General features: G+C 40.1%; 8 protein-coding genes and 2 non-coding genes across 14 annotated transcripts; 7 read left to right on the top strand and 3 right to left on the bottom strand.

The window, feature by feature from the left end:
- Nucleotides 1-351: 351 nt before the first annotated feature.
- mtfr1l (mitochondrial fission regulator 1-like) lies at nucleotides 352-7,313 on the bottom strand. The gene is made up of 8 exons (XM_026152886.2): nucleotides 7,141-7,313; nucleotides 4,924-5,006; nucleotides 4,725-4,832; nucleotides 4,526-4,635; nucleotides 3,935-4,146; nucleotides 2,426-2,801; nucleotides 2,184-2,343; nucleotides 352-2,051 (listed from the first exon to the last, which is right to left on the bottom strand). Exons 2-7 carry the CDS (start codon nucleotides 4,936-4,938, stop codon nucleotides 2,226-2,228), a joined length of 939 nt encoding a protein of 312 aa, XP_026008671.1. The 5' UTR covers nucleotides 4,939-5,006; nucleotides 7,141-7,313; the 3' UTR covers nucleotides 352-2,051; nucleotides 2,184-2,225.
- Nucleotides 7,314-8,973: 1,660 nt separating this feature from the next.
- Nucleotides 8,974-27,301, top strand: LOC113012592 (nuclear receptor coactivator 7). Of its 3 annotated transcripts, none has more exons than XM_026152883.2 (16): nucleotides 8,974-9,150; nucleotides 10,344-10,566; nucleotides 12,291-12,487; nucleotides 12,755-12,834; nucleotides 15,911-16,054; nucleotides 16,536-16,706; nucleotides 19,128-19,259; nucleotides 19,348-19,532; nucleotides 19,615-19,982; nucleotides 21,428-21,587; nucleotides 23,229-23,412; nucleotides 23,630-23,746; nucleotides 24,686-24,838; nucleotides 25,801-25,896; nucleotides 26,100-26,173; nucleotides 26,318-27,301. In XM_026152883.2, exons 2-16 carry the CDS (start codon nucleotides 10,466-10,468, stop codon nucleotides 26,451-26,453), a joined length of 2,298 nt encoding a protein of 765 aa, XP_026008668.1. In that variant the 5' UTR covers nucleotides 8,974-9,150; nucleotides 10,344-10,465; the 3' UTR covers nucleotides 26,454-27,301. The 3 variants fall into 3 exon arrangements, with proteins under 3 accessions (XP_026008668.1, XP_026008666.1, XP_026008669.1); XM_026152881.2 differs by having other exon boundaries at nucleotides 16,533-16,706; XM_026152884.2 differs by lacking the exons at nucleotides 8,974-9,150; nucleotides 10,344-10,566; nucleotides 12,291-12,487; nucleotides 12,755-12,834 and adding an exon at nucleotides 15,011-15,149 and having other exon boundaries at nucleotides 16,533-16,706.
- Nucleotides 27,302-27,341: 40 nt separating this feature from the next.
- On the bottom strand, nucleotides 27,342-35,631 carry selenon (selenoprotein N). Its single transcript, XM_026152885.2, has 12 exons — nucleotides 35,210-35,631; nucleotides 34,402-34,519; nucleotides 32,719-32,849; nucleotides 32,184-32,396; nucleotides 31,961-32,085; nucleotides 30,513-30,650; nucleotides 30,330-30,411; nucleotides 29,838-30,026; nucleotides 29,655-29,760; nucleotides 29,212-29,324; nucleotides 28,987-29,088; nucleotides 27,342-28,573 (listed from the first exon to the last, which is right to left on the bottom strand). The coding sequence occupies exons 1-12, from the start codon at nucleotides 35,396-35,398 to the stop codon at nucleotides 28,406-28,408; spliced, it is 1,674 nt and encodes a 557-aa protein (XP_026008670.2). The 5' UTR covers nucleotides 35,399-35,631; the 3' UTR covers nucleotides 27,342-28,405.
- A 3,755-nt stretch (nucleotides 35,632-39,386) lies between these two features.
- znf593 (zinc finger protein 593) lies at nucleotides 39,387-42,023 on the bottom strand. Of its 3 annotated transcripts, XM_026152887.2 has the most exons (5): nucleotides 41,881-42,023; nucleotides 41,160-41,259; nucleotides 40,716-40,930; nucleotides 40,219-40,281; nucleotides 39,387-40,123 (listed from the first exon to the last, which is right to left on the bottom strand). In XM_026152887.2, the coding sequence occupies exons 3-5, from the start codon at nucleotides 40,913-40,915 to the stop codon at nucleotides 39,997-39,999; spliced, it is 390 nt and encodes a 129-aa protein (XP_026008672.1). In that variant the 5' UTR covers nucleotides 40,916-40,930; nucleotides 41,160-41,259; nucleotides 41,881-42,023; the 3' UTR covers nucleotides 39,387-39,996. The 3 variants fall into 3 exon arrangements, with proteins under 3 accessions (XP_026008672.1, XP_026008674.1, XP_026008673.1); XM_026152889.2 differs by lacking the exon at nucleotides 41,160-41,259 and having other exon boundaries at nucleotides 41,881-42,021; XM_026152888.2 differs by lacking the exon at nucleotides 41,881-42,023 and having other exon boundaries at nucleotides 41,064-41,168.
- rlf (RLF zinc finger) lies at nucleotides 41,940-65,465 on the top strand. The gene is made up of 8 exons (XM_026152880.2): nucleotides 41,940-42,167; nucleotides 44,036-44,190; nucleotides 48,478-48,559; nucleotides 49,631-49,766; nucleotides 49,877-50,079; nucleotides 57,961-58,097; nucleotides 58,260-58,401; nucleotides 60,323-65,465. The coding sequence occupies exons 1-8, from the start codon at nucleotides 41,940-41,942 to the stop codon at nucleotides 64,937-64,939; spliced, it is 5,700 nt and encodes a 1,899-aa protein (XP_026008665.2). The 3' UTR covers nucleotides 64,940-65,465.
- A 984-nt stretch (nucleotides 65,466-66,449) lies between these two features.
- On the top strand, nucleotides 66,450-71,637 carry zmpste24 (zinc metallopeptidase, STE24 homolog). Its single transcript, XM_026152892.2, has 9 exons — nucleotides 66,450-66,826; nucleotides 67,896-68,042; nucleotides 68,137-68,340; nucleotides 68,664-68,816; nucleotides 68,974-69,115; nucleotides 69,345-69,520; nucleotides 69,789-69,893; nucleotides 70,007-70,150; nucleotides 70,237-71,637. The coding sequence occupies exons 1-9, from the start codon at nucleotides 66,719-66,721 to the stop codon at nucleotides 70,459-70,461; spliced, it is 1,404 nt and encodes a 467-aa protein (XP_026008677.1). The 5' UTR covers nucleotides 66,450-66,718; the 3' UTR covers nucleotides 70,462-71,637.
- A 1,206-nt stretch (nucleotides 71,638-72,843) lies between these two features.
- On the top strand, nucleotides 72,844-74,397 carry atp5if1b (ATP synthase inhibitory factor subunit 1b). Its single transcript, XM_026152427.2, has 3 exons — nucleotides 72,844-73,218; nucleotides 73,876-73,988; nucleotides 74,087-74,397. Exons 1-3 carry the CDS (start codon nucleotides 73,075-73,077, stop codon nucleotides 74,226-74,228), a joined length of 399 nt encoding a protein of 132 aa, XP_026008212.1. The 5' UTR covers nucleotides 72,844-73,074; the 3' UTR covers nucleotides 74,229-74,397.
- Nucleotides 74,398-75,213: 816 nt separating this feature from the next.
- On the top strand, nucleotides 75,214-78,468 carry rpl13a (ribosomal protein L13a). The gene is made up of 7 exons (XM_026152426.2): nucleotides 75,214-75,328; nucleotides 76,038-76,110; nucleotides 77,098-77,163; nucleotides 77,382-77,483; nucleotides 77,689-77,774; nucleotides 77,972-78,031; nucleotides 78,215-78,468. Exons 1-7 carry the CDS (start codon nucleotides 75,308-75,310, stop codon nucleotides 78,422-78,424), a joined length of 618 nt encoding a protein of 205 aa, XP_026008211.1. The 5' UTR covers nucleotides 75,214-75,307; the 3' UTR covers nucleotides 78,425-78,468.
- LOC113012782 (small nucleolar RNA Z195/SNORD33/SNORD32 family) lies at nucleotides 76,941-77,023 on the top strand. Its single transcript, XR_003270747.1, has one exon. It is a non-coding gene; the product is annotated as a small nucleolar RNA Z195/SNORD33/SNORD32 family (small nucleolar RNA).
- Nucleotides 77,206-77,281, top strand: LOC113012783 (small nucleolar RNA Z195/SNORD33/SNORD32 family). The gene has a single exon (XR_003270748.1). It is a non-coding gene; the product is annotated as a small nucleolar RNA Z195/SNORD33/SNORD32 family (small nucleolar RNA).
- Nucleotides 78,469-121,896: the final 43,428 nt, after the last annotated feature.

The following is a 121,896-nucleotide window of genomic DNA, read 5'->3' as shown; positions in this document are numbered from 1 at the left end:
AGTTAATGTGTGCTTAGTTTCATCTAAATGTAGGTTTTGTATACAGAGTTTTTTTTAAGTCCATGATTTTCCTTTGAAGTATAAATTAGCTTCTAAACCAAAGAACAAGAAACTTCAAATCACACTTTGGCACAGTACATGAGGAAATGTATTTTATTTTGTAAGTTACTTTGCACCAGTGCTAAAACTAATAGTAGGCTGCCTCCTTACTGAACTTAGACCTGCCAAACTGTTTCTGAACAAAGAACCATCATGCCTTTGAATAGAGCATCAACTCCTTGGTTTACCTGCACTGCCCTCTTGTGGTAACGTCCATCGCTGCATGGTAATTTAAAAAAAAAAATGACGCTGTTTCAAAACATCAGCACATTCTTTATTTACAAGTCCTTACATGACAAAAAAAATGGTGTTGACAGGCTCAAGACTACATGGAGATACAATGGCGACAAATGCTCAAACTAGAATTTCAAAGCAAATGGAGCAAGTCTGACGACCGGTGACGCAGCTGGTAGTGAATGCGGTGTATGGGTCATCATTTCAAGTCTAGAGACTTAGTAAATCTATTTAAACTTGCATATGGCATTTTCCTCAGTGTTCAAGTCAAGCATGTGACATGATCTACCGAGACTCAGCTTGGAGCCAGTTCCAGCAAGTCAAAGAAAAACTTGAACTCCACTACATGAAGACAGGAATGTGCACATTCTTGTTCAGTTCAAACACAAATATCCTAGCAGTATATTTTCACACAGCAAAACCACACCAAAGAAAATCCCCACTCCTGTCAGCCAGGACATGACAGCAACAACAGAGGAGGAGGGACACGTGTGGAAGTATTTTTCTTGCGACAACTTTCTTCTTCTTTTTTAAATAAAAAAAACCTAACACTTGTGAATGTCACACATACACACAGCTGGTTAACAGGCTAACTGTATGCTTGGGAGTCTTAATATAAAAGCTGAGAACAAAGGGCACATTTAGGACAAACGGAGGGCAGGATGGATGAAACAAACCCATGGCACTTTGAATAAACAAGGGGATAAAATTAGGCATCTGAACAGGTAAGGCGTGGACCGATCTAAATAGACTTTCTGTAAAAACTCTGCACGATGTAAAAGCTCTCTTACACATAAGCTTAGTCTCTGCCTAAAGTAAAATCACCTGTTTAATATTACATTATAAACATTATACAGATGGTTTTCCCTACCAACTAGTCATGCTGCACACAGGCAAAATTGTTAAGAGTCTTAGTTGTACAAGCTTGCATCTGTTGTTGGCTTTACTGGAAATACAACTCAGGATGGGGGCATATTTCCCTCCTTTGTCCTCTTTATTATCAATGTAATCTCTCCCCTTTCAGTTGTAAAATCACTGACTATGGATCTGGATGTTACTCTGAAACTAAAGGGCAGAAGTGTAGTGGATCGAGCAATACAACAGTACATGATGCTGTGCATTTCCACAGACTCAGTACTGAAATGCACACATCAACAGCAAACATCCTAAATGATTTTTATGATAAACCTGCAGTACTTCCCTGCATATGCACTACAGCTGTTTCATCTGTACATACACATTTTCAAGTATGCGAGAGGACTTCTTGACATAGCTAAAACAGGTTTGCATCTCCTTAGTGAAAGAACTGAAAACAAAACTAAGAAAGACGGGCAGTACCCTCTTCAAAGCGAGGGGCATTCCACAATTTGGGTCCAAAAACTAAATGATACTGGTTTAATGTCAGCCTCCCCGGTGTAGTATTATAAAAACAAAAGCAAATCAGATTTACATGACCGAGTGATTGGTCATCATTGGGATCAAGTCTGTTTGAAAATAAAACTAAGAAATTTTAGAGAGAAACACACTGAAAGTGTTGTGTGACGCAGTGCTTAAACTGACTGTTACCAAGAGTTGGCTGTTCCCCTTCACAATGCACCCGCACTGGTTTTAAGTGTCTGGGACAAAGTGTTTTTGTTCTATCTCTGGCAGACAGCTATTGCCTTGGGTCTGAGGAGCGAGGTTGTGGATCCACGGGTACATTATCCACAGGCAAAGGCCTAAAAATCACGAGGAAAAGAGAAAAAAGCAACTAAGAAAAAACAGTTACCTAACACTTGTGGTCAAAGGTTTAATTTCTTTTTTTCTTTTAAAACAGGAACTACAAAAACTGAGTCTCTCCCCAGACTTACATGGAGCAGCAGGATTGGGTATTTCTTATTAACATGATCGCACTACTTTCTTTTCACAGAGGCAGCATCTTCATCCTTCAGGACAAACTTTTTCCTCAGAGCTTCTGAAATCAGCGAGGCCGAGTCCTCCTCCCTGAGGGAAGTGCAGCCTCTGTTGTACCTGCATCACAACACCAAAACCATTAAATTCATGACTACAAACCTGAGAACTCTGAGGCTTTCTGCACATCAACATCTCCTACCTGTCTTTGCTCATCTTCATGCGGTTCATGTCCTTCAGGATGTCCATAACATCAGCAAAACTGGTGGACTTTGATAGCGACACTGTATCCTCCTCTGCCTCCCGGAAGTCCATGCTAGGCCTGTCCAAATCAAAGGTAGCTGATGCTGTCATAGAAACAGGGGGCAGAGGGTCAGGGACCAGCTCTGAAACCACAGAGACGGCATCTTTCTCATCTTCCTCTTCCTCCGGTTCTTCTTCCTCTGTGACGTCGCTGATGACAAAGGAAGCAGCCGCCGTGGGGGCCGGCTGGTAGGACGCCGCCTCGAAAGGCGCCATGGAAAAGCTCATGCTTGTGTCATCAGGCGAGAGCAGATCTGGGGTGAGGGGGTTAGAGCCTGAAAGAAAGCAGAGAAATGGTCTGTGCAGCAGTTGTTTAGTTTGTGCCTCTCAGTAATGTCCCACATAAACAACTGCACCTTTCAAACTGAGCCACGTCTGATTATTTCCTTTGAATCTAATATAAAGTCAAAGTATAAACATAAACAAGCATAAAGCGTTTTAAGCACTGCTTCTACGTCTTATTGTCCTAATTATTCATAGTTCACGTAATCCCCTATGTGTGAGCTCCCTCCAGTGCTCACACATCACAGCTGTGCACAAAATCAATTCATCAGGCAGTTGGAAATTTTAAATCAGTACCTAAGTACTTAAACATCAGTTCCAAAGAGCCACTTCAAGCTGGATCCACAGATCACTTGTTCAAGTGGCCTATTAAATAACAAAGGTAAACATGTCTACAGCTTCTTCGTTTTGGTTTCTATAGCCCATTTCCCCATTAATGACATTAAGGTGGAGGTGTGATCATACTCTAGTGCAGGGGGTGGGCAACTCCAGCCCATGAGGGTCGGTGCCCTGCAGGTTTTAGATGTGTCCTTGAACCAACACAGCTGATTTAAATGGCTAAATGACCTCCTCAATATGTCCCGAAGTTTTCCAGAGGCCTGGTAACGAATTAATGAAGTGATTCAGGTGTGTTGACCCAGGCTGATATCTAAAACCTGCAGGACACTGGACCTTGATGCCTGGAGTTGCCCATCCCTGCTCTAGTGGAATTGTTTGCCTGATAGATGAAGACTTCCATTTTTTTAATCATAAATCAGAATTAAAGTCAGAATCCATTTATTTGAATTATAATACAACACAAAGAACACAATGCAAATGAATAGAGCTCATATTAAATGGGTAACTCTCAGAGATTATCTTTACTCACTGACCTACAAACTGATGCCAAGATATCTTAGTACCAAAGAGCCATGCAAAATCAGGGCTGCTGACTTGGCAACAAAGGAAACACAGTCATGGGAAAAGTAACTCTGTCACAGGCTCAATAAAGCAATCTTAAAGCTCCAATCCACTGCGGACCTCATTTAACCAGACTGCCAGTTTCCACCCACCACAGCGCTATGGTTGATATAGCAACAGCTGACAACACCTTACCAGTGTGGTAGCAAATCTCTGGTTGTGTTACCTGAATCACTTGCCACAATTTTAGCGATCTGCGCTCGAAGTCTGCTGAGCTCATCCTGCAGTGCTGTAGTACGGTTCAGTGCAGTCACGCCAGGCTTCTTCAGCCCCTCCATCCTTTTGCCCTCACGGCGGAAATTGGGCACAGATGAATTCCTGTGAAGCACCAGGAGCGGTGTGGGTCGCCATTCGTGTTTCAGAGGACGTGTGTCACTTCTAAAAACAGAAGAGCAAGTGTTTACTGTCACAAAAAACAGATTTGAGGTGTTGAGTCTGTTTATCTCCCCAGGGTACAAATGTCTCCTTTTAACAACTCCCCAGAAGAGATCTTTGTCAACAGCTCATCAGATAGAGGTGTCTATTGTGAAACACTGGCACTGTAATTAAGCCGACCTTTTTCAAATTTCATGAATAAAAGGACAAAAAAACCCCACCAAGATGAAGCAACACCTGTCTAGTACAGGAAAATAGGACAATATATCAGTTTCCTAAGTTGGAAAATAAGTGTCTGGTTTAATGCTGTTGAGAAGAATTAACCCGGCACTACTCCATAACCTTCATGTTTACCTTTCTATTCGGTTCAGTCTAGACTCACCTCACTCTGGCATATGTCTCCTCTTCATCTGCAACAATCCAGGCTATGTCTGCCAAGGTAGGAACCATAGGCCCGTCCATTGGACGAAGAGAAGGCAGACCTGGTAGCTCCTAATGCACAAAGACATTAATGTATACAGCAGCGATTTTTTATATAAAAAGGACAGAATAATTAGGAGAATACAGTATTTTTCATATACCTGGAAGCATGCCCTTTGAGGAGGTTTAAGTGGAAGAGTGGAACCTATTCTTCTCACAACACTGCGCGTGGATCCATGAGGCTTATTTTGCCAGATGGGTATAACTTCCTGCAAACAATAAAAACACATAAGTTTTTTTTTCTTGCTGGATTTGTTTCTCTGAACAATCCGTGTGTGTAAAACACTCTTTAAAACTTACCGTTTCTGCTTCCATGTTAATTGTGGATCAGTCTCATTCGTCTCATCAGGAAGTTGCACACCAAAGTTTATTGCTGGGAGTGTCTGAAGACAGAGAATTTCAGTAAACAGATGTCATGTGAGAGAGACTGCCAGTTCTCGGGACCGAAAATTGCTTATTATTTAAGAGCAATGATGGGAATAGCGGCGTTACATGTAACGGCATTACTAACGGCGTTACTTTTTTCAGTAACGAGTAATCTAACTAATTACTATTCCTATCGTTACAACGCCGTTACAGTTACTAACAAGAAAATATGATCCGTTACTATTTTTCAACAAACAGATGGTTGAAGCTGTGTTCAGCTTACTGCATCTTATATCAGTTGCACGGAAGTAGCTGTAAGTAATCTGGACGCTACAGCTTTAAGCAGCTGCACGCACTCCCGCAGACGGTAATCACGATCACTGTCTAGCACAACACCTGGAGCTAAGGGTGCAAAACAATCGCATGAGTGCTGCTGTTTGACTGAGGAAGAATAAAGTAGTCGTGGTAAGCCAATCACATGACCACTTAAAGACAAAGCAACAAGGTGATATAAACCAGTTTTTAAATTGTGTTGATAGGCCACGTAAAACCAGAGTCATGATAAACAATATATACGCGGTGTTTTTTCCTCAATAGTTTCGCCACGTTTACTGTCTAAGCCAGGGGTGGGCAACTCCAGGCCTCAAGGGCCGGTGTCCCTGCAGGTTTTAGATGTGTCCTTGAACTGACACAGCTGATTTAAATGGCTAAATTAGCTCCTCAACATGTCCTGAAGTTCTCCAGAGGTGTGGTAACAAACTAATCATGTGATTCAGGTGTGTTGACCCAAGGTGAGATCTAAAACCTGCAGGACACCGGCGAGGCCTGGAATTGCCCACCCCTGGTCTAAGCACAGCGCTAGCAAGCACTCTCTGCTTATGAGCAAAAACCAGGGGAAGTTTTAGGAGTGACAGCGAGAGAGAGAGAGAGAGAGAGAGAGAGAGAGAGAGAGAGAGACAGCAGAAAAAGAGAGAGAGCGAGTTTTGAGATGTGAGAGATGTGTGACATTTAGCGTGTTTGGAGTGTGATACACCTGCTGCTGTCAGACCTGCAGGTATCAGGCTTTGATGTTCTCCCTTATAGTGGACAGAAATTATTTTTTCAGAGTGGCACAAATAATTTGTGTGGCATCTTATTGAATGCAGAACAGCTGATTGTTCTGTAAATAGTTTGAAATGGTTATTTTAAAAAATCAAGGTAGAAGGTAAATGGATGCAAATAAGAAGGGAGGGAAAATCAAAAGTAGTTAAAAATTGCCAATTATACCCTGGACCCCAGAGGGTTAAACGTTTTTTAAAGTAACGCAATAGTTACTTTTCAATAAATTACTTTTAGAATATTGTAACTCAGTTACTAACTCGGTTACTTTTTTTTGAAGAACTAACTAGTAACTATAATTAATTACTTTTTCAAAGTAACTTGCCCAAAACTGTTTAAGAGTAACAGGAAAAATCTGAACACATGGTTACTTCACAAGAACTAGTACTCTCCCATAAATTTGATTTTGCTTGTTTTAGTAAAATATGATATAAAGCAGTTGTGAATATCGATGACTTGTTACTTAGTACTAATGCAGGGCGATTCGTGTTACTTACCAAACTTTCCAAACACATCAGAAATCGCCATAAAAGGCTCAAATACACAGTTAAGTTATCAGCACTCATTTGATTGTGGCTTTTTTGAGAAATTTCTTTTTAAAAAACGAGTCGTAAACAGGTGTTATAAACTGTCACGCCTCGGGAGCTAGTCAGAGCTGGTACAGCTTAATCACACTCCATCGTCTATCTGGTAAACATCAAATAACGGAGTAATAATCGTGAATGCTAAAATTGCTAGGTAGCTAAAACCGGTAATTTTATTAATGAAAACGACGCATGCTACTTTGTCTGACGTTAAACTGGATGAAAGCAGGTGCAAAGCGGTAGAAAGATAACATTTAGTCCTGTGATTTGCGAACAGCTTTGCTGAGTTTGTCATTAGCCGGGTAGCTAACCTAAAAAATGGTCCCAAACACAGGCACCGTCACCTAGCTTTAGCAGCGCCAAAAACGGCCCCCTGCTTGACCCCTCAAATGTAAAATTCATCAACATATCTCAGCATGTTTCGTACAACTTAACAGAATTCAGCACAAGCTTGAAAACTGTAACTTACCGCTGATTATAAATGACTACAATCCCGACGATGAAGTGGAAGCAGCAGCTTCTCCTCTTCGTCTTTCAGATTGTTGTCGTTCAGCAGGCCGGAAACCTGTACCTCTCTGTCCTGCGATCTGATTGGCTGCAGCTTCACGGGCTTCCTTTCCTTGGTTCTAGAGCACCTCCTACAGGTGGAAGTGAACAGTGCTTACAAATAAATCCACGAATATCTTTTACCAAAAACCACGAGCTGTTATTGTTGTCAAACTATGTTCAGTATATTGCTGTGTTGAGCCCAACCCTCAACACCACATGACCTACTTTTAAGAATAGTACAATTATAATTTGAGGGTTTATAAAGTCTTGCAGGTGTTTAATGCTATTTACTACAAAAGTCGGATTATTTGTTGTTGATTATGAATTGCACAATGCAATGATATAAGTGGCCAAAAAGTACTTCTCAGTATAAGGTAGTGCATTTCAATATCCCGTATGGATTTATGTTTAAAACCCAGTGCAATTAATTTAGACATGATTAAAATAACCTGCTGATGTTCAAGCCAAACATCAGAATGGGGAAGAAAAAAATGTGTTTTAAGTGACATGAACATAGGATGGATGTTTGTGCCAAAAGTTTGGACTGCTGATCTGGGCAGTGGGGGTGGGGGTTCCTTCACAACCATATATATATATACAACAGTAACTCAAACAACCACTGGTTACAACCAAAGTATGCAGATGAACATCTCCAAAAGCACCAAACCTTGAAGCAAATGTGCTGAAGCCGTAGAAGACCACAGCTGGCCACTCCCAAGAGCTAAGAACAAAAAAATGAGGGTACATTTGATATTGACTCACCACAACTTGACAATAGAAGACTGGGATACAACATCTGATGACTCTCAGTTTTTGATACAACATTCCGGTTTTAGAATTCAACATAAAGAACATGAAATCATAGATCTATTGTTCCTTGTATCAATAGTTTAGATTGCTGCTAATGGTGATGTAATGGTGTGAGGGATAGCACACTTTGGGTAACTTCATGCCAGCTGAGCAAGCCTCATTTAAACACAACAAAACCCTACTTAAGTAATTGTTGATGACCATGACGGGAGCGTTTCCATTTTCTAATGTCTGCTTTTGGCAGGACAACACATTATGTCACAAAACACAAATAATCTCAGAGTGGTTCCTTGAACATGACATTGAGTTCACTGTACTAACACACAGACAGACTCAGTTCAATACAGTGCATTTGGAATGTGGTTGAACAGGAAATTTGCATCATGGATGTGCAGCTAACAAATCTGTAGCTACTGTAAGATGCTGTCATGTCAATCTGAGGAATGTTTTTAGTACCTTGTTGAATCTGTACCATGAAGGATTTAAGACAGTTCTTGACAAGCAGGTATACCTAATAAAGTGAGTGGTTACCTGCATTATATTTTTCATAAATTGATTACATTAATTTTTGTTTTGTTTGTTCTGTTTTTGCTGTGAAGCTTAACCATGTGCAGGTAAGTAGGAAATATTTTGTCTTTTATTGTTGTTTTGTTGTCGCATACTGTATTTCCCTACTTTATTTCAGGGAAACAGTAATCTTTTATAATATTTGTATTTTTAGAAAAGAGTACTCTTTGATTATAATATTCTTTAAGAAATGCATATGCCTGTATTTATATCTAAATACGTGCGTAGTATTGTATTCTCTGACGTTTATAGTAAGGGTTCTTTGGACAAACTAGTCCTCTGTAGCTGTGTCCCAAAACGTCGGCTGCATCCTGTCTCAGAAGCAATGAGAAAAGATGCGGTGAAAAGACAAGATGTTTCCCTGCTACATACTTCCGCCTTCGCCGTTGCCTGCCGATGGTGGAGGAACAATCTTGACAGGTAGCTGTGAATCGGCGCGACGCCGGGAACAGGGCGGAACTTGTTACTGTTGTCTGCAGTGATATCATAACACTGCAATATGAAGACGCGCTCATATGACCGCCACCCGTCTCCATCCCTGGGCTAGACACAGGTCAGTGAAGACAACACTCGGTTAACCTGCTGCTCCTATAAATCCCCCATCTCCCCCAAATCTGCCGCTAATGTATATAAATATATATATTTTTGCCATAGCTGTTGTCTTGATGATTCTGTGATGTCGTCTCAAATGCTTACTTCCTCCACGCTGATAATGACACCTTATACATTTACATGAAGCATGTTATTATCGTTTTTTTAACCTATGATCGTGTAATGTTCCTAAAGTATGCAGTACAAAGCTAAGCTAGCTAACACTGCTGTTGCCGCTAATTCAGATATAACAAACAACTAATCGCTCAGGGATGTGAGCTTTGGGATGCCACATGAAATGCAGGAATTAGGCTGTAGCTACAATGGTGCATATATTACGACGTGAACATAGTTTTAAGTAGTGCCTAAGTAGCGCCTTCCCCAGCTAAAAAGCCAGCACATACATTATCTGATCCATCTATAAGGACATTCCTGCATAACAATATCCTGTTTTACATAGTTACAGAAATGCAAAACAAAACGGTAAGCTGGTCAGCAATCTTTGATCACTATAGTTCCCATTGACTGTAAGCACGTATTTTGATGGATATTTTTATTGAACTGGAAATCTGTCTTAATTCCCTTGAGTATTCTCACCCTTTATTATCTCATAGTATGCCACTGGGAGAGGATAGAGGGTTAATAAGTCAGATAGTGTGTGTAACCTTACTTTATAGATCTCTCTGAGCAAAAAGACGGTGGTGAAGGAAAACATTAATACAGTTCAGTGTTGCAATTTGTTGTAATATTGTTTTCCTGCAATATCCCACTGTTCCGACTGCGTAAAAAGTAAACCTTTTTTAGATTCAATGCTTATCTTGTTGCGTTCTTTCTATTGTGATAGTTGACCTATAACAGGGCTATAGTAGCATGTGACTGGCCGTTGATGAGGCATCATATAAGTTTGTGCTCTGCTTGTTTGATTTGAAGATTTAAATGGCTCTTTTCTTCCCAGGTCTTATCATTTTGGTCAGGCTGCAACCTATTTAAGAGTGTGCAAAACATTTCTCCTGCTTGGATTAACCCTGTTAATGTGTATCTCACTTCTTTCTAGGGTAAAGTGTAGGCTTTTGATTCACTCATCTCTCTTTCATAATTAGGTGGATGCTTGTAAAATCCCTCCACATTTTCTGACTTTATTGCTGCCTTGTGTAGGTGCCATAACTGGGGCAGGAGGTAGGCATGGGGAATAAAAGGAGGAGGAAGGATGCCAGCTGAGCCACTCGTCCCTCTGCATCTGCCACTGCTGCCAGCAACAGACTAAAGAAAAACAGAAAATGGCTCAGTCTGTGAGGAGGGCTGGGACTTTAGGAGCCATGGACCGTGAGCCCCAGAGAGACAAGGCGAGGACTAGCTACTTCGGCAATGTGAAGACCAGGTCAGGCCTCTAATACTTGGATTACTGGAAAGAAAGCAAAGAAGAAAGCATGTCTGTGATATGTTTGACTGATATTAGCTTGAGTAAGCTACAATTTAGTCCTTGTGTGTGATGCCTGACTACTAAACAGAATCCCAAAATGCAAATTTCCAACAACTCCACGCTCAGTCACATCATGTGGGTGAGAGCCATAGCATCTTGCCAAGAACTCTTTCAGTCTCTTCTCTAGCCATTGCAAAGACAACTCCTACTCCCCTATAAATAACTGGGCTCTGGCTGTGAACGCTGCTGTAGTCTGTTATTCACACTTCAGATACTCTAAACAACACAATCTTTGAATCCCTGCTGTTAAAGGGAAAGTCCACCTTAAAATATAATTTATATTTGAGTGTTAATATTCATTCTCGGCCAATGGTTACATACATTTGTGGTTAGAAGTTTACATCCACCCATTATGGGCATTAATGTCATGGTAATTTTTGACTTTTAACTATATCTAGAACGGTTCTTTTTTCCAGGATGGAATAATTGGACATAACACTTCTTAAATTACTTTAAAATGCCAGAATTGGGTCACAAGGTTGAAGTTATCTTGGATTCTCTAATCCAGACAGGGTCAAAAGTAAACATAAAGATTCAACTATACACATCCACTTTTCAATAAGTGGTGCTGAAAGTTCTAAAGTGTTATTAAACTTGAAGGCCAAGACCTATTGACTTCTCCTTGGTGATCATGATTGACTAAACCTGGTAGTTTCTCTTTGTTAGCAATAAAAAAAAGATCTGTTTGACAGGCTCAGACCAGTGGGAAGTCCAAGGAACTCAGTGAAGATCTAGAAAGCAGAGTTCTAAACAACTGCAGATTTCACGATCATCATTTCAAACAATTGTGCATAAGTAGATGTTATTCAGATATGTCACCACTTTTTCCAAAGTCTGGAAGAAGACTAAATTGTTGCCTAAATTGACTTTGGTTAGGATGTTCAGGAACTGCACAGGAACCAATAAGGATTAAGCCTGCGATGAACTAGAAACTGCTGGAATATCAGTGTCATTGTCCACAGTGGAGGAAAGTTTTATGGTCAGACAAGACAAAGATTAAGCTTTGTGGCCACAATGGCAAGAGGCATGTTTGGAGGAGTAAAGGTGAGGCTTTCAAAACTAAGAACACTGTACCAGTTGTAAGCATGGTGGTGGTAGCATCATGCTCTGGGGGTGTTTTGATGCCAGTGGTACGAGTACACTGTACAAAGTGGATGAAATAATGAAGGAAGAGGACTACTTCCAAATTCTTCACCTTCTCCTCAAATCAACAGTTAGACAGTTAAAACTTGGACACAACTGGGTGTACCGGCAGGTCAGTGATCCCAAACATCAAAACTGGTTTTGGAATAGCTAAAGTAGGCTAACATTAACCTTCCGTAATTTCTTTCCCAATGCTCAGACCGCAGTCCTACTGAAAATTTGTGCAGTATACTTAAAAGCGAATCTGTGCCAGGAAACCAACAAATTTAAGTTAATCCTACTGATTCATCCAAGAAGAGTGGTCAAAGATCCCCCCAGAGTTATGCAAAAACTTTCTTGGCAGCTACTAAAATGTTTGGTCAAGTTACATTTAACCAAATATTAGTTGGATTATTGGCGTGTTAGTACAGAGCCTTGTTAAACATTGCAGAGCTTTAATATAAAGGCATTAAATCTGTTTTTGATTCTCTGTGCCTCAGGTTGGGATCCAAGCTGCCTGCTGGTGTCTCTCAGCCTCCACAGTTTGCAAAACGGCCCTGGGAGACACAACCATCAGGCCGAGTGTTGCAGGAGGCTACAACCAGCAGCCAGCTCCAGCACCAGACAATTGTGTGTCGACCCCTCAACCACATCCCGCACATCAGAAACCCTAAGCTGCGGCAGTACTACCTCGCAGGTACTCCTGCAGTGTTCGATATCCTCAGGCAGGCTGTTTGCATCATGTAGAAGCAAAGCGCTGCTGGAAGAACTGCAGCTTGAATTAGCATTTTATAACAGACATGTAGAGCCTGCTGGCTGGTTCATGTTCATTACTTAAACTAGTATTCAAGCAGACTTGTAGTAACTGTGATATTAAGCTGCTTCCTCATACTTCTGCTGCTGCTCAGAGTGCTTTATCATACCAGAATGGCATAGCAGAAATGTGTGTTTTTTTTCCACACAGGGACTTCATGGGATCTGAACAATACTGTAGTGACAAACGAGCAAGTGGGTGGATCGTCAGGTGACGGCCCAAGCAGCAGGGTGAGTCACATGGTTTTCTTTTAAACTTTATTTGACCTTTTGTGGGTGGTGAGGCACGCAGCTGTGGGAATATGGAAGAGAAAATTTGGAATTTATGGATTTATTGGCTGATTTATGTAACTTTATATCATTGGGTGTCCCAGAGTTAGCAGCTTGAGGGTAGTAATTGGTTTCATAATTTATGGTCTTCAGAGAATTTGATAAAGATTGTCCAAGGTTCAGCGATGAGTTGAGAGTCAGATTCTTTGATTGAGAATCAGAAATCGCTCAGCTGTTGTCAGACACCATGGGCAAAGAGAGTCTGTTTAAGAGCTTCTGCAACAAATACAGGAGGATTGCATTCTCAGACGTTCATTCTAAGGTTTGTCAGCTTGGATTTTAAAATTGAATGACAAAGCATGTAGCAATGAGGTAAAAGATGAGAAGATTTGTTTGTCTGTCCTCCCTCTGCCTTCTCCCACTTTTAATCCTTTCCTTTTTCATTGAAATTAAATTTGCTCTGTATTTATTTTAAATGCTGTTATGCTTTGATATAGTGCAGTTTTCTTTTTTTGGTAATTGAAATCACACTGGGAGAGAGTTGAATTGTATTCTATTTAATGTGTAGACGGCTAAAAGACTAAACATGTATTATCAGGGGTGATAAACCAAGTGAAGGAGCTAATTCAGACCTGCTAGCTCTAACATCTGACCAGTCCTCTGAACACTTATTAACAACTTACATAAACTCACAATGGACACACAAGCTCTCCACATATAGGTGTCACTCTAGGAGTGGCCTTTTCATAGAAGTGTATCTTTAACACAGATTAAAAAGTGCTGTAGTGTACTCGTCACCTGATTTAGTGCAGCATACACCACACCTACCTGTACCTATAATCCCATATCAACACATATTTTACACTCGCACAATAAAACCTTTGACAGTTTGATCGGTGTCTTAGCGTCCATGTGATTAGACATTCCTTTAACAGGGAGCCTTGAAACTTTTATCCAAATCTGGGCTTTTCTAAAAAGCAGGCTTAGTTTATTAAATAGCTGCATTTATGGGTACTTCATTCTACACATCTGATTGGAATAAATATGTAGCAGAGTATCATGCTGAAGCTCATAAATGGGTTTTAGCTGATGTACCCAGACAGGTGTCCGTGTTTGAGGATAAGAAGCTCACTAATGCTAAGTATAAATATGCAGTCCATATTTGTAAAAAAAAAAAAAAGCTGATCTGCTGGAGGAGAAGCTACTATGTAACAATATGACAGGTTTCTGGAAAGAGGTGAGAGTTTGTAGTAACTGCAGGATATCGCTCCAAAATACAGTCGAAGGGATTTCTGGAACAAATAACATTGTTGCATAATGACAGAAGCATTATAGCACCTTATTTAATTGTTTTCCTAGTGAGCTGTAGAAGGTGGATAATACTGGAAGCACTGACTTCATGGTCATTAGGGCACATACTATACCTGACCTACCAGGTAATAAAGCATGAAGGTTATGATCATTTTTGTCAAGCGTCATAAATATGCCAGTGTTAGGCTGACTTCTCTGTTTTCAAAAAGGTTACCCAAATACATCGTGACGGTTGTGGCTTATTCTCATGCCAACCAGCGGCTTCGAGTAAAGTCAGGAGACAGCGTTTCAGCTTTATTAGCGGCGAACAATGGAGTTGGACAAGGAGAGATTTAGTCTCCAGCTCTTTTAAATCTTTATGTTGATGTATGTCAAAGAAGTTGAGGACAGGCGTTTAGCATTGCAGATAATAAGGAAAAAGATCTGGGACATGTTATTACAGATTAAATGGCAGGTGATGATTATGTTTATAGGCAATGCCAGATTACACATGCATGAAATGTGTGTAAAGATACTGCGAAGATCTCTCTAATTACAGCATATTGTTCACCTCTGTAAACGGCACATGGAGAACTACAGGAAAGCACGCTTCAACTTCAGGTAGCTCATAATGACACTCTGAGGTTATTATTGAAGAAACCGAGGTGGCTCGGTGCAAGTGAGATGTTTGTAACGGCTGGAGTCAGTACAATTGAAGCTTTATTTAGAAGTCTCATGTGTAAGTTTATTTAGAGGCTCAACACCTCTGAGAATGAGAATGTGGGCTCAATGGATATGAGGTTTGAAACCACATACGTTATCCGTCTTTGTTGATGAGACACAGATGTAGTTGGCTGTTTGTGGGAGGGCGATTTGGGGTGTATTTTGTTTGTTTTTAATTTTGTTTCTTGTCTTTTTATGAGTTTTTTCGTCTCCACGGGCCAAGTTTCCAGAATAAAGACCGATTGATATACATTGAAATCTGGGTGCGTTCGCTGTTTTCTCCACTGCATCTAATATGCACTGCACTCACAGCACTTATGTGTACACTTAGTTGTCAAACTAAGGTATTGTGTATTAATGAGATGTTTGCTGCAACTCGCCAAATTATTGTGCGTTAGCCGGCACTAATGCGTACATGTCCATGTCCTAAGACGCGGCTAAAAGCCCACGCCCACACGAGAGCACTGTGATTTTCCACGGTTATATAATATGTCAGGCGCCACTAATAAAATTTAGGTCGATGGATCCATCTGTCAGCCGATGACAGTCGTTATGCTTTACTCCCACTGTTTCAAATTGATGATCTTACGTGTTTGTGTCTATGTGTGTGTGTGTGTGTGTGTGTGTGTGTGTGTGTGTGTGTGAGAGAGAGAGAGAGAGAGAGAGAGTCCACAGGTTTATTGGAAATTCAATCCGATTCTCTGATGTTTGAACTTGTTTAAACTGGAAGCGCACAGAGGGCTCCATAACAAATGATGTCCCCATGTGCATTTAAGGAGGCTGTATTTATATTAAACCAACTCTCTGATAAGGAACCGAATGGCTTTTGCTGCACACAAACAATCAAATAAAAAAAATGCAGAACGATTATATATTTTATTTGGTCCCGGTAGTGTACTAGGCAAATCCAAAACAGGCCCATTTATATCTTTCATTATTAAAATATGACCTCTCCTTGTGTTGTGTAATCACATTTCAATTTACTGACGGAGACTTTCTTGTGTTTGTGTTTCTCCCCACTCAGGGTCTCCCTCGGGATGGTGTGTTCAGCGTCTCATCTAAGTTTAACAGTAATGCATCCTCAACGGAGGAGAGCGACATGGGTCACCAGTCCACCCTTACAGGAACTAAACCGTCCTCGTCGTCTGCTACCCTCATCGCCAGAGAGGTAAGTGTCAACTGTAAGCACACGATAGTTGCTGACATTTGACTCACATATTTAGTGCGCCTGTTAAGCGTGTACACACATCAGAATGACACATCTGCTGCAGCTGATTTGAAATGCAAAGCAGTGCCTCCCTCTTGCCTGCCTGTGAAAGTGTTTTGTTTTGTTTTTTTGCTCCACCTTAAACCAATGTATGCATCACTACCCAACCAGAACTTATGTTTATGAGAAAGAACAGGCTCAAAGTCATAATTTCTTTAAGTGTTGTCACATTAATGCTTTAAATTGGTATATTGTGGCTGTAAAACAAAGTGCTCAACCTCGCATCCAGAGCCCTATATGGAGCCTAGATGTCACTACAAACAAAGAAGTAGGAAAATGCGGGGCTGTAGAATGAGGAACTGCTCTGTTCTCTTCCAGTGTTACACGGTGTGCCCACGTGAGTGTCACAGCTATTCTTACAATGGCATTTTCTCTTAAGCAGCTGGTCGTCCCAAAAGGAAAAAACACTTCTCCTGGAGAAGGATCGTCGCATCCAGAACTGGATTCCGATACTAAGGAGAGACCAGAAGCGGAAGTAGATCAAGACCCTTTGAATCCACTCGCTGCTCAGCCTCAGTCCCCGTCACCAGAAGCAGAATACGACAAACTACTGGTAAGCAGAAATACAACTGATAATAATAGCATGTGGTGCAATCCCGAGAGTACTGATTTTGCAGTTTTGTTGTTTTTAAAAAATGTGACTGAAGTGAAAGTAAGTGGTAAAAAAAAGCCCACTTTTATGCTTCTTTATGGTTTATACAGATATACTTTGCTATTTGATATTTTCATAGCTGAGGATCATAGTTACTTTGTATATAAGATTATAATAAAGACTTTGTAGCATCGTTCAGTAACATGTGTCTGGGTCTAGACTTTTGAATCCACTTCAGTTTCCAGTTCTGCCTGTTATCAGGTTACAAAGCCATAATAAAAGAGTGGTTTCATAAACATTTCTATTTAAAACTGATGCATCAGTGTTTGAATCAGGGATAGTATCATGGCACCATAATATGGGACTCTGTATGACATATAATTTGGTTGGTTTGTGAGGCATTTAACTGTCCCCTGCAGTTTAATGAGAGAAAACAGTCATTAAGGTGTGTTTGCTCAAAGGGAACTGTTGGATTTCTTTTTATCATAAAAAGTATTTACGTGACAGTGTAAAGAAAGGGCCGTGAAATGACTAATGTAAGGAATTGGTGCCATATTAAGAAAGCGTAAGAACTTAAATGTGGTAGTCTGAGACATTTTGCCTTTTTCAGAGAGCGTAGTGGAGACAGACGGGAAGAGTGGGAAAAGCATCGGGGAATGATTTGTAGCAAAGGTCCAGTTGGCTGGGAGTCAAACCCAGGAGCCAGCTGCTGAAGGCATTTTAGACCATATGCATCCTTACTTATCTGTAAGGCTCCAGATCACAGTTTTTAATCAGCCTTTTACTCTTACATTGTGCATTTATTGCAATTATTAGGTTCGGTTTCTCCTCATAAACAGCCGATAAGTGCAGCAGAACATGTTGTATTGTGTAAACATTTGGCCAGGGTAGCTGCAGAGGGAAATGCAGTAAATGCTTACAAAAAAATAAGTGGCTTTTTTGAACCATAACAGCTTCTCTTGATGTAATCTGTATTTAACCCTTAGAGGATCCTTAAAAATCCTGACTCTCTCTACTCTAAGGACAGAAAACGCCATCTTCCCCAAAACTGCTGTAAAAATATTATATAGTAATATTGTTTTCCACTTTAAATGACTCAGTCTTTTAAAAATATAGTTGTCCTTTGGATAAAATGTGGCGTTTTTTTTGCATAGCTCAGCCATTTTAAGAAACTGAGACAACAATTCTTAAATTTACAGAAAATAATATCGTAAAGTAATGACAGATATGAGCTATATTCATTCAGAACAGCCAAAATAGCATGAAAATAACGAAATGGAATGGCACAAAATGTCCTCAGGATCATCTCAGGGTTAATCATTGTCTGGTCATAACATCACATTACCCCTTGAACTCCAAGTCGAAACGTTCCCTGCGGAGTTTTATTTTAACAAAACACCCAAATGTTTGGTTTTTTTTCCCCGTGGCACCATACTGGAAAAAAAAACATTCTCTTCCAACAATTCAGGGACAATTCTGTTTAAATCTGTTCATTTTCTAGCATGTTGGAGCTGATAATGCTTAAATAGATCCCCATCAATCAGGTTTTCACCCAGAAGCTGATATTCTGCGTGCCACAGAGAATTACAGAAGTTAATAAGAAGAAGGGTCAACATTTTAAATACTGAGTCTCTCATAAATTAGATTGTAGATTGTAAATATCCTCAGCACCCAAAGTATGTGTTAGATATGTTTGTTCATGGCATTAATTAATTAATGTGATGCCCATCCTTTTTATATTTATATGCATGAAAATATTCACTCATATTTAATATTTTGACATTTCCAAGTGACATTTTGATACCCAGGGTGCATTTTCGTGCTAACCTTTTGAGCTTTTTTTTGAGAGTCAGATTTTTATTGCAGATCTGTTATTAATAAAAGTATTTATAAACTCAGATATTGGTGCTTTTGCTTAAGACCTGACTAAAGCTGAATATGACAAGGTGATCCACAGCCAAGTCAACGTGAAAAACGATGGATTAATAATAAAGAAGCTGAAGAAGATTATGATTGTAATGAAAAAAACAAGAAGCTTTCATTATGGGGCTAATAACGGTTATTAGCCGTGGTGAGAAAAACATGAGGCCAGAAGGCTGTAAAATGAATCAAATGACTGTTACTGTGGAAACGAGCAGCAAAAACATCACAGCTCTGAGAACAGGCTGGAAAAGTGATGTGGGCAGTGAACAAACAGCAACATCTGACAAATGATGCACTGATACAGATATAAAATGCTTTTGATGTTATCTTCAGTTTAAGACCTTAAAAACAGAAACAGGTCAAACATTTACATTGACTAAAGCCAAAAAGCTTGTTGACTAAAAGTCCTTTTACTCTCTATTAAACGCTGTATTTTGTTGTTACCTGCGATCCCGACAGGATGTGGAGGCAGTACCGATGCCTGATGGGCAGCTCTGCTTATTGGCTCTGCCACCAGAGTGCTGTGAGGGGGAGGGACCAGAGCCCATGCCATATCTCAAACTGATCTGCCGCTACATCACTGATCGTAAGGTGAGTCTGAAGAACAGGTTAAGAAGGTTGGGGGTTTTTTTTGGACGTTTGTAAGTTAACGTTAGCATTTTCTGTCTCTCTTTGTCAGGGTTGTGTTTCAGGCATCCTGCTGGTGACTTCTAATAAAATCTTCTTTGATCCGTGTAAGACACATCCTCTGGTGAAGGAGCATGGCTGCGAGGAGTACCTTCTGTCATACTCTGTTGACAATCTGGCATCTGTCTCCTTCTTCTCTGATATCTCACATGTTCACTTCAACACCTCTCAGCAGAGGTCAGCAGGGATGCATAGTTAAGCACGTGGATATCGGATTACATGAAATGCCAGTATAACCACTTTTTTTCACTTTTTTCAGGAGAAAAGGGAAAAAACTTTTCCAGAAGCTGAAAATGGCCAAAAAACAAGGTCAGTTGAATCACAAGGGGGAGTCGTGCCCACCTCTGGTGTCTGCTGCTCCAGCTGATTTATCCAGACTGGCTCTGAGCCCGACCAAGGAGGTTTCTGAAGATGAGGAGGCAGAGAGCAAGGACATGGCTGAAGTTGAACAGGAGCTGGATAGCAGCCCTCTGGAGGTGCTGACTGAAGCATCGGTCGGCAGCCTGGCTGTCCTGAGCAGTGCTGCCACCTTCTGCTGTGGAAGTCAAGAGGTGGCGAGCAAAGTGAACATGGACCAACTGCAATCTGAAGAAATGGAGAAGACCTCTGTAAAAAATCAAACTGCAGGTCTGAATGTGAATTACACTCAACAAAAATATAAACGCAACACCTTTGTTACTGCTCCCATTCCCCATGGGATGGATGTAGAGACCTAAAATTCATTCCAGATACACAATATAACCATCCCTCCCAAACAGTGGTCACAAATCAGTCCAAATGTGTGGTAGTGGGCACATCTGCTATATTGAGATAATCCATCCCACCTCACAGGTGTGCCACATCAGGATGCTGATCTGACATCATGAGTAGTGCACAGGTGTACCTCAGACTGCCCACAACAAAAGGCCACCCTGGAATGTGCAGTTTTGTCTCACAGCAAAATGCCACAGATGCCACAAGCAATGAGGGAGCGTGCAATTGGCATGCTGACAGCAGGAATGTCAACCAGATCTGTCGCCCGTGCATTGAATGTTCATTTCTCAACCATAAGCCGTCTCCACAGGGGTTCAGAGAATATGGCAGCACATCCAACCGGCCTCACAACCGCAGACCTCGTGTAACCACACCAGCCCAGGACCTCCACATCCAGCAGGTTCACCTCCAAGATCGTCTGAGACCAGCCACCCAGACAGCTGCTGCAACAATTGGTTTGCACAACCAAACAATTTCTGCACAAACTGTCAGAAACCGTCTCAGGGACGCTCAACTGCATGCCCGTCGTCCTCATCGGGGTCTTGACCTGACTCCAGCTCGTCGCCGTAACAGACTTGTGTGGGCAAATGCTCACATTCGATGGCGTCTGGCACGTTGGAGAGGTGTGCGCTTCACGGATGAATCATGGTTCACATTGTTCAGGGCAGATGGCAGCTGAGAACGTCCCAGTTCTTGCATGGCCAGCATACTCACCGGACATGTCACCCATTGAGCATGTTCGGGATGTGCTTGACCGGCGTATACGACAGCGTGTACCAGTTCCCACGAATATCCAACAACCTCGCACAGCCATTGAAGTGGAGTGGACCAACATTCCACAGGCCACAATTGACAATCTGATAGACTCCATGCGACGATGTGTTGCACTGCATGAGGCAAATGGTGGTCACACCAGATACTGACTGGTTCTGGGTCCCCAGACCCCCAATAGCGCAAAAAACTGCACATTCCAGGGTGGCCTTTTGTTGTGGGCAGTCTGAGGTACACCTGTGCACTACTCATGATGTCAGATCAGCATCCTGATGTGGCACACCTGTGAGGTGGGATGGATTATCTCAATATAGCAGATGTGCCCACTACCACACATTTGGACTGATTTGTGACCACTGTTTGGGAGGGATGGTTATATTGTGTATCTGGAATGAATTTTAGGTCTCTACGTCCATCCCATGGGGAATGGGAGCAGTAACAAAGGTGTTGCGTTTATATTTTTGTTGAGTGTATGTCTGTCTGGCTGATGTGTTAGATGTGTTATTCCTTTGACGTGAGGCCATCTTTGCTCTTTGTTTCCTTCACAGCACCTAAGAGGTCATCAGCGAGCAGTCCTGGGGGTCTGATGTTTGTGAGGCTGCGGGTTCAGCCATCGGCAGGAAAGAAAAAGGGTGTCGGAGGTCTTCACCTCGGACCAGCCAAAGCATTACCTAAAAGGGATACCTGGCTTGCACTGTCACAGGAAAGGTAACCAAAGCACTTCTAAGAAAAGTATCAAAGATTTAAAGAAAAACTCCATCAGACTTAAAATAATCACTGCATTTCTTGTCATGCAAATCAGGAGAGCTTTTTAAAGACTCCTAACCTTTACAACTGCACTTTATAATGAAAGCTCTTGGTTAAATCTCGAGCCCACGCCGCTGTGCTCTATAATCCAGGTTACTCAGAGGAGCACATTCAGCCAGAGAACTAAAGTATTTAAATATTCCACCCTGTCGTCATTCTGTTACACAAGTCCTCGTCTTTCTGCTTTAGCAAATTCTCCGGCTCCCACAGTCTTGTCCATCAATTTCAGGTATCAACGTCATATTTCCAGATACCGATAAAGCACTGATCAACTTTTATTAACATAATATAAAATCTTCTGAGCTAGAGAGGACATGCCAACTATTTTAACTGGCTATGTTGTCATCCATCTACAGTGCTGTGAACACCCTGTGTGAAAAGTAAAGCCCTCCACTTGTTCATTGCTACTAGACCTGTTGAATAAAGAAATCACTTAAATAGAACCTGTGTGGCAAAGTTGAAGGGGCTAATAGACCTCAAAAGCATCATATTATGGGGCAATCTAAAAATGCCAAGTCATTGAGATTTATTACTCTGCAAAGGGTCTTTTTCAAGGCATTGGGACTCCAGCAAGAATCATTATGGACAGACTGAGAAATCTTGGAACAGTGGTGAACTTTCCCAGGAGGGGCCAGCATACCAAATTTACTCAGAGAGTGCATTTGAGGCTTATTTAGGAGGTCAGAAGAACCCCTAATATTTAAATTTGTTTGATGAAATGAAACATGTAAGTGTGACAAAAGTGCTTTTTTCCAGCACTGTACTCGTGCTAACAAGGGTCACTTCGTTAAATGCTTACTTGGCACGCTTATCTTTTGCCACTCAGCGAACAATGGACACATAAACATTACTTTGTCTTCAGAAAAATAGAGTCAGTCTGTCAGCTTGTGTGTGCATAATAAGGGCCACTGTGGCATCCAATAATAAAACGATGTTGGTCAGACTCGGTGCCAGTACCTGAATCTGTATAATGGTTTTAGTCAACTCTAGATTTCTACTCTATAACATTTCATAAATTCTAGTGTTTTTGTTTCACAGCTACATTTATCCTTCTCATCTATAGTATGAAGTAGTTCCAATTAGCTGTGCGTAAGCCAGCATCAGTAATAGTGATGCAGTAATAATAGAAACAATGTAACAACACTAAATTCGACCCTACTGCTGTTTTTCTTTCTGATTTTCTTACATGCTCTGGCATCACTACTTTCAAGTAAATGATTGTGAATACTTCTCACACGGCTATTCAAATGTAACATCCATGCAGTCCAAACAGTGACTCTTTAACTGAGCGATCCTCACCGAAGCACTGACTCCGTTCTGAGAAAGCTGAATCTCAGGAAAACAATGCAACCAGAAAATCTGCGGCAGTAAAAGGATAATTGAAAGCCACATAAACGAGCTGAACCAGCGTTCCCCACCTCTCCGCCTGCAGCTGAGCAGAAAACCACACCCGGGTGCCACGCTCTCACTGTGTTGGTGCAGCTGTCGTGTTGTTTGTCGATTCAACATTTCTGAGCGAGTGCCTTCTCCTCCCTGCTGTAGCTCCGACGAGCTGTACGCCTACTTAAAACACTGCCGACCAGACTTGTGTATGCTTGAGGGAGGAAAGGAGGACGGGGAGGGAGACCGTGATGATGAGGAATTCGTACTCATTGAAGACGAGGAGGAGGAGGAAGAGGAGGATGAGGACAAGCTGCTTCAGAGACACTCAGGGGACGATTGGGAAGTGAGTGGATTATTATTGTTTGGGTCTCACAGGATAGCAGACGATGAGAGATGAGGTCAGTCGGACTTTTATGCCGATAATGGAGAATAACGTTTGTAAGTTTGTGACCTGCACTGCAGGTTAAAACATTTGTTTCCTGATGAAGAAAAACTTGTTTTTATTAGAATATTCTAGAAGAAAAACAGCTTTTTTCAAATGTACAAGTGTCTTTTTGCAGATGGTGTTGATGGAGGAGAGTAGAGACAAGCCGCTCTTGGTCGTTGATAGAGACCCCGAAGGACTCAGTAATATTGTTGAGAACAGCCAGATTTTGGAGGCTTCACACGTCAGAGAGGTTGGTGAGACCAAACAAGCGTTTATATGTGAGTTTTAATCATCTGATGATGTAAGAGCATCTAGGTTTAGCTTCAGAATTCAAGGGGACACAAGAAGTTAAAGGTTCTTTAAGTAAAGACATAAAGAAATTAAAACCGGGCTTATGATAAACAACAGCTTGTCTTTATGCAACAGAAATTACTGTCCTTTTTGCCTTTTTGAGACTTTTTAAGTAAATATAAGTAAGTATTGATGAAACTAAATATGCATTTGAAAATCATTTTAGCCTCCCAAGTTTTAAAGGGTTTCATCAGATTATAAGATAAATGTAAAGTGGGTTTTTGTTTTCTTACTTTGAAAGAGGAATAGCTAATCTTATTTAAAATGATGTAAGAAAAGAACTGTTTGACCTCATAAGCGACAGTATAATACAGTTAGATTTACTGCTTAGTGTTTTATGGCCAAGTATCTTCAGGAGACTATTTAAAGAAAGCTGAGTTGGCTCACACACTGCTCTTATATAGATGTCCTAGAGTAGTGGCACTCATTCTGTGGTGTTTCTGCTTAATTAAAGGTTGACAAGAAATGTCTTGATGCAAGCTCAATCATGCAGTTAAGGAATTCCCAGAAAGACGTTTCTGTTCATGTGCATAATGACCTGTAGTCAGCAGATGCTGAAGGAGTGACTGGGATGATTCTCACACTGAAAACGCTACAATCACATGAGCAGAATAAAACTTGTGGGGTTGACACGGAAGAGATACCATTACTTTTTCAATGCCTGTTATTGTTGTTATTATTATTACAGGTAGTTCATTATTCAGAAATGAATAAATGCCAGTTTCCTAACATTTTCTAGAAAACACACACAGATGGTATCTCCAGTATTTAATTGCTATGTCACCCTTTCTAATGTTCATTTCATTTATTTTACTTCCCGCCTTTCATCTGTTTCCAGCTGTGTAAGGAGCTTCCTCCCAGGACTGTTGGCTACACGTGGCAGCTGGCTTACAGCACGTCGCGTCACGGCGCCAGCCTCAAGTCTCTTTACAGAAAACTCAGCGGCACGGACTCGCCTGTTATTATTGTCATCAAGGATGCGCTCGATGAGGTAAAAATGTACTGTCAGCTCTAGAGCCAGACCAGTCTAGGATTTCCATGACCGATATTTGGTGATTTTAAAATCTGATAAATCAGTAGACTATCAGCAGATTTCCCTAATGTTTGTTATGTGTAGTATTTATAAGTACTTGTTAAGATAATATGATTGTGCTTGCTTTATTGCCACAAGTCATAGATTACTGCTGAGAGCTTCCCATGAAGCACTGTTTCTTCTTCACTCACCTTTTCACTCACTATGTGTTTATACACCTCTCTGTATTTAATCTTTAGTTATTATTAATCGCTCGCTCTCTTCCACAGTCCTGTCTTCCTTCTTTCACCCCCAACCAGTCATGGCAGATGGCCCTGCCCCTCCCTGAGCCTAGTTCTGCCGAAGGTTTCTTCCTGTTAAAAGGGAGTTTTTCCTTCCTGCTGTCACCAAGTGCTTGCTAATGGGGGATATTTGATTGTCAGGCTTGGCTCTGTATTATTGTACTGTCTTTACCTTACAATATAAAAGGCCTTGAGGTGACTGTTGAATTGAATTACTTTTTCACGCTCTGCCGAACTCTCAGATCAGCTGGTTATTCTGGTTGTCGTGTTTGTGGTGTTCCAAACACACATTTACAGTACGGAGGTTGCAGGATGGCCAACTCTGAAACATTAACGCGTATAATATGGTTGAACGGTGTTTCTCCCTTCTCGTCTTTACTCGTCTTTTAATTTATCATTCATCAGCTGCTATAAATGAATATATATGTATGTATTATTGTACGGTCTTCCGTGTTGTTGTGATTTGGCACTGTTTAAATAAAATTGAATTGAAAATACCAATATATCTGCAAATATTGGCCGATACTAGCGACTTACCAACATATCGATTGGTAAAAATGAACTATTCTATCTCAAATAAACAATATATATCTTTAGTCTTTAGTTTTTTAATTTTCTCTTATGACTTTTTCTAATCAGATATTTGGGGCCTTCCTCTCTCACCCTTTGAGGTCTAGTGAGATGTTTTACGGTACAGGAGAAACGTTTCTCTTCATGTTGCATCCTCGCTTCAAGGTAACCAATCCAGATTTTTTTTTCTTTAGTGTAGAAAATATATTCTAAACCGTTTAAAATGCAAAATAACAGGATGGTATGACTGAAGGAATGGATCTGAGTTGTGATGAATGATGCTTCCTGGGAAAATGAATTGATGGAGGTAAAACAGAGACACTCCGTGTGTTATAAATGTGAGATGATTATCTGATGTCTCTCTGCAGTGTTTCAAGTGGACTGGAGAGAATTCCTTTTTTATTAAGGGAGACTTGGATTGCTTTGCTATTGGTGGAGGCAGGTAATTAAGTAGCTTTCTCGACTTCCACTCTTCCATAATTTATACTTCTGTGGCTTACAAAAAATAATATTGCTCTAATTTTCAAACCAAGCCAAGAAGGGTCGGTTTCCTTTCGCTAACCACCGTCTCCCTCTTTTTCCACAGTGGTCACTTCGGTCTGTGGGTGGATGAGAACCTATACCTGGGCCGTAGCAGTCCCTGCTACACTTTTAATAACTGCTGCCTTTCAGAAACCGATGACTTCCGAGTCATGGAGCTAGAAGTGTGGAAATTCAGCTGAGGAGATTGGACGACGTTTCAGCTTGTTTCACGTCGTCGCTGCTGATCGGCTTTAATTGAGACAGAATTATCACTGAGCGGAAACATGCAGCAGCTCCTTCATTTCATGGTAACATCCATAAACGAAAACAATCAACCTTAAACTTCTGGATTAATCCATGTGATTAAGTGCTGTGGATTTTAACAAAGTGAACTGAAATAAAGCTGATCCGTAACAGCCTACTGTCAGAGTGGGCTCTGAGGGTGGACTGCTTAGTGGCCGACTCATTCCTGTGGGTTTGGCAAACAAACTAAGTTGTGCTACAGTGAACTGTAGAGCTGAACTGGATTCTTTGAATCCTAATTTTTGGATGGACTACGTTACAAATGGAGTGAGTTATAAATCTCAGACTGCACTTTGCTGTTAATATGAATCGGTAACATCACAATATCCCATTATTTATTGTGTAAACGTCTCCCTTCATAGTTAAAGCATGCCCCCACTTCAATGCTTTCTGAACTGCATGTGTACAGCCCAAACTCTCGCAAACACTTCCCTTCCTTAACCACTAATCATCACTTTAATGGCTTTTCGTTCATCGGTGACGCAGACGGCTAAAATGAACGCCGAACACTTGGAGCTCCGCTTTTAGAAAGCCTTCTGAATAGAAGATCATCTGTACTTCTGACTTTAACAGCCTCATTTGTCACTATTCACCACTGTGGTTTCTGAACGTGCAAAAATCAATACTTCAGATTCATGTAATTATGTCATTCGGCTGTATCTTACTCTGATAGACCAATCTACTCTAACTACACTCTACAGTACTGTAGATGCGTTAATAAAAATCAGCACAATGTGAATTTAAACGTGTGTGTGTGTGTGTGTGTGTTATAAAGAAAACAATTCTTTTTGTTTAAAAAAAATGTTTTTGTTATACAAGTGAAAATCAAACGGCACTGCTAGTTACAGAAGAATATTGGGGGAGTTTTCTCTCTAAAGGCTCCAAGCAGCAAGATATTTCACATGGGTGTGTGTGTGTGAGATCATTGGGCTCTTCTGTTCTGAAATTAGGACTTGAAGATGCCAACTGTTCTGTTTATACGATGGGAAGAGAGACAGAGAAATTATTTGCTCCTCACTAAAGAAACAATCCAACTGTTTTTCACCCTGATTTACACAGATATGAGCCATAATAGGAAAGCAGCCTAACAAATTCATCTGCTTACACAGTAAAAGAGAAGTTCTTTGGTGTGGTCATATCGTTCTGTGAATAGATTGTAACATTTGGTTTTAAACACAAGCTATATGGGAAAACGTCTGATTCATTCATTTTACGTTCTCCAGTCCAGTTTCTAAGTTCCTCTTCATGCCTTTGTCCCGAGTCAGAGAAGGGTGTTTCCCTCCAGCAGCCTCAACAAGAACATCAGGCGTTACCCAGCTCGGGGAGAGCTTTCAGGCAAAGCCTTCACTAACTGCAGAAACACAGCTGGAGGAAACAACAACAGCAGCTCCGTCTCTGGGTACACTCAGCAGAGAAGCTCAGTTAGTCAATAAATACTGCACATGCAACACCACCACATAAAAGAAGAAATACTGAACACAATACTGGATGTAACGCACTAAAGAATGGTACTGACACTAAACTGGGACTTGGTAGGCCTCCATCTATATCTTATAGCTAAGTTATTCAGCAGCTACAAGGATAAAGAGCAAGTCTAAATGTGTGACATACTGTATTTGTTCCTGCTCAGCGTGGAAGGCCTTTGGATTTCTACTTGTCACAATACAAATACTATATAAAACTTCTTTTTTTTTTAACCGAGAGAGTCGTCCAAATAAATAGTAGCAAAGAGTACAGAAGGCAAAAATGTTTCCAGCTGCCAACACACACAGAAGAGGAACGCCACCAGATGCTTAGTAGGTTTTCCTAATCTTGGATCATTTGCCCAGTCTGGTTAAGCTCAAACACATTACTGTGCCAGGTACTCCTTGGCTTTCTCCAAGCCCTCTTTCAGAAAGCTGATATAAGTGGATGTGGAGGGATCTTCGAAGCCGCCAGAGAAGCTGAAAGTTGCTTCTTCCTCCTCTGGTTTCATGGCAGTTTGATCTAAGAAGAAGTTGGCATTGATGTGATGAACCTGAAACCACATAAAAGAGGATAAAAGGCTTTAGAGGCTTCTTTCTTCTTCGCATCTATACTTGGTCAGTCAGGGTTAATATGGCATTTTCAAAGTAAGACTTTCTGCAATAGCTGCTAATAAAACTGTAAATAACTTTCTATGTAGTACATTTTTGGCAGAGTCTTCCATATCTCTGCCAGTTTTATTATGCTTGGCTAGTGTGTGGGCACTTACAGGGATATGATGCATCCACTTAAGCTAATGTTACCGTATTTCATTTTTATTATTTCATTGCCATCAGCCTTACAGTTGACTGTGTCGTTTCACTGCTAATGCAACATGGAGAATGCAGATAGCCAACATTTATTATCCTAATATTCCCAATAGTGTGCTTTTGCCTATGATTTAATTCTATGAAAAATAATATTTACAATGGTTCCATTGGGCAGAGCCACCATCATCTCCACAGGAAAACTGTACTTTTCAAGGTGTAAGCGAGCCTTTTCACTCAACGCAGGGTTTTGCTCATCAGCCTGGGAAAACAGGAAGCAGGATATTTATTAAGTGGAAACACAGCTGTACTTAAAGTAAGAAGATAAGCACATTTTTCAGTAATTGCACAACTTTCTGGATTTTTCATCACTGTAGCTGCTTACCTGCAGGTTCTCCAGCTCTTTGACCAGAGACCAGCTGCTTATAAAGCTCTGGTTGAGGAGGGCGAGGACGGGCGAACTTTCCAGGACTGTCTCCCGGAGAGTTCGCCCCGAACCTATAAAAGCGTGGGGAGGAGACAAAGATACGGTGAACATATTAGGAACAAGGTAGAACTCCAAATAGGTGTAATGGTCGTCAAAGTTGGCAGACTGAATGAATTATAATTAACCAGCACAGGTATTAATAATGACATGAGTAACTGTCACAGATCCTTAATTAACATAATTAGTACATCATTAGTAACACCTGTATTTACCTGCCATTTCAGAAAATGGGCTTAAGTGCACTTTACAGTAATATTTAATTGGTAATGGTATGCCTTTAGAAAGCTAGCAGCTTAAATTTAATGACTGTGATGCACTTTTGAAGCATGACATTATCTCACCTCAGCATGACTGGTCATCTAAAGCTCCCCACAGCAGAATAGAGTGCACCAGCTTTTTCTCTGCTTGGGCTCGATCGAAAGCCTCTGAAAAAGGCAGGTAGGACACCTGGGAAGGAGCACAGTGTTACACCGACACTGTGTGCAATAACACAATCACCAACTTATTCGAACATAGAGAATTACCTTCTTAAAGGGATAGAAGGTGACCTCCACGCGGCGAGCAGCTTCCTCCTGACTGATCTCAGAGGTCCAGTGGATTTCCTCAAAGACAAACTGGATGGGCTCATTGCTGCTGTCACGCCGATCAATGATATTACCCTGCTCGTCAGTGATGACGGAGGGAGTGGACGGGCCCGCCGACTGGAGCTCTAACTGCAAACGCAAGTTCTCGTTAGACATAGTACACACGCTTTACATCAGACACTCTTGTGTGTCTTTTCTGAGGATCATCTTTTACATTCTGTGAAATTCCACACGTTCATAAGTATTTAATCCATATGTATTTTAAATTAAAGTCAAAACAGGCAGTTACCGTGACATTAATACTGTTTGATTGACTGGAAATCAAATAGATGTGACTTAACTTAAAGACTAAGTTAGGACAGTCAGCCAAAAACAATACTGATGTAGCTACTCAGTGATGAGAACAGTTAGTGTTGAGATAAACAGCCATACCTGTGGCAGGTAACCAATGTCCACCTCCATATTGCTGCTCTCACTGGCTCCGTAGAGCCACTCCATGTCTACATTCAGAGACCTGTAACACAGCACAGGTGGCACCCAAACTTCATAACGATCCATCGATAGGGGAGTATATGAACACGTGTGACAGTTTGTGTGTGTATGAGAGGGATTTACCTGTTATTGGGGACATAAAGGTGGAAGAGGCGGACGTGAGAGGCGTCTTTAGAAAGGACAATATTGCCAGTGAACTGGCCTGGTGTGAACCAGAAGGGAAAATCTGGAATATCATTGAGCTGGAATTCTGCATGAATCCTGCAGGGGGTGAACAGAAGGAGTAAAAATTGAGAGCACGTAAGTCTCTGTCAGAAATCCCTACAAGAACTAACCAGGGAGTCGGGTCATAACATTTGCACGGTGTTTTGATTTTCGACCTTCACAAAGCTGTCAGAGGCTTTATTTTACTACAGCAGCATCACAAAGACTTCAAACCACAGGTGTCAAACTCAAGAATTAACTGAATCCTACCCACATATCACTTTGGGTTTTCAGGACATTTTGGCCAGCCCATTTCTGGGAATGGTCCCCATAGCAACATGCATCTCACGCACACAGCAAGTTAAACAAAAGGGTGCCCTTCCACTGCACCTGCAAGCTACTAAGCTCAGAGTAACAGAAAAGGCCAGTTGATGCTGGAGGCAGACAATTTTGCGAGAGGCGGGAGACTGATTTTTTATTTACCAAGTGTAAGGAATGGTCTGTACAACCATCTGCAATGAGATAAAGGCTACTGTCAAAGAATTTTAACTACTATAACTACTAACTGTTTTTCTTTTAATTGAAATCTCCCACATGAGTACTGAGTTGTTGCTTTCAGGCCCCTGAAACAGGCTCCGTGAGATTTGTAGAAATACATGCAAGATCACAAGTAGTAAATCTTCATTATTGTGTTTTATCTGATTGAATTTTGTCTTCTAAAAGCTGCCACTAGTTGTCACATTCAGGCTTGTGAAACGGGTTCTTGTGAGTTGATCGTAGGGCAGTCTACATATTTATTTAAAGCACATCAACATACGTGCTTTTCTCATTTTCCAACATGCCTTTGAGCGAGTTTGAAACTTCTGCTTTAAATATTTACAATTAGAGTGCTTTTTCAATTCAATTGTATTTATATAGCACCAAATCACCACAAAAGTCACCTCAAGGCGCTTTATATTGCAAGGTAAAGACCCTACAATAATAAAGAGAAAACCCCAACAATCAGCCCACTCCCTGTGACAAGAACTTGGCGATAGCAGGGGGGGGGGGCAGAACCGGGCTCACTCTGTCTATGGTTTGTGGCTGTCATATGGAACTAAAGCTGGAAACTAAAAAGTCATGAATGAGCATAAAAACAAATAATTCCATCTTTTGCTTCCTTACGAACTAAAAGTGGAATTCATCCACACAGAATTCCTGTAAAACCTTTGACAGAATAATAAAGTGAACACAGTGACTCGTAATAAATTTAAAATTCACTGTGTGCTTTAGACATCAATCAGCACTAATGCATAATACACATATTTTGCAGTTTAATAGTTCAAACGTATTAAAAAACACCGCCATCCTCCTTACTCCCTCCTCACCTGAAGATAATGTCATAATAGAAGTCGTTGCTGGCTCGGATGCAGGCGACTGCACCCTGCGGAGCAAAGCGGGTTTTGATGAAGGGCCGAGGGTGGAACATGCTCAACAAGGAGTGGATGAGTACCTGCACCAAGAGCCAAAGAACCATCAGCCACTATACAGTGCAATAATCGCATGTTACAATCTAACCATAGGCCAAACAGAGATGGATTTTTAGGCTACCTCTCTGCCCCTCGGTGTGGGAGGGTGATAACGGTTATTGGGCAGGTATCCAGTGAAAATGTTGAGCTCGCTGGGGATCACCCACCACGTGTCACCAACTTCTATCTTGTTCTTCGGGGGCAAGAACACCCTAAACTGGCTTGCAGAGAAGGACGAAGAAGGCACTGCTGGGCTCTTCCAAGACCGCAGCCCACTCAGAGAGCTGTGAGAAACCTGAAAGAGATGGAGGAAGGTAATTTTGGAAAGCACAAGCATTACAAATTCTCAGCAGTTTCATTCTGGATTCAATTCAAGGCTGCTTGCACCTTTTGAATGAGCTGCATTCACAAAGAGCTGAGTAAGACAGTCAGACAATGTACAAGCACATTTATCAACAATAACTGCATCAACATGCTATAATTTAGCCCCTTCTGGGATTTTCTGTGCTGTGATTTTGATTAAAGCAGTCCTCTGCAGACGCTGTAGAGCAGCGATGAGAAAGAGAACAATAAACCAGCAGCATAAAGGAAGCACGCAGAGTTTGGTATTGTCTTACTCCAAGGAAACCATCTTTGCTTTTTGTCATGGAGTCAAGCAGGAGAGGCTGCATTTTGGCTTCCAAGGTTAAAGTCTCCCCGTTGGGATCATGGATCGCTTCCTCCTCAAAATCCGCTGGGTTTGTAATCCCTGTAAGTAAACCAGAGTCAGTGTGAGGCTATACATTTGTGGTCACAAGTTTACATACACTCATGTATGAATGTGAGAGTGAATGAATAGTGGTATTGTAAAGCGCTTTGGGTGCCTTGAAAAGCGCTATATAAATCCAATCCATTATTATTATTATTATGTACGTGAATGTCATGATGATTTGGGGCATTTAATTTTTTCTTTGAACTGTTCTTTTTCAAGGATGGAACAAGTAGACAAGTGGTGCCGAAGGTTCTGTAATGTCTTTAACCTTGAAGGCCAAGTCCAATTAACTTCTCCTTAGTGATCATAATTGACTACAGCTGGTAGTTTCTCTTAAAGATGTATGCTGCACAATCATTCCACCCTGAAAAAAAGAACTATTCAAACGAATCAGTAAAATCTGATTACTTTGAAATAGGGCTGCCACGATTAGTCGAATAGTCACGATTACGTTGACTATCAAAACCGTCGACGACTGATTTAATAGTCGACGCGTCGTTTGAAGCTTTGTAAGATCACAAAAGCCGCAGGAATAAGTAGTAGGATTTAAGAGTGTAATAACGGACTGAAACAGAAGATGGCAGCACTGCATGTACAAGGATGCCAGCTGCCGTTAAACCCCGAAGAAGAAGAAGCTGTGTCCCAGAATTCATAGCGCAGCCCAGCTCAGTTTCCAACAGTGGTGGCAGCTAGTTTTAATATTACTCTTATTATTCTTTCTGGGTCACAAAATAAATGTTTAACATATTTTCAGGCGAGAATGTAGCTGTGTAAACCTCAAATATCTGCTTAGTTTATCAGGACACCACATATTTTCAAAAGCGCTCCGACGTTTTCGGAGACGTCTGTTACCCACTAGCTCGATAGCGAGCCGGGGGCAAGGCTCACTGGAGCCCATGAGAGCACCGGACTCCCGGCAAATCGTTTTCAAACCCACTGCTGTCTTTCGCTACTCAGGTTAAACATATATAATTCACTTAGATAACTTACAAATGTTATTGTTTGGCTTTTTTTTAGTATTTTATTTGTTCCTGAGTAAATCGGTTTGGCTGAGATTAAAGTTATAGTTTTTACACAGCTGAATAAATGTCAAGCAGACAGCTGATTATCAGAAGTGTGAGATGCTCGAGAATATACTCCGGTGTCCTGTTATATTTTAGATAGCAAGGAGTTTATTCAACTTCACCGAAACAATCTGCAAATGTCATTAATATTTAATAAACTATCATCTTGTCTTTATTTTTAGTTAGCACATACCTTACACACTTAAAGCTGTAAGCTAATGATAGTTATATAAGAGCAGATGCATGCTGGTGCAATGAACTGTACGTTTTACGTCCAATGGATGCATGATCTAATTAGTCGACTAATCGCAAAAATAATCGGTGACTAGTCTACTATCAAAATAATCGTTTCTGGCAGCCCTACTTTGAAATTCATGCCTCATGAGTATATGTAAGCTTGTGACCACAAGGATAGGTAACAAAGGAGACTGAAGGAAAATGATTGGACAAAAGTGACAAGCACAAAGAAAGGTAACATGATGCACCTGTGAGCTTCTCTGCAATAGGTTTAAACTCCTCCGGACTGAGATAGAAGTCGTGGTCCGTGTCTAAAGAGGAGAAGAGAAAAAGCCCCTCGGCACCCAGTGTCCGAACACTCTCTTCCTATTGGAGGGACACATGCATTAGACTGATCTTCACGGTCAATTCATATGCTTTTTTTTAATGCAGCATAAAAAATATTAGGACATTAAGACCCCATCACATGAAATGCAAATATTTTAAATTATTACAACTACAAAAACATTCGCTCAGATGTGTGACACATTTAAAGTAATGTGCTACATTATCCCAAATGACTGAGCATCCTGCCTGGATAAAGATCATCCCTGAGGAGGCAGATTCCTAGCATGCATTTCAGTCAAACCACCCTTTCTGAAGCAGACGCGTGCCTACCAGCGACCTTACAATGGAGGGAAGAGGGGGAGGGAGGTGCAAGAACAACTTGGAGACCCTCAGTAACCAAACAAGTCTGGATTTGGACAAGGGGGTGAGTTTTAGCAGCTGTGACAAAGACCCACCCCCCTATAATAAAACACTACGGGGGTGGAAAAACTGCAGATGTGGAGCTTTATGGTGACTGCGTGTCCGCTAAATAAATAATCGAAACACATCGGTTACAGAGAAAACTACTGCAAGATAACAGCAGAATGTCCCTGCGCTGATTTTAATGTAATCATGGGTCCTCAAAAGGACGAGAAGGTCACTGCAAAGTTTCTATTAACACAGCTAGACCCACCAAGTCGAGATCACTGTTAAACTGTGATATAACATAATTACAGATTTGGGTCTTACATGACGTTTGAGGAGCTGGGCATCTTGGTAGTACTTTATCCCAAAAGCGAACAGAGGAACAGCACAGACGACCACCCAAGTCCACATCCCCCTGTAGATCCAGGATCTCGAGCCCGGGCTCTGCTTCCCATTCTGCGGCGCAATCTTTTTCTCTTCCTCCGGGATTCTTTTATCTACGTCTGCGGCCATCCTCGACCTCCACCACAGCTATTTAGTCGAAGGCATGTTCGTCTTTCAGTGTAAACTTGCTCTTTTAAAAAGTGCGACGAGTCTAGCGGGACTTTTTCTGTCCCGCAGGAGAGGATCTCGCTTCTTCTCTGGCCGTTACCCCCGCTGGCAACAGCTGTGCAACGTTAGCTAGCAGCACAGATTTCTTATTTCCCACATCCAATCTCGAGCCATATGGATGCAGTTAAGGTGTCAAGCTAGCATGTAATTGGCACGGTAAAGCGGATGTATAGTGTTTTGGCGTTCAAAATAAAAGCGCGAGAGTGTCGTAATGTAGCAATTCTTTGATGATATTATGATCAACTTGTTTTGAATTCAAATATTTTTTTTAGCAAAATGCCAAAGTTGTTGTTGGTTACTGGCAAAAAAGAAAAACTCAATTAAACTAAGCTAAGCGCTACGATTTATTTTGAAAGTAATAACCGGAAGTATAACTTTACAATCTTTCTACTGGGTACACTGGGGCACTAGCTGTATTTAAAGACGTAGGGTTGCATTGTTCACGCAACAATGCAACTGTTTTATAATGAGTTAAATTATAAATGTATCTGCCAAATGGCTCTGTCCAAAATTTAGATTTTACTTACCTTTATTTCATGTAAGTTAATCTAGAAGCAGAGGTTTAACATTTGTTTCTTTTTATCTTCTCTTTAATGGTTAGATTTGTCTGCAATAGAATTAAACACTCCATTAAAACTATCAAACCTTTACTTTGATGCTGTGTCATAAGCTTTTTGCTTAAAGTGAAAATCTCCGCTCTTACTTTTAAACAGAAAAATCAATTCATGTATCACTTAATTAATTGGGTTATCTTAAATGCATTGACGGTTTGTATTTATTTATCTGCTGCTTTGTAATATATACATTGCGGGGATAAGGGTCCTGTTCAAGAGCCAAGCTCAGCAGAGCTGGGGTTTGAACCTATAGCTATAGCTGATCTATGGACACCTCCTCACCTCAAAAGGTGGCATATGAGTTACGAAAATCCATGGGTTTATAAATGTAAATGTATTTATCATTGATGTACAATAGGCCCATTTAAAAGGTTACTCCCCCAAGCAAAAGGCACTAAAGTAGCCTTATCTCACACAGAATCCTCAACATTTTAGTGCAATATCAATTCAGTGCCACAGGATTACAGGCCTGTGGGACGTTGTGAAGACCCTGGAAAGACTTATCGTTGCCCAGCCCCGACCCAGTCAGGCCACATCAGAATCCCCTTGAGTTTGCTTGCCAGCCCCACCTCAGAGCTGAGGGCGCCATCATCTAACTGCTCATTCTTGTCTACGCCCATCTGGGCCAGCCGGTGAGACCTGTGAGGGTCATGTTTTTCAACTTTTCCAGTTCATTCAATACCATCAGGTCAACCCTTCTGAGTGATAAGCTGACACTGATGCAGGTGGATGCATCTCTTGTGTCCTTGATTGTTGATTACCTTACAGGAAGACCACAATATGTGCGTCTTTAACATTGTGTGTCTAACAAGGTGATAAGCAACACAAGAGCACCTCCCCTTCCTCTTCACCATCTATATTACAGACTTCAGCCACTGCACAGAGACCTGCCATCTTCAGAAGTTTTCTGATGATTCTGCAGTGGTTGGATGCATCAATGAGGGTGATGAGATGGAGTACCGGGCTGTGGTTGACTCCTTTGTCACAGCTGAGGTCTTTCAATATCTGTCGTGCAATGCTCAGGAGTTTTACAAGTCTGTTGTGGCCAATGCCCTCCGCTACGCTGTTGCATGCTGGGGCAGCAGGTTGAAGGTTGCAGATGGCAACAGGCTCAGTAAACTGATCCACAAGGCCAGTGTTGTGGAGACGGAGCTGGACTCCCTTAGGGTGGTGTTGGAGAAGCGGATGTTGTCCAAGATAAGGACAATGCTGGACAATACCTTTGCACGCACTCCATGACCTGCTGGCCAGTCACAGGAGCACGTTCAGTGAGAGACTGAGATTACCCAAATGCACCACTGAATGACACAGGAAATCATTCCTGCCTGTACCTGTCTCTTTGTACAACTCCTCCATCTAATGCACAGTACACACTGCTATAGTTACACCCTTTTGCACATCCTCTACAGTAAAATAACAAAGACAAAGTTGTACAGGTTAGAGTAAAATGTTAATTATATATATTTGACCTCTGTAACATTTTTGATATGTATAAATGAGCTAATTCTTATACTTTTAAAAGTTTGTAATATATTGTATTATACAATTAGTGTAATCTGTTACTATTATTGTCTTGGAGCAACTGTAAACCACATAGTTTCCTTAGGGTTTATTAAAGTATTCTTATTCTGATGATAAACTCTGACTTTCGCATCTGGAGCCCAAAGGAGGACTAAAGAGCTACTTGTCTCTCTCTGTGTGTCCATTACTCCTGAATGGCCAAGAACCTTACAGCGGTATATTCCAGTATTCTTTCTCTGGAACTTTATTTTGTGGTTTTTCTGTTGTTTTAAAAAGTACAGATTAAATGTCTTCAGTCTGTGTATCACAGTGTCCCTGAGAAAAATACTGAACCACAAACTGCCCTCAATACACGCACAGGTGTGTGTGACAAGATAAAACCACTGAAGTGCAAATATAAATGTGAACAGGTGAATGTGGGTTTTCATATACAGTCAGGTCAATAAGTATTGGACAGGTCAATATGTTGTTATGGTAGTTTTTCCTCTGTACACCGCCACAATGGATTTTACATCAAGTTAAGCTGTGATTAAAATGCAAACTTCCAGCTTTCATGTGAGGGATTGAACAAAAGTATTGCAGTAAATGCTTAGGAATTATAGCCAACTTTATACAATAATTGGACACCTGATATACCTGATTATTCTATTAAAAATGAATAAAAGACCTGCAGTTTATTCCAATTTTTCAACTTGCATTTGGTAGCTGGTCACTGGATTTCTCGATATGAGGCCCAGAGAAATTATCAGGGAGGCTATGATTAGCTGAAAAGCCAGAACAAACCTATCAGAGTGGGAGCTAAAACTTTAGGGTTGACCAACCTGGTACAGTTCTGCAGGGGGGAAAAATGCAGTGACCAGCTCAGAAACGCAAAATGCCTGAAAAACCACACAAGACAAATACAGCGGAAGATCGCAGTTACTGCCTTGCTTCAGAATCCCCTTCACGACAGCTATTTAAGTCAAGAGCACTGTTGAGGAGGAAGGAATATCATTATGAAAGTCTACAATCAAAAGATGACTTCATGAATACAGGATTTACAATTAAGTGAAACCCACTGGTTACACTCAAGAACAGGAAGACCAGATTAGGCTGCAAAGGAAAAAAAATTGTCGGAAAGATGAAACCAGTGAGATAAAAGTATGGAGAAAGATCTACACTAAACCACATTATTTTTCAAACATGGTAGAGACAATGTTTCGGCATGGGCATGTATGGCTGACAGTGGAAGTGTCTGCTGATAGAAGTAGCAGAATGAATTGTGAAGTGTACAAGGCTATACTATCCGCTCAGATTCAGCCAAATACTGCAAAACTGATCAAAGCTTCACAGATTCACAGTAAACGGATTCTTGCTCAACGCATACTTCAAAAGCAACCCAAGCGTTTCTCAAGACAAACATATGGGATATTTTTCAATCCGTCACCTGATTTCAACCTAACAGATTAGCTTTTCGGTAATTAAATTCAAAACTGAATGAAGAGACTCACAAACAAACAGCTGAAGGTGGCTACAGCACTGGTAACGCTCATGGACTGTAGATTTCACACAGCCATCGAGTGCCAAGAATTTCCACTGAAGCATTAAAAATACTCCTGATATTTAAAATTATGATAGTTTGCTCAGTTACTACGCCACTGAAAATAGGGGACTACGTGTGAAACCCAGTGCCTCCAACTAAAGCACAAGCACTCCAACTGTGTCATTCCCAATCCTTGTGACCTGTAAAATGAGACATGATGATATGATCTCTGTGCAGTGTTGTCTCAAGATTGTTTAATTAAGAACATTTAGAAGTTTAACGAGGTATAAGTTAGCCTGGTCGCAGACATCTGAATCACTATGCACATCTCCAATTCCCTCCATTTGAAGCAGTAACAAAATAAGGTCTACAGTACACAGCAGAATTACATTTTCTATCAATAGTCAAACTTAGTTAACTGTCCAGTATTTTAAATGAACAACTAGAGTGAAAAATAAATATTACTTTGTGTACAGAAATGCATGTTTTCCTCTATTTCTTTGTCTGGTAAGTTCAGGTACAGCTCTAACTGCACTGCTGTACTCCACATGTGTAATGTGACTTAATCAACTCCACAAAATTTATTATTGTAGAAAACATTCCACCATCCTTTGTATTTACATAGGCAGACAATGCATCTGATTGTAAGGAGAAGTCTTCTGAACTTGGTGATGGAAGTTTAACAACCACGTTTCTCACAGCTGGCTGAAAAACAAACATTATCTGTCACAAAAGGCATTTTCAGATTTGCTACTAAAGTATGTGACAACAATAACTGCAAGCATTAACTGCTAATGCCTCTTTTATGAGTTAATCAGTCTGTGGATTAATGTCAGAGGCTTTCATTCCATGTCCTCCTCTAATGGTTGGGTCTTCACTTCAACAACTTTTGGAGGGATGTATGAGCCCATGCCTGCTGCTCTCTCTGCCTCTTCCTGGGTGTAGGGCTCTTCTCTGAGCTGTTTCAGTCTGGATGGGGAAAAAAGGAGGTAAGCCATGAAACTTACATGGATAGGATTACGAGCTGTAAGTCCAAATATGTGACTGTAGAGTGGTCCGCTTACCGTTTTTTATGCACTTTAGTTTTGAAGTGCTCTTTCAAGGATCTCATATCCACAAAATATCTCCTGCAAAACAAGAAGAGCCATCACATTAAAATAAAATCTATATTTCTTAAAAATTTAACAGATGAACAGCTCACAGCATAAGAGAGTATAAGAAGAGGGCATTTCATTTTAAGGAAGCCATGAGGATCTGGAACCCTGGATTAGGACTGAAATTTGCTCGAATCATTCATCATTGGGTACGCCACCCTTTTCCAGTTGAGACCTGTGGCCTCAGACTTGGACAATACAGAATATTTCTCCATTCCAGCTTTTCATATGGGAAGATTTACTTCTTTTCCTACCCCAATGGGAAAAGTTCGGCAGAACTTAAGGTGAAATATTAAATATCTTACTAAAGGAAATACTGATGAAGACTAAGAGTTTAGTAAGCAGCATATATATCAAGCAAAGTCAGTTAACAGATGGACTGTTACAGTAAACAGAGAAATACCTACGCGCAGTGTAAGCAGTAGTGTTGTGCACATCCGGTTACATCGTAGTCAACCTCCTGATGCAGCAGTTTAGCAGCTGTGTCAGGCTTCATGTCTGAGTGGATCTGATCCAGGTCTTTGGTCCTGCGCTTTGTCTTCCAGGTCTTTGCAATGTTCTTCTTCTTGCCATTGTTGTGGTTTCGGGTTTGTTTGGACTTCCCCATGATAACCAGTTGGTACTGTGTGAAACAAAAGGGTTTTAAACACCCAAAATGAACGCAGACACGTCACAGACTTGTGTCAACATTAAAATCTTTCGATTGTTTCACTGATACTTCCCAGTTAATATTCTTAGAATCTATTTACAAATACCGATCAAAAATATGCGTTCAACGTCTAATCAATCGTTACTGCAGCCGATCTACATCTAATAAGCCGTCGCAGATGTTATTTTCAGACTTTGCTTACCTTTCACACGTGTGACCGAGAGAAATGAAATCTATTTCCGGGTCAATGGAGTAGAACGATACTACGCAGTCACCTCCAGAGGGCGCGAAACTCCCGGTCTCTAACAGTGGGGCGATAATAAAAACACCTTAACTATTTTAATTTAAACGCTAACAAAATTATATTTAATCGTAATTCACTTCAGATTAACATTTATTTTCCTAGAATATCGGATTTTTACTAATAGCGCTAGCTGAGCACTTATTTGGCATGCAGTTTTAGCGAAAAATTGCCACCGAAGTTGAATAAAGTTGAATAATATTTGATCAACCAATTATTACGAATTTTTTTTTTTTTTGGGGGGGGGGGGGGGTACAGTGCAGTTGATTTTTTTCTGGTCTGATAAACTGTCAGGTGTGCTATGCTCTATGTCACGCTACCTTTTGGTGCTTTGCGTAACTATCAGTGTCAGTGTACCACCCGAGAAAAACTGTAATAAAGGTTATTATTTTCAGACTGAAAAAAATAGAACAGAAAGAGATGGATGTAAGAAAAAGCACACAGAGCTAAAATCAAGCAGAATAACTGAATTACTGTTCGCATAAATTTAGAGAGCAAAGTTTATATTGGATAGAAAATAAAGTATATCGATATTGCGGTTAAAAAGGAATAGCAACAACGGCCTGAATATAATAGTACAAGCCCACTTTGTATTTCTGCTCTTACCACCCCCTCTACTTACTTTTCAGGTGATCTTGGTGTCAGTTCAGCTGATGTATTTAAATATTCCGACAGCATTGAATGGGGTCGTCAGACTGCACTGCATACGCGCTGTGGTGGAGAGTGAAGATGGCGGAGAATAATGTCGAACCAGAGCACGAATGGAGCGACTGGGCCCTGGACACGGCCGAAGATACCCTAGTTGCAATGGAAAACCTGCTGGCCACACTGAGAGCTTTCGAGGACGTCCTCAGGCAACAAGAAATCTCCGTAGCGTCTTCCACGGAGTACTGCGATAACTTCTGTCAGGTAATGTGTACATGCAGCATCGAAGCTACAATTAGCCTATCGTTAGCTCACCGAGGACTGTTTTTTTCCCTCTCGCATCCCGCAAGCAGAATTACCAGCAACGATTGCTGGCCTGTTAGCTAACTGGCCAAGTTTAGGTTAGGATTACACCCAATTGCAGTACGTTTATTTTTGCGCATATTTGCATATGCTTTTGTGTTTTTTGTCATTATTATTATTATTATTATTTTTACACCCAAACAACTCACGGCCGTTGGACTTATTTGCAGCTCAGTGATTTGTTGCTCAATTTGCAGGTTAGAGTCGCCTTACATTCAAAGATCAAAGGTCTTTTAGCTTTGCTTTATTTGGGAAGTGATTATGGTGGCAACGAAGAAAATGTAATACAGATGTTTGTATGAATTTATTGACACAGTTTGCAGATCATGTATTACTGCATGCCTGTGGGGCGGGGCAGCGTCGAGATATGTTTATCATAATATTTTTGTTGTTGGGGGGCGTTTAGCTACTAAGGAGTGTTGCATTTTGACCACTTTCAAGAAAATACGCTTTTCCTGTGCTCTTGAAATGTGACAGTTTCTAAACCTGCGCATCTGTCAGTTACGACAATGGAGATTTTTAGTCTCCCTTAAAGAAATCTTAGATTGGAGTCCAGTTAAAACACAAATCTAGTCATCATGGTAGGGAAATTACTGTGGCTTCCGCTTTCTAAAGGATCTGATTTAACTAAAAACTAGGTATCACTTTCATTTTTGCTGCTTAAGGGACTCTGCAAGTTTTTCAACCATTAGAGAGCTTCCCTTGAAACCTGTTCAGCAGCCTTTGAGAATGGTATAGCAGGAGTAATTCATTAGCTAGTTCACCCTGACAGGTCTGCTTTTGAATATTTCTCAATGATTTCAACAGCTCTAACTTCCCCCTTATAAGTAAGATGAAAGATTGTATGCGTTCCCATGTTTGGTGTTGGTAACTGTGTAAAATGACACTTGATTTAACACTAAAACTCAATTTCAGTACAGTTTTAACTTCAATCTTCCAGGTTTTCATAAAACAAAGGCAAAAAGATCTGTGTGACTCCCAATTCCAGTCGGAAATCTCAGGGATGTAATTAGTACACTGATGTAGGTCTTTAGGGCCTAGACTTTATTCCTACCTTCCTTTGAGAGGGTACTGTATATTTAGACAGAGGGGAATTAATTTAGTGCCTCTGTGGGCTCGAGAACCACCTAGAAAAGTTCCTTCTATCTGGCAAATGAGACTCCTGGGATGCTGATAGCGCTATGATGATTTAATGTGTATACCCACCAACTACAAGCAGGTGACAGATGGGTGTAGATGTTGACTTCTCTGTTCCTGAAGGACAGCTGATCGCTGAGTATTTGCGCGAAACGAGACCTTCCTCCCTGTTAACAGTAAATGTTGAGTTATATAAAACACCTGTTTCTTGTAGGTAATATTAATTTAATTAATTGAATTTGATTCTGTTTTAAATTGTGTGAAATTATACCAGGTTGAATCATCCCAAGAACTCAAATTTAATGGTCATATACAGTATGAGATCATTATGTATGTGTGATGATCATGTACTGTATGAAGTCTTCCTTCCTTTTTTTGTTTTAAAGCAACAGTTAAGTCCCCTCAGGCCCAATCTGGAGCACAGCAGGCACACACCAGACAGTGTGTCAGCTGGGATCAATCAGGTATAGACAGGCATCTCCCTAAGGTGAAAACCTTTGATCATCCATGGCAAATGCTTCCTCTTCTGGTTGTAGTTTTTGAACATTGCTACTACATATTTCTACTCTACTTTCAAATCTGCTTCATCAACAATTTTTTTCAGTTTCTGATGCCTTTGTGTCTTTTTGCAGGCACTGATGCACTATGCTGGAAGCAGGAATTCCATGGAACATGGGCTGCCTCTTCTGGAGGTCTACTGTCTGTCCATAAACTGCTTTGCTTCAGCTCGATCCCACCTCACGGCAGAGTCTGACAGAGTGGCCCTCGTTTTGAAGCGGCTAGCTTTGTGAGTACTGTAAAATATACTGAATTATGAGAGATAAGCAATTGATTATCTCATGAGAATGTGTACGAGGTGTCATAGGTGTCAAAGTAGTTTGAATGTCTGGTTTATGCATGGGAGCAATTTGAAATCATTTCAATATAACTTGTATAGACAAAGGCTATACGTATTGTGTGCATGTGTAATAGTCATATCACAACAAATGTCATGTCAGGTATATCAAACTCAGTTATTATGCTTTGAAACAAAAGGAATACCAACATGTTTTTTTACTAGTGTAACTTAATGTTTTTGGATACACAGCCTTTTTTTTAATTTTTTTATTTTATTTTAACATTACAAAAATCAACATTCTTGGTAGTGTGTCATACAGGCTCTGAGTGTGCACTGCAAAAGGAAGTGAAAGCACCAAACAGAAAAGAAATGCAGTAGACTAGAGAAGTGACTGAGTCTGATACAAACACCTCCTGCAGGATCAGATTGGGTTATTTTGCATGCGTTCTGTGGGGGTGGGCCACCTGAGACCTGTTCACAGTAACATCCCCCCCTTGTGCCTCATTCCCCACAGCGAGAGGGATGGGGCAGGTGGGCCTGTCCTCTCTCTGTCTACTAGTTTCCAGTGAATAGCTCTTCTGAGAGTTTGTGTCTTCAGCCTTCATCTTCTCTGGTTAGACAGGAAGCCTGTTTACTACAGTTCTATTGCAGGGCTCCATCTTTTACCACTTGCAAACGGCTTTACCTGCAGCACCACCGAGAGAGCAGTTTTACACGAACAATATCCTCACTCCTGATCAGAGAAGCAATAATACCAATTCCTCAATCAGCAGGCAAATCATTTGGTCAAAACATATTTTATATTAATAAAATTCAAGAAAGGATTGTTTTACACAGATTATAAAAACACATTTTCCTTTATTTTTTTATTTTTTATATTGTTTTCTCTACAGCTGCACTCCCCTCAGCTTCTTCAATTATTTACAAAGTCCTTAATAGCCTGCTCACTCAACTTTGTCTAATGTAGCTCAAATTCAAGCATTTTCTGTAAACTCAAGTCATTACACCTATACAGCAGGCTTGTGCTGTCTGAAAATGAGATCAAGCGTTGACAATTAAAGACACCAACGCTGATTGTTTCTTTCCTAAGTGGTAATAACTATTAACCAGTGGGAGTGAGTCTAGTCTCCCTCTTTTCCATCTGCCAATCCTCACAAGTACACTTTGCAATCTGACTAAATGCTTTATTCGTGTTCTCCATATGCCTGCCGCTATTCCGAGGCACTGATGATCCTGGCGCATTTTTCCGTTCAGCCTTCTTAACATGTCTTTTTCTGTTGGGTTCAGTTTTATTATTTGTTTCAGTTTCGCTTCCTTTTTTTTCTTTCTTTGCTTTGCTTAATAAATTCAAAGCAGAACATGGAGTTGGGGAGAATGTACAAATGAATTATTCCAGATACGTCATTGGTCTAAGAACATTAAACAAATGTTTTTGCAGTATGTATATCAATGACTGTGTGCGTGTGTTTTTTTTGTTTTTTTTTTCCCCCCATATTTGAATGGGTAACGAAACACCAATAAAGCACTCGTCCTGTAGAGTGAGCAAAGCTTTTATATGCATACAGGAGTCCAGAAAGAGACATAGTACAATAGGTGGCTTTCCTAATATGAAAGACTTTTAGCTTTCTCACAACAGTCCGAGTACAAACAAGAAACTAAATATTATGGAAATCCTCCAACCGATTTGGTGCAATTGCAGCCTGCCTCTGCCCAGGGCATAAAAGTACATTTATACGTTGAAAATGGGAAAACATTGCTGAAATATAGAGGGTAAATTGCCAACACAGGAAATAAGTGGTTTTGTAAATTGATGTAAATGTCACAGCTATGGTTTAAATCTGAGGTATGCAGTGATACTAAGTGTAAAATGTAAGCAGTGGTAACTGTAATAATAACCTCAGCTAATTTTGTTCTTCATTTTGTGCACAGTTATATGCATGCTGTGCTTCCTGGTACTAACTGATGATGATTATTATTATTATTATTATTTATTTTTTTAAAAGGCTATAGCATTATTGGTTTTGTCATTTAAAAATATTAGTTTAAGTAACTGTCATTTGCAAACCAAAACAAAAAGAAATCAAAGCTCACACTGACTGGGATTGAGTGGCTGTTGTTTGGGATTAGATGTGCTTCAAGACGTCCTTGAAGGGGCATTAAAGGTCTCGTACTACAAATGAGTTATCTAAGATATTTTGTGACTTTCTCAACATGAGCTGAACTAGGTCAGAGATTTGTGCCTTTGTGTTCATTGCTAGGACCAGTCATACGTCTTCAGCCAGGAAAGGTTTAGAGGCATGATGCGATCAAAGGTGTAGGGAGTTGTCTCATTACATGTGCACTGAAAATCCACTGTTATCCTGAATAAACTGTATTAGTCATGTGAACGGTATGTTAAACTTCTTCAGCATGCTGATTTGTTTTTAGGTTTAAAAACACTGTTTGAATGCACATTTTGTTTACCTGTTTTTGCTGCAGTTTGCAACATGTGGCCGCTTGCTTGTACACAAACTACACAACAATTTGCAATGCTAGGTTAGTGATGAAGAAAAGCATACATTTCTGGTTAGGAGGGACGCACATACTTGTAAACATGGAATGCTGTTGTTGTTTTGTTTTTTGGGAGTTTTTTTTTTTCTTTTTTTCTTGAGGTAGCTAAAAGAATCTGTGGGCAGTCACAGACTGCCAGTCTACATGTAGAGGGTGTGCTTTGTCAGATGGAGTGGGCTACTCTTGCTTATGTTGTTGTTGGTCTGTTAGCCAGCCATGGAGAAGAGCCAAGTTATAACATACAAAGACCTTAAGTGAAATCAGCCCACTTATTAACTGACACGTAAAGCGCAGTTATGGTGGTTAAAACCAATATGCTATCTGAACAGAAACTCGTATGTGAATGGACACATTTGTATAACCATTATTTGGTAATTAGACAATTTGTGTGCAAATATCTTTACACAAGCCTACAGAATGGTGCTTGAAGAATTAAAAAAAGCTGTGGACGTACGGTCAAACGAGTTGGCCACTGCTGAAAATGTTTTGATGCAACGAAACAAAATAATTGAAGCACCTTCACTTTTCAATATTTGTGTACTATGCAGTTATTGTCACTGACGTCATAGCGAGAAGATTTTGTATCTGGTCAGCTGCAGTGTTTCAGTGTGTTTGCATGTTCTCCATAGGTCCGTGTGGGTTCTCTCTGGATGCTCCAGCTTCCCACCACAATTGTAGTTGTCTGTGGATGTGGGTATAAATGGTTGCCTCTCTCTTTTTGCCAGCAACCGGCTGTCTGTTGAAGGCGCACCCCACTCTAATGTCAGCGGTAATAGGCTTCAGGGGATCCTTGTCCAACAAGGATCCCCTGAAGCCTAAGTTCAAAGCTTGAACTTGAGATGATTATTCATGCTTTTATTTCCTCTCGTTTAGACTACTCTAACGGCCTTTTTACTTGTTTTAACAAATCAGCCTTAAATTGTCTTCAGACTGTGCAGAATGCTGCAGCACGTCTCTTAACAGGCACCAAGAGAAGATCGCATATCACTCCAGTCTTGGCCTCCCTTCACTGGTTGCCTGTAAATTTTAGGTTTCATTTTAAAATTTTAGTTCTAACCTTTAGGGCCCTACATGGTCAGGCTCCTCAATATTTATCTGACCTGCTGAAACCACATGCATCTTCTCGGGCTTTAAGGTCATTAGATCAGAGACTGCTGGTGGTACCGCGCACTCGTTTTAAAACTCGTGGTGATCGGGCCTTTCAGACTGTGGTACCACGGTTGTGGAATTCTCTCCCACTGTCTCTTCGCTGCACGGACTCCATTGATTCTTTTAAGAAACAGCTGAAGACATTTTTATTTAGAAAAGCATTTGATTAATTTCTTATGCTGTTTTTATAGTTTTATTGTTTTACATTGTTTTATTTACTGTTATATTGTTTTTATATTCCCATTTCCTGTGTTGTAAAGCACTTTGTGATTTTTATCTGTGAAAAGCGCTATATAAATAAATTTTACTTACTTACTTACTTATAAGGATATTAATTGGCATGCACACAGATCCATGTGTACAGGAATATTAGTGAATATTAATATTGAATTATTAGGAACACTGCCTTGTAGGGGGGCGGCCATGGTGGCTTGAAGGTTGGATCATACTCTGCACACTCTTCATACTGTCGTTGGCTGTTCTGTTTTGCACTGTTTTATTATAGTGTCATAAAACATCTCCTTGTTTTTACTACAGGAGCTGTTTTGAACTGTTGCTGTCAGTGCCTGAGAATGAAATCCCATATGAAGCCTGGGTTCAGTTCCACCACTCTGTTCAGGTACAGGACCTTCAAAGCATTGTTTGCTGATGGGTGACTGCATAGAGAAAAGTAAATTTGTGTGTGTCTGTGAAGGGGGGGGGTCAAGTTGAGTCTTTGGGCGTTTTCTGTAAAAGCCCTCCTAAAAGTAAACCCAAAGACGAGCTGTTTCAAATTGGTGTGGACAGCATTGTTTTGTTTTTATTTACCCCGTGGTGAGTCTAAAACATCTGTCTTTATAACCTCTCACTCTTCACAGGTTGTCAAATCTGTACTTCAATATGAAACCAATCTAGGTGTGAATATCTTCAGTATCAGGCTTGAAATAGTTAGTTATTTTCTCAAAGGATTTAAAGATACAAGACTTAAAAAGAATAGTGTTTCAATTTTTCTTACATTCAGCAGTTTTGTTTCCAAAGGATGAAGTGAAGCGCTTCCGTCTCATGGGGTGGGTCGCATGGCTGTGGACTTGATTTCTTGTGGCAAATGTGCACTGAAGAGTTGGCAGAATACGTTGCTAAATTGATTCAATATGTTCAAGCTGAGCAAAACTGTGACATACTGAGAAGATTTATGGGAATGTAATAGCTCTGTAGCTGAAGTCTCATATAGGTTTTTAAGTACTCTTACTTTCTTTGATACTAGATTTTGGGCTGCGAAGTCACTATATTAAGTTTAGTTCACCCACATGCTGAATGACATTGATTGATTGATGACATTTCAAAAAGGAGAAAAAAAGTCTTAATTTCTACAGACAGACTTGTCAGCAAAGAAAAAGTAATTCTAAACCAGGCTGTGCTGAGCTGTCACCTGTTTTCCTTTTTAGATGTGAACAGTGACAAACGTTTCGCTTGGTGTAGAGCAGATAATGAAATATCGCTTGTGCTGAATCACAAACTGTGACAGCCTTTTGAGTTGTTCATTTATCATTTTATCACACATCAACAGAGAGAAAGCAGCACTGCTGCCTCCATAAAGGGAACATAGCCCTTAATAATTATATTTTTTGTATTCATGAAAATGAATGTTTATAAAGATGCTGACCGAACAATGTTATTGTATTTAGCGTTACCATTTTTGTGTTGTGTGCAGATTGCCCATGATACCCTGCTACAGTATGGAAGCACAGACCTTCAAGCATTACTCCAAATCACAGGAGAGGGAGGGGCATGGAGCAACCCTGTCCTTACATCTCTCCTCACCGGGCAGCTGACTAACCCAGAAGAAGGTTAGGATCTAATCAACTAGGTTCTTTTTATTTGAAAACTATAGTTACTTAGAACTACGTTGGCTTTTTCTTTATTTGTGACTTGGATTTTGTTTGAATTCTGTCTTTAGTTAATGCATATATCAGCTTGGAGGGCGAGGGCTTCATGGAGATGCGGGTGAAACATCTGGAAAAGATGGGCGAGATTGCCAAAGCTGTGGTTTTGGCCAAAGCTTGCACTGAATGCAGCACCTTTTCTAATCAAGCCACGTTTCGTCAGACATATGTCTCCCTGCTTTGTCACCTGTTGCCCAACGAAGAGGCCATAATGGAGGTATTCCAGCAGTTTCTTTTTGTGAGCTGGGATTGGTTGCTTTGGTGACTTTTGGGTGTTTCAGTAAATTAATTAATGAGTTTCTACATTTATCATTTTCACCAAACCAACGTGAAGAGTATCAAAAATATAAGAAGCGTTCAGTGTGACACAGAATGTGTGCCAGGTGATCACGACTGATGGCCTCCCAAAGCTTTCAGAGGACAGACAAAAGCATCCATTCTTAGTATTCAGTCACACATACACAAGCAATCTGTAACTGATATTAGCTGATAAAGAAAAATGGGGCATATTTGCAAGTCAAATCTTTTTAGAATGAGTGTAAAAAATTTACCTATTCATAAGGGTTTTCTGCACTGACTCCAAAAATAGAGCTTCAAACCCACATGCAAATTGAGCTTTCAGTTTTCTGGCTTTCAGTTGGAGGACTCAGAAAATCCTCCAGCCGATAGAACATTTGGGTGCTTTGTGGCCTAGTTTCAGTTTGGCATTATATTGTATGCTGTAAAAGTGTTTTAGCCTGCTTCTTTGTACATAAATCTAACCCATGTGCACACAGAAGAACCTTAGCATAATAATTATTCTTTGTCAGTACAGGAATTATCAATAGTAACTAAGCAGTAGGGCTGGGCCATATTATACCGTTCACGGTAATACCGGTATAATGTTAGGCAACGATAGGAAAATGAAATATCGCGATAGAATGGGAGTAAAACGCGCATGCGCAGTGCCTTTGTTTTCATACGCACATGGCCGATTGTTGAGTGAAACAGATGAACCAGAATTGGTTTGTAAAAATGGTGCAACTTCCGTGATGTGGAACTGGTTTGGTGTTTGTCCGTCAGATACACAACAAAGCACATTTTTTTGCAGAACATGCAAGCGGCCGTTGTCATTGTCATATTTGTCGGACTAAGATGCTCTTAAATCTGGGAGTAATCTGGGTCCTAAACTCCGTATGCTTCAGGTCAAACAACACTGCAGCATCACTTAGAGTTAAAAACTGTCTAAATTCTTTCATCTTTAATAAAACGATCAGCATTGCTGCTTTACCAGGTGTAACTATAAAGTTTAACTTCCAGGCATCCATGAAAACAAAAGTTATTACATTTAACGGAGTTAGAAGTTAGCAGGAAGCTAGCGGAAGTTAGCTCGCTAGTTTCGCTAGTTACCTAAGCATGATATTGCATGTTCTGACTGAGAGATTTCTGAAAAAAATCAAACGTACAGCTCTGCTATCACTTCCAACATAAATGAAGTAGAGCTGGGCGATATGAGATTTTTTCATATCACGATATGTTTTTTTCATTTCAGGCGATAACGATATCTATCACGATATAAGCCAAATAACTATATTTGTAAGATTTAAATGTGCCGTTGCTCACAAGTAAAATGTGAAATAATCAGCAGCTTGTTTTTAAATATTTATTTCCCATAATAAGTTCAACAGGGTAGATGTACTTAAGGAACATGAGACTTTTTCAGATAAATAAAGGCAAATATTGCAAACTACACAAAAGGCAGCCGCTAAAGCGTTTAAGTTTCAAAATAGAACAAATGAAACAGACTAAATTGTCAATTCCACTTAGAAACAAAATATTAATTCTAAAAATAAATCTTAGTTTGTTTTACAGAAGAACAGACAAAACTGACTAACTTTTGTCAGTATCAAATAAACTGAGAACTAAAAGGAAATTCTCAATCTCTCCTTGTTGTATAGCTTAGCTTTTCAAACAGTTTTAACAGTTACTTTAGTCTGACAAAAGCCGAATGACAAATTAGCGCTTCCAGTCAGAGACTGAGGCTACGTCCACACGTACACGGGTATTTTTGAAAACTGAGATTTTCCGTTTTCGTTTTAAAAAATAATCCCGTCCACACATAAAGGCAGAAATGAAGGAAAACGCTGCTATGAACATGCCAAAGCAGCAGGTGGCGCTAGATTCCTAACCGTGCAGAAATGTTGGCCAATCAGAAGTCTAGAAGCCTCGGTGGGAAAAAGTAAACAAAGCTGCGGCATAGAAGCAGAACCGAGTCGTATGTGTGGAGGGACTAACTGTGTGTATATGTAAGCATTTAAACACTGCAGAGAGTAGAATTAACAGTATTGTAGAAATTCATTTCACCGAAACAATAACGTGGCGCACAGTGTGACGCATGCACCAGTTTATTGTATTTCCAGACTTGCTTTCGGCACAATTTACAGTGCGCGCTACTCTGTTTTTTGTCAGACTTGAAATAGCCGAAATACCTTCAAACTACGGAACTTCTATGGCTCTTCCGTTCGACAATCTCTCCGGCATTGGAACCATCATCTGTTTTCTCTTCGGTCACGCTCGGTTGATTTTTCTAGTCGGCACACTCATTTCCTCCATTATGCGCTGGCTCCATTACCCGCTGGCTGCTTCCCAAACAAACACACGTGGGGCTTGGCACTTGTGCTGTACGTAACAAGTCACGCGACGTGACGCTGCGGCTGTGATTGGTTCGGCTCTGCGCTACTGAATTTGGATCGGCTGACCTTTTTTTTTTTTTTTTTTTTTTTTTTTTTTTTTAAGAGAACAAGAGCGGCGAGGTCTATCGCGATAGCTTAATTTCTCTATCGAGTAAAAGTTATATCGCGATACATATCGTTATCGTTCTATCGCCCAGCTCTAAAATGAAGACAGGAAACTAAACAGCAGTGACGTTTGTAGGGTTACTGAAGTTGGGCTAGCTGGTATATAATGATGTGCTACGTGATCGCTAGCGATACAGCTATGTTAGCATAACATAAACAGTGAAGCTGGAGGACGAACACTAACACTTTTCCACTTATAAAAGTTAACGTGAAGGTTCTTCATGGTTAGAGACAAATGCAATCGCATGGCAGGATGCTGTAAACGGACCAAACTTCAGTCAGGAGAACAACTGAAATAATCCATCCACAATACGAGGTTAGTCATTAATATACTGCAACAACATGGGAATAGAACAGCTGCCAGAGAATTCAACATTAATGAATCAATGGTACAGAAGTGGAGGAAGCAAGAAGAATGAGTTTAATAAAGTTTGATTTATCTGACTGCTTTGTTTCGCTTAATGTGCCTTATAATCCCGTGCACCTTATGGTCCGAAAAATGCGTACTGCACACTGCAGTTTAATGTTGCAAAGCACCTATTTTTAACTTCAGTGGATATTATATATGGTTATGCTCAGGATATGTCAGCCCATTTCTACTGGAAATGCCTTTTGGTTAAACTTTCAGCAAGGAATTTGCATTTGCACTGTTACATTTTTATAAAGCTTTAATGTACATAAAAACCAGCTTCTTGTTTAAGTGAAAATAAATGGAAGGTTGTCTTTTTGCGCTAGTAATGTTGTGGAGTTGTATTTTGTCTCGCATCAATTATATCGTCGGTTATATCGTTATCGCAAATTTTCAAATATATATCGTGATAAATATTTTTGGCCATATCGCCCTGCTCTACTAAGCAGTGTTTGGATTTGTTTTACATGCTGTCTCCTTTTATTCTTTTGATTACAGTGTCTCGCCAGTGTTTCAGATAAAAGTGCAGACTAGGTATAGGATTTGCATGATCAGAAAAGAAAGAAGTGTAATTTTATTACACACACAGAGTTGTCAGTATGTTGGGCATTTTTTTTTATATATATTCATACAAAAGCCACACAGCTTCGAACTCGGGATAAAAAAATGATACAAAAATAGTTTTGTTTAATCAAATGGCTCACATTTCCACACATAATGTCTAAGTGAGCGAAGAAAGAGGCTATTATACTTTATAAATATAAAGCTGTGAAGAAAACTTGAGTCAGCGGTGCAGTGATATTTAGATCGAGTGTCCTATTGCATTTTCTGTGTGTGTGAGAGAGTGAAATGGAAAAATGGCCTTTTAAATAAATATAACATAATTTCTCTGCCATGAAGAGAGAACATTCATTATTATAATACAGTGAAGGAAAAAAAAGTTGTTGTTTTGTCAGGAGGAAGTTTTTAGTTTGCTCTCTTATACATTTTATAAATCAGACTAGTATGAGCTCCTCCTTGAATCGCTACCTTATCGTGGTGGAGGGGTTTGTGTGTCACAGGGATCCCAGGGGCTATGTTGTCTGGGGGCTTTTGCCCCCTGGTAGGGTCTCCCATGGCAAATTGGCCCTGGGTGAGGGACCAGACAAAGAGCGATTCATAAGACCCTTATGAAAAGGACACCGAGGGAACAGTTTACCCTGCCCGGGATAGGGTCACCGGGGCCTCGCCCTGGAGCCAGGCCCGGGGAGGGTGCCCGAGGGCGAGCGTCTGGTGGCCGGGCCTTAGTCCATGGGGCCCGGCCGGGCACAGCCCGAAGAGGAGACATGGGCCCATCCTCCCGCAGGCCCACCACCCGCAGGAGGCGCCATAGGGGTCGGGTGCATTGTGTGCCGGGTGGCGGCCAGGAGCAGAGGCCCTGGCGGACTGACCCCCGGCTGCCAAGACTGGCAATAGGGACATGGAATGTCACCTCTCTGGTGGGGAAGGAGCCTGAGTTAGTGCGTGAGGTTGAGAGGTACCGGCTAGATATAGTCGGGCTCACCTCTACAGATGGCTTGGGCTCTGGAACCAGTCTCCTGGAGAGGGGCTGGACTCTGTCTCAGTCCGGAGTTGCCCCTGGTGAGAGGCGGCGGGCTGGGGTGGGTATCCTAATATCCCCTCGGCTTGCTGCCGGTACGTTGGGGTTTTCCCGGTGGACGAGAGGGTTTGTTCCCTGCGCCTTAGGGTCGGGGAACGGGTCCTGACTGTCATCTGCGCTTATGCGCCGAGTGGCAGTTCAGAGTACCCAGCCTTCTTAGAGTCCCTGGGGGGGGGGGGGGGGTGCTGGAGGGTGCTCCACCTGGAGACTCTGTTGTCCTGCTGGGAGACTTCAATGCTCACGTGGGTAACGACAGCGAGACCTGGAGGGGTGTGATTGGGAGGAACGGCCTCCCTGATCTGAACCCGAGCGGTGCTCTGTTATTGGACTTCTGTGCTAATCACAGTTTGGCCATAACGAACACCCTGTTCGAACATAAGAGTGTCCATAAGTGCACGTGGCACCAGGACGCTCTAGGCCGTAGGTCGATGATCGATTTTGTAATCGTATCAGCAGATCTGCGACCATATGTTCTGGACACTCGGGTAAAGAGAGGGGCTGAGCTGTCAACTGATCACCACCTGGTGGTGAGTTGGATCAGGTAGCGGGGGAAGACGCTGGACAGACCTGGTGCACCTAAACGCGTAGTGAGGGTGTGCTGGGAACGTCTAGCAAAGGCCCCAGTCCGCGAGATCTTCAACGCACACCTCCGGCAGAGCTTCAACAGCATTCCGAGGGAGACTGGGGACATTGAGTCCGAATGGACCATGTTCAGCGTCTCCATTGCCGAACCTGCTGCATTGAGCTGCGGCCGCAAGGTGGTTGGTGCCTGCCGTGGTGGTAATCCCTGAACCAATTGGTGGACACCAGAGGTGAAGGGAGCCACTAGGCTGAAGAAGGAGTCCTATCGGGCTTGGTTAGCCTGTGGGACTCCGGAGGCAGCCGACAGGTATCGACAGGCCAAGCGGAATGCGGCTCGGGCAGTGGCTGAAGCAAAAACTCGGGTGTGGGAGGAGTTCGGAGAGGCCATGGAAAAAGACTTTCGGACTGCCGCGAAGAGATTCTGGCAAACCGTCAGACGTCTCAGGAGGGGAAAGCGGTGCTCTACCTGCACTGTGTATAGTGCTGGCGGAGCGCTGCTGACGTCGACTGAGAAAATTGTCAGGCGGTGGAAGGAATACTTCGAGGACCTCCTTAATCCCACTGAGACGTCTTCTGAGGAGGAAGCAGAGTCTGGGGATGAGGGGAATGACCCGCCAATTTCCGGGGGCGAGGTCACTGAGGCAGTTAAACAACTCCTTGGTGGCAGAGCCCCTGGTGTTGATGAGGTCCGCCCCGAGTTCCTGAAGGCTCTGGACGTTGTAGGGCTGTCCTGGTTGACATGCCTCTGCAATGTTGCGTGGAGATCAGGGCAGTACCTGTGGACTGGCAGACCGGGGTGGTGGTCCCCATCTTTAAGAAAGGGGACCGGAGGGTGTGTTCCAACTACAGGGGGATCACACTCCTCAGCCTCCCTGGGAAAGTCTATGCCAGGGTGCTGGAAAGGAGAGTTCGTCCGTTAGTCGAACCTCGGATACAGGAGGAACAATGCGGTTTTCGTCCTGGTCGCGGAACACTGGACCAGCTCTTTATCCTCTCCAGGATACTTGAGGGTGCATGGGAGTTTGCCCAACCAGTCTACATGTGTTTTGTGGACTTGGAGAAGGCATTCGACCGTGTCCCTCGGGGTGTCCTGTGGGAGGTGTTGCGGGAATATGGGGTGTCTGGCCCATTGCTACGGGCCATTCGATCCCTATACAACCGTTGCAAGAGCTTGGTTCGCATTGCCGGCAATAAGTCGGACTCGTTCCCGGTGGGTGATGGGCTTCGCCAGGGCTGCCCTTTGTCTCCGGTTCTGTTCATAATTTTTATGGACAGGATTTCTAGGCGCAGCCAAGTGGCGGAGGGCTTTCGCTTTGGTGGCCTCAGAATCTCATCTCTGATTTTTGCAGATGATGTGGTTCTGTTGGCTTCATCGGGTGAGGGCCTCCAGCTCGCACTGGAACGGTTCGCAGCCGAGTGTGAAGCAGCGGGAATGAGGATCAGCACCTCCAAATCTGAGGCCATGGTTCTCAGCCGGAAAAGGGTGGAGTGCCCACTCCGGGTCGGGGATGAGTTCCTTCCCCAAGTGGAGGAGTTCAAGTATCTCGGGGTCTTGTTCGCGAGTGATGGGAGAAGGGAGCCGGAGATCGACAGACGGATTGGGGCTGCAGCTGCAGTAATGCGGACGCTGCACCGGTCCGTCGTGGTGAAGAGGGAGCTGAGTGTAAAAGCGAAGCTCTCAATTTACCGGTCGATCTACGTCCCTACCCTCACCTATGGCCACGAGCTGTGGGTAGTGACCGAAAGAACGAGATCGCGGATACAAGCGGCAGAAATGAGCTTCCTCCGAAGGGTGGCTGGCCTCTCCCTTAGAGATAGGGTGAGAAGTTCGGCCATCCGGGAGGGGCTCAGAGTAGAGCAGCTGCTGCTCCACATCGAAAGGAGCCAGCTGAGGTGGTTCGGGCATCTGACAAGGATGCCCCCTGGGCGCCTCCTGGGTGAGGTGTTCCAGGCATGTCCCACCGGGAGGAGGCCCCGGGGCAGACCCAGGACACGCTGGAGAGATTATATCTCTCGGCTGGCCTGGGAACGCCTTGGTATTCCCCCGGATAAGCTGGAGGAGGTGGCTGGGGAGAGGGAGGTCTGGGCCTCTTTGCTTAGGCTGCTGCCCCCGCGACCCGGCCCCGGACAAAGCGGATGAAGATGGATGGATCGATGGACTAGTATGAGAATATTATCCAGATGTTGCATGTGCTTTATCTTCTTTTTTTTTCTTTCTTTTTTTTTTTTTGCGCTCCTGCCTCTGTGGCTCAGTTACCCCGCTTTTTATGCCTCCAAGGGCATGCTCACCCCATTAGAGTTTAAGACTATTTTCTGTCCTCATGGGGTCATGAAATTCCTCCAGAAACATTTAAACATTTTAAAATGTTGTACTGCAGCTACAACAGCACTACTTCTTCAAAGGTCTGCATCTTAGAAAACAGCAAATTTTGTATTAAATCATACTGGGAGAACATTTTATCACCATATTCTGGTGGTAGTATATGACTGACATAAAACTAAATATACAAAAAGATACACGTTTATCCATGGATGTTGATTTTTCTGGCATTTGTAACTTTTTGTTGAGTGACTGGAGATGTGTTGCCTCTTTCGTTGTTTGCTGAGCAGCCAACATTATGTTTCCTGTAGATATCGAGACTGGACTGCAAGGACGTACTTGAGATCACGTGTAATTTGGAGACAGAGGGGGAGGAGAATACAGCGTTCATCCTGTGCACAACTTTCTTGACACAGCAGCTACAGCAGCAGAGTCTTTACTGCTCCTGGTGAGTGGGCTCTCTTTAAAGACAAGTTTTCTCTTTTAATTTTCTTTTTTTTTAGACTTGATGTAGGAATTTATTTAAAAGAAAGTGATTCTTTGGTAATTTTTGCATTCACAAACAACTATATGTGTAAACTTTTTCTTTTTTTTTTTTTTTAAATTAAAGGGAGTTGATTTTATTGTGGAGTAAGCTTCAGAGGAGGCTTGACCCCTCACCAGTGTCTCTTCTGGAACGATGCCTTCAGCTAGGTGCCATTGCCAAAACAGTCGACCATTTGCTTTACTTGGTCCGTGTGATTCAGACAGAGGTGAGTGTGAAAACCCGTGCTTTACACTTGTGATACTAAAATGGAACAGGTTGTTTGTAGAGCTGGGCGATAGAACGATAACGATATGTATCGCGATATAACTTTTACTCGATAGAGAAATTAAACTATCGCGATAGACTTCGCCGCTCTTGTCCTCTTTAAAAAAAAAAAAAAAAAAAGGTCAGCCAATCCAAATTAAGTAGCGCAGAGCCGAACCAATCACAGCCGCAGCGTCACGTCGCGTGACTTGTTACGTACAGCACAAGTGCCAAGCCGCACGTGTGTTTGTTTGGGAAGCAGCCAGCGGGTAATGGAGGAAATGAGTGTGCCGACTAGAAAAATCAACCGAGCGTGACCAAAGAGAAAACAGATGATGGTTTCAACGCCGGAGAGATTGTCGAACGGAAGAGCCATAGAAGTTCCGTAGTGTGAAGGTATTTCGGCTATTTCAAGTCTGACAAAAAATAGAGTAGCGTGCACTGTAAATTGTGCCGAAAGCAAGTCTGGAAATACAATAAACCGGTGCATGCGTCACACTGCGCCACGTTATTGTTTCGGTGAAATGAATTTCTACAATACTGTTACTGTTAATTCTACTCTCTGCAGTGTTTAAATGCTTACATATACACACAGTTACTGTCCCTCCACACATACGACTCGGTTCTGCTTCTATGCCCCAGCTTTGTTTACTTTTTCCCACCGAGGCTTCTAGACTTCTGATTGGCCAACATTTCTGCACGGTTAGGAATCTAGCGCCACCTGCTGCTTTGGCATGTTCATAGCAGCGGTTTCCTTCATTTCTGCCTTTATATGTGGACGGGATTATTTTTAAAAACGAAAACGGAAAATCTCCGTTTTCAAAAATACCCGTGTACGTGTGGACGTAGCCTCAGTCTCTGACTGGAAGCGCTAATTCGTCATTCGGCTTTTGTCAGACTAAAGTAACTGTTAAAACTGTTTGAAAAGCTAAGCTATACAACAAGGAGAGATTGAGAATTTCCTTTTAGTTCTCAGTTTATTTGATATTGACAAAAGTTAGTCAGTTTTGTCTGTTCTTCTGTAAAACAAACTAAGATTTATTTTTAGAATTAATATTTTGTTTCTAAGTGGAATTGACAATTTAGTAGTCTGTTTCGTTTGTTCTATTTTGAAACTTAAACGCTTTAGCGGCTGCCTTTTGTGTAGTTTGTAATATTTGCCTTTATTTATCTGAAAAAGTCTCATGTTCCTTAAGTACATCTACCCTGTTGAACTTATTATGGGAAATAAATATTTAAATAAAAACAAGCTGCTGATTATTTCACATTTTACTTGTGAGCAACGGCACATTTAAATCTTACAAATATAGTTATTTGGCTTATATCGTGATATATATTGTTATCGCCTGAAATGAAAAAAACATATCGCGATATGAAAAAATCTCATATCGCCCAGCTCTAGTTGTTTGGCATTATGGGGGCAGGCAGACTATATTTGCATTACTTCTTACTTGACTGGAGAGTGAAAACAAAGATGTATGAGACAGATTGGATGCCCTGCTCATTGATGCCCTGGCCCAGATCTGGGAGGACAAATTTTAGCCTAATGGACTAGCGTGCCTGTTATTTTTCACTTTGACTTTCAGGGTGTCTTTGAATTCAGCACTTTGTAGGTTTATCATTTTCAGTTTCATCAAATGATGTGGAATCCTTTTGTTCCTGACACAGTAACCAGTCCTTATCAGTGTAGATCAGTATGGATATGAGCCCCCTGCTGCCTTCATTGAAGTTGATGTATTTTCAAAGTGTTCCTTTAATTTAATTTAATTTTTTAATTTTTTTAGCAGTGTATTTAGAGGCTTATGTAGCCAGTGTAACAGGGTATTTTTTTGTATTTCCCAGCACTCTATAATGGGAATATAACTCTTCATATCACTTTTTAGGCGGAGGAACCAGGGATACCTGCGTCGGTAGAGCTTTGCGTGAAAGCCCTTCAACTTCCAAAGCAGGATGACTCGGAATCGAAGATCTCTGTCTGTAAGACGGTGTCCTGCCTTCTTCCAGACGACCTTGAGGTTCTGCGTGCCTGCCAACTCACAGAGTTCCTGCTTGGCCCTGCTCAGGAAGCCTTCAGCTGTCTTGAGGAGCTCTACTTGCGCCCAGACCAAAAGTATGACCAGGACAGTGAGGTTATTCCCAACTCACTACGCTGTGAGTTGCTACTAGCACTGAAAGCTTACTGGCCTTTTGACCCCGAATTCTGGGACTGGAAAACTCTAAAATATCACTGCATCTCCCTTCTGGGGCTGAGGCCAGAGTCAGAAGGGGAAGAGGAAGAGGCCGTTGAGAAGGATAAACTGCATGAGCTGCAGGGAGTCACTGTTAAAGTAGAATCGGTGCACCAAAATGGGATAAATGGAGGTCTTGACAGTCATGAACAGCTAGATCAAAAACAGTCTATTAACCAAACAGACATCAAAGGTGATTCTGAGGCAAAAAAACAGAACTTCTGCTGTCACATTTGTAAAAGGTCTATCTCGGACACCCAAGTAATTCACCACTCAAAAAGACATGCAGAGGATAACAACCACCCCTGCCCTATTTGCTTGGAAAAGTTCGAGAGTCGGAAGAAACTCGTTCCTCACATTAAAAAACACATTGAGAGTGAAACACATCTTGTCAAAAATCATGCCAAGACTGAGGAAGTACAGAAAACGATAGAAGAAGATGACGACGTTGAACCGGGTGAGATCACCATCGATCCTTCTCTAATGCTGTATTACAAATCCACCCATGATCCAGATGTCTTGCAGCATATTGTGCAGCAAGCCAAAACAGGGACAGAGAAACATGTGGACAGCGACGAGCATGTAACTTTCGATTACATCGACCAACATTTCAAACTGCAGAACAGGGATGAGTATCCCTGTCCAGGAACTGGATGTACACGAACTTTTAAACATTCCAAGTACTTGTATGTTCACTTAAAGTCGGAGCACAAAGGTGATGAAAACGTGAAATATTTTCACCAGATGAGAGACAAGCGGGAAAAGTGCGTCTTCTGTAGACGTCATTTTGTCTCAGCTTACCATCATCGCAAACATATAAGAGTTCACTATGGTGATCAGCCTTACGCGTGTGTGGTTATAGGCTGTGGTGCGCAGTTTAATACTTCCAATGAACTTGTCACACACAAGCAAACCCATGGCTATCAGCTCAACTACCAGTGTCAGCTCAAAGGCTGTTATGTCACATACTCTGACTTGGGACAGATCTATCACCATGAAGCACAGCATTTCAGAGATGCGGCATTTACCTGCTCTAGTACTGACTGTAGAAAGTATTACTTGTCCAAAAAGGAATTTATAAAGCATCTGTCAACACACAACATCACTTTCTCTGAAGAGGACTTTGAGGCTCAAAGGAAGGCAAAGCGGAAACTTTTTAAGACTGTTACTGATGCAGCCATTCGCCTTACTAAGTCAGTTGAATCTGACACTGTAAATGGAGACGTCCTGAATGCTTCGTCAGTGAGTTGCTCCTCCTCCTTGCAGGAATCTGACGTCAAAGAGCCCAAAGCAACAATGACTTTGGTGGCTGTGTGTTTTGATGGAAGTAAATTCACTTGTGGCTTTGAGAAGTGTGGCATGACGTTTTCCAGAGCCAGAGATGTCCAGAGACATCTTAAATGTGCTCACCCAGAACATCTCAAACTGGAGAACAAAGAACACAAACATGACAATGAGCAGGGATCCAAGTCCAAATGGATAAAGTCTGAAAATCAACCGGAGAATGAAGAGAAGGGACAAAACGAGCCAACTCCATTTCAACCTGTGGACACTTGCCAAGAAAAAAAAGCTTCCACTCATCCCAAAAGCAGTGAAACAAACTCTTTAAGCCTTCAAACAAAAAACGATGCTCTCAAAGAGATTCTCATCGGGCTCAGTAGACTGGACCTGAATTCCGACAGTTTGCCAAATGAACCCACTCAGTCCAGCGTGGACTCAAACACGTCTCAAATATCTCTTCATCAGGCAATTATGGCAAAGCCCCCTGTTGTCTTGCTTCAGAAGAGACCACATCTTTCAGAGGAAAAGGTTAAAGTCCTCACTCAACAAGCAACCACTGAGGAAGGTGGTAGTGAATCACTAGCCAGTGCTAAGCCCTATGTTTGTGAGATGAAAAGTTGTGGCTTTAGAACGGCTCAAAGTTACAGCTTACTGCGCCACTATAACACCAGACATGGCCGTACCATTGAACAGGCCAAAAGGTTGACTTCTTTGAAAACCACCTGTTTTAAGCCTTACGTGTGCCACCTTTGTTCCAAGAGCCACAGGGAAAAACACGTGTTGAGGGCCCATTATATTCAGTTCCATAACATGAGTGAGACTTGCGTAGATCAGATTAGTGTAACATCTGTACAGCATGAGGGAAACAAAGTGTCCAAATCTAAAAAAAAACTAACAGCGCCTTTGACAAACCACGGCCTAAAGGTAAAAAAGAAAGAGCTCCCCAAGTTGCAACACCAACAAGAGACCAAAAACTCAACAGCGATAAGTGAAAATGGAAAAGACTTTGATAATCACTCCCCATCTGAAGAGGAAGGGGAAGATGAGGCAAAGGGTAGAGAGGAAGATGAGCAGAGACAGGAAAGTGAAGATAAGACCACACAGCAAGTCAGAACGACAAGACGCTTGGTAGCCAAAAGTAATCTGTGCTATATACTTGATAAGTTCAGTAAACCTTTTCATTGTGTGGCAAAAAATTGCGATGCAGCTTTTTCCACCCAGGGAGGTCTTGTGCGCCACCTCCAGTTAGTACATCATTACAATCGCTCTCAGCTTTTGTTGGAAAAAGATATTGATGTGCACCACAGTCCAGAAGTGAGAAAAGAGCCTGCCAAAAAAAGGCCTCTCCCAAACTCAGATGAACCTCAACCCCAGTTCAAATGTCACTTTGCAAACTGCAATGCTTCCTACCACCTTAAAAGCAGCTTAGTGCGTCACACTCGTGATTACCACTCGCAACCACCTGAGCTATTAAGGTGCAAGTATGACGGCTGCACAAGAGTGTTCAGCCATGACGGTGCGCTTAAAAAGCACACTCTTTATAGTCACTGCGAGTTGTACGACTCGCTGGTGGTACGTCTGCAGAGCACTCACAAGAAGTCTATTACCGGGTGTCAAAAGAAGCTTATAGTCACACCAGAGAGTCCTCAGAAAGAGGAACCTGGTTCACCCACCGCACAGGCTGAGAGTCCAAAGCCTGAAGTGACAGCTACGTCAGAACAACTGGGTGATGAGGGTGCTGCGGAGAAAAAGGTCTCAGGAGAGAAAAAGCGAGCGAAAAGAAATTGTTTCAGCAGTTACGTGTTTAGATCTCACGAAGAAGCACTACAGATGTGCCAGGATCGCTGCTTGCGAGTGGCCTACCCATGCATGGTTCAGGACTGCGATTCTGTCGTCACGTACATGCACAGCTTGAACCGTCACTACCTGAAGGTCCACCACATGCGCCGAGAAGATGTCTTTAAGAATGAAGATAAGCTTGTTTTTACTGCCGAGCAGCTCGAAGAACTCATTCAAAGGAAGTCCGCCAGACCGACTGTTGCAGGCACGTGCGTCCCTAATGGGGTTCTTAAAATGGAGTACCAAGCAGAGTCGGAAAGCGCAGGGGCACAGCCTGCACCCGTGAGTCTTCATTCCATCAAAGGGGACACGCAGGATGAGGACAATCATGATGCACTGAGCTTCCCTGGAGAAGAAGAGCAGGAGCTGCCACCTGTTGAGAGAAATGGTGTCCTCGTTGGTGCAGACGAGGTGCTATATGGTGAGCCGAGCACAGGCGGGCATGCTGAAGACGCTGCTGCAGGAACACCAAGCACTCAGAAACCAGAGGAGAGACTGAGCTTGGATAAAATCAAGCCTCTGCTCCGCCCGGTCACTGTTGATCTCTCACCACCATGTTCACTTCGTTTCACTACTGAAGAGGGCTTCCAAGATGGATCGGGCAACAAAGATGGTAGTAAAACATTAAATGGATCCGTAACGTTGTCCAGTCCTCCCGTTCGCCAGCCCCTGAAAAGGATGAACGAGCTGTCTGAACAGCCTTCAAACGTAAAAGACTCTCAGTCTCGTAGTGCTTCTCCACGGGCTTTTGACATTGCTGGCTATAAGCCTATGGGGTTTGAGTCTTCATTTCTTAAGTTCATACAAGAAACCGCTCCAAAAGACAAAAATACAGGATTAGCAAAACGGCGGGACACTTTCAGACGTAGTTGTTCTGTCAAAGAGAACAACCAGCTAGGAATCTCTCACACCCGCAGCAGACGCACTCATTCCCCACTGCTGAAGCCCCACTCTATGACTGGGGACTTCACGTCAGTCCAAAACTTGAAGTCCATCCTGGACAAAGCCCTGGCTGGGTGTGGGGACCTGGCAATTAAACAGCTTCAGTACCTCAGACCCGTGGTGGTCCTGGGCAGACCCGTGTGCACCACCGCCCTCCCTGACCTCTTCCCAACAGACACCAACAACAGCAAACTGCTTCTTGGAAGTTAGTTTAACCGAGCACCTTTTTAACATGGCTATGGTAAATGACTTTTTAGTTTCACAGCTGTGTATCAGTATTTTTATTTCTCCCAACCATGATGATGCTGTTATGTTTTTGCTATTTTTAAGTTGCCAAACTGAACAGTTGTAGTAATTAGCATAAAATTAAAAAACAAGCTTAAACACTGCACACTAGATCCAGCTGATTGTTTGGGTTTTTTAGACATCTGTAATGAAGCATTCAGATAACACCTATTATGTTAAATCCTGGTCACAAGTGTATATACTGTAGTTCTCTGAGATAAATGTACAGCTTTTCAGATTGTTGGAAATGGTCAGTAGCGAATTGCAAGGCCTTTTCACTTTTGTGAAAATGTGACTGAAAATATTTCCTTACTACAAAGTCCATGAAGGAATACGTTTGGTTATTTTTCACCTCAGTTTATAATAAGTCAGTGTTGGGTTGCAGTGGACAGGTGTTGGCCAACATGTATGTAACACTTTCTAATAAAATAAATGTGGAAATGAATTTACAGTCTTGACTCTCTGGATTGTTTATTAATTTGTTAAATTTCCAAGTAAATTACTAATTTTCTTATTTCTTGGTAAATGTTATTGTCTTCCCTCAGATTAAAACTGTTAACTGAAAAAGTAAGCTTAGCGCTTTACATTATTTTATGGATCAGGCAAAGACGGACATCGTTTATAGTCCCAAACTCCTAAACTCCAAACAGTCCAGCGTTAGCTGTGCAACACTTCTTTGGGCTTAATTTTCAGTGAATTACAGTATTCGCTCATGAGAAGTATTCAGGAGGCCCTGCCGGAAGGTCTGTCAGAATCCAGTTTGCCTGGCACATGTGTGGTTAAAATTTGCAGATGCGACACTGCAAATAAACAGATTCTGTGCACGGGAAGGGTTGGGGGCAGCTGTGTGGTTTTAGTATTTAAAATTTTACATGTCTAAAGTGTTTTTAATTAAAGGTAAATTATTAGTTATTTAAATCCATATTTATATAGATATGAAAAGCCACATTAATATATACTTTATATGTGTGCGTACTTTGTACTGAATAAAATGGGTGTGGTACAGGATCCGACACGTTTCCTGTTGTGTTGAAGTAAAAACCGTTATTTTATCGGTGGTGATTGCATGTAAATAATCAAAATGAACCGAGAAGAGGAATTAAGTAGCAAAAGTCAACATTTCCTGCGCTGCCACGTCTGTTTAGCTATCATGCTCATGGGATAAATGGGGCCGCTACCGCCAGCAATAAACGTGTAGTTCTAGTGCTTTAAAAAAAAAAAGAGTAATACTCTAAAACCATAAATTATGCTTTATTAGGAGTTTAAATAGTGTGAATATACATTTGCATTCGTAGTTGCATTTTACACGAATATTTGTGTAGAATATTTATTAATGGGGGTTGAAATAAAGGTGTTTCTCTCGAAATACAAAAATTTGAACTCTTTAGTGAGTCAGTCAAATTAAGAAAATCCACTGCGGAACCAAGTTATAGAAGACGTTCCTTTGGGTGCCGAATTCGTTGATACGCATAACCAACGGGCTCGGTAGTTGAGATGAATGGAATGATGTTAGTTGTAAAAGCCTAGACTTTTCTTAGGAATGAAAACTGGATGCAAAGATCTAAACTTTAGTCTGTGTCTGTCTATTTGACGGAGGGGCATAGTTCCCATAATTCACGGTTAAAGAGCTGTCTGAGTGTGTGTAGAGCGGAAGCTAATTAGCTGCTAGCCTGCTTAGCTAACTGCTAGAGTAACAGAGCAAAGATGGTTGAAACTATGTTTGACCTGCCGGTGGAAAAGCAGATATTTTACGCTGTCCTAGGGTTTTCATGGACAGTATACCTTTGGGAGGCATATCTTTCTTACAGACAGGTGAGTCAATTGTTTACCAGATTAAATCCCTTTGCTTTATAATAAAAGCAGAGCGTAAATCAACGAACCGCTGACAGTGGTTAAAACGTTTGATTTTAATCTCCCGTGAACTCACTATGAGCTGTGTCTTTCATAAAGTCTGCATTTAATATAGGATATTCTGACAGTTGAATATGTGATGCGACCAAGGGGTCCGTTTAGCAGGGTTAGACTTTTATTGCTATTCAGTATTCTAGGTATTTAGTTTCAAAACACAACAGCGTAAGATTTCTTAATACGAAACCACAAAGCTATGAGTCCATAATCAGCTTGCTGGAAATGTTTACTGGTCTATTTCACGCCCAGACACGTGGATGTGAAATATGAAGCTATTTGAATCCTATTAAAACATTTTTTTATTCACTTCAGTTAAGCCACATTGAAAAGTATCTCACGACAGTGTTGGGATGGGTGTAGTTCCTCTAGGAACAGGAACTGATGTAGCAAATAATACAGAGAACGTCTTTAACCGAGAACATTATCACGTAGTCTTGATATGCTAGTACACACATGGAAAGAGTGCAGAGAGCAAGTTTTATGAGAATATGGACATGGATTCACACGATTATCAAACACAATTGGCCTTCCTGTAAATCATTAGATTCATGGAAGTAGGCAATGTTTACTTGTTCTGTGAAATTTCTTTAGTTCAAATTTAGTGATTAAGAGCTAAAAGACTTCAAAGTAGATTTTGGTATCCCTAGTATAAAAACCCCCCACACAAATTATTGGCCTCACCTACCAGCTCAAAGGTCGAATTGTTGCAATATCGTTTACACGATTGTATAGTATTGACTCAACAAGTTAAAAAGTTGCTCTTTGAAACACATATTTAAAGGAAAACATCAAATTGGATTAGTATTGATTATATTATGTGATACTTGTCAAGTTTTGAGTTTAACACTTGAAAAATGCACATCTGAAATACGTAACTTGGACAGTTACACTGACCGCATTGGATCCCTACATCAGTACCTTGATGATTTTCACTGTTAATGTAACTTTATGCGCACGTCTTCCTACACTGCAGAGGAGGATATATAGAACAACAACCCATGTACCGCAGGAGCTGGGCAAGATCATGGATTCTGAAACATTTGAGAAGTCGCGTCTTTACCAGCTGGATAAAAGCAACTTCAGCTTTTGGTCTGGACTCTATTCTGAGACCGAGGGGACGGTAAGATCATTTAACTAAAAGACACCGTTGTTTTAGCCTAGTAACTCATTCTGTATGCCACACATTTAAAATATTGTGCTCAAAACGGTTTCAGCTGATTCTGCTACTGGGTGGAATACCATTTCTGTGGGCTGTCGCTGGTTCTGTGACTGCTCGCTTTGGATTTGGTCCAGAATACGAGATCACCCAGTCCCTCGTGTTTCTGACGCTTGCTACCCTGTTCAGTGCTATAACTGGACTCCCCTGGAGTTTGTACAACACTTTCGTCATTGAGGAGAAGCACGGCTTTAATCAGCAGGTACACTGGCTGGAATGCACTCACTGTTTGTTGCCGAGACTAACTTGAGTTTGATTGGATTGAAGTTACCACAGTTGATGGGCTCCAGAGCTCATATTGAAGCTGTGTCTTTGTTGTTTAATGTCAAAAACACAAACGATTTAAAATGTAATAAGAACTTTGATGGACTGAAGTTTTTGACTGTGAAATTTTGTCTGTTTAAACCCAAAATGAATTCAAAGACCGGAGAATCTGTGAAGAAGTAAAAAGAAATCAGAACTCTAACACACTGTATTAATCTCCTGTTTACTCTGTTCTCTTTTAATGTCTGCTCTTCCTCTCAGACGTTGGGGTTTTTCCTCAAAGATGCCGTGAAGAAGTTTGCTGTCACTCAGTGCATCCTGCTTCCTGTGACCTCCCTGCTGCTGTACATCATAAAGATCGGCGGAGACTACTTCTTCATTTATGCTTGGCTCTTTACCCTGGTCGTTTCTCTGGTTAGTGGTGCATTCGCCTTGCTCTGTGAAAACGTTGAAAATGCATCACTGTGTAATAAGAAAATGGGTTTCTTGTCAGATAACTAGTGAGAAACTCAAAAGAAGTACATAGTTGATACTACACCTGTAATACATCCTGTCATCTCTGTCTTCTAAGGTACTTGTAACCATCTATGCTGATTACATTGCTCCCCTGTTTGACAAATTCACACCATTGCCAGATGGAGAGTTAAAGACAGATATCGAAGCCATGGCCAAGAGCATAAGCTTCCCCCTCACCAAAATTTACGTAGTTGAAGGTATGTCTTGAATGTGTCTTTTTAGTTATCATTCCCACTGTCACAGAGTGCTTGCTCATTGTGGGTCGTTTGTTGGGGATTTCTCTCTGTTGTTCTAGAGTCTTTTCCTTACATTATCAAGCCCCTTATTATTACATTGCAATCATTAGTATGTTGTTTTTTGTTTGTTTTTTTTACATTGTGGAGCGATGGTTGGTTGGAGATCCATGAATTTTTGTCTTGTTTCCAGGTTCTAAACGTTCTTCACACAGCAATGCATACTTCTACGGGTTCTTCAAGAACAAACGCATTGTGCTGTTTGACACACTGCTGGAGGATTACTCGCCGCTCAACAAGGCTGGAGAGTCACAGCCTGAGCAGCCAGAGAGTGATGAGACATCCAGCGAGTCTAAAGCCAAGCCCAAGGTTGCGAAGAATTTCACTTGATTCATAAAAACACTTTTAAAGACAGAGTATTCTTACTTGTCTTGAAACACACTTTGGTTGATTTTTGCTTGATAACAACTGGTCTGAGAGCTTGAAAGATATATATCTTTTTTGTCATTAAGCTCTGTTTTGCTTTTAAAATCCTTTAATAAAGGATTGGGAAAAGCCCAAAGTATTAAATGTATTAATGTTTAGGCTTGATGTTGTTGGAAATTTTAGGTGACTGATTTTGAATCTTCTGTCACAGAACAAAAAACAAGGATGCAACAACCCAGAGATCCTTGCTGTTTTGGGTCATGAGCTTGGCCATTGGAAGCTTGGTCATACCGTCAAGAATATCGTCATTAGTCAGGTGATTTCTCCCAGATGGATGTCTTTTTGTTTTATCCCAAAGCATATAAAAGCCTGATTAGATCATACTACAGACATTCAGAGATTGAACTGAATCTATTTTTATCTCTTCAGATGAATTCCTTCCTGTGCTTCTCCTTATTTGCTGTTCTGATTGGACGTAAGGAGCTGTTTGTAGCTTTTGGCTTCGATGACAGCCAGCCCACATTAATAGGCTTGATGATTATCTTCCAGTTCATCTTTTCTCCTTACAACGAGGTATGTGTGAGATCATGAAAGTTTGAATAATTAAACCCTGTTGTTTTGAGATGTTTAAATATTTCTCTTCTTCCTCGCTTTTGTAGGTTCTGTCTTTCTGTCTGACGGTCCTGAGTCGCAGGTTTGAGTTCCAGGCAGATGCTTTTGCTCGCGGCATGGGCAAAGCCTCAGAGCTTTACTCGGCTCTCATCAAGCTGAACAAAGACAACCTGGGCTTCCCTGTTGCTGATTGGTTGTTTTCCATGTGGCACTATTCCCACCCTCCTCTCCTTGAGCGCCTCAGAGCACTGGGCAACACCAAGCAAGACTGACGGGGCAGGAAGGGGGAGCGGCGACCGCTGCCTCCTCCGAAGGGCCTCCGCAGACCGCTCCTGGCCCTGTGATGCACCCTGGTCTTTTTCCTTCCCTTCTGCCCCCCATTAGCAAATTTTATCTTATTTTATCCTTTTCTTCACTTGCCATACTTTGTTTTGTTTTTTTTTTCTTTGAAAGTTAGTTTTAAACAAAACCAAAACATATCAGCACAAGGCAACCATAAAAAAAATCTAAGCCTGTACTGTTCTTTTTCTTTTATTCAGAAAAACCATTTACACACTTGCTGTGTGTGATAGATCTGGACAACGTGTAAAGAAAAAAGCAATTGTCAGAGCACATATCAGATTTCTCAGATTGCACTCATAGATTTGTTTTTAGAAATCCTTTTATTTTTGTACAATTTATTCAGTACATCATTCTTTTTCCCTTCTAAGTATGAAGCTCAAATGAAATTGACAAGTTATTTGGCTGTTAAATGTTAAGTTGTTTTTTTTAAATTTATATTAATTTAAGATGATTAGTCATACAGTATATTTACTCATTACAATGCTTTTTACAGATGCACGGCCAGATTGATTTGTACAGCAAGTGCAACATTTATTGTCAAGTTCAAGTGAATATTCATGAGTCTACTAATCAATTCAGTGCTTTTTTTAATTTTTATTTAAAGAGAAACTCTGTAGATTCTTTGTCACAGTGACAAAATACGAGTGCCTCCAATTCTCCTCTTTGTACCCATAATGATCACCTAGTGAACAGAGCGGTGCGAAATGTTTCGTTTGAACATTACATTAGACGTGTTATTTTTGTTTTGTTTTTTACATGCAATGAGGGGCTGCTGTTTTAATTTTCTTAAGCACCTGCTTGTCATGTAGGGTCCAACCATACCTGTACATATGTAACTTTGGTGATTAGAGTAATGATATATGGAGTGAATTGTTGAAAAAAAAATGTTGAATGTGATTTGAATTTTTAAGTTCGTGTAGAGTTTCATAGTTTTTGTTTGGTTTTTCTCTTTGTTTCATGCCAGCGATACCTGGTAAGCAAAGTATTTATAGGGGACTTATGGGAGGGAGATGGCAAGATTTCACCACGTGAGCCAGAGTTTGGTTTGCTCAGAGAGGGGGTGTATGCTTTCTTTGCAGTGTTGAATAAAATCTTCTAAGCATTTATCTTATTTGGGGTGCTTGTTTTACTTAGAAAAAATTTTGCGAAAATCACACAAAAGATAAGATTTACATCCAGTGATGACTTTGGAATATATTTTTAATTTTACATATGTGTGTGTGTGTGTGTGTGTGTGTGTGTGTGTGTGTATACACACACACACACACACACACACACAATGCTCACTGGACACTTAATTAGGCACAGCCTGGTTGGACCCCTTTTATACCTTCAAAACTGCCTTAATTCATATAGATATATTCTCTGTATGAATTGAGGCATTTTACACCATATCTGTAATGCATAGATTTAACAAAATGCTGGAAACATTCCTGAGATTTTGATAATTATATAATGGCATCACACAGTTCCTGGGCATCCATGAAGCAAATCTCTTGTTCCACCACATCCCAAATATGCTTTATTGGATTGAGACCTGGAGACTCGAGGTCATGTGAGTACAGAGATGTTCTGATCTTTGGCTAGAAGGATGCCAAGAAAATATCCCCTGCACCACCAACACCAGAACCATTAATGCAAGGCAAGACAGATCCATGCTTTCATGCTGTTTTAAAAATTCTGACCCTAACATGAATATGACAGCAAAAGGTAAGTCTTATCAGATCAGGGGAAATTTTTTTTCTTTTTTTTTCCAATTTTGGTGAGCTTCTGAGATTTGTAGCTTCAGTTTCCTTAGCTAACAGGAGTGGCACCTCATGTGATTTTCTGCTGCTGTAGCCCATCTGGTTCATGGTTTGGCATGTACATTCATGTATTTGAATTACTGTTGCCTTCCTACAATCTCTGTAAACTCTAGAGATGGTTGTGTGGGAAATTCCCAATGGATCAGCAGATTTTGAAGTACTTATAAAAACCATGCTATGGTCAAAGTTAATTAAATACCCTTTCTTCCCCATCCTGATGCTCAGCTTAAAAATAAATTGATGTTTTATAAACTTATTTCTTTAGATAAAAAATTACTGTGTACTAAAATATCAATTAAAAAAAAACCCAATTCACAAGTTATTTAATGTAAAAAAGTAGAAATAACCATTGTTATTGTTGATTTTGTTTTTTTGTTTAAAAAACATTTTAAACCCCTTTTTGTTCACTAGCTGTGAATGTATATAGTATTTAAATTAATTAAAAAATGAATTAAAAAAAATCACACATCGTGTTGCGTTATTGGTATGTAGCATAACAAAAATTATAAGGTCAGCTGCTACGTAAAGAGAGGCAATGCGGTGTCCATTTTTAAGACCATACCACTGCGGGAATTAAACACTGTGTTTTTTCTGCACTATGTTATTATTCCATGTTATGTATATGAAATATATTTAGCAGATAAATTGAAATAATACATCATCGTATGAATAGATTTTTTAAATGTATCATTTAATTGAACTAACGTATCTTCTGTTGGCACCCCCGCCTTGGACATAATGGCGCCGTCCTGTGGTGTATTTTTGTGGACAAGGACAAGCTCGACACTACTTGTCAGTGGTGTTTTCATAAACATGGCGAGGTTTTTGAGGCCTAATATCAGGACTTTTGTCACCTCACAGCTGAGAATGTCATCCGACCAGGTAATAAACGTCCTGCAACCGCCTCACTTCATTGCAAATACCGTGTAACCGTTATACAGCGGTGTGACATGTTTAGCCTCATCATTTTTGCTAGCTGAAAACCTTAATGACAGGTTCACCTGCTGTAGCACAGTGGTATTAGCTTTCTAATTGAACATTATTACCTAATAATTATAGGTTATATATGCCAAGGGGGTTAATTTTGTATGCACTGCCACCTGTCAGACTATTCAGAAAAAGAATTTGGTTTTGTGAGCTGCTTTGTCCTCTCAGACGTTTAGGTTTTGCTCAAAAAGCGTTTCTGGTCTGTTCGAGATATCTCCATTATCACCTTGGAAACAAAGAAGCCTTTTAACCCACTCAAAAAATATAAAACCTTGACCTTCAACGTGGGCTTGTTTTCACAGTGTCCAGCAGATTCACCTTAATATCACACAGAAAGCCCTGATCACTAAAGTTGAGAAAGAAAGTAACTTTAAGAAATGTTTAATTTTAAGCTGCCATCTGTTAAAGAAATGTCTTTATAGAAAATACTCAGAGCTCTATTTTTTATTTATGCATTTATTATTGGGTTTTGGGGTTTGTTTATTTTTTTGCTTGTTGCTGAGTTAATTCACTAAACTTGTTTTTCTCTTAAATACTTCCCCACCCACTCAGCTGGGTGAGCTGGGTAAAGGTGCCGGGAAAGGTGGTGGTGGTGGAGGCTCTATCAGAGAGGCAGGTGGATCCATGGGGAAGAAGCAGGCTGCAGAGGAGGAGATGTACTTCAAGTATGAAATTCAACTTATAGAGACAGTTTTTTGTCCACTTTTTCCACCTCTTCTACATGAAAATAAGCTTGCGTGATATCTGTCTTTCTTCATATAAGGCGCAAGGAGAAGGAGCAGCTGGCAGCACTAAAGCAGCACCATGAGGACGAAATTGATCACCACAAAAAGGAGATTGAACGTCTCCAGCGCGAGATTGACCGCCACAAGGGAAAGATCAGAAAGCTGAAGCATGATGACTGAGTGAAGCCTTTAAAATAAAACAAAAGTTTTGTTTTTTTTCTCCTCACTGTCCAAGACTCATTTAGTAACCACACTAGTTTCTGCGTGCACTGTGTTATGCCAGTCATGAATGTTTGAGTGATGGTACTTATGTAAATTCTTGAAAGGTATTAAAATTGATTAAAAGAAATGAGTACGGGTTCCATGGCATGCTCTCCAAGAACATTTTCCTGTGTGATGTTGTTCATTGGTGTGCCGTATGTCACAGGTACAATGCCAAAGTGAAAAAGACTAAATATAATCTGTGCTTCATGCAACTGTTTTATTTCAGTGAACAGTTTGTGAACTTGTGAGAAACATTGTTTTCAATGAGCAACAATAGGCAGCAAATCAAGTGATAAAATTGACTAAGCTGCAACCAGCACACCTTTAATGTGAGATATAAAAATGGTAAAAAAAAAAAGATAATTAAAGTTATCTGGCACCACAAATATGTGACCTGGTCAATATGTGTTTCAAACTGCTCCTTAAAGCCATCTTGATCTGAAGTAGGGTAATATAAATTTAATACTATTAAGATCTTTAAAAGTATTTAACACCTTTATGATTTCTTTTTTCTTTGTTTGCTTTTTGCCTACCTAGCCTACCTAGGATATTCAAATTGATATCATAGGTACATCTACTGAGTTTTCAAGCTTGAAAGGACTTTACCACTTATTTTTTTCTCCCTTCCCCTTTAGAAGTGGACACTGGTGCATTTTGGATCATTGTCCTGTTGCCTAAACTAAGTGTGCTTGAGCTTCAGGGCACAAACTGATGATGGAACATTCTCATTCAGCATTTTCTGGTAGAGAGCAGAATTACAACAAGTTGTCCAGGTCCTGGAGCAGCAAAGCAAAACTGCGATTGCTATATAATTAATATATAATTATATAATACATAATAGTATACATAATTTATAATACTGAACTTAATTCGCCCAACAGTGGCGCTATTTTTTCATAGCCTGTGAGCCACGAGAACGAAGGAAGCTGTCGTCACTTCCGCCCACCCCTGCCTTTTACCACGAGCAACCCCGTTTGTCTTTCTTTTCGCACATCATGGCGGACCGGTTCAATAAGGTGGGAAGCTGCTCTGGAGATATTATATCATTTTTCAGCTCTGTAGGCAAAATAAAACCTTGTGTTTTGCAGTTAAGCGACTGGCGATAACTTGGGACAGCTTTGTGTAGTCGTTGTTTTGCTCAGTGTTTTTTCTGAGACCTATTTTTAGGGAATGTCTGAGGCAGCTCGCTATAGCCGAGTGAGCGTGCCTTCATCATGGCAGCTTCCCTGAGTCAACGCTGTTAGCTTGCGAGGCTAGGTTTAACGTGTGTACTGGATATATGGTCGTATGGGAAACGTACCGGCAAACTTAACTAAATTTAATGGGTGGTATTTCGTTGCTTCTGTGTAGGGAACCTTTCATGACATTTCAACTCAAAAAATGCAAGGTTAATCGTCAGCGCGGTTTCGTTTAGATGCTAAGCAAACGTTATGTCTCAACCGGCAAGTCAATAGTGTCCCATGTGCCATTTATCACAGTGACGTGGAGCCAGAAATACAGTTCAGTTCACAGTAAACCCCTTTATTAAACAGTGATGGGGTTAAATGCGTTTTATTACCGTTTAACTTGTATGTTAGTGCAAGGCTGATAATGTGACGATTGTCAAGTAGATAGTAAATGCAAGTTGATTAACATTACTATACAAGATTATAGGGGAATTACTAGGATGTTTTTTCACGGTGAGGATAAAGCATTGATATCCTTTTCCCCCACCTTTTATTTTAGGTTCTGCTGCTTGATGGCAGGGGCCATCTGCTCGGCCGACTTGCTGCCATTGTGGCTAAACAGGTTCTTCTGGGTAAGTTTTCAGAGATTAATAGGAATTTTGGTAATAAACAATATAAATGTTTGATAATAAACAATTTAAGTTAAGTATACACTGTGCGATTTTTGGACTGTCCTAGTCAAGAGGTTCGAATTTAGCTGTTGTATCACACTACATGCATGGACTCCTTGGAGCAATATCCTGACAGTGTCAGAAATTTTGTAGCAGTATCTCATAATGAGACTGCTGCTGTACCTGCTGACCATTCAGTAGGAATGCAGTGCAAACTAACCTGAAATAGCTGAGCCATTGTGGGGTGCTGTTGGAGGTAAACTGTGCAAAATAAGGTGGTTTGGATTGTAACACATAATCTAGTATAGTTTTACACACCTGAACTGTGGACAGTGTCAGTAGTATTGTTTCTGAAAATACTCATGATGTCCACTTGCTCTGGGAATTCTCTAGTTACTGGCTCTTGTTACATAGCATCAGTTAGGAATTATACGGTTATTCGAGCACTAGAAGGATGAGTATTTGATTTCCATTCCAAAAAATTTGATATTTGTGTCCTCATGTGTAGTTCAGGTGGGTAATGTCTTTAAAAAAACACTTGCATTTTGTATGTGAAAAATGACTGTTTGTGCAAAAGTCCTGCAGAGAGCATTGTATGCTCTTTCTACACATGGTCCAGATGCAATCACACAAAACATGCAGACACACAGATGGCTACAAAGACCGACCAATGCTACGATGAAACTTTACCTTTAACTTCCAGACTTGTGTCAGATCCATGTCGCACAGTGTGTTTTGCAGCATGTAAGACTGATGAACAATGTGTTCATAGTTGGCTGCTGTTGTGTCATTCTGTCGATGATGACTGTATTAACTGCCTTGGTTGAGTTTAACGACAATGAGAAAACTCACATGCACTACCATCTGAGACAGGAAACAAACAGTATCTGCACCTGTTTGCTACTCTCTTTAACTGTTGGGATTAACTTTTGGCATTTTGTCTTTTAGGCCACAAAGTGGTGGTGGTGAGATGTGAAGGCATCAACATCTCTGGCAACTTCTACCGTAACAAGCGTAAGTAGGGTTATGTCCTATTTTCAGTCCTTTAAAATGCTTGTTGTCGGTGATGTTTTACTAGTTTGAGTTTCACAGACCATGAGAAAACCTTACATGCACTACCATCTGAGGCATCAGCATTACTTAATAAAGCAATGGTTGCCCCTTGCATGTATCTTGATGTATGTGTAATGTGGCTAATGTATATCTCTTCTGGATCATGTGCCTGTTTGCAGTGAAGTACCTGGCTTTCCTGCGCAAGAGGATGAACACCAACCCCTCTCGTGGTCCGTACCACTTCAGGGCTCCCAGCAAGATCTTCTGGAGGACCGTTAGAGGTGAGGAAGTGACACTACCGGCACATGAAGGGGTGTATTTGCATTCATCTATGATACTTGCTTAGTACAGTAAAGCTGTTTATAGCAAAGCTAATGATCTATTGATGAAGCAGACTTCAGACATCTGACTTTTTTTCAGTTTAGCATATGTTGATGGAAACTGAGGTTGTTTTATTTTTTTAAAGCACAATCTCTCTTTAAACAGGTATGCTGCCTCACAAAACCAAGAGAGGTCAGGCTGCTCTGGAGAGGCTGAAGGTGTTTGATGGTATCCCCCCACCCTATGACAAGGTATGCTGGTAATGTCTTTCCTTAATCTTTACGGCCCCCACAAGTGGCTTTGACTGTGCTGTCTGTGATGCCATACATCTTAACTGCCTTGTCTGAATAGTAACCATGAAAAGAAATGATGTCTGAGACACGCTGCCTATAGCAGTTCAGATGTGCTGTTGTCTTCGTTATCTGATTTTGCTTTATTTGATTTACAGAGGAAGCGCATGGTTGTCCCAGCTGCTCTTAAAGTTGTGCGTCTGAAGCCCTCTCGCAAGGTGAGCCTACAAGGTTGTTTTTTGTTAAGGAAAGAAAATAAAGGGTGACAATAAGGTTACTCCATTTACGATTATTCGGCTGTAAATTTTGAGTTTGGCAGGCACAACCATTTAGTTTGTGTAACATTGTTCTCTTCAGTTTGTGAACTGTTGATTTCATATGGTTTTTCATTTCTCCCTCAGTTCGCCCTCCTTGGGCGTCTGGCACATGAGGTTGGCTGGAAGTACCAGGCTATCACAGCCACTCTGGAGGAGAAGAGAAAGGAGAAGTCTAAGCTCCGCTACACCAAGAAAAAGACACTGATCAATCTGACCAAGCAGGCAGAAAAGAACGTCGAGTCCAAGATTGCAAAATACACAGATGTTCTGAAACAATATGGAGTTATTGTCTGAGCTAAACTCATCTGGCCAATAAAGATGAATACATGTTTATAAAATGTGTCATGACTATTTTATTTCTCATTGAAGTAAACTGCATTTACTACAACATGAATATGTTTAAGACGAAGACACTGCTGTGAGTGCAGCTTCTCTTTAAAAATTGTGTGTAGGCAGTTGTATTAGTAGCTATCACAAGAAGGTAGCATTTGTGTATTCATGGTTATATTTACTTGGAATATGAAAAGTATCACTCAGACTTTTGAAAGGGTTTTAAAAAATAAATTTGTCAAGAAGCATCACGAATGTAGATGTTCTTCAAAAACAAGTTTATGGTGCAGAGCTACGTGTAATCTAAGTCAGGAAAAGCACATTGGAGTTGCTTATTTTTCTTACATGATTTTGCATAATGTGTAAAATCAAACATAATGAAATTTGACATCTGACCCACTAGCTTTTGAATTGTATAACAATTTGGTGCAGCTGTAGAGAAATAAAATTTAAAAAAACTGAAAAAATACAATTTATGCATGTGGGAACTTCTCATTGGAACCAAGCTTAACTACCAGCAGAGGGCAGTGTTGAACTGCGACACTTCCAAGCGTTACAGTTAACGAAAACATTTAGCGTTTTAGTTAAAGTAGTGTTCATATAACTGTAATATTGTTAAAGTATTATTCTCTAGAAACCGCTGGATCATTTTTATTTAGGACATAATCATACTGAGACTGGTTTTACTTATTGTTATTTTTTAAAGTAGGCTACAGGTTATCGTGTGCAGCTTAAAATTACACTGAAGATTTGAACTGAAACAACTGAAGCTCCTTGAATAGCTGGCTTCTGCTGTCTGCTCTACTTAAGACAGGACCAGCTCTGAGGTTAAAAATAACCAGGTGAGTGTTTTAAAGCATTAAAAATCCCTTGTCCTCTAAAGATTTAATATATAAAAGCAACCCAGTGAAATGAAAGCACCTGTTCAGAGATGGTTGAAAGACACATGTCGACCTGTTTTCTCAGTCATCTGATTAAGTGAATTACTTAATAACCCCATCTTTTGCATGGTGGGATTCTGCAATCATATTTTCAGATTATTTAAGCATTCTGTGCTGACTGTTGATAATAACTTAAATCAGCAAAGGATTTGGCTGCAGGTTCACCCACATTTATAAATTAACCCCCATTTTCCCACTATTGAGGCTTGAAATAAGAGAAAATTTAGAGATTTTTTTTTCCTTACATGGTTTCATCTGAAGGAGTTTTAAACCCAATAAGACACAAAAGAGAACCAATCTTTCATAAGAAATAAAGGCAATTAATCATCTTCCAGGGTAGCTCAGTCATCAGATTTATATTGGGCTCATTACAGGAGCTCAATCATCATTTATTAATGATAATTTTATGTTCAACTGCTGTCTGAGTGTGGCTATCATCTGCTCTGTGTTTGAATTTGCCCAGTTTTTATGATATTATGTACTAATTCTCTCTCTCTCTCTGCCTGCCTGCCTGCCTGTCTGTCAGTCAGTCAGTCAGTAATGTAGCGAGACAGATAGATATATGTCACATTCACATGAGGGAAAACTGGTTAGGATGTTCAGGAATAACCCAGGAACAAGGCTCAAGGCTCCATAAATGAAACTGCTGGAAGAGCAGTGTCAGTATCCAAAGTGAAGCAAGTTTTACATTACCACAGACTGAGACGATGCCAACTAAGAAAGGGTATCTTTAGATGTGTAAAGGTAAGACTTTCAAACCTAACACTGTACCAACTGTCAAGCATGGTGGTAGCATCATGCCCTGTGGGTCTTTTGCTGCTTAACTATTAGATTGCTGTATTAGCTAGTGGTTTTACACCCTTACAGTAATGGTAGATGTTAGATCTTGTAAGCCCTTTTCTAACGTTGCTGTGTTTATCCGTGAAGTGATCTGACTCAATTCAAAGATTGTACAAAGACTCAATTCTTTGTACAGCTTTGTACAGCTATGATAACACACATCTAGAATTCAATTCATTTGTCTAAAAATAGAGAAAACACATAAAAAAGTTATAAAAAGTTCAATGGCAATTTCACCAATTTGATTCTTTCTCTGGTTTTCTCTCGATATCGTAAAAATATCAATAATATTGTTATTTTTAATAAAATATGGTGTTGTGACATTCTGTTGTGGTGACTTGGTATATGTTGGTGAACTTAAGTTGCTTTTTTGATGGTGTATGGTTGCCTGTTTTTCTACGTCGCCCTAGCTGCTTTAAACTCACAGTGCATTGTGGGAGTTTTCTTTGACTTCTTTTTAAGTTAATAACCCAGATTCTCAGGTCACCTCTTCTCTTTTTCTGTCTGTGCTCTTTGCACTTTAATCTTATTATAGCACAACGGAACATGTGTGGTGACAAATCTGTTATACTAAAGCAGGACAGTACCATGTAGCTCCCGTCTTACTTCCTCTGGTTAGATTCCCAAGAATATCCTTTAGCAAAAAACCTCTGCATGCACCTGCCTTGGGTTTTTATTCAAGTACTTCGTAGTATGTTAAAATGATTAGTTGTGCATGTTTTGGCAATGCATTCGAGTCTTATAGTATTTCCTGATTTTACATGATTGTGACTGTGCTGAAAATACTGCTTAACCCCCTGATTAAAGTATATAGTCCATGAAGGAAAAGCTGATAACACCATCCTTTCTATGTTGGCCTATCCTGTCTACTTATAGATATCCACATACTAAAAGCACACATGCCTTCTATAAAAGCTCGCCCACTGAGGATCAGGCAGGAGGCTAATCTGCTGCCTGTCTACCTGCGTTAAGGAGGGGCGTTATGTCTCCACCAACAGATGGAGAAATTACTGTGACGGCTCCAAAAATGAGATATTTTGTGATGCTGCCAGCAGCAGATCACTCTCTAATCACACCATCTGAAACAGATTGAAGAGACCATGATTGTCTGAAACTGCTCCTGCAAGCCAAGCCTATTATGGGTTCCAACATTTATAGACAATGCCCTACCCTCATCCCAAAAGAAGGTGCTTCAACTGTGAAGCTACTATAAGGAAAACATACAAAGTTCAGCTTAAATTTAAACTCTCCTCACGTTTTCAGAATAACATGTTTCTGGTTTTGAAACAAAACCTTATTTAAGCTTTAGTTTGACTTCATAAAGAACGTGAGCACTAACTTATTTGACCGGTCTTATTGGAGCAACACACCTGAGAAATCACAACACGGTCACCGTATATTGGTAACGTTTGCCTACGGTGTGCATTAAACTCACACAGTGTGTGAGTAATGAGAGCGATAAAAGACCTTTTCCCACATGCCAGCGTGAGATGATTAGTTTAAGCTTCTATTTGATGTTTTAGTAATGTCTTATTTCTACAGAGTCAGTCTCAAGCTTATACTGCTGAATCCTTTTTCAACCAAAATAGCTTTAAATCAGATTAGCTAAGAGGAGCACGTCTGGGTCACAGTTTGAATAACATATCTACTTTATTCCTGATGAAAACTTCCCATTTTTTTTGTATGTGGATCCACACAGAAGTGCTCCAGAGGGAAGATGTCCTCTTTGAACCATCCGGTGAAAGGTTTTGCCGTCTCTGTTGAGGTCACCCTTGGACAACTTCTTAGTAGTTACTTTAAGAAAAAGATAAAGAGCAAAAGGAAAAGATGGAGATGTTGTTTGGTGAGATGGTGAAAAACACGGGCCTCGCTGAGAGTGCAAGCATTCAAAAATCAAAAGCTTTCACACATTTCACACATGCTATTTTACTAGAACTGTTCTCTTCAAAATCTATAAACCATATTTACAGCATAAATGCATTCAATAACTACTTCTACTGTTCCCCACAGAAAAAAAGTCCAAGGATTTTCTCCACAGTTCACTGCGCCGTGGGGAAAATACGACACTCACATGTATTATTTTTGAATTTACTCTTGATTAGCAACACATTAAAACACAACTCTTCACAAATAATACAGATAAATCATCAGCCTTCCTTTCGTGCCTTCAGGCTTTAAAAAAAAAATTTATATACACCTTTACTTCTGATTATATGAATGATGATATAATAATAAAAAAATAATTTCCCCATTAAAATAACCTGCAGTGGTTAGGATGGGTTGGTTCTGTATTTAATGTCTCCCTCTGCTTTGTCTCATTTACTTGAAATTTACTGGATTTCTGGAATGAGAGATGATGGCTGAGTTTTTAAAAATTATTTATGTTCATTAATTACTAATTGGGATTTGATCATAAAAGAATTTCCATTTACCAATATATTCAAGAGAGGACAATTATCTCTTATGCAGATAGCTTACACCCATTTAAACTGTAACAGCTGCATGGTGAGGATCAGATTCTCAGATTTTTTACTGTATTTAACATGTTTCAGCTGCTGATACTGAGAGAGAAGCTACCAGAAATGTCAGCAAACACGTCCATCATCTCATGGATTACTGATTACCTGACAGACAGGCTGCATGCAGTATGTGAGACTGGGTGGTGCTTTGTCTGATTTGGTGAAGTGCAGGCGGTCCACAGGGGCCTGTACTGTCTTTCTTCCTGTTCATGTTGTACACCTCAGACTTTCAGTACAACTGCGGGTCATACCACCTACAGAAATACTCTGATGATTTTGCAGTGGCTGGACAGCTTAGTGATGGGCAGGAGGAGTACAGAGCACTAGGGGATGATTTTGTGGAGTGGTCTGAGATGAGATGAGATAGCCTTTATTTGTCAGTTGCAGGTCTTTTGCCAAAACCGAGATGACAGACCTTGCCGGCCGTACATACAATACACAAACATCACATTGGGGAGACAGGTCAGGCTAGGTAGCGAGGAAAAAAACATTGAAATGTGTTACACAAAAGGATAATACAGGAATGCACAGATATCAACACACCGTAGCACAATAAACACAGACAAGCAGCATGGGAAAGTGTTCCAGTGTGTACATCTGATCTGGGACCGCTGCAATCTTCAACTGCGCCTCCAGCTGACTCGATGTCCACATCAGAGGGGAGGTAAGCGTTGGAGGTGCGTCGGTGAGTGCTTATCAGTATCAGTATATGTATGTGTGTGCGTGTCCATAGTTCAGCTGAGACAGTGTCCTTCGCCCTGCCAGGCTAAGTAAACAGTCTTCCAGCCAACCCAGGTGGCCTTGCATGGAATGGGAATGGGAATCCCACCGGGCAGCCTTGGGGGTGTTTGAACAGCCGGTTCCGCTTTCTTAATTCTCCGATAAGCCAGGGTCAAGCCAGCTCCGATCAGCTTCAGTTTCAGTTTTCAGTTTTATTTGTCATATGCAAGTTAGCACAGGGTCAACATTGCAATGAAATCAGAGATCAGCGAGAACCCTGTTATCATGGTTCCGAATAGGTAGATATCTTCAGCGTCCTCGATCGACAGTGATCTGCTTCTGAATGTGAATAACATCACAGAGAGACTTCAGAGAGAAAAGGACAGCTACATGGCCTATCCTGGGACAGGATGTTGATGTGGTGGATGAGTATAAGTACTTGGGCATCCACACTGACAACAGGCTGAACTGGAAGACCAGCACAGAGACTGTATATAGAAATATTTCTATAAGGAAGCTGAGATCCTTCTATTTGTGCAGCAATACACTGAAAAAAATGATTATCTGGTACTACTTCTTCTTCTTCTTATTGTTACAAAAACGTATTTCCCATTTCATAAAATGTTTTTATTATTTTATCCTATCTCAACAGCTTCTGCTTTTAGCCTGTGTTTTTAGTCAGTATGCATACAGTATATATGCATGCATATACATTTTACAGAAAAAGTGCATATAATGATAGAGCGTGTTTATGACTGCAATATACATAACCACATGCTCTGAACCCACATAAAGGTCATAAACACCTTTCAAAAAAATCCCTTGCAAGATGATGCATGCTCAAGGTGTGCAGCAGCAATACGTTGATATAAACATGAGGTGCAGTAGGCCATGTCAGTGCCTTATTTTTATTCACTGACCTCTGAGTGTAATTGAATGGATTTATAGTGACAGAGGGGCAACTCTGTTCATTCAGTTAGTCATTATATCCATTGGCAGACAAGAGCAGCTGTAAAATTCAGAGACGGCAGTGATCAGAGATTGCTACTGGGTTTGCAGTCACAAGTTGGATTCAGAAATTGAAATCCATGATGAGAAAACGACTAATCACAGAAACCTTTATTTCACTGTATGAAGCACTCCTGACTGATGAGACTGTCCTCCCCCATAGGTCATTAGGGCCTAAAGTTATGCTTTAAAGGTTGATGGCATTACCATGACAACAGAGAGTTGTCATGGTAATGAGAGTGAACCTTTTTAACATCTAGTGTGTAACTTCACCTAAACTATGATCCCAAGTTTGGACTTCAGTATCCTGAACAAAAGTCAAGTGCTACCTGTCTTCTGATGTGGACTGTTTAAAAAATGGGAAGCACTTGCTTACCTTGTTTCACGACGTGATAAGGCTGTATTTTGGAAGACTTGTTTCATCCACTGTGGCAGCAAACACGTATGCACACTTTGCTCAGTGTTCTTAAGCAAAATAAAACCCTTCAGTGGTTGCAGATGGTCGACCCAGTACTTGTTCTTTTTTGTAAACGCACATGCACCAGTGTCTCATGGGAAAGCAGAAAGAAAACAAATCCCTAATTACATAGTGTGTGAGGCGGTGCAACAAACTAAATCAGTTCCTCTTTTATTGCTAAACCCAGATTCTACAGTATTGAATTTGTGTTGGAAAAACTGATCAATAACATGCTAAATCGAATGCCACATGTGAATTAACTATGCTGTTCTGGCTGCAAGGGAAATGGTAGATGGACTAGAGTAAAAAGTATCCACCGCTGGGGTTGGGTGGCTTTGGACGCTGCAGGCAGCATCAGCAAATGTTTTAATCATATATTAGTCTACGGGACTAAAAGCAAAAGAAGTTATGACAGAAAAAACTACGAAAAAACAAAAAACCCCCAAAACTGATCAGTCCTAAGATTGGAGCCTAATATCAAATATCAAAAGCATGATGTCAGAAATCTCATAAAAAAGTGAAAATTATGAAATAAGTCTATCTATCTATAATAATAATGGATTGGATTTATATAGCGCTTTTCAAGGCACCCAAAGCGCTTTACAATGCCACTATTCATTCACACACTGGTGGAGGCAGCTACAGTTGTAGCCACAGTTGCCCTGGGGCAGACTGACAGAAGCGAGGCTGCCATATCGCGCCATCGGCCCCTCTGGCCAACACCAGTAGGCAGTAGGGTAAAGTGTCTTGCCCAAGGACACAACAACCAGGACAGAGAGCCCGGGGATCGAACTGGCAACCTTCCGGTTACAGATACGCTTCCCAACCCCCTGAGCCACGGTCGCTATCTATCTATCTATCTATCTATCTAAATTTCACTTGGTTTGATATAACTATATTACTGTATTAGTGACACTGTGAAGCTGAAAGTGCTGTATTTTTGTTTCACTTTTATTTCTTTGAACTTAAAATTATAGCAGCTTTAGAGGGAAGAACGAAGAGAATGCCTGCTCACACGAACTTTGTAGTGACCCAAGGTTTCAGCCAACATGATCTCAGGCCACAGTGCAAAAAGGCCAACCTCCATTTTACTCCCACATACTGACAGATCCCTGAACAGAGAGGCACAAATGGTCAGCAGCAAAGCTCCAACTCTGGGTAGTTAAAATGAGAAAAGGTACAAGGAATATCTTTGCCAAGCCAAAAACATAAAAGAACCTAAATGGGGTTGGCATTCTTCCCTCATCGTTTAGCATCACTGATTTTGTTGAGCTTAGGAGTTGCTCTGCAGCTCCGCTGATTATGTAACTTGGCTTTGCAGATAGGGGTAAAGACCTGTAACTGTGCAGGGTTATCAGAGCTGACAGGCAATTTCGGTGTATTGATTGTGATTTTCACATAATTGCAAACACAGAGGAAATATGGCTACCATTAAAGTTAAAAGAGTGTATTCTTTCAGTGGATTTCCTCAAATAAATATCTAAGCATATGCCGTAAAGCATCGCCATGAATAGGTGATTCTCAGATGAGAAGGCAGTCACCCCGGAGCTACAGTATGTGAAACAAATGCATTTCACATGTAGTTAATGTTTTTGCCAGAGGCATCTGGAAAGCTTTACTTTTGCCTTTCCATTCTTTGTCAGCAGGAGTAGGAATTTCAAACTGTCATTTGAATGAGTATGCAGGTATGTGTTTATCCTGGTGCTCACCAAGACCTCCCAGCAGCACAGCATGTAAGCCAGTAAAGCTCACGATATACCCATGCACCTTCAAGGTGCACACGCACACACGAACCACCTTCACCGATGGAGCTCATCCAGGGCAAATTCCTTCTCCAAAGGAATCAATCGGAATCCTGCACTGTGAGCTGTGAAATTCAAAATTATTTTTGATTTCGCTTGCACAAAATGACCTGTAATAAAGAGCAATACAGAGCAACCTCTGTACAGATCATCATTCATATAGACAGAGGAAAGTGATAAAAGTGAAAAAACTAATTTCAAGTGACTTTCCATGTGCTTTCAGCAAAGATTTATGGGAAATTTCAAACACAAATTTGCTTTTTAATCAACTATTGCAAATTTTTCACTGATTCTGAAGGTAATTGATGCACTGAGAAATGCAAATAAAACAGAATATATTGATTTGCAAATCCCATAAAACCCATATTTTATTCACAATAGGACACTGACAACACATAAAATATTAAGCTCACAAAATGATGATCACATCATCCCAACTTTTTCAGATTTGGATTTGGACATGCACGAATACAAATACAATGTATGGTAGGGAAATGAAACAGAGAATGCTTAAACATGATGGTGGTCATACCTGTCAGCCGTCTGTTATCTACACAGCCAGTTTGTGTGTCAAATCAGTGAGATGTGGACTTTTAATAGCGAGGTCACCTTTAAAAGCTGGAGTTAAAAGACACCATATTTCCCATGTAATTTGCATAACATCCCAAGTGTGTAAAATATATTATCCAAGCTAATGTGCTCTGACTTTAATTGACAATTTATGTCTTGTTAAATTTAATCCAGCTGAAATTGAGACTCACCAGACCATACAATGTTTTTCCAGTCTTCCGTTGTCCAATTTTGGTGATCCTGTGTGAACTGTAGCCTCAGTGTCCTGCTCTGAGATGACAGGAATGGCCCCTGATTTGAGCTACTACACATCCTTGGTTGGAGACAGGTGAGATATTGAAGGCAGTCTGAATGGCACCAACAATCGTGCCGCTTTCAAAGTCTCCTATAACACCATTCTTCCCCATTCTCATGCTCAGTTTGAACGTCACCAGGTTGTCTTGATCATGTCCACCTGCCTAAAAGCATCACGTTGCCCCCATGTCGGTAGCTTGTTAGATATTCATCTTAATGGGCAGTCGAACAGGTGCACCTAACAAACCTTACCTCAATAAAGAAACAAAAGCTTACACATTCCATGCCAACAAAATAAATGTAAATATTACTCTTAGATCAGGTGAGAGCTGAGGAATTGCATTGAGTCACAGGAGCCACTTGGCTTTGTCTTTCTCTGCTTCATACATGCACCATTAGAGAAGCTGAAAAAGCCCTAACTGCCTGTTCGACATAACTTTAAAGTTTTTCATTAACAAACTGAATAAAACGGAAAGAGTTTGGCAGCGCTTTTGCAGTTTAATGAGAAAAGTTTAGCTGACTTCAAGCCTGCAGACAAACCGGGTTTTCTCACTGTTTTACTGGTGGAGAATCTCAGAAGACACACACAGGGAGTTAGGAAGAAAGATGTTTGCATACAGAAGCCCCACACAGTGATGAACATCTCTAATGAGGCCTTCAAACTGGGACGTTAAAGAACAGCAGTGTATCCGTGTACTCAGACCAAAGCGCTGCGCTCACCCACATATCCACCTGTGAGCTGGAGAAAATAGTTTAAAAGCAGGTTTTCCAGGATATTTTTCCTCCGTTACAAACAAAAAGGAAAATGATTTCTATAAGAACATCAAGGGAAGAGGGAAGAAAGGCTCCCAGAATCAGGAGTTGCTCATGATAAGCAGTAATGAAACTCACTGAGTTAAACATTTAGTATTGATTTTTTCTCCTGTAACACTGTGTATGGAGACATCTCCAGTCATATTTAAGCCACTCCTTGACAATCATAGATGGTTGTACAAGGGAACAAGCGCCGTCTCTATTCCTATATTGCAATGGAGTCACATGGGACCCTCAGCTTTTTCCATGTTCTCACTACAGAGACATTAATCAATCAACATTAAATGAAATGCTGGCCTTGTATCCATACTGCCGGCAGGCTAACAGAGAGAGCACTGTGGGCTGTCCTTTAAAGAAAGACACTTTTGCTAATACCCACAGTTTCTGAATATCCACCAGACAGTCTTTGTCCAACTATGTGCATGTTTTTCTAAAAATGTAAGCAGAGTTAGATAATCCAGAACAGTAACAGTAGGAGCATTTTCAAATAAGGCATCATTTATTAGTTTTTATAGGTTGTAAAATGGCTTTATTAATGCTATTAAAATATTACTAATGAAAAAGTTATATACACAGGAGTTTCACTGAGTATTCAACCTTTAAATATACAGTAATAAACGTTAATAAAATCTTAAAAAGAATGACTGGAATTCCTGTAGCCTTTCTGCTAAAGTAAGGAGCTAAGAAGACAAAGCATGTGTAAAAGATTTTACATGCCCAGACATCAAGAGTGACTGACTATAAAAAAGCAACATGTCGCAACTTATAATCAACACTCAAGTCGTAAAATGGATTTTCATGTGTCTCAGTGTCACCATGAGTTTGACATTTGTGCTCTCGCGTGACAATTTTAAGCATGGCAGCCACGAAATCTGGTCCCCACCTTCATGTCTTCTGCAGGATGAATTATAATTACTGTGTTGATATGTTAACATGCCAAAATAAAGATGCTGGACATGATAAAGATAATACTTGCTAAACATCAGCATGTCATGTTCAAAGCATCTCTTTGCCTGTAGGTCTCATAGAACCAGCAGAGGGGCTCGTCCTTGTCTTTCTGTTAAAACAGTGGGTGTCTTTGCTATGTGCTATACAGTAGAATAGGAACGCCCTTGCCTGAAGTTTTTAATGATCATTTATATGTATATTAATATTTTTTGACAACGCTAATAAAAACTGCTCAGTTACTTCTCTGAAATCTCTGCTCAGTTGGTGGTATTGCATCTATAATAAAACACCATCACAGATAAAATGCTCTGAAGCAAGACACTGAACCCTGAACCGCCTTCAGGGATGCTGCACCGCGGGGCATCCACAGCGCTCTAATCCAGTGTGGAGGGCTTCATTAATTCAAAATCTAAACACTGCAAGTTCATGATGAAATTTTATGGTAACTTTTATACCTCTCATATACAGACATAACATGGCTTCTCTAAATTCCAATAATACTTTTCCTTTCTTGTTCATCCTTTCATGCGGCTCGCTGGGCTGTTCTGCTGGCTTCAAGGATCATTAAAACTCCTCAGTGCTGTTTTTCTAGTGAAGAATTGTAGGCACACATTTGTAGGAAAGACTGACAGCAAATCCAGAAAAACAAAGAGTGGTAAAATGCTTATTTGGAGGTAAATAGTACTATCTGAGTGAGAAGGTTAACTTGTTTCCTGTCCCTATTTAAACTGCCCGACAATATTTGCCTTTTTCCCGATTTTACAAGATTTTCACTTTGTAGTCCAAAATTCCTCCTCAATGACACGAGAGACAAAATGATTAATTCATATTGCTGTTAAAGGTGGTGATACAAACTACTGAATCGTGGGGTGTACTTGGTTTTTCACAGGACTGATTCTTAATTTTGGCTGTTGCTAAATAAATAATGAGGCGTGTAATCTGTTTTCCTTCACCTGAGGTTGTACTTAAATGATTTTAGATAACGTTAAGGATCAGGAGATTTTTGTATTGCGTCCTGACATGAAAAACCTTACAGTTAAAAGAGTGTGTGTTGCACCTCTGGGAATGGGAGAGTATAACTTCAGTTAAGAACAACACAGCGACTGTTCTGCTCCCAAGGCAGTATATTAAATAACGGGGATAGGAACAGCGCTCCTCCTACAGGCTACTCTGAAAAAAGATGCTTCTGGAGACTAAAGGCTTTTCTAAATAAGATTACTGAAAACTATTAAACCCACCCCTATAAAATAAATTAGTCAGGCTAATTAACATCCTATTTATTGACGTTTTACCTCATGTATTTGTCTGTTAAATGTGCACTTTCTTTTTTACTGTATGCCCAGAGCAGAGAGCTGGATTGAGTAAAAACAGCACACATACTAACAGACAAAAACACAGTACTGTGAAAAGGGAGAAGGGAGTCTTTTGGCAAGAACTTGAGTGGCAGTGCTTAATTTAATTTATTGTTGCTGGACATCATGAGCCAACCTGAGGTCTTGGTGGGCTGTTTTAAAATTGCTTTTACATCAAATGTTGTAAAGTAGATAATTTCCTCTATTATTATAACCACATATAACCTCCACTGTACAACGAAAAGCACAAGTTCTTCATTTACCATGGAAGAAGGTAATAATGGATTAATAATAATGGATTGGATTTATATAGCGCTTTTCAAGGCACCCAAAGCGCTTTACAATACCACTATTCATTCATTCTCACATTCATACACTGGTAGGTAGTGTTATATACAGTTGACATCTTCTTGTCTGGTTAGAAATTCAACTTTGGGAAGATTAATTTTGGGAAGATTTTAAGTCTCGATACAATGCTACTCAGATCCTTGGACCTTTTTTGAGAGTGAATTTTTACCCTTTTATCTGATAAATGTTGAATAGATTTGGAATTATGACACGGGCATTATGGAAACTGTATAGACTTTGCCTTGTAGGGCAGAGATTCTGTAAAATATGAGCTGAGTTGTCTCTCTGAGATGCTGCAAGAGTAAAATATCCACACATTGTGAACCGTAGCACCCCTCCCATCTTTTCTCCCCAAGGAAAAGACCAAACAATCGGAAAGCCATGTATAGATGCTTACCTAACTGAATTTATTCATGACGTTCCGGTGGAAAGTCAAGGGAATAAATCACTTCTTTCTAAGAAACCGTTCTCTTCTGGTCCCCATCTCCCTTCATTTCTCAGGAGTTTTCACTCAAAGCAACAAGAACTTGTGGAGACAAAAACAGAGGAAAGCAGAGGGGGGGAGAGAAACGGCACAATTCACTGCCCCAGGAGGTGTAAACTCAAAGTACAATATGTTTGCTCAGTGGTGCGTTAGGAGAAAGATGCCGGTAACGCTTCTTTGAGTGGACATAATCACCTAGATGTAGAGCATTCAGATATAAGAAAAAGACAAATAGCTCAAGAGTCTTCAGTTGCTAGGCAAGATCACCATACAAGCCAGCATTTCAAGTCCATCCATCCATCCATCTATCGATCCATCCATCTTTGATATATTTGATGGTCACACTCTGTTAATTACAAGAATTGGATCGAAAAGAAGTTTTGTCTCAGTCGTGGGAATGCTCCATTAAGACACCACACTTGTACCACAGATTCAAACTTGGCTAAATCTACGTCATTACAACCCACCACTAATCCTTGATCATTGTGCCTCAATGCTGTTAAATCTTTGGCATCTGAAAAGCCAAATGTTTGAAACATTTAGGGGTCTTTGTCACAGTAAACGTTTTCCTCACTCCATCTGGGTTGGAGCAGGGTTCAGAGGCCATCTGGCTGACTCTGGCTAAACCCCCTTTCCTTGATGCGCGGTGTCCAATAGTATATAACTTCCAATTGCCAGTTAGGAGGAATCTGAAATGCATGATTAAGCCTGTGAGAAGCCATCTGTGTGACCGCCTCATCTGTTCTGCCCTGCACTGGATCCAATTACCACAAGAGGATGGAGAGGCTGGTGTATTTAAACACAGATTGTGGGTGACGGGAAGGAATGAAGAGAGAGAGTGCAGGTCTTCAGTGTGGCAACATGTAATCAAATGTATGTCAATGTGTGACTTGGTACCTGTCTAATAGGCAACATTCCCACAGTCTCCTTTCCATTCAAGGCTGACTCTCTTCTCAGTGTCTCCTTTGTTTTAAATCTCAGCCACTGTGTCAGCAGACATTGTGAGAATCGAACAAAATGCAAGTCTTTTTCTGAAAAAAGTGACACAGGATATGACCACAAAAATTAGACATATTTGTTACAAGTAATGGGAATAAATATTTGCTCACATCCTTCTTTCATTGTATTTTCCTCCCCACTGTTGTAGATAGACACACCAGTTGTACATTTTTCAGTCCATCTTTTCTCATGCATTATGTCATTAGAGGAGTAGGCTTCTCCTTCTGTGCTGCCAGTCTTCTACGTGAATTTCCTCCGGGACTTTGGTATAAGCTCTAACAAGCACAAAGGCAGGAACAGTATGCCAGCATGAAGGTCCCTGTAGGGCAATGGCGCCTGAGGTCATAAACAAAGAAAAAGTTGGTGTTTGCAGCCTAGAAAAAGAATAAAGAAAAGAAAAAACAACAACAACAACAGCGAGCTAATGTTAATACAGTGTCAGCTGAACAAAGTATCTCAGATGGGACACTCATGAGGCAAACAAACTTCCACATGCTCTTCAACACCAGTTATTGTCTGCCACAGACTGATACCAATGACCCATGTTGCAAAAATAACAACCAGTAAGTCTGTCAGTAACAGCTCAGATCAGGCCATAACAAATATACAACCAAACTGAAGAAATGAACATAAGCTGGTTCATCTTTAGGACAGTGAACTTTGTTTAAAATATTAAACTGTAAACTAAGAATTTCAACTTTGACCTGGATCCTCTGACGAGTAAACTTGCACCACACTGTTTTTAACATCACACATTGTAAGATTTTGCATGGCAATAATTAATCAATAGAGGGACCCCCAAATATTAATATCTTAATATATAATTAGAAATCTGAACTGAACTTTTTAGTAGAATAATAAAATTACTTTTTCAGTCCCCCAACATGGTGGTATTGAGGTTTTTTTTTCTGTTGAGGTCAATAGAAGTGATGGTCAGCATGGAGAAGGAGGCTTATCTATTGAGGATCTTTGGTGTTTTTTTTTCTTTTTCTGCAGACTGATTTCAGAGCACCATTTCGACTTTTACAGTAGAGTCATAAGACGGCTTGACGACAGATGTGACAACACACTAAACTGCCATCACATTAATTTATAGGAGTGTCGCTCTGCGAGGTGGTTACACAGTGGTGTTCTGTCAGAGCCAGCAGGGAAGCAATGTTTGTCCAGAGAAATATAAAAATAGACATTGATTAAAAACCAAAGCAAAAGTGATCGCTCTCCCCATATGAGTTATGTATTATATGCTTCTCATTGCCTGTTTGCACTGTCCTTTAAATTACTGCCATCTTGGAACGAAGGTTGCCTGTTGTCTCTGGAACCAGGAATAACTCTGCTTGCATCTGAATCCTTTGGAATGTGCAACTTTCTATTTAATGTCCATGTCCTGTTGCATGTTGTAGATAAAACTCTGGTTTTTGATGGGAGATTGATTGATTGAGACTGACGGAAAATCAGTAAAAATCTATGTGTTTGTGGAAACAGAGCTGACATTAGCAAGTAAAAGAATCCACTGTGATTTGTCATCTTAAGAGACAAGTTTTCTTATTGCTCCTTTTGCATGTTTGTATTAAAGTCTCGACAAAGGAGAGGAAGCAATTTCTGCTAACTTCAACGTTCCTTTTTAATAAAACAGGAAAGTTTTCTGAGAAGTCACTTTCGGATGAATGTACTAAATTAACCTAGCTGCTTTGCTCATACAGCACCTATTTTTTAAAATTATTTTTTTATTGCCTTATAGATATGGACAGTTAACCAAGTTACACATTGCTCAATCCTTTTATTTCAACTGTGATTTGTAAAAATTATTATTTTTTAATCATTAATGATATATTTTAATATTATTAAAAAAAAAAGCATGTGTAGATCTGTTTTACTGAGCGGATTAAAATCTGTGTTTTTTGTTCATCGTCTCTAGTTTCCTTTCTGTAAATTGACCACACAACACTGGACACTGAAGGAAATTGAATGATAATGGCGGAAAAGCTTCCTGACTTTGTGGTAAAGAAGTTACCAGTTATCGCTGTATAAAAACTAACTTTTTGATTTGCGTTCTTCTCAATTGGGAGCTCTGCTCAGGAAAGAAACTGCTGACTTGCACCATCATTTGCTCTGAGAGGTTGACACAGAATTGGGAGTTCAGCAATATGACTTGCTTGCAAGTCAACAGCTCAACTTGAATAAGATTCCCATGAATAACCCATCAGCAGAAGCCATGGTATGAACAAATCTCTTCCTCAAACTTCCCTCTTTGCAGAGTCAGGGTGAAACCTGGAGGCAAGACACGAGGAATAACTCACCTTCTTTGCTTTTACTGTAACCTGGAACTGAACTTCAGGTAGTTTCCTCTCTCGCTTCTTCCACAGTTGCGTGTCAAAGGCCCTTGAGAGATCAAATGTACTGGTGAAAGAAGTAGTATCAGAAGAAGAAGTGAGAAAAAGAAGATATATTTTAGATGATATTGTGTGTGTGTGCATATGAGTATCAAGAAAAGAGGTAAAGGGAGACAGCAGGGCTCTGGCTTTCATCATCAGTGTTGAGATGAAGAATGTTGGAAGGGCCATGAATGTTGTTTGTCTTGACAAACAAGCCAATGATAGGTGCCGGTAATCACGTTTCCTTTATTGTTTTCTCTCACACTCTGCTTCTTTCTCTCTCTTTCTGCCTGCCCTCTGAAAATCACTGACTGTTCATGTACAGCGGGTCGTCTAGACTCAACACCCTGCTCACTAAGTGAAATACTGCATCGAAAAAAAGATGGAGTTACTTTTTACTTATTTGTTTTTAAACTGCAATAGAAAGATCAACCTTCAATAGACATATTAATGTGGACTTCCGCTGACCTTTTTATCATTTGCTTTTGAACGAATCCTAAAATATAACATGCATCCAGCTTGGCGCTTGACTGTAGCTGCTCTCTGTGTGTCTCTGCTTTTTCTTGACAGTCTGTGTAGGCGAGCTCCATTTACAGCTGTAATCCACTGTCAGATTAAAAGAGTAAAAATCCCTCATGATGAGAAAAACAACAAAGGTCTTTTCTTCGGTCTGACAAAAACGACAACTGGGAGCCGTAGTGAGGGAAGAGACAGAGAAAACTGATGCAGCGTTACTGTGACTGGCTTTGCTGCACTGCAGTGCAGTACATAGATGTAGTATATAGATGGGTTTATTTTTACGAGAATAATACATCTTTAGTACTTTTAACTAGTAAAGTAGTTTAACGCAGCGGTCCCCAACCCCCGGGCCTCGGACCGGTACCGGTCCGTGAGTCGTTTGGAACCGGGCCGCGAGAGTAGAGGCTCAGGTGTGAAATGTATGGTTTTCAGGGTTTTTATCGGTTTTTAGCGTTATTTTGTCATCGTTTTTATCGTTAACTCAGTTTTCCTTGGTCTTTTCACACGTATTATGAATAAATCTTCTTTTTTTTCGGTACCGGTACTAGTTTTATTTTGTTGTATTTATCCGCGACACCTTAAAGGCCGGTCCGTGAAAATATTGTCGGGCATAAACCGGTCTGTGGCGCAAAAAAGATTGGAGACCGCTGGTTTAACGTTCTGGACGTGCATATAATAGTTTCTAACATAAACCACCATATGGAAGACAGAAGACATGCAGGCCTTTAGTACACTTTCCCGTAACACACAGTTCTGCTCACGCCATGCACTTTCTTTTGGTAGTATGTGAATTGTACCACAGAAATGCTGCCTTAAATTGAACATGGTGTGTTATGAACTTACCTGAAATTGTGTTTGCAATGTTTCACTGAGATTTCATGCTAGTTTCTGTATCTTGGTGTGACTCTTACCACACAGCTGCTTCCATAGATGAGAGTTTAACATAGATGAAGAGCTGCTGTGGTTACAGTTGTTTTTGGAATATCTAGGAGGGAAGAAATTTCCCAAACTGACTTGTTGCAACGGTGGCATCCTGTTCCAGTTCAAACTTTAAAAGTGAGCTCTTTAGAATGAAACATTCATTCAAACACTTTTTGCTATGCACCAAGATAAGGAAAAAAAATCCACCACTGTCCTCATAGAGCACTTCAGGTAGCCATGCTTGTAAGTGTGGATACACTTTCTACTCAAAATAGCAAGTTTAAGTATGAAAACATGCAATTTAAGAAAAAGATGTGGTTTATAAAAGGTTTACAAATAGTATAAAATGAGAAATATGAACTTGTCTTCATGTAGTTGGTTTCTGAGATACGCTCAAGGGGTCTTTTGGTGCCCCAGTTTCAAGTTGGTGTCACATTTTAACTGACCCGTAAGTCTGCACATCGCTGTAAACGGTGTGAAAGGGTGTATTTTAATCCAAATCACAATCTGTTCCTAGCCCCAACTAAGTAGTTTTGATGTCAAATGTGAAATGAAAGTACACAGCAATGAAAATAGGTTTTTTTGAAAATCAAGTACAGTGTTGTACAGTGTTTCTGAATTTTCTCTGGTTGCTTTTATGTTACGGTTCTCCTGCAGTCTCTGTATTGGTTGTGTGCATCGAATGTGTATCAGTGCTACAGCAATGACTCTTATTTATTTGAAATGTAGAAAGAAAGAAGAGGTGATCAGCGCAATGAAGTGGCAGAAAAAACAAATTCAGACCATTAATCATGACAGCTGATCGCAGTCTGCAAGGCAAACATCTCAAATTGCTTTCCTGTCCCAGACAATCTCATTAACACTGGTCTCCTTTTTCTGTCAGTCTTTTTCTCCTTCTTTCAGCATCTTCCTTTCCCCCCTTGTTCTACTTTCTTATGTGACTTGGAAAGAAGAACCCACTTGTACTAAAATACTATAAATCACTGTCAGTGTAGTTTTTAATGAGTAATTACACATGCAAGCGAAACTTTGAGTGTCATCTGCATCAATGCTAATAAGATGTCCGAGTACAGAAAATAGAGCAGGTGTTAACAAGAAGAAAGCTTTGATTTAAAACACACACACACACACACACACACACACACACACACACACACACACACACACACACACACACACACACACACACACACACACACACACACACACACACACACACACACAGGATGACCTAGAAAAAGACAAAGCTTGCCATGATTCAGAGAGCACCGCAGGTCAAAGCAAGGCCTAAAGCAAACAAAAAAACAGCACAATTTGACCGCATTAAATGTTAATCAAACTAAGGCAACGAGGTGAATTAAGTGAAACTAGATTTACTTTGAAGGGTAATTTCCTGAAACTAGGTGACAGTACAATTGCAGCACAGCGCAAAATGGAGAAGAACCAGGGTTACTACTTTTATTAGCTAGAGTAATAGAGTACTTAGATGTGGGTGACCTTGAGAAAAAAAACACACATCACATCAGCTTGGTAAGGTGCTGTGTCTAAAGGAGCCTATTTCACAGAAGCTGCTTGTGTGCATGGGTAACATACAAATCACAAATGGAGGCTATAACATGTCAATGTTCAAAAATCAATTTGCTGACAAATTAAATTTGCAAATACACAGCTGTGTTTGTGTAGGCTGAAAGTCTGAAGGTGTAATGGGCATAAAAAGCTCTCTGAAAGCCATATTTTTAAGAAACAGGAAAAAAAAGTATGTATGTAGAGAAGAGGCCAGAAGAGACAACAGTGAGTGTTTACAGCCATCTGTAAAACATGGCAGCGGCTCTGTCATGGTTTGGGGCTGCAATTCAACAAGTGGTTTAAGGCAACGGTCCCCAACCTCTTTTGCACCACACACCGGTTTAATGTCCAACAATATTTCCACTGACCGGCCTTTAAGGTGTCACGGATAAATACACCAAAATAAAATGATACGACCAAGACAAAAACTGTGGTATTTTGTAAATATAATAATAAATGCAAATTCACTGTGTTACTGTGTAACCTTATTAGCAGCGTCCTCCTGAAATGTGCCAACAACACTGAGAGTAACATCCTCCTCTCTGCCCCTTAATGCTCTGTGGTCACTATGGTAACGTGTAAATATTTCTTTCAAAATAAGACACACAACTACAACACGGGAAAAGACCCAGGGAAACCGAGTTAACGATAAAAACAGTGAAAATCATAAATTCCCCACCAGAGCCTCAACTCTTGCGGGCCGGTACCAAACGACTCACGGACCAGTACCAGTCCGTGGCCTGGGGTTGGGGACTGCTGGTTTAAGGGATCCTGTCAAAATTTCTGGAATGTGCAGTCAGATTTTGAGCCACCATGCAATACCATCTGGAAAGCATTTGAATGCAGCAGTTTAATTTTCCAGAATGATCCCAAACACATTTCCATAGAAAAATGCGCAGTGGAACACTATCAGTCATTGACTGGCCTCCCCAGAGCCTGGACCTTAACATGACTAAAGCAGTGTGAGATCATTTTAACAGAGGACAGAAAAAAGGCATCCAACATCCAGAGAAGAGCTCTGAATGTCCTTTATGATGCCTGAAGAACTATTCCTGAAGATTGTTTAAGGAAGTTACAAGAAAGTTCAGAGTTTTTTGAAGAATAAATGTGGTCATACCAAATATTGATTTTCAAGCTGGTTATAAATGCACAGTCTATGTTATTGCCTTATACATTTTCATTTTATAGTTCCACATTTTTTGATAAATTGCTCCACCTATTTCCCATTTTCCTCAGAAAATATAAAGAAATGAGGAGTTGCCCAAGGCTTTAGTGCAGCATGTGTCTTATTACTTTTAGTAAGTTATAGTTTGCTCACAATAATATCTCTACTGCAAATACCGTGGAGAAGAAAAAGCACACAAATATGCACCAAGACTGATAACTCCATGCAGTATCACACATATTGGACAGAAAATATAATTTTGTTTATCTAGTGGAAATGTGGTTTTGGTTGCTACTAAAGAAGTACAGTCAAAAGTTAACGACTAAACATAAATGTCCCGGTAACTGAGACACCAAGAAATGCATGAGCTGTAACCATATCGTCATTTTCCTGATTACTTTCCATGAAAAATGATGTACAGGATGGCTTGTACTGTGCAATGGAGCGTGCCTGGGATACACGAACCCCCACTGTGAATCACTTTACTTTTACATTTACCCTCCTGCACAGAGGCTTGTCTTACAAGCAACACATCTCTGGGAAAAGTGTTCCTATATCCTATCTGGCAATTCAAGTAATGGAAGCAGAGATAGAGGGAGGACAGAAATGAATTTAAAACAGGCAGCTTTCTGTTTCACAAGTGTTCAAGGAAAAAGTTTACCACCGTTCATCCCTTTCCAATGCAAATTCTTTCTTCATAATATATCACAAAAAACAAACAAACAAACAAACAAACAAAATAAATGGTTGCAGCAGAAAAAGTAAGTATCACACTTTTCTTGCTTCTGGAACTGCAATACACACTTACTAAAAGAAAAACAATGAGCAGCTGACACATCGCCATCTGCCAAATTAGTATGGCAACCAGTTGCAACAATCTTAGACATCATGTAAGTTAAAAAACAAAACAAAAAACAAAATATGGAGAAAATGTAGGAGCTTGAGGAATACTTCCAAAAACAACTGCCTCTCCACCCAATTAGCTTGTATTGCTAAAAGTCATCATCTTTGCAAAGTCGCTGACAGTCTGCAGGCTCGTGAATCGTGAAGAAACAAACCTTAAAATGCAAATCACTGTCCTCATGTGGAGGAAGGAGGAACGAGCTTCAGAGCCATGAAAAAGAAGACTCGACTGGAATGAGACCGGCTCTAAACTAACTACATTCAATTTGGAGGCTAGGTTCTATTTTTACGTCCTCTAGCTACAACATGTCTCCAAAGTTTTCAAGGACTTAATTTTCACAAAGGAATGAATGAGAGCAGTAATAACCCTGGTTACACGTGGATCCTGTATGACAGCCGCATTCAGTCATTCAGATTGCCTGAGCCTTCAGGTGTTTTCACACCAGCAGCTCTGCTCTTGCTGGTAACTGTGGGAGCAATTCAAGATTGAAAAATGCCAGCCAGTCTTGCAGTGGGAAATTGGCGCAGTGACAAGAGGTGTTTTATGACTTCATATATGTTCAAAGTGTTACCTACTAACTGATCACAAAGAAAGAAGAGGAGTGATAACATAAGCATAACCAGCTAATGCAGCAGATCATGTAGTAAAATGACTACAAAGAAGCACGGGAGTCAAACTTATTTTACATTATAGTTCACATACAGCCCAGCTTCATTCATTAAGTGGAAAGGAAAGCTTAAGTAAAGAGTAAACCCAACACCCCATGAAGAAAACAACTCCAAATTATTCTCCTTACTTGAAGTGTAAAGAACTTAAATAGAATCCGTCACACGACTAAGAAAGAAAAGTGCAATTTCAGCAATAATTTTTATTGTGTGTAAAAGACAGAAATTTCACTGTAAATAGTGAAAAACTGGGAGCTTTAAAAACAAACAAACAAACAAACAAAAACGGGGACGATGATAACAAAAACCCCCCCAAAACAAAAACTGCCCACATGATTTATTATTATCGAATATTGTATTTATTACTTACTCTGGTCTATGGCATACCATGGTCTATGTCTTTGTCAGTTAGCGGCACAAAGATTTATTTTCCACAGCCTTACACTGGACACCGTGAACTCCCTAGAAACAGCCTTTTTAAAAGCTCGATGTCGACTTTTATCCTACATCTAATTCCTAATTAGAACCACAAAAAACTCCTCAAAAAACTAAATTTTGAGTTGGTTTTGTAGTCAATTTCCTTTGTTTTCATAATTGTGATTTTATATATATTTTCTCTTCCAGTAAAGACAGTGGTTCTGAATCAGTTAAGGTGCTAAAGACATTTGGTGACGATAATTCATGATGTGATTCTCCTGTTCCACCACATCCCAAAGATACTCTATCAGATTGAGATCTGGTGCCTGTGGAGGTATTTTGAGTAGAGTGAACTCATTGTCATGTTCAAGAAACCAATTTGAGATGATCTGAGCTTTGTGATATTGTGTGTTATCCTTTTTTGCATACCCTGTTTGTAATGAGTGGCTGTTTGAGTTACTGTTGCCTTATGTATGTGTGCATTTCAATAAAAGGAAGGAAAAATATATATAAACATCAACTTAATTTTTTAGGTCCTTGAGAAATTACCTATGAAACTGTGAGAGCCATGCCATTCAGAAATCTGATATGAAGTCACTCACTCATAATAACATTCATAAACCATGGGACTTGAATGCTCAACCACAGACCAAGTAAAAGTTCAAAAGTGACGACTTTACTGGTAGAAAGAAAATGGGTTCAGTACACTGGTGTTCAGTCAAGCAAGGCAAATTGAACCAAAGGGAACAGGCAGAAACTAGGAGAATAAAAACAGGGTCAAGTGAAAAAGGAGAGAGCATGCTGGAACACTCGACGCACGGTACAAAGATGATGTGGCACAGAATAAATGCACACAGGACGGAGGGCCACACATTAGCTAAACGTGGGGAAAAACAGGAGGGCTGTTTTTTTGGTACTCAAACTGGACAAGAAAAGTCCAGGAAAACATGAAGAAAAATACACAACTTAGAACTTACCTAATGTAAAGCACTTAATTGCAGAATTTGTGCTTGTTGATTGTTATTTTAGTCATTGTTATGGTAATTGATGAAGCTGTGGCAAAGGCACTCAAGTTTTCATTACTCGCACTTTACTCTCAGAGATAGTTGCTCCTTATCATCAGTACTTGATACATTTGAGATTGTTTAACTGAGCTTTCCAACAGCCTGAGGACATTTTCCAATATCTTGAAGTACAAGTAATAAGAGAGTAAATTCCAGCCCGAAGCAGCTCCAGCGGTGTTCTTATTATGTTTGTTTGAACCCATTTTCAGCCGTTTTTAGAGCCTTTATTTCTTTGATCCTTGTTGTAATTATGACAGCGGATTCATCGATTTGTCACGGGGAATGTCTTTTTGTTTGTAATTCCCATTTTTGTCTTTGCGAGACAAATCAATCTGGGATTTCATTTCTTTTTATGGGCACACAACCTTTTATGGGCTGTTTTTTTTTTTGCCAGTGCTGACTGTATTTGGGTGTAAAGTCAATTTTGAGTGACGTCTGTGTTGATATCCATGGATGCATTGGTATTTTTGTGTGTTGACGCACATTGCTTGATGCATATTTGGCTCACGCATTTGTTGCTGGATATGTGACCTCCTTGTCGTTGCAATATTAAAGGACTGACAAAAGTTTTCAGAGTGAATTAAAGTAGCTGTTTGACTTGTAAATCAAACACTGCACAGTTTGCACACATAAACAGATACATTCAGTTGTCTGAGGTGATCCTTACAGCTGTATTTCTATTCTCTTGAGTGAGACAGCAGAAAGGATCTGTTGTTTTCTTTCAGTTGCAGCTTGTCCAGAGTTCAGAGTGTCTACAAACAAAACCCAGAGCTGTAAACACAAAGCCACACTGACTGAGAGCTATCTCATTAATTGGAAAGTTTTGGTGACCTGTCATTCTGTTTTGCACAAACCCACATGGGAGAATCAAAGCAAAGTTTGATAGACAGGAACTCATAATCTGTAGTGGGAGGATTTGTTTATCTTGACTGGTGTTCTGACCAGCAGAGAGCCAAAAGGTGAAATACCAGGATAAGAACATTAGTCTCCAATAGAACCAGACAGTATCCATCACAAATACGAGAAAAGCAGGGAAGATATTGAAATATACAGAAATGTTGGACAGGGAAAGAAACCAAAAGCACAGTTTAAAGAGATGTGATCTTTAATGGCTTCTCCATCCATCTTCTTCCACTTATACTTTTCAGGGTTATGGGGGCCTGGAGCTTATCCTATCTACCACAGGACAAGAAGCAAGGTAAAACCTGGATAGGCTCCCAGTCTCACACTCACATCTATTGGCAATTCAGAATCACTAATTAACCTCAATAACTGAACTGTGGGAGGAAGCCAGAGAACCCAGTGGGAACAACAGACAGGCCCCAGCCACACGGTGGATTTGAACCCAGGACCTTCTTGCTTTGAGGCAAAGGTGCTAACCATCATATCATCCATCTTCTTAATTGTCTTTTCAATTCATGGTCATTGGTCAAGAGTCAGGATGCAACTTGGCCAGGTCAACATGCAGATAGCAGGCCAGCATATTTAAACCTTCTGTCTTGTTAATTGTTCAACTGATCTCCTTCAAACTTAGGAGGTGTATGTTTCTGGGTTCTCCTGTGTCACTCTCTCTGAACCGGCACTGTAATTTTAAAAGACAGAAAATGGTAATTTCTATAAAAACCATGAAGGAAAGTGTGGATGTTCAGGTTCTCATGTCTGGTGCAGAGAGAAATTCTTGGACTCCTATGTGGGATTAACAAAATAACCACGCCACGAATGCAGAGCACAACATAGAAGAGCTGCCTCAAGAGGCTACGAGTCAGCGGTAGAAATACACCTAAAGGGCAAAGGTCACTCTTTCGAGGGTGCCAATGTTCACATTTTGGATCGAGAAGGCAGAATGTTTGAAAGGGCAGAAAAGGACGCCATCTTTGTCCACTCCTAGCACATCATTGAACACAGGTGGTGGCTTACGACACCAACTAACAGTCACCTGAACAGCTCACAGTTATCTCACCCTTAACCCCTGGTGATTGGTAATTACCCACATCTTTTTCGCACTTGCTCATATGATAAAGCACATGATCAATACCAGGTCAACGACCATCTCCGAAGGGGTTTAAAACTTTAAACTGTTTATCGGAACAGCTGCTTCTGAGTGTTGCATCAAAACACAGAAAACCGGCATTTGCATCTTCATTAATGCCAGTATTTTTAACCATGTATCCGCTCTATTTTGATTTTGGAAAGAAATGATGCAGGTTGAGGTATGTTCAATTACTCCACCATATATAGACAGCAAGAAATTCATTTTTAATCACCCTTTGATCTTTTTAAGGAGCCGTTCCCCTTTCTAATCCCTGGAATTTAAAGGTTAAGTTTGGTTCACCATGGAACATCCTTTTTTCCAGATTTCTTTTAAGGATGATGTTAACATAATCTCACAGTCGTCCACATTTGCATTTCACAGATTGCATCAGTCTCATTTTGGCCTTTAAAGTGTCAAAATCTGGCTGCAAAATGCTAATTGCTGTTGTAGGCAATTTGATTGAAATTAGGTTGATTTTTTTGTGATTTCTCAGAGGTTTTCCCAGTTTGATAACACAGGACAAAGCTTTCATCTGACAGCAGTGTGGGTGTGATAGCCATCAAGTCACCATACAACAAGCTTTAAGTCAGCATGGTGGCCAAATAATCAGGTGGAAGAGAAGTGTGGGAAGAAGAAGAAGCAGCCCACATTCACCTCTGTGGCGACCATAACCAGCTGTTACATAACTGCCTCTTTCGATCGCCTTACAGTTTCCAGAGAACGACGAGTTTACCACAAATCAGACGCATCGTGTTCATGATAGATTGAAGTTTAAAACGATCACACTTGGTGAAAACACAGTCTGAGTCTGCCGCTCTGGGTTGTTTAGCATGTAATTAATAAGAAGCTGAATAAAACAACTAGTCACTGGGGTTATCACTGTTTGTCCGGTGAGAGGCTTTTCATCTTCACAGAACAAAATGTGCCACAGAGAATCCTCTGGTGTTAAAGGCCAAAGGAAATTTAAAAAAAGTAAAGCTCAGCTCTGCTATACTGCAGAGAGTCGTTTTATAATATCTTGAATGTTTATAGCATAAATTCTCATATTCATAATAGCAGTGCATGTTTGGGGTAAAACATCTCAGTTGAGGGCACGAACATTAAAATTCTCTTAAGCGTCTGTCTCCTATAGTGCACAAGGTTAACTGCCCTAAATATTTTTCCAGCTGACAGAGGCATACAGGTTCAGGCCCGGGGCAGCTTTGAGGTTTCCGTGGGAAAAAGAGGGAAGCTTTCAGCTGCTATTATCACTCTTCACTGAAGATTTTTACAAGGATTCACAAAGTCATTCTCAGCAGAATCACAAAAACATTGTTACCTTTATAAAATGATCTCTTCGGTCTCACAAAGGTAGACAATACAAAGCACATAAAAAGGATATTTTAAGGCTGCTTCACTGAAGTGCTAATTGCATGCTTTTACTGGCAAAATAAAAAACAAAGCAACAACAAAAACCCCAAATAAAAGGCAGATAAAAAACATACTATATTGTGTATGACAGGCTAGATGCTCTTTAGCAACATCCGTGTTTGCTTCTTTCCCCACTTTTATTAGAAAATGTGGTGGGACTTTATAATACAACTAAGGTTGTAATTTGACTTAAAGTGTATTTTATCTGCAATTACAATGTAATTAAACTTTCCTACAAATGCTTACTGATAGATTCACTAGAAAACGGGATTAGAGATTCAAGTTTTTATAGTGAAGAAGAAATAATAATAATATTTGTTCTGTCTTGTAAATTGTATTGCAATTATGCATTCTTGTGGTTTGCATGATGGATTGTTGACTATTCAGTTACATTCTCTTAATATATATACAAATGTGATAAGAACTGTTCTGTCTTTCCATCTTATAATAAAAAAATTAAACTTATCCTGACAAGTTAGAAGGTTTAGTCACTCCATAATATGCCCTGTCTGCCTAAAATACTGCGTATTAACAGAATAAGTTGTATTTGTTTTACACTAAAATACACTACTTAAATAATTAATCCTATGTTAAATCATATTCTAATACATCTACCAGTAAACATTTGTAGATAAATGTAATGATATTGTAATTTCAGATTTAATACAATCAAATTCAATTTAATTCTAGGGGAATTACACTGTTACTGGTGAGATGTATTATACAGTCCCATATTGTCAATAACACACAGCTGTAGATTTTTCTTAAAACAAAAACCACAAACTGTTTAATTTCATAAGAAAAAAATCTCTAAGACTAAAGACTAATTGGCTGGTTTTACAAATGTTTGTGGCTCCCAAAGGACTAATTTACAATATGTATTGCAGAAGGTCTGTGATCGAGTTAAAAGATAAAAAGCATCATAGAGGATGTTTTTCCATCAATATAAGTATTTACCATAAATTCAATAGGACTGTAGGTGTTGCAAAGCTGCCTTTAAAAGGCTGTATCAGCTCCTGTTACTGAAAATTTTGTGGGTTTTGCTGTGGACAATAAAATCATTATGTGAATGATGGTTTTATTGTTGCATGTGATAAAAAAATAGAAAAGGGAGTATTTGACTAGAGAAACCAACTCTCAGCAGTGTTGTGAGGCTGCTGAGCTCACCTCTCCCTGAATAGCTCACTCCTGCTCTAGTAGGTAATCAGAGCACATGAGATCAGGACATTCACTTAGTACACAAAAACATGAACACATAAATAAGCCTTTTCCCTGCAAAATTTCAAAACAAAAAGAGACGATGGCAAAGAAAAACTCTTATTCTCCTTTATATTTGAATCCACGTCCTGCAGCACTGCACACATTTTTAATAAGATGTCATCTATTTCTTTCCATGATGTCCACAGATCAGCAGTCAGTTAATTTCCTGTAGGGTGTGGTGTAAACAACACACACACACACACACACACACACACACACACACACACACACACACACACACACACACACACACACACACACATTGGAGAATCATATAAACAGAAGAAAATCTGAGAACAGGCATCTACTTTCTATATGCAATGCTGCACTAAGTTATACTGTATGTGCAGTATCAAATCCATAAAGCCTGCTGAGTGAATGCAGAACAACCTGCAGCGTAGTTACCATTCAAGGATTATTGAAATTTTTTTTCCATCTTCTCTCCCTACATTGCATTTTAAACTGTGGTAAAGGCTTGGAGTTATCTGTAAACATAACCCAGTCAATATATACACATATTCACTCTTAATTTTTGCTTTGCTTTTGGTCTCCACCAGCTCCAGAGGGAAAAGTTTGGCTCCTGAGCAGCTAAATATGACTCTGTGCTTGCATGCTATGTTAACCAAACCATTACAGTTGTGAACTGTGAAGCAAAAGCTACATATAAATTATATGAGATGTAAAATTCTTTGCATTTTTATTAACATAAACAACAATGGGCCCTTTGTTTGTCTATCAAAATAAAACTTAAATATTTAGCAGGCACTTACCATAAGAGGGATTTTAGCAGGTGTGGGGGAACCCTAAGATCAGGTGTCATAATGAGCTACAGTAAGTCCTATAATAGCCTGTATCATGAAGCTGTAATCAGCTGATCTTTGCTGCTACACTGATAGTCACAGCAGTGGATTTAGCCAACTGAATTCAACAAGATACAAGCATTTGTTTTACAAGCTATTTCCCAGCCCCTATACACTATGAAGCTATTATAAAAGTATTTGGGCAGTGAATCTAATCAATATCATCACTTTAAATGGATATCTGCTGCCCTTGATGTAACCTAATGTTAACCAAACTAACCAATTTAACATGCACTCCTGCACCACTGTGATTAGTAGACTTACAGTATTTTCATTCAAAGCTTGAATCACATAAAATAAGCATACCTCTATTTGGCCTGCAAGATGTTTCAGTAAAATATGATTCAGAAATACATCATTTATAGATCCCATATCTGATTTGAAAAGAATCAGGACAGTAAGATTTAAATTTCCAGTTTAGCAAATGTCAGTTCTTGAGCAGTGCTGACCTTTGAAAATAATCTCATCTTCTTCTCTCTCTCTCTCTCTCTCTTTTTTTTTTACATCTTTCTCCAGCTCTTAATGCCACACATTGTTTTGTTTTTTCTCTCTCTCCCTGTGGAAAACAGCAGCTGTACATTAGCTAAAAGACACATTTTGTGATTAACTGTGCAGAAACGATTCGTGTGTTTGGTGATATTTGTTGAGCTGCCTTTAAAAGTTTTTTTTTTCAATGACCTGCAACCTAAAACAAGCTCTCTCCTCTTCTGTATCACTTGCTAGATGCTAAAATACAGTAACCACAACTTTACGTCAGCATCATGAACGCATCACAAGGATGAAGAAACTGATGCATTAAAGGTATAAGCAGGTAATGGGATGACGTTATTTTTTTTATTCATGAACAGGTATCTCCATGCCATTACTGGAAGCAGCGCCGGGGTACAGCACATGAAAAATGAATTCATTCAACAGTAATTTGCATTAACCTGCCTATCAGATTTAATTGCTCATTATCTGAAACACCGTTCTGGATCATTCCAGACCACTTTAACCCCTGGTTACAGCAGCTGCACAAGCTGCTCCAAAAGCTATTCTTTGATTTGGCACCTCAGGCTTTTTCATGCTTTTTTAAAAAAACAAAACAAACAAACAACTTTGCTTCATGAAACATTTATGAACTCACAAAAGCAGCAAGTAAACTTCATACTCAATATAAAAGCAAGCATTAAGGAATATGTGCATGTGTACAGTATATTAAATATTACTGTGGCAGATGTCTGCTCTGCTGTTGATCAAACATTTATGCTTGTTTTCCAAAAAAAACCCCAAAAACCGCAACAACATTAAAGTGGCTTTAGACAAATAATAATTTAGAAGGTAATGACATTACACCTAATGTACAAAATGGCAAATAATGCATTTTAGCTGCAATAATGTTTCACATCAAACATACAGAAGTAAGCCATACCCCCATACTCCAATCTGATCAGACAGAGCAATAGATCTGCTAAACCAGGATATTGTTAATGAAACTGCTCTTAATTGAAGCCAAGCATCAAACCTGACCAGTCTATTGTCTTTCTGTCTATCTTTCATTCAGCAATCAAAAGCATTAAGTAAAGCCTCTTAATTTATACCACTTCAATCAGGGTGAACTCCAAAGCAATCATTATTATTTACTTTTCATTATTCTTTTTTTTATTTCAGTTATTCATTATTCTTTCCTACACTCGGTGCTCATACATGTACATGTGTGTGGACAGAATTATGGTCTGTAATCTCTTTTGTGATTACTCATGTACACTGATCATCATGTTCCATATTTATTCATCTGAGCTGGTTAAACTGCAATTAATTTGAACAACATCAATTATATAAAACAGGTTATATTTTAAAATAATGCAAGAAAGTAGACTTGGAACTTTTTCCAGCTGCTGCTGTAGCTGGTTTGGTCAACTTTGTGTTCACTTGCAGTGGGATTAGCAACTGTTTTTCTGTATTTTTATTTTTATACAACCTTAGCTTCACTCCCACCCTCACAACACTTTGCTTTGGTATTTGCGCCAGTGTCCAGTATATGTTGCTTATATACACCAGTCTCACCCATTGCAAGATCTTTATACACCAAGTTCTTGCCAAGCACAACACACACACTTGATCCTAATTCTCGTGCCTTTCAAAAATTCCACTTTGATTTGATGCTGAGTTGTGCTTTCAGTTTTATTGGACACCTTTTTCCAAACTCATTTTGAATTTCAACTTTATCATTTTTATTGACTTCTAAAAACAGCATTGTGTCCTGAGGTCTGTACAAAAATGTAGGATTTCGTCTTATCCTGTTAACTTCAGGGTAACCCCAAATTTCTCTACACTAGGAGATGGTTCACATGTTACTCTAGTATATCTACTTGGCAGGGTGACAGCGTGTAGAACAAACCTGATGACACTACAAACTCACAGAAAGCTCAACAGACGTTACGAGCAGCAGCCACTGTAACCACAGTATAAGACACTCTGTGGGAACTTTTTGACAGCACCCACTGTGGATCTGCTGATGGAGCTGTAGAGGTCAAACAACACCCCCTGCATTTGTTCAAAGTACACATGAACCACTAGTTTAGTGACAGGAACAATGTGTTGTACATTGACAGCTTTATATTTTGTTAAAAGAAAAGAAAGAAAACAAAGCAAAACCTATGTTTACCAACGAGTGTGCCGAATTTTGAAGTCATAATTGATTCCTGTCTTAAAACAAAAATCTTTACATATGACAAATATGTAAAGATTACATGTACATTAACACAAAAAGAGAGGATAGTATTTGCTGAAACAAACTGTTCATTACAGCTTCAGTCTCAGTTTTTCTTGCTTTTTTGCATGGGGAATTCACCAAAACACTTGTTGATTATAATTATTAATTGTCTGGTATAGTATGTAGCTATGTTTAGAAGTAGGCAACACTTTATTTATCATTATTAAGCAAAATCATCTAATCATGTCCAGCAAGTATAGGTGTGGAGATGGGTGTTAGATTATTTTGAAACCCTGACAATTCTGGCACAACTGCTTTGAATATTCCAGCGTATAACAAAGCCTTGCTTTGCCCATCACTATTTTTTCCCTAGCAACCAAATCTTTGTATTATGTCCAGCAGAGGTGTGGACTCGAGTCACATGACTTGGACTCGAGTCAGACTCGAGTCATTAATTTTATGACTTTAGACTTGACTTGAAAAAATGTTCTAAGACTTGTGACTTGACTTGGACTTTTACACCAATGACTTGGGACTTGAATTGGACTTGAACCGGTTTACTTGAAAAGACTTGATATTTTACCCCAAATATAAAATTTAACATGCATATTATATAGAGATTGAAAATGTGACGTCATTCACGGGTAGAACCGCAAAGGATTCTGGGAACTCGTGGCAAGCGGTACTAGCTCACGCAGGCTTTCAATTAAAATCAGTTATACAGCGATAAAAAGAAACACAAAAATGTCAAGAAGCTGTTGTATTATTAACTGCAATAGCCGGTCGCATGACAGCCACGGGAAGCCGACGGGTAAAGAGATCGGTTGTTATCGGATTATGTCGTTGAAGAGAAATTGTTCGAGCCATGTTTCCGAAGTAACAAAGAGGCGACGGATGGCCTGGATTGCAGCCATTCAAAGAGCAAATATAACGTCCCAGAACACTCCAGCTCACAGGTTAGTCTGCTCCAAGCATTTACACGAAGGTCAGTGTTTTTTAGTAGTTAATACGTCATTTTCATAACATAATTAGTGATATAGGTTACAAGCAAGTCTGGCGCTGAACAGAAATTGTCACGCTATGCTCCTTTATTTATTGTGCATAAATAGTGAATTGTCCTGACACAATATTGCGTTTCGCTTCTGTTATTATGGTACATTGACAAAAACATATACTTTTATTCACAGGATAAAACAGGTTTTTTGTATCACTAATTGCCCAGTACGATTACAGCATACAATATTATTGTCACTGCTACATTTCTGTGATGGGTACCAGAAATTATTTCCACTGCTAATTAATTACCGTTGAGCTCAAAGGTCCTATTAATAAACGGTTAAGGAATGTGTATTTATGACGACGATTTGTGAGACTGGTAAACTTATGATACATACGATGGTCTTTACTTTCTACACGGTGCATTTCAAGGTCCTGCACCCATCCGTCGGTAAACTGTACCTGGGCTTGTTGCAGTGACCTGAAGTTACTAAACTTCATGAGTGTGTGCACTCACTCCAAGAACCGTATGATTATAAATATGCATATAAATATGCTACAATGAGATAGCTGACTTCATCTAACTAGCAAATGTTGTCCAGGCTACGTTGGTGATGCAGTTCTTTTTAATGTGTATGATATTTTTGTCATGCGATTTTAAAGCCAGTCCTACAAGCGCATCCAAGAATAACATGCAGCTTATCTCAGAACTGTCGGTGAAAATTATTCTTGGAGCTAGGTTTAATTGAGCTGCATTTTAAAGAGGTGCAATTTCACAATTTGTGTATATTTTCTAAGTTCACTATTTTGTCATGTGTTGAGAAAAACACAGATTTAAAATTACATGGTCTAATATTTACATCTAGCATAACTGCAACATTATTTTTTCGTTGTTTTTTTTTTTTTAAAGACTCGAAAGGACTTGAAATTCAAAGTTTCAGACTTGTGACTTGACTCGGATTTTTACACCAGTGACTTGAGACTCGACTCTGACTTGCCTGACATTACTTGAGACTTGACTTGAGACTTGAGGATAAAGACTTGAGACTTACTTGAGACTTGCAAAACAATGACTTGGTCCCACCTCTGATGTCCAGTAATAGTAGACAACTCTTGAACAATATGCACAAGACATCATGGCCAAATGATTGAGGGTCTTTAATGACCTACAGTGAATTAAAGTATAACATGAATGTTATTAGAAAGAACAAATACTTCACAAATGTACATGACTATCTCCCAGCAGTTTATATCAGCACATTAATGGCTAATTCCTTTGTGATAAAGCATCCTATATATATTCTTTTGAGTCATGAATGCAAAAGAATAGATGAGTATTATTTTTAGTACTGTTATATTTTATCATATATTTACAAGTTCACTGAACATGAAAAATATGGGACAATATAACTGTGCAGTCAGTCAGTGAGGAAAGTTGGAGACCTTCGTGTCTGCTTCTATCAAGCGTCATAAATTTTGAGCCAGTTCTGATTGCTCAGCTCATGGCCCACAAAACTTGTTGAAATATTGAGATGTGCTCATTCAGTGAATAAGTCACACTGTCTCACTGGCGGTTAAAATCTTCAGCCTTGCATGACAAACCTGCCACAGATATAACTAATGACTGCTGCCTACCGGAGGCCCGAAGTCCTTTATCATTAGAGTGCTTCTCTGTTAACCCCGGATTTTCTTACTGGAAGCTGTTCTGTTTTGAAGCACACAGTTTTAAAAATTCACTGTATCTTGGAATAATTAATCGAAAGTTAAACATTCTCATGGAAAGGCTGGATTAAACAGCACAAAAAATCGTGTGCTTCTAACTGTTATTATAATGATTTCATAATATACAATAATAAAAGACACTTCAGTGGTCAACAGTGATATTCCTTTTACTAAAGGGCTTTATTAAAATTGTCTAAGCAATCATTATCATAAGTATATCCTATATCCTATTATGCTAATTAAACATATGAGTTGATGACAAAATTAATATTTTAACTTATTTTACAAATACACAATTAAATATTGTAGATTATACACTCACCAGATATTTTAGTTGGTATACCTTACTAATATGAAGTACCCATCAAAAACATGCTTATGCACTGTTCCAAAAAATAGTAATGTCAAAGTATCTTACTGTATATTTTACAATTTTGTACTGTCTTTCTAGAATATCATAAAATTTACATAAGTAGACTGTGATTTTACATGTCAAAGGTAAAATAACATAACATCACTGTAAATATAGTAGAACACAATTTACTTGTTTTTTAAATATATTTTTTTTGTACATATTTAGATTGTAAAAATACATTCAGAAATGTATCATAATTTCACAAATATTTGTCTGTTATGTGAGAGAATGATCTGTTAAATTCAAATGTAATACTATGGAAAAATATATAAAATGATCGAACATTAATGAGAATAATCAATAATTAAAGGAGTATTTGAATTATAATTTTGCTGAAAATGTCATGTCATCTAGGTCTGATTCAATAATTCAGAAGTAACAAGCGAAAATATAATTAATAGGAATAAAAACTAAAAAAACATACAAAACATTGCACGGCCACGCTGTGCTAATTATATATTTTAAAAAATAAATGTAGAGGTAGGAATTGATTGATTTGAAAGATTGAACTGTTGAATTCAAATGTAATGCTATGGAAAAGTATATAACACGATTCCTATAAGCTTGTGTTACATCACATAAGTATTATTATTTTTGCTGTTTAGGGTGATTGTGGCTCAAGAGTCTGGAGTTCTCCTTGTGATCAGAAGGTTGCCGGTTCGAGCCCCGGCTCGGACACCCTCGGTCGTTGTGTCCGTGGTCAAGACTCTTCACCTACTGGTGATGGCCAGAGGGGCCGATGGTGCGATATGGCAGCCTTTCCTCTGTCAGTTTGTCCCAGGGCATGCAATCCATTATTATTCAAACCAACTGTTAACTATATATTTCTGCACATTTACGTATTATGATTCATATTGCCACATTCATTGACTTTGTTTATAGGTGATTTCATTGTTTGATCACGTTAAAATGTTCCTAATTTAATGTTAAAAGCACTTGGAAAAGGCAGAATCCCATGTAAAATTAGCACAACAAACTCTATTTTCATTACTGAAAATAACTGTATTTCTATGGGACGGTTATTTTCTGTTATTTTACGGTAGTATTTTGGCATACCATACCAAATCGCCCCAGCTGCTGAAAACGGTAATATTCCGGCAGCTGGGGCGATTTGGTATGTGTGGAGGTCATATGAGTACAGTGAACTCATTTTAATGTTCAATAAACCTTTTTGGGATGATTTGGGCTGTGTGATGTGCTGAAATGCTTGGGTGGTATATGTATGTGTGTTTAAATCGTCCTATATACTGATCTACTTAGATTAAAGGAAAGTTCACAGATTAACCAATATAAAGTGTGAAATGCTGATTATGGACAGTTATTTGGACATTACTTCCAGTAGTGTTAATTATCACTTTGCATTTAAAGTACTTAAATTTTAATCAGTGAGCATCCACCTCACTTTTATGCTTGCTGAAGCACACATTTCTATTACAGTTGAGAAATAAAAGCAGGGAGAAAAAAGTGTGTAACTGGTGATGTAAAGATTAAAACAGGTGATTCACACATACGTCGACAGTGCTTCAAGATAAAGTGCCAAACACTGAGCAAAATGCAATTGCTTCCAGTCTGTGCAGGGTTGTATGTACTGCCAAAGATGCAAAAACAGCAAGTTACAAACAAAACATGATGCATTACTTAGCTTCGACAGCTACTTGTAGCAGAAGCGGGTCTGAACAATGAGGTAACATGTTGTCAGTATAACAAATGGTGAAACTCCAGTAGCTTGCAGGTTTAATGTTCAGATAAGTAAATAGAAGGACAGATACCACAGATGTACATTTCAAAATGAAACTGAAGTCCAAAACTTGTACTTCAGCTGAGGGAAAATAGCAGCTAACAGCAAATAGACAGAGTGACAGCTGTACAGTGTGATAAGCATATCCACTTCAGGCAAATTATTGTTTAATGGATTAATGCATTGAATATTTATTATCCTCGATTAAGAAGTGATGTGATCCAGTTGAAAAGTTGTATGTTTGCAATTAGGGTTAAAAAATACACAAGTATCAACTTGTACTCAGAGCAGTACCAGACCAGGAGCATTAAAACGTAGGCTGCAACCAGAGCCGACCGCATGTTAGAGAGAATATCTGTAAATTTCTTGGCAAGCCAACCAGTAGTTGTCAAAATAATTTGAGCCATGTAACTCTCCTGGGAGAACTAGACAAAAACTCACAGCTGCACTGAAATATGTAGGTTTCATTCTCCAGGGACTACAAATGTACAGTGTGTGTGTCTTAGCTCACCAATCAGATAGTTGTTGATACTGTTGTTTGGCTGGACAGACCAAGGGACAAACTGAGTCTCACCACATTCACAAAATTGTGTGATTAGCTATATTACAGCCACATCTTATTGGTCACAGCACTCATTCAGCAGCTTAGTGACAGTGAAGGATCAGGTATTTGAAAGAATAAAAATGAAAGCAATAGGAGCAGTGAGAGGCAAACTGTGTTGACATCAATACATCTCATCTAGAGGGAATGGAGTTGGTGGTCTCTCTGTCACTTCAGGCGTGCAATATGGGATGTGTTTCCACAGACAAGACACTAATGAGTTTTCTGTCACCATATAGATTATAAATAACTGGAAAATTAACCAAGCCTTTCTAAGGTGATGAAGGACGTGATTTTTTTATGGACTTGAGTGAGAGTAAGAGGTTGGTTATTTGGTCTCACTGGCTTTGACATGAAGTGTTGTTGCTGTGCTAAAAGAAATTGCATGTCTCTGAAAACTTCACCCATATTTGGTCTGTATAAAGTCTTGTTGCTATTGTGGAAATTAAAGCACCAAAACACTAGCTCAATTGTATTTTGAGGACTCGCACACAGCCAGGCACCTTTATCTCTTAGAAACTTTCCACTCCAAGTTATGCATGACTGTACAGTAAATCCTAGTGAGGTTCTTTCCCCCTCACTTTGCCCCGGGATAACGCTGTTTCCACATGGCTCACCTGTCTGATTTGGTTAGCTCTGGCGAGTCCACTCTCTCATATACCCATACATTCATGTGCACACACATGCCCACACAGTGCACTAAGAGAGCTCCTTACAGCTCTCTTGTGTGGTGGAAACGATCGAATCAGGATCAGATCATTAATCCTTACGCCTGATGCCAGTGAAAGCCCCGGAACTTGAGTCTTCACTCACGGTCTGTCAGTTTAAATCCTACCAAGCATACCGACCTTTAAATGCTGACTAGACAAAGGTTTGGACGTAAGCACGGCCTGGAGTTCATGTTAAAAGTCATCATAGTGGAACGTGTTGCAGTGCTGACCTGAACAATATGTGAGTGATAGTGAGCTCCATGGTTTGTCTACTGCATCTCTGCTGCAGCTGTAAACCTACCCTTATGTAAGAGGACACGCAACTGATTCTTGAACCCTTCTTACAGGTCAAAACATCTCAGCTCTAGCACCATGTTGTGAAATAAAATAATAATATGAAAAAACTGAAATTCAGCCCCGAGAAAACCTTTAATCCAAAAGTCAATTGTCCAATCATAGTAATTATACACAAGGATTCTTGCTACTCATCAAGTATGCATGGGTCTGTGCAAGAAGGCTTGTTTACAACATTTTCAAATTTAGGACTGAAAAATTACATCCAGGGTGAGAGGTTGGTGTCTTTTGGGATTGTTTTGAGGCTGGCTAATAATACAAGCATAAAAAATTCTGTGCTTCAAGTTTAGTGAGCGAAATTATACTGTTTTATTTTTATGGCACTTCACGCTAATGAGCAGGTACTTGTATCTGTCTAATGTCACACAGTCAAAGAATGCAGAGAAAAGGTGATGGCTTAAATTCAGGCTTTATAATGTCTCTGAGCAGACCATTACATGGAGTAATGCTCTCTGTCTGTTTTCTTTAATACCCAATCAAAATCTTAGTACTTAGAGTACAAGACCATGGATGTTACCTGTATTTCATGAAACACAAATTGGGGGAAAAAAGTAAAAAAACAACAACTGCATAATAATCTACTCCTGATAATTTTCTGAGCTGTTTATATGTCATTAACATTTGAAAAACAAGCAGTTGTAAGTAGGGTGGAACAGTCTGTTATGACAGATGTTCAGACACCTTTAAAAAAAAAGGGTGAAACTGTTTTATATCCAAGTATGAAGGCATCAGAGTTTTAGTTTATTTCGGGACCAGTTAAACTTCACAAATACATTTGATATCTATACTCACCAGCCACTTTATTATGTACACTTGCTGAGATTTTCCCACACAACAATTTCTAAGATTTAAAGGTCATGATTTCAAGCAAACAAACAAACAAACAAACAGAGAGCTGCAGTTTTCTTGGCAATAAATCTTTGTTGGTGAAAGAAGCCAGACTGCTAACACTAACCCCAATTCAGTTCAATTTAATTCAATTTATGTTGCACCGCATCAAAACAGCCGTCACCTCAAGGCACTTTATATTGTAAGATAGAGACCTACAATAATACATACTGTAGAGTACATGGCCACTCATTATAACATGCAGATACATGTCTCTGAACACACATCCCTCCTGTCAGCTAAGAACACGATAGTGAAGCTACAGTTCACATTGGCTCACCAAAATCAGACAACAGAATATTAGAAAAAATATTACCTGGTCTAATGAGTCTCAGTTTTTGCTATGACATTCAGATGTTAGGGTCAGAATTTGTATCAATAGTTCACATTCACACATCCTGTCTCCTTTTATTGTAGTTTGAAATAAGCATTTGTCATCGAACGTACACCAGGAAGAGCAGAATGAAACTCACAGGTCAAAGTTTGCATTTTTGGAGGGAGTGGGCATCTATGACTTCTGGAGATACAATGTTAATGATACACACGTGGTTACAGTTGGGTTGTTCATGTTCACTGCCCTGATTGCTTGCGTGTGCTTGTGTGTGTCAGCTAATGCCTTTGTCAGCAGCTGTTCATTTTGTCCATGTGCAGCACTAGCTGAGCGGTGGGTGCTTGACATTTAAGCAAACAATCTGCTCTCAATAAACACTCAGCTTGTGGTGTTCTATGCTTTGTGGTGTTTTATGGAGCGACCGTGGCTCAGGGGGTTGGGAAGTGTATCTGTAACCGGAAGGTCGCCGGTTCGATCCCCGGGCTCTCTGTCCTGGTCGTTGTGTCCTTGGGCAAGACACTTTACCCTACTTGCCTACTGGTGTCGGCCAGAGGGGCCGATGGCAGCCTCGCTTCTGTCAGTCTGCCCCAGGGCAGCTGTGGCTACAACTGTAGCTGCCTCCACCAGTGTGTGAGAGTGAATGAATAGTGGCATTGTAAAGCGCTTTGGGTGCCTTGAAAAGTGCTATATAAATCCAATCCATTATTATGTGTTTTATGCTCCAAAGTTACAAATGAGCCTAAATTAGTATCTTTTCAGATTGCGGTTCCATCTGTGCAATGTGTATTTTATTTAGGTGGATTTTTGTAAACTGAATAATATTTACTAATTTAAAGAGTACCAGAACAGAAACCTTGCACAAATACTACCTGCCCTTATTATAACCTTGCCTACATCATATTCAGTGTGGTGATGTACAGAGATAAATTTGTGTCATCACCCAAAAACAAAAGGCTACCTGACTATAACGCTGAGCTCGAAGGGCATCTTTACAGACTGCAAAGTTCACTGTGTCATGCTCATTAATACAAATCCACAGCATCTCCTCTTTAGCCTGGAATTAATGCTACCCATCATTTTTGAAAAGAAAGAACAATTTGTATTTGTCAGACTACAGATCAGTGAAATGAGCTCTGCTGATTATTCAAATTCCAGTCCAACGTTAATTCCAGGCTTAAACAAAAATTGCTGAATGCCATCTAAATGCAATCAACTGTGCTTTCCAGTGAAACATGCTCTAAAATGATTCATGAATCTGTGCTCTCGTCTGCAAGTTTCCAAGTAGCCTTATCTTAATATCAATTACTAATTAGAAAAAGTCTTTTGCACCAACATCCTATGCAAATCTTACTTGTGCTTTGAGATAATACTATAGCTTCATAAACCAGCAGATCAGAGCTGGAACTCAAAAAATGAAATGATCTTCTGCAGCTGCAGATGTTTAGCATGCTAAACTATGTAGGCTTGATTTACTGTCTCTTACATAAATATAAACAAGAGCAAATTTAGTTTTCTTTCTAAATTATCCTCTTTTTCAAAATTCAGCATTCCTTTGCCCTTGGAAAAGCCTGTAATCTCCCCTTGAGACATGCCTGCATAAAGAAATTTTGCTGATCGTAGTTCAGTGCAAAGGATAGATGATTTTAATTCCACTCAGATACAGAACACAGTAAACATATTGGCTTTTTATATTTACTTTTCTGTCCGGCTTTCCACTTTGACTTTACTTCAGGTTATGTTAACTAACCGAGCAAATGTTTAGTCAGCAAAATGAGATTAGCCAAATTAAAAAGGTTTTCTCCTCCCATTTAAATCAGAAAAACCACCTCGTAAGGCCTCACCCAGTGTGGGCCATTCAAGGTTCTTATCTAAATCAGTCATTATGGTGCCATTGTGTTGCCTAGCAACTGACTTAAATGACCTGTTTATAAGCCTCCATACACTCATAGAACTCCATTAAAGCATCCTAATGTATAAATTTCAAAATAAAATCTAATTTACATTCACAAATATTACGCATTCTTAGCAGTAATTGCCTTGTTACATTTGTCAGTGTGATTAAATATATCAGTTTGCCAGCAACACAAACAGGCCAAACAATACTGTAGCATGATGAAGTGCTACTTAATATAACATAGCATTACACGAACCACTATAACATAAAATACTGTATTTCCAGGACAGCACTGATTCATAAAAACACATTCAGAATTCAGAGTAAGCACTGAACTGTAGCAAGTTCTGATTTTAAATTTTGTGAAACATACATGTGGCAACTTTAACAGGACACCTGAGGGGTAAATCACATTGTACATCATCAACTAAAATATTACCTTTGTACCGATTATTTAAAATAAGATTCAAAACATGCAAAGACTGAGCGATCTCAGAAAAAAAAGGAAGCCTCGTTTGTTTTTAGAAAAAGCCACTCCTTTTATCAGATAAGAAAAAACTCAACCGTTGTTTCTCTACAATTGTGTGAATTCGTGTCATAAATGTTTTAAAAAGGTCTAAAACTACTGTAGCAATTTAGCAAATGACTTGCAAAGAGGAGCAGCAAAAACACTGTAAGTGCAAAGGTGCATGTCTAACAGAACTTTACTAAAGGTTTGCTGATTTTTAAAGTAGTCTGTTAGTCATAAAAACAGCAGCAATAGTCTGTTTTTATACAGGGAGTGAGATTGTTCTCTTTGGCATCACTAAAGTACTACTTAGCCTAGTCTCAAACCAGTGTTTGTTTTTGGTCTTTTGTGGAATTTCGTAATCATAAGAAACATAAATCATCTTCAGTCTGATTCTTTTTAGTCTCATTCAAAAACAAGTACTGACACAGAAACAGCCACAGAAAGAAGTGCAAACAGGCTCAAATCCTAATTTTGTACCCAGGTACACTGAAGTGCACGCTTCACTACACCAGTTTGCAGAGTGTAACCTCCTGTCACGGGCAGTTTGACTCAGAGGTACAACTGTGGATCCAATTTCACATGGCGTTCCCCACTAATAGTGATACACAAGCACTATTATGATGATCAGTACTTATTATGCTTTTTTTACAATGTACCAGTACAAATACACTTTGACATTAGTGAACGATGGTGCCAGAGCTTTAAAGCCCTCAGTATAAAATATGATACAATGTGACAGCTGGACACAGCGGGCAAATAAAAAGTAAAACGTTATTATATAAAACGTATTAAAGTATTTAAATGTGAAAATGTCAAAGAATTATTAGTAATCCGAGTTTGAACTGCAAGATTAAAATTTAATGAGAGGGCAGCTTTAATAAGACTACGCTATTTTTCACCTCAGAGGTGGGTGGGGGTGGTGTGGGTGATGTTAAGTTTTCCTGTCAGTGAAGTTTATATCAGGTCAAGTATTTCTGGACTTAGCAACATCTTGTGCCTTTTCCTTGCAGCTCACAACTGACGTCACCACTACACAAAGGAATGTAAATAGAGCTCTGGAAACAAGGCAAGAAGCACAAAAACCTCCTCCGTAAATCATTTCAAATAGTTGCCTCTGAATGTAAATAAACAAAGCAGCCCCTTATAACCAATATGCATGCGTATACTTTAACAAAATTAAGTTATTATTATAAAAATGATCACTGAAGGACTTGATAGCTGTAGCTCAGGTGGCAGAGCAGATCAGCCACTAACCAGAAGGTCGGTGGTTCGATCCCAGGCTGCTCCAGTCTGCATGCCAAATATCCTTGGGCAAGATTCTAACCCCATGT

Source organism: Astatotilapia calliptera, chromosome 19 (assembly GCF_964374335.1).
Source record: "Astatotilapia calliptera chromosome 19, fAstCal68.1, whole genome shotgun sequence".
Lineage (NCBI taxonomy): Eukaryota > Metazoa > Chordata > Actinopteri > Cichliformes > Cichlidae > Astatotilapia > Astatotilapia calliptera.
Note: the sequence above shows the minus strand (reverse complement) of the source record. Positions and strands in the feature narration are given on the sequence as shown.

Coding starts and splice junctions, on each gene's coding strand:
- mtfr1l (XM_026152886.2), bottom strand. Junction 2,802..3,934: donor AATTGTGGCAAGTGATTCAG/GTAACACAACCA, acceptor GCTTTCTTTCAG/GCTCTAACCCCCTCACCCCA. Junction 2,344..2,425: donor ATGAAGATGAGCAAAGACAG/GTAGGAGATGTT, acceptor GTTGTGATGCAG/GTACAACAGAGGCTGCACTT.
- LOC113012592 (XM_026152881.2), top strand. CDS start 10,466: ATGGCTCAGTCTGTGAGGAGGGCTGGGACTTTAGGAGCCATGGACCGT. Junction 19,533..19,614: donor TTCAACACCTCTCAGCAGAG/GTCAGCAGGGAT, acceptor CACTTTTTTCAG/GAGAAAAGGGAAAAAACTTT. Junction 19,983..21,427: donor TGTAAAAAATCAAACTGCAG/GTCTGAATGTGA, acceptor TTTCCTTCACAG/CACCTAAGAGGTCATCAGCG.
- znf593 (XM_026152887.2), bottom strand. CDS start 40,915: ATGGGGAAGTCCAAACAAACCCGAAACCACAACAATGGCAAGAAGAAG. Junction 40,282..40,715: donor CACTACTGCTTACACTGCGC/GTAGGTATTTCT, acceptor CTTGTTTTGCAG/GAGATATTTTGTGGATATGA. Junction 40,124..40,218: donor ACTAAAGTGCATAAAAAACG/GTAAGCGGACCA, acceptor TTCCCCATCCAG/ACTGAAACAGCTCAGAGAAG.
- rlf (XM_026152880.2), top strand. CDS start 41,940: ATGGGGTCGTCAGACTGCACTGCATACGCGCTGTGGTGGAGAGTGAAG. Junction 48,560..49,630: donor AGTTCCACCACTCTGTTCAG/GTACAGGACCTT, acceptor TGTTGTGTGCAG/ATTGCCCATGATACCCTGCT. Junction 50,080..57,960: donor ACGAAGAGGCCATAATGGAG/GTATTCCAGCAG, acceptor TGTTTCCTGTAG/ATATCGAGACTGGACTGCAA.
- zmpste24 (XM_026152892.2), top strand. CDS start 66,719: ATGGTTGAAACTATGTTTGACCTGCCGGTGGAAAAGCAGATATTTTAC. Junction 66,827..67,895: donor CATATCTTTCTTACAGACAG/GTGAGTCAATTG, acceptor CCTACACTGCAG/AGGAGGATATATAGAACAAC. Junction 69,894..70,006: donor AGAATATCGTCATTAGTCAG/GTGATTTCTCCC, acceptor TTATCTCTTCAG/ATGAATTCCTTCCTGTGCTT.
- atp5if1b (XM_026152427.2), top strand. CDS start 73,075: ATGGCGCCGTCCTGTGGTGTATTTTTGTGGACAAGGACAAGCTCGACA. Junction 73,219..73,875: donor TGAGAATGTCATCCGACCAG/GTAATAAACGTC, acceptor CCACCCACTCAG/CTGGGTGAGCTGGGTAAAGG. Junction 73,989..74,086: donor GAGGAGGAGATGTACTTCAA/GTATGAAATTCA, acceptor TCTTCATATAAG/GCGCAAGGAGAAGGAGCAGC.
- rpl13a (XM_026152426.2), top strand. CDS start 75,308: ATGGCGGACCGGTTCAATAAG. Junction 75,329..76,037: donor TGGCGGACCGGTTCAATAAG/GTGGGAAGCTGC, acceptor CTTTTATTTTAG/GTTCTGCTGCTTGATGGCAG. Junction 77,484..77,688: donor CTTCTGGAGGACCGTTAGAG/GTGAGGAAGTGA, acceptor CTCTTTAAACAG/GTATGCTGCCTCACAAAACC.